Source organism: Pleurodeles waltl, chromosome 1_1 (assembly GCF_031143425.1).
Source record: "Pleurodeles waltl isolate 20211129_DDA chromosome 1_1, aPleWal1.hap1.20221129, whole genome shotgun sequence".
NCBI lineage: Eukaryota > Metazoa > Chordata > Amphibia > Caudata > Salamandridae > Pleurodeles > Pleurodeles waltl.
The window spans coordinates 692,776,164-692,920,342 of NC_090436.1; the positions used below are offsets into that span (position 1 = coordinate 692,776,164).

At 43.1% G+C, this 144,179-nt stretch overlaps 1 protein-coding gene across 6 annotated transcripts; it reads right to left on the reverse strand.

The window, feature by feature from the left end:
- Positions 1-3,671: 3,671 nt before the first annotated feature.
- ZNF608 (zinc finger protein 608) lies at positions 3,672-119,528 on the reverse strand. 6 transcript variants are annotated; one of them, XM_069227172.1, is made up of 10 exons: positions 118,449-119,528; positions 116,953-117,861; positions 72,186-72,441; positions 22,730-22,817; positions 16,462-18,913; positions 13,513-13,930; positions 12,210-12,367; positions 9,588-9,735; positions 7,502-7,580; positions 3,672-4,646 (listed from the first exon to the last, which is right to left on the reverse strand). In XM_069227172.1, the coding sequence occupies exons 2-10, from the start codon at positions 117,634-117,636 to the stop codon at positions 4,640-4,642; spliced, it is 4,290 nt and encodes a 1,429-aa protein (XP_069083273.1). In that variant the 5' UTR covers positions 117,637-117,861; positions 118,449-119,528; the 3' UTR covers positions 3,672-4,639. The 6 variants fall into 6 exon arrangements, with proteins under 6 accessions (XP_069083273.1, XP_069083240.1, XP_069083281.1 ...); XM_069227139.1 differs by having other exon boundaries at positions 12,210-12,385; positions 13,513-13,933; XM_069227146.1 differs by having other exon boundaries at positions 4,510-4,646; positions 12,210-12,385.
- Positions 119,529-144,179: the final 24,651 nt, after the last annotated feature.

The following is a 144,179-nucleotide window of genomic DNA, read 5'->3' on the forward strand; positions in this document are numbered from 1 at the left end:
TAGCAGGTAACATCCTCTGCAGTTCTGCCAATGACCCAGACCAAAACACTGTTCTACTTCAATTACAGGAGGTAGTCCACTTCTGGTGCAACACTGGTCCCTTTGGAGTACGGGCGATAAGTACTATGGCCTGAGCCATCTTATGGTCTATCTTGATCCACTCACTACATTGCTGTGGCCCTGGAAATCTGAGCTCATCCCAGTCACTGCCTGAGACAAGCGTGCAGACTGTGCTCTTTTCGACCCAGCTGATGTGGTTCAAGCCATGTAGGCTTCTGATCCTGGTACTAAACCAGTGGCAATCAAATCACTGCTGAGGAGACATCCAGAACCTTGATTCTCTCCCACCCCTATATACCATGGCCACCTTGCAATTGATTTTAACCACAACTCAGGCAACTGGGTACTCCATGTCTTCTCCACTGGATATCAAACTTGTGCCATTGGCACTAGTGAGTGTCCTCAGGTTTGAGACACTTCCTCTCAAACATAGTGCTATAATGACCTCTATTCCTCAGAGCAGGAACTTTTCTCTCACCCATATGCACTCCAACAGAAATCCGATTATATTTGGATGGCTTTGCTTTATAGCATCTGTGTCCACTCCCCAAATGTCTATTGCTACAGAGGTGCCATTGGGTCCTCCCAGGTCCCTTCACCTATAGTAAAACACACTCACTATAATGGGTGAAGCTGTACAGAGCCTTTCACCTGACAGTCCCTTTTATAGTGCCCCTTTTGTGACACCTATAACAATTACTCAGTTGTGGCTTGGAGGAACCTCCCCATCCTCTCTTATGTTTATGTTATGCCTCAGAACTCATTTCCCTAATTATGTCCCTCCTTGGACTCTTGGGAATTGCTCTAGCCCTTACCCTCTGGTTTGGAACTAGTCTGTTAAGAGGTCCTCTCTCCCTTTTGTTTACAGCATGCTGCTCCATACCTTTGTTAACCCTGTTAGCCAACACTGCAAGTTTCTCTGGCTCAGTTGCAGTCAAGTCAGAAAGGTATTGCTTAATTGGGATAGATGACCTCTCCTAGATTCACTCTAGTGCCATAAACTGGTTAAGGGCATGAAAGTCCTTGACCTGAACCCCTCTCATGTACTCATTCTGATCATGCAACACATCGTAAATCAAAATTTCAAATGGAACGCCATCCACTCTTTTGCTTTATTTGAATCTCTGAAAGTAGCCTGCATCAAATAATAAGATCTTCGGCCATCAACTCCTATTCATCTGATTGGCAACAGGTATTCTCCCAAAGCCTGCTGTTACTCCTATAGGCTAGCAACTCATTAACATTACTCTCTTGGACAGATCTTTCAAAGCCTGCTTTCTGCAAGGTATTTCAAAACTATCCTGGCCTTCCAAATACATAAGCACAGTCAATTTGGGAACATTGGCAGGGATAGTTGCAGAGCTGTAGGTAGAATCACTTTTCTCAGCTGTAGCAAACTGTGCTACTATCCTGGCCTTCGCTTCCCCTAAGGCTATCCTCCCTCAAACTCTCTCCTCTTATTTTTTCTGCATTCCATTTAATTTTGTCTTCCTCTTTTTCTACCTTTCCCTTACCCTCTTTCTTCTTGGCACCATTTCTCCTGTCTCACCTCCTCTTTTTCACTTGTTCCTAGTGTGTTAACTGCAAGTTGTAATTGGGGGGTGGGTTTGATGTCTCAGGGAAAACCAAAGAAAGTACATTTGGGGGAAAACATGTGCTAAGAGGCTAAAATAGCCTGACACTATACTACTCACTACCTAGGTTTTCTATCATTGTACACTTCCCCCTCAACACCACCAGATTCCATCGTAGCATCTTAACTATTGCCCAGTTTCTCTAACTGATCTGTAACAATATTTACAAGCCTCTTCCGATCCTTGTTCCTAGCAGCCATCCACCCTGTCTTTAAAAACGTTTTAACTAAGCTAAGGAGAGGGTGTAAAAGTCTAGCTCCACCAACCTTGTATGCTGTGTAATGCTATGATGAAGCTGAACTGTTTCTGTTCAAGACAGTTGGAACTGGAACATGTAGATCCTACACCACTTGCTCTCAACCGTCAGATCCAGTTCAGGAGGCAAAAGGACAGGCATGGCTACTGGGTCACAACCACGGTGGTCGTGGAGATTTGTTCCAAGGACATTACTTTGGCCATAACCTGGTTGGAGTTCACCTTGGGCATAACCTGTTTATCATGTGCTGCACTCAGTCTTGCTCTCTGATATGAGGATTCTTTTTCTTAACTCTCCTAATGGCAGGTTCTCTACTTTCTTATAATTATGGCTAAGTCATGCAGGAAATATATACTGCCTAATAAAATGCTGTTTCTTCATTCAGTTACTTTTATGTTCATTACCAATATATTTATGATTTTACTAACCATTTTATGAATAAACACTTGTATTCTTCCGACTTCTCCATTAATTGGTGTATTTAATTACATATCAGCAAGCGCAAAACAGATGACTCATCTGAAACTCCGCACTACACATCTAGGCAGATTATCACACATTAGTTTTGATGTAAAATAAAAGAAGCTTGTTAACCTTCAGTGGGGAAAATGAGATCCTCCTCTAATGTGGCCCAAGCAGTTTAGTGTACCTAGGGTATACATGAATGCTAATTGGTGGTTGTGAAACCTGTTGCCATTTTTCCACAGGAACATGACAAAGTGTACCCACAGCCATACTGCTTTGTGGTGAATGAAGGAGCAGGAAAATACCTGCAGCTCTTCTTTGTTAGGATAGGCTATCTTATTATTATTTATACTGTGCAGTCGTACTGTGCAATGGAACTTGTGACCTACAAGTTTGAAGAAGTACTTTGCACCAGCTGCATTAACTTTATTTATGAATGGATATCCACACATTCTACTGAAGACATTCCCATGCTATATCTTTTTTTTTTTTTACATTTTCTTATTCTCTTCTAATGAGTGGTGAAGCTTGTTCTATAGGGAGTGTGATTAATAGCAGAAACAAAGTAAACGTAATCAGAAAGAGCATGATATGTACTTAGAGCATAATGAGGGGAAAATAGAAGAGCAAATATTCTTTTAGAAATGGCTACAAGGAAATGACATACCCAATAACACAGGAAAAGGGCCTTTTGCAGGAACAGTCAACCTCTGATGGTATTCAGAATTTTAGTTTCAAATCATGTTCTAAGACTGTCTGGAACTCACTGACGTGCACGGTCTGCCATGGAGCTCCTCACAGTAAAATCTTTCCCTGTTGGCATTTTTATGGGCAGCTACATGTCCCACCTGCCTGTGTTCCAGTTTAAGAGCTGTTCTCCTCAGGAAAGGGCAGCCAGTAATGCTGAAAAAGTGTATAAAGGCAGACCGGGGCCTGCAAATATAAAGCTGTGTTGAGCTTCCATGGCCTGTATCCACTGAGACTGGACTTTCTTGCATTTTGTCTTTTTTGAGGGTGCCCCCTATTCTTGTAAACTCGTCCATTTATTTTGAAATGCCCTCACCCTAAGAACCCGCTGACAACATCATTCCTTACAGGTGGGTTGCAACATCTTTAGAGTAGAAAGTGGAGAAAGACCAACAGGGGTGCAGCCAGGAAACCAGCCACACTGGCAAGATGACTGTATATTATAAATACACTGTAATAATAGTTCAACATTTTGTGCCAAGTCAAAGAAATGACAACACACACTTATTACAAAAACAACTTTTTAATTCTGATTGCCAAATTATTTAAGGCAGGTATAAAAAAGAAAGCATTCAATATACATTTTACATAAAATAAACTAGATTACAGCATAAAACAAGTAACCAGGCAATGGCATTAAAGTCTCTCTTCTAAAACTGGATAATTGTAAACATTAAAAAAGACTGCAGGACTATTCAAGTAATAGAACAATCACAGATGTCTTCTGGTATGCAGGCTATTGGGTTAATTGCCATTCAAGATTCTTTTAAAGAGACATTTTATTATTCACAGATGCTAATTATTTCCACATTTTTAATTTATACATAATGTACAACACAGTTTTTGTGGTTCTGGCAAACCCATGCCCTTCAATGTATATTCTTCACAATTCACAATAACAAGGAAAACAGTGAATACAGTAACATTTTACAAGGATGCATCTTTATAGGCACCACCAAATAGACATCTAAATTGTACCAAAGTGTCATCATCACAGTTAGCCTCTCTGAGAGATTGTGGGCAATATTGGAAGAGTATGCAAGACTCAGGCACACCGATACATAATGTTACTTATTTACAAAAAATATACAAACAGCCAGTTGTGGCTAACACTTTTCAACCAAGACAAATATATTTTCCATTACTGTGTGGCTTGCAATTTAGCAGCAGACCCTGTGTGTGCACGCGCCTGGTTACGAATACAAAAAAAATAAAGAATATATAAGTATATGTACATGTATATACACATGTACATACACATATATATATGTATACATATGTATATATATGTATGTACAAAGGTCTAATTACAGCAACATTTTTACTCTGTTATAAAATCTGTAATTTACAAAAAATTAAATGACTGGTTTTTGCCTGCCATTAAGGCATCTCAAATGAACACCATGTAACTGATGTCTTTAATAAAGCGCTTTTCCATGTGATCCAGTCACATGACGAATGTACATTTCCATTGTCTTCACTCCCTACAAAAACACAAGAAATAAAATGTTAGCTTATTTGAAATACAGTTTTGAAAAATCATCAGACAACAAGCTTAAACTGAGTGACAGTGGGTTCTTAAGTTAGTTAAACAACAAGGATGCAGGTTCGAAGTACTTCAGGACAAGGGACAAGACATGAAATCTAAATCTCTAAGCTGTCCGATAATATCTGTAGCAGGAGGAGTGAGAAGTGTGATTAACAAATAATTGTCTTAGGACCTTTCTGAGGACTCCCAATTAAGAGGTCAGCCTCATTGGATCAATAAAGGTATTCCTCAGAGTAGGGCTGCAGAGTGGGGCTCACTACTAAACTTTGAAAACGCTGGTCTGGATTTAATATGCTAAAACATGTAAACACAGGCATTCATCAAACCTAGCACCTTAAAAACAGACAGGCTTTGCCACCTTTGGATAAAAGTAACAAAAAAATACTGATTTCTATACAGAATGTATATCCGAGATAAAACACTGAAATTGACAATCGGTGTGATGATTGAGTATATCTATCAGGTGTATAGCAGTCCCTCATGCATTCCAATGGAAACACTAGAATGCTGAATAATACACCAAACAACCAACAATTTGAGGTGCGAGGCAAATATTTCTTTGGTTAGAGCCAAAGCCCTCTGTGTGAATTGGTAACAGTACTGATGTGCTGTCAAATCAAACCCAAAAGCAGTTATCTACCGCAGCTTATAAAATTCCTAGGTTGACTCAATATCGTCCAATTACTATCTCATCACAAACATGTCTCTGCACTTATACCGAACTAAGGATCAGATGTACAAAGCCGTTTGCATGTCGCAAACTGCAAAAATCGCAGTTTGCGGCATGCAAACGGCCGAACGCGATGCTCATTCCCAAATTGCGAGTCGGTACCGACTCGCAATTTGGGAATGCGACTTGCAAATAAGAAGGGGTGCTCCCTTCCTATTTGCGACCGCATCGCAATTCAGAGTTGCATTGTGACTGCGAATGCGGTCGCAAACCAACTCGCTGTTACCACCAGTGTCACACTGGTGGTAACTCATTCGCAAAAGGGAAGGGGTCCCTATGGGACCCCTTCCCCTTTGTGAATGCCGAAAAAAATATTTTTTCAGAGCAGGCAGTGGTCCTATGGACCACTGCCTACTCTGAAAAAAACTAAACCAAATGGTTTCGGTTTAGTTTTCATTTTGCAGCTCGTTTTCCTTTAAGGAAAACGGGCTGCAAAATGGAAAAAACTGTTTTATTTACAAAGCAGTCACAGACATGGAGGTCTGCTGACTACAGCAGGCCACCATCTCTGTGAGTGCAGGGACTCGCTATGGGGTCGCAAACTGCGACCCACCTCATGAATATTGATGAGGTGGGTCTTTGCGACCCTATAGCGAGTCGCAGAAGGTGTCTGAGACACCTTTCTGCATCCAATTTTGCGAGTTGCAAATTGCGAGTCGCAAAATTGGTGTATCCTACATCTGACCCTTAGGTACACAACAAAAAGTGTATGCAGTCATAAATGCTCGGGTCCAGATTCACTGAATCAGGATCAATGGACATTTACGCTTTTAGCTTTGCAGTCACTTTTACTGCGGTCAACACGGATGGCTATGACAATTTATGATAAGAGGCATGGAAAAGGAGTTACAGAGGGAATCCAAAAGCAAAATAAAATAAGCACTTGGGCTTATATAAAGATTTTGCAGGTAGTTTCTTCTCCGGGAAAAGCATATACAATATACAACCCCTCCTGTAAAAGTAAACCATCGTTCTCACTGTGGGGACTTTTTAGTGGAGGAGCAAGGAAAAGGGAATTTTCCACAGGGAATAAAATTCCCCAGTAGAGAAAAATGTAAACAAAAATAAACCAGAAAATGCATATCCCAATTGGGCATGTGCAAGCAGACAGCACACCATGAATCAAATCCCCAGGACTATGCAGGGAGGGACAGGAGTGAGCATGGAAATCAGTTTGTTCTAGGGTATTACAGCTCTAGGTTCTGCCTTAGTTTTGTAGCATTGTATTCGGTAGTGTTCAATTGCTTCAGTAGGTTCAGATCAGAGATGGCCAGAGCCTGCTTAGTCACTTTGTTCAAGCTGTGATAAGTATCAGCAAAGCTTTATAAAGGTGGCATGCGAGTTTAAGGTTTATTTACAAAAAATGCCCTATAAATCACTAACGCTGAAGCAACAATTGGAGTATGGTTACATAAACAACAAATCTGCATAAACTTTATACCTTCGATGCCAGTGCTAATTCAAAATGTATTTTCCTGCTTACCTAATTTTTTTATTCGACAGAGGAGTGAGGGCCAACCCCAGATCTTTTTAACTTGAATTATTTGTATTATTTTATTTAGTGTCAAAACCATATAAAACATGGTATGGAAACGGCCAGTGATAATTCCGCTGCTACACTTTCTGCTATTAAATTAAAAAAACAGAGCACAGGACTTCTCCCATTTCGGCTTTTTATGAGAACAGGAAACACTTAATCCTTCCAGCACTGGTCACAATTATGGTGGTTATTATTTTATGGCTATGTTTCAAATTTACTTAATTTGCAGCTGGAGGCATATTCATTTTAATAATGTCCTGATATTCGGCAGTGCTAAGATTTATATGCTGTTCTCGAAAAACCGAGTAAACAAGTAGTCTGATTAGTAGGTGCAATTATCTATATTATGATTACAGTATTAGTTTCACAGCTGTATGTCACACGCAGAGGAATAACATCACAATAAAAAGATCACAACATTAGTTATCTCAGGCATACAGGCCTCCAATGAAAACAAGATGTTTTTTTCTGTCTTATGCTAAAGTAGGTCTAGCAACACGACCAAACTGCAGATATTTACCGTCTTTGTGCAGGAAATATCCCCGATGTAGAAGCCTGAGCAGCGACCTGCTGGGTTACAAGGGCAGCCGAGGTCAACCCTGTAGGAAAAGGAAATACACGTAAACACGGAGCAAGAGGCTAGGAACTCTCCCACCATGCAAAAGGTACCAAGTGGATTAGGCGAGAAATTGCTGCAGTTAAGTTCATTTTTATTTTAAGATGCTCTCAAATAAAATGTGAAGAAAATACAACCAAATAAGCAACCAAACACTACTGAAATGAACACTATGATTTATGTATGACAGTGAAAGGGAATAATAAAGGGATTGAATCTAACCACAGACTCTAACAATTCTAATGATTTATGAACTTAAAATGATGTTAAAAACACATTCCATTTCAGAGGTGCAGGCTTTCCTATTAAATGTACAAATCACAACTGGGGGCTCATCGAAACACTTGCCATTGGTATTCATTTGTATAACTTAAATGCAAGATATCTACAATGTGCTTATCGTGTGCCTATATTTCTATTAAAATAGCCTTAAACTTCCTTCCTCTTGACACAAAAGATAATGTTGAAAACATTACTAGCAAGTCCGTGTTATAAAGGCCAAATAAGCCATGCAAGATGCAACTCTGACCTCTATACAATCCATTCTATAAATATTAGAGCAGGAATCGTCGACCTACCGACTTGTACAGTCTAGTTATCTTTTCAGAATGAACACTAAATATGCAAATAATCTCAAATAATATTAATTTCATGTGAATCGTTGTCACTATGAATATCCGATGTGGTATTTGAAGTACTGGGGTTTGGCTGACCCACTCCTGTGTGATGCACCTATTTCGGTTTCTTCATCTGTCTCACTACCCATTTTATTCTTTCCCGATTAACCTACGCCTATGATTGTTGTATCACCTGTCTGTGCAGCAATATATACTTTTCAATTAGATACTTCTCAATCCTGTGAATGGTTTCATTCTCTTGCTTATCCCAACTACTGACGTGAATGGCATCCTTCACTGCCAACAACACCGGTGCCTACTTTCTTAATGTCAACAGCAAGTAAGCAATGCAGCTACTTCTCATAATGTTTCAGTGATAATGACAAAGGTAAAATTGAGGTCACCTTAACTATTCGTCAACTACTAAAGCAGGGAAGTTCATAGAGTGGTTATTGGGATTATTAATTTGTAATAAGATACCTCACGCTAATGTTGAATTTTAAGAACAGCCTCAAAATGTATCAGATGTAAGGGAATGATGTCCACGGCACACTAAATTCAGAAACAATCCACTAGTGCTACTTTAAAATGTTCTTAAGTAAAATTTCAAAATAACCTGATGAGAATTTAGGATTGCTTCAGCCTCTCAATAGTGAGTTGCTCAAGATGTCACATAACGTTTTGCAGAAAAATACCACCAACATGATGGAACAAAGCATGTTCGAAGTTTAAGAAAATGTGTGTACTACAGCTGCAGTTTACCCACACCTACACACAGGAGTTGGCTGTTAGCAGAGGTTGGGTACAGTGGTGAATAGCCAGACTCTGCGGCCACACCGTGCATCCATCTGAGCACAATGGGGATTGACCCATTTGCCAGCTATGTGAAGTAGTGACTGGTCAACAGTGGCCAACACCCACTTGACATGGCCAAAGGAGTTGGCCACATATGGCACACATAGCGGGTTGGTGTGCAAGGCTCTGCAGTCAACTTTCTGTTGTGTGATATATGATAAAAAAAACAAAGGCTCACTGAAAAGCCAAAGATTAAGGTGAAGTTACACCTACGTAACATATGTTAAGTGTAACATGTATGTAAACTAATCATATATCTGAGATACACACACACACACACACACACACACACACACACAGATATATATATATATATATATATATATATACAGAGATAGAGAGAGTGCGCAAGCAGGTAACAAACAGAGAGATACAGATATAGAAATAAACACACAACATGCACCTTGAGCTAGCTGTCAAACCTACAGTCAGTGTGTGGAAAAATGATAATACAAACAGCATTAACATTGACATCTTACTCTAAAACCCACATTAATCAAGCTCAGAGTCATACACACCTTGAAAAGGATCATATTGGCCTGGTATAAGAGGGTAGCCCATGCCAACATGCGTATGATGATGAGTATGTAGGTGTCGTTGGCCAAATGGAGAGTGTCGATCTCTTTCCCGCTCAGCTTCTCGTTCAACTGAAGCTTTTTCTGCAGGCTAGTGGTACAAAAATATACATTAATATTTCATACTAACAGCTTTCACATAGTCCATACATAACAGACACACACAAGTTAATTTAAATATCTCAATCAGATTACTTTTTGTAGAAGTCACATACAGTGCATAGAAACTGTCAGATTCAAAAGAAGCCAGTGCTGGAGTAAGGTTTCTTTGGACGCAAACCCAGAATCTAGGTCTTGCTCGCACCACATCTGACAGTAACCTATAATCCTACAATCTCAGCTTTTTCATCAAGCCCTCCCCTAAAAATCCATATGTATGCGATATTCAGACAAACCTAAAATAATAGTGGTATGTATTTTTTTTCTTTTATATTAAGGTGTGAACCATGCCAGTCATACTCACATTAAATGCACAAATGTGGATGCAAGGACCAAATTACATTTACTCTATGCATACGTTAGGTAACTGATCCTAAACAAGCTTACATTATGATGGATGCAAGAGAGACCTCATAATCAGCACTTTATTTAAGTCCTTTTGAACTTGTAAAGTTCATGAAAGGTCAGGACCCATCACACCTTTGAGTGAGAAGGTTAGGACTTTCATAAACAGCACTCAAGATAAATTAGAACTACATGATTAGAAGCCCCAGAAGCCCCTCCCCCCATCCCATCCACCTCTCATGAAATTCATTCTCTTGCTGATCCTTGGACACTTTGCTCTGGAAAGACAAGGCTATTTCTCCCATTACCACTGCCCTGCTTAGAGTTATATGGGAATCACTGTACTAAACTTAATTCGGTCATCAGCTCCCTAATATTCCACCTATTTACTGGCATATTTAATCAATATTTGTAGTTTTAGCTATTTCCTTTTATTTAGAGCCCAATTCGAGGATTTTCACAGCCTTTTTAAAATAAATGCAACATATGCTGGAAGTTTTGAGTTGAAAACCTATCAGGAGGAGCATGCATGCCTTTTCTGTGTTCATTCTTAGAATAGTATCATTGTGTGCTTATGCACAACAAAATATGGAGTACAGTTTTCCGATGGGAGCTTTTTTGCTGACACGGTATTTTAGGTAGGGTTGAAATGCTTGCTATGAACAATGACGCTCTGTGCAGGGAACTCTTCAATGCAGTGAACCACAACACATTGTAAGAGAGAAATAAAACCTTACAGCCAGTAAAATCATAATACACCAAAAAAGTGAAGTCATGTTTGAATGTTTTCAGGACACCCTTTGATTGAGGGCAGCCAGCGGTGCAAACACTCTTCTTCCAAAGAACTTTTCTACTATTTCTACAGATCTAACAATGTAAATGTAAGAATCCTCCCAGAAGCCGGCGTTTCTCCCCGTCTAGGAAACCTGACAAGTATAAATCGGCCGAGGTGTGCAGAATACACAGTTCTTAATGTAGTTTTGCACTGTAACGGGCCGGTTTGTTATTATAAAATATTGATGATGGAGAAATTCACCTAGCAATGGCACAACAGCCATACATCACTGCATGCCTAAGTGTGTGCATAGATATACTGGACTGAAAGTAACAACTCCAGAATTCTCGGATACCCCAACACACGTGGTTCATGCTCAATCAACAGTTTAAAGAATCATAAAACTACAACCTCCTACAGAAGAATATGAAACATAGGACTGAAGTGTGCGATGAAACAAAATCATAAGACTAAAGAAGGCAAACCATCATCTGGAAACATAATAATGAGCAGATCAATGTCCCTAGCAAAAAACGGTTTGACAGAAACTGAGTATCCTAGAATATAGTTTTCAGAAATCCGATTTTGGGTGTAGACTTTCTATTATTAACTTAATGTGGCAATATTTTTGCAAAGATATTCAAGACACGTTTTTCTGTCAGGATTAAAGATCACCTATCCTAGACCTACAGTAGTTTGGTTAGCTCTTGGTTCGGGCACTTCACTGCAGTGATGGGCAATGACCTGTTAGCACAGACTATTTTTAAGGTCAACGCTGCTTTATTTTAATTGAAATAAGTTGCAGGCATTGAAACATAACTGAATGAATTAACACTTTCAGAAGATAAAACAGATTTACTACTGTAGGACTAGATAGCTGAGATTTGGGTGCAAGGAAACAATGGTTTATTCAAGGGAAGAGCTTAACTTCCACTACTGCCCTAGGCAAGGGCAAGAAATTGTTTCATTATTCTTTCCTATCAAGGGTCCTTGAAAAATTGCAACATTGCAACACCTATAAAGAACGCGTTTAGGATTACAGGAATGTACCTCACCAGAAGTTTCTAGTTACCCTATTTCTAAGTTGACTAGACAGATATGCAGACTTAAAATGCCAGGAATTCCAGCTAATGTGAATAGCTTTCTTTAGTTTACCTCTCTTTGTCACAACAAGGCACGCAGAAAGCAGCATTTCAAGGGACGCCCAATGCCCTACCGATGAGCCACATTCATACCAGAATCTCACAGTAAAATTCTTGTATGTAATTAGCAGACTCCTTTCTTACCGCAGGGGACTTGCCGCGATACTGATTGGCATGCTGCTGAAGCAGATCCAGGGCTTTTGATTCGGTGGCTGATTTTGCATTGATACTGGGGCTGGTTCTGGCTTTTTCAGGCTCTTCCCTTCCTGACATCTTCCCATAAACAGGATAGTGATGAAATCCTGAAGACAGATATGCCCCTGCAGAGAGTTAAGAAATGTCACGATGTGTTGGCTTCACAAGAGCTGTCTGCTAAATCAAATTACAATGAAATCACCATATAAATCATAGAAGTGACTTAAAACTATCAAAATTCAGATTTCTTGACAGATAATCTACCCAGATGAATAGCTATTGAGCTTCTTGCAGGCACTTCCCAAATGTATGGGTTTTTCTTAAGTGAATGGAAAAGTAAATATAGCGGTTTAGTAAAGGATAAGGATATTCTTATAGGGAATACACTAGTGGTTGTCTGGTCTGTTAGTAAACCAACAAAATTAATCTTTTGGGACATATGGAAACAATAAATGGAAACTGGTATCTTGCAAACACTAAGGGGGGTTATTTACGAGCCCTGTGGTGCAGGGCAGCGCAGCAAGTGTCTTGCTGAGCCAACCGTAAAAGGACAGAAATACACCTTATCTAAAAGATACAGTGCAATTCTGTCCTCACCCCTGAGCTGGTGCACAAATTGCTACCTAGCGCCAACACAGGAACCCTTGCACCATGGTGCACAGATGCCTGTGTTGTAAGAATGATCAAGAGAGGTGTTTTCCTCTTTCTATGTGTGCTGCACGATGCAGCACACATAGAAAGAGGAAAAAACTGAGTGAAATAAAGATATTTCTCCCCTTTGCTTCACTACGCAACCTCTGAGGTGGTGTAGGAATCTGACGCATTCCCTGACTTGTAAATCTGGGAATGCGTCAGATTCCTTAGCGTTCCATAGGTGATGCATGGGAACATCCATAGCAACACCAATGGAACGCCTCTTCCACACAGTGTTATGCCTGAAAGGGGCCCATGTTTACAATGTCATGAGAAGCCACGCAAGGTGGCATTGCGGGCCTTGTAAATATGGGATGGCACACTGCGTCACCGGAGCGTAAAAAAACATGATGCTCCAGTTGCGCAGTGTGTGTCGATAGGGTCTCGCAAATGAGTCCCCCCAAGTATATAAACAGGTCTTATTTATTCATGACCCTGTAAGTCGGTAATGGCTTAGTAAAGGTCAGCAAGGTTTTACATCTGTGTTCAACACCAAAATCAATGACGCAACATATTACACCTGTGGGCAAATTTCACCCAGCTATTACAAAGAACATACCTTGATAACTGTGCATCAGGACAGGAGACACTGCACGATAAGTCGGATGGTTGGGGTCATACATCTGCGTATATGGATAAGAGTGCAAATACTGAATATATGATTGGTGCTGGCTCATGGGTGAGGACACATTCACTCTGGCACTTCGTGAGTCTTTCCAGTTTACTGGAGTCTTCCGATCTTCATTCTTATTTTTGCTGTCCTCCACCAATCCGGAATCCGGCCGCTTGGGGTCTTTCATGTCCTCTTTAGTGCTTGGTAAAGAGACTGGAGGAATAGGCACAATGCTTTCCTTGTTAGGAGTCTTTCTAAGAATCTCTTCTTTTGATTTTTTCTCACGATCCATCTCCTCAGATTTTTGCAGCTCTGGATACTTTGGCTGATACACATAGTGATGCCATGATCGCGATTCTGGGTCCTGCTAAGAATGCAAAAACATTTTGTTTTTAATGTGAGCCCAAACATAATTTTCGTAAGGCGGAACTTCCTAATTCTTAAGACAAATTTGCTATAAAGTGCACTTAAAAGGTACACTGCTGCTACAATAATTAATCAATTGTTCTCTATCACATCATACCCAGCATAAAACAACGGGTCTCACATGGGTCTGCACTCACTGTGCCACATGTTTCAAGCTGCATCATACTGATCAGCCCTAATTATGCTGAAATGGCCCCTTGTGTTCCTGTTCAGAAGTGATGTTGCCTAACAGTTCAGGCTGGACTACTCATATTGGACCAGGACCAAGACTAATTTGCACATGTCTCCAAATGTTAATGCTTTATTCCTACTACAGGTCACATAAAAGATGGTTGCTACTACCACTATTGGCAGATAATGATGTTTTAACAACACACTTTCTAGACTATCAGCTGAGAAATAATGATTGAGGGTTGGGTAGACACAGTTTATTGCCGTTTTATGAATATGAAATAAAACAGGTAATATTTACCAAAAATGAAAATGCTACAGTGACTAAAACCACGTGGTGCCTTACTACTATGTGCCTACATACCAAGCACTCTGCTCTGCATGAACTACTCTACAACAATAAACATCAGCATCCTACTCTATTGAAACATACTGTAATTTTGTAGACGTCTCAGTTGTTGAATTATTTTCATCTACAGTTTGAGGTGTCTGATTTGAAAAACAGCCAAGCTACAAGGGTATACTGTGCTGCAGTGAAAAGTTCATGCAGAGGTGAGGTGTGAGGATGGGGGGGGCTAAGCATGTTGGAAGATGACTGGTAGTAGCCATGTATAGCTGTGGCAATTTACCACTCCCACAATAGTTATTCTCTAGGGAGATTACACCACATAAAATGCTTTTCAGAGATGCGATTTAAGATTGCAGATGTTGAAACAGGAAGACAGAAGGTGCACTGCATTACTTGATACCATGAATTTATGTTTGAATACAAATTATGTACAACTGTAGCTGAAGATGATTTCAGGTCTTTAATTATTTAGTTACCAAGAAAACAGATTTTATTTGGGTGATAAAATCAGGCTCTGCTCACAAACAACTAATAAAATGAGTGGTCCCAGCAATTTAATATTCTTTCACATAATATATACCACGCTCATACTTCATTCAATGCTTATTTTAAGAGCATTTGAATAGGCGTCTTTCAGCCATTGGATTATTTGGGGTGGGGGGGGCGTGCCAATGCATAGTGCGCCCCCCCAGGACAGGTTAGGGCCAGATTGGAACAGTTCTGGGCAGAAACCCAATGGTGGGCGCCGCGCATTTTTGAATATTTGCGCTCACCCCGTGGGTTGGTGAGCGTGTGTTGGGGGCTCCTGGGGTGGTCAGCAGGGGCAGCCGGGTAGGGTTAAAAGGGACTCCAAGTCCTGAACAACTTCACCTGGCATGACTGGCACCAGAGTCAGTAAGAGAACAGTTGTGCCATTCTCTAAGCACACCCTATGTTTGAAGTGTAGTCCACAATATCATGCACAGACTGGGAGCTCCAATTTCACATTGGAAGCACAGCAGGTTAGCACTAGGAAACGGTGCTAGTGCCAATCATGTGCTTCGTCGTTATTAGCACAGTTTATCTAAGGGCTCAGCAAACAGAAATCAAGAGTACAACCTTACTCTTACTTGTTAGAAAACATCTTCCTGTATTCTTTCTTTTGGTGGGGAATTTGCATCTGCTCTTGGGCATGGACAGAGTTTAATTAAAAGACTATCATAATACTTAAATCACAGAAAGTCAAAGAATCAATTGAATGCACAAATGGCATAACTTAGACCATGGTCTATAACACCCATACATTGCCCGACATACTTTTACAAGCACAGGCTAGAACACATTTAACATTGTAAAAGGCAGTATTACTCCTTTTGTAAGATGGTACAGAGGTGAACAGAAATATAGCACTGACTCTCAAATATCAGCTCAAGTGCAGAAGCACTTTACATTTGTTAAAATTGGGAGCACTGCTCTGATCTAAGGCCTAAAAAAACAAAAGGAACTAAATATAAAATCTACACTTATGCTGGGCATCTACTGCAGAGGCGTTACCTTTAAACACGCATGTCAGTTAAATGTGACACCACAAAGAAATCCGCTGCTAAAATTATAGAAAATAAGGATTGGTTGAAAAAAATTGTTTCCAACCTAGGCTTGTATTCACCATCTCTTCACAAAACAGATCTGTTTCTATTCTTAGTGAAGGTGCTGATGGTTTTCCATTTACATAATAGTTAAAGAAACTTGGCACTGCCTTGCAGCTTACAAATGTAAAATATTAGCTACAAGACCTCATACAAACATGTTTTTTCAAATCTCTCATCCAACAAATAAACACAGTTAAATACATGCGTCTACTTTGAAATAACTGCATCCACTCGATCAGGGACTGGCCGTGTTAGGCAGTCAATATGAATGATACAGTTGAGGTTGAATTGATTAAAAAATAAACACTCCTTCATTTTTACCTGCTTATATCTTATGGTAGGATCTACTCCTGTCTGCTTCATAGAGTCCATAACGGGTTTTAATTCCACAGCCTCTTTAATGAGCTGGTGGTTTTCCATTTGTTTGGCTTTGAAACTGTCCGATTGAAGTGGCTGGTGATGATGTGGCAAAATAGGCGATTTCCCCGTGTCATCAGTTTTGATAGGGACTGCTGACCCCATTTTAGTGTTATTTTTACCAGGCTCTGGAGTGGAAGGGGCTTTTGAGATGGTAGCAGATGGTATGCTTTTCTGCTTGTTCTCCTCCTTCCCTGGCTCGTTTTGCTGGGGGTCGCTTTTCCTTTCACAGTCTCTCCCACTATGTGCCATTTTCTGCTCGGCTAACCTCTGATCCTCGTAGTACTTCTCATACTGCTGCCTGTAGGCTGGGTTTGAAGCCATAAGAGACTTTTGGTCCATATAAAGTCCATATGTATACTGACCATAGTAAAGTGACTGCGCAAGTGCAGGGTGCCTTTGTGTTATAACTGATTGATGCTGAGGCGGTAGATTGCAAGGACTGCTTTCAGTTTTCTTGGGCTCCTGGGGCTCAAGCTTCTCTTTTTTTTCCGTTTCTCCATCAGAATCCTTTTTGACCTTCATTCCTGGGGGAGTGCCATTGTTTCCAGCAGCGGGCATCCCGGGTTGTCCAGAGTGGATGTAACTAGGTGAATAATAGGGATCATAGCCATGGTAATACGGAGAAGGAGATTCTTTAACTTGGGGGGATTGCGCGGGTGTAACCGGGAGCCCTTTCACCACACTGTCCTTAGTGGTAAGGATATCTGTTGGAGAACTAGTTTTAGACCTCATACCCTCTGACCTGCTGTCAGAGCCACCATCATCAGCAGCGTCAGAAATGTCAGAGTAAGCGGGGCTGTTAGTTTTAGTTGCAGAGCTTTCCCCACCATTTGGAGTCAAAACATGTAGTGCTGCTACGGGGGACTGGCCATTTACCACTGGGCCGTTCTCTACCCTGGAGCCGCTCCCTATGGAGGGACTCGGCGCATTGTCAGTGAAAGTGTAAACCTTATCAGCCTCTGCCTTAATACTTGCCATTCGACTCTCTGGGGTCTCACACAGCCCATTGGTTAGCACTTCATTTTTGCTGAGGTGCTCCTTCAGAAAATGCCCGGCTATCTCTTTCCCCGATGCTTTTGAGTCCTCTGGCTTTCCAGGCTTAGCATCAGCCTTAGGGCTACCCGCTTCTTTACTTTCTTTGTCCTTTAACTTTCTTTTCTCTTTTTTCTTTTTGTCCTTGAGTGAGGCAAGAGCTGGGTTTACAGAGCTTGGCTCTCCCATAATCGTAGGCTTTGGTTGAATAGGTTTTAAAGGAGGACTCTTTGGTGTTGCCTGAACAACAGTTGTTGTTAGAGATGGCAATCCTGGTAATGTCCCTGTAGTGGTGGTTGTAAAGGCTGCAGTGGGTATGGCAATCAGTTGAGGAGGGGTGGGAGCTGGGGCGGGAGCAATTGGCCTGGTGGTTTTAAGTTTTGAAACATTTTTATCGATTTTACAGTTGCTAGGTTTTTTCACTTTATCACCCACATTTTTCTTGTCTATTAGACCTTCTGCCTCCAATTTAGGCATTTCAGTAACCAAAGCACCTTCCGCCACTGAACAATTTTCCAATGTCACTGTCATATTCGATATAACAGGGAGACTGTTCAACTCACTGCCCATGACCTTTTTTTTGCCAGAATTCTTACCAGTTTTAGAATTTATGACAGGGCTATGATTATTGTTTATTAGATCCCTCTTGCCCTTAGGTGTCCCTGGGGTGCTTAGTGAGCTTGGAGATGTTGGTGCTTTTGTCTGATCAAAGTTTGTTAAAGTTGTGCTTGGCTCACTGTTTTCAAGTGCTGCATTACTTAGTGCTTCCTCACAGTCTGAAACTTTTTCCTCACTGTCTGGCTCAAACTCTAATTTGCTTTCTGAGTCTAAGTGTGCATGAGCCTGGTGATACCGCAGCCCATTGATGTGCTTGTATTTTTTGTTGCAGTTCGGATGTGGGCAATCAATCAGTATTGGCGAGGTACGTCCATGGTCCAAAAAAGTAGTTTCAGTTTTGCCCTGTGGCGTGGTTGGAGTGCTCCTTGAGTTGGTGCGCATTCGCTTTCCAATTTTTATGTCCTCTGAACTGGAGTTCAAGTCTAGCTCCATTGTGGGCTTATTTTTTCTCTTGTTAGCAGCGGAAGGGCTGGTTTTAACATCCTCAAGTGAACAGGTTGGAGGTGTCCGTCGTCCGCTTGTGTTAAGGCTTCCCCGTCTTCCCTTGCCATTAGCACCACCCCGGTTCTTGTTCTGCAGCCCTCTTGAATCACTAAAGCCATTTTCACTCCCAGGTGGAAGTGGGGCTGCCGCTGACCTGGCTCGTTTTCCTCTACCTCGACCACCTCGCATTTCAAGGTCACTTGTTGGTGATTCGCAAAACCTAGGGGCAATAAAAAAAAATTAAAAACTAAAAATGCTAGTGAAAAAAAATATAACATTTGACAAGAACAAGTACCAATAGTCACAAAAAAGGAAAGACATAACAGAAATGACAACAGCTGTCAACAGAAGTGTGCTATGTTCAAGGAAATAAATTGCAGTGAGCTCTCACTTTACACCTCAAAACAAACGTGTAAATAAAATATGAGCCACTGATAAGCATTCTTCATTAAAAAAAAAAACAGTGAGCACTTCTTCTGGAATATCTAGAAAGAGTGAATTGAACACAATACAAAGTTATTTAAGGTGTAAAAGGGGGAGGCTCAAGAATTGTGGAAAATATGTATTTCAATAATCAATCTTTTACATAAGTCAATGTTTTGTTCTGTTTGTTCTGTGTGCGTTAATGCACTGTAAAGATCATGAAAGAATTTAACCAGACTAATAAAAGCATACATACTTTGAAAAAAGGGTTTTTGTTAAGCATAGCCAAACAGCAAAACCACAGCTGTCATGAGAATTGCCTGCTGCTTGGAGGCAAAAAAAACGAACTCTATCTCCCGTTCCTAAGGACACGAAATATAGGCCTGGCAGGGCAGAATGCATCAGCATTTCGGATTGCCATACACAATACATTTGCATATAATTATCTAAACAGAAATCAGTTACATACTTAATAGTTTTGAGAAACTGATACCACTACCACAGGTATATGCTTCTAATGACTGATAACGTGTATCTTCACTCTTGATCCAATAATAACATAGGTTATTCCGTGAAAGGCCATTGATGGAATAATATAGCTATACAAAGCATAAAAAATAAAACATTTCTTCTACGGGTAAGTTAAGAACCTATATACCACTTTCCTACCTATTGCACACAAATCTTCCTATTCGAGTTGTAATTAATTTGAACTATCGTGAAGCAAGTCACATAACCAAAAATAGGGTAATTGAGTTGTAAATATACATTACAGTGTTTTCTCGCCTCACCTTGCACAGCAGTTTAAAAACATGCAATTCAGAGGAATGAGGTCATAACCAGTGTGTATTATTGTGGGTTCTCACAGGTACTCGGGAATGGTAGAGGTAAATTAAATAGCTACAGCTGGGGTGTGGAACTTCCTCTAGTTTTATAGTTTGTTGATAAATAAAGTTACTTCAATTACAATAGTGGGGTGAAGCAATAACACTTATGAAGTGATCCACGCTTTTTTGAATTTCATTTTCTTAAAGATGCATAGAATTCATGTGCTTTGTGAACTGTGCTCACGCCTTTGATAAAACATACTATGACGCTGTCATGTTAAAAGACTGAGTGCTTTTGATGGGGACACAGGTGATGGATTTGAGTAAATAATTTGTATAACACTGAAATTAAATAGAGGTCTGCTTGAGTGAATGGGTGGTTGCGCTTAGTATTTTAGGAACGACTTAAAAGCTATGTTAAAACAGGTAAGGCAGTTTGCGCTGGTGTAGGTGATGTCAAGCAATGGTGCTGGCTGAGGTGGCGGGGATGCTGGCTGATTGCAATTCAAGGATTTTGTAGAAGATGTGGTTTTTTAGAACCTTTCCACTTATTAGTAGATTTGCAATGTTTCTGAGGTGGCAGCGCTAGGATTTTCAAAAGCAGTGAGAAGTTTGTGTTTTAGGATGTTAAAGACAGAAATTGAGAAATTCGGCTTAAGGGTGGTTAGTCTTCAGTGAGGTTGCACGTTTCTAATTTTAGAGAAATTGTTGTCACTAAGAAGTATCTGAATGAAATCTTGGGACTTCATGGGGAGCAGGTGGTGTCGACAATGTGTACTCAAAATGGGTTCAAAACTCCTCTGTCAGGCAGCAGCAGCATTTTAGATACTTATTGGTCAAGTGCAGCAAGATTTATGAGAAAGGGTCATTAAACTTTCAGACTGGAAATAACCACTATTTAGGAGGTTGTTTTAAGTTGTTGGGGGGAAGGCGTATAATTACTATGTGCACTTACTATTTGCAACCAATAGTTTTTTAGAAGAGATTTTGGCAAAATTGTTACTTAATAAAATACATGTTTTTTATATTTTTCTAAACATTGATTTAGTTACTCTGTTTTAAAGTGTTTCTAGGTGGCAGGCATGGTGCAATTAAGATAATATATTGATTTCCCCAGTACAAAAACAGAGCTGCCGTTAGAAATAAGTAAAAAAGACGAGTCTCATCGCCTAAGTACTGTGAGCCACCATGTAACAATATGAAAATAGGAGTCCAATTTAACCTTTGGAGGAGGGGGCAGCCATCCATTCCCGCAAAGATGCTAAAACACATGTGATTTACATGTGGGTGGGTGAGAGTGAAATTGTCTGCAGCTAATGTTGGTGGTACATCTGTCTCTCTCAAAGGACCACTTTAAGAAAAAAGCTTCCAAGGCAAGAGCAATAAACAGTCCCCGGTGTAGGCAGGACTATGGTGGTCAGGCTTTAGGGTTGTCCTTGGTGTGAGGATGGTCCATTTTGGGGGTTAATATTTCAGTGTGGTACTTAAGCTTGATCTTTTTACTGTAAGGCTCAGCTGGAAAAAAGATCGCACTGTTAGTGCGGAGAGAGAGAGAGAGAGAGAGAGAGAGAGAGCCAGAGCGAGAGAGAGAGAGACACAATCTGGATTGAAAACTGCGACCTACAAATCGCAAACATGTCTGCAGTAGATGCCGTAACTCACTAAAGCTATCCTAATACAATTTGAAAGCAAAGTCTGCACGAATCAAACCAGAATTAAAGAAATAGAAGGAATGCACTGTAGATTACACACAGATGTTTAAAGTAAGTACATTCGCTCAATGCAGTGTCCTATGCATATTTTAATTTGCAACCTTCACAGCCTGATTGTTTCCCGTCCTATGTTTGGCTCTGTTCACGTTTCCGCTTTTCTCACTTCTTTTTAACGTCTTTGTCTACAGGCACTATGTTTATCTTGTTCCCTTAGATTTCGTTTTTATTTTCAGCTGACTTTTTCAGCTTTTTGGTTTTCTCTGCATTCTGTTTCTGGCTGGAAATAAACACTTGTTCGGCATTTTCTATTTCCTTTCATCTCGTTCTCTCCATAATGTGTTCTGCAACTGTCGTTATCTTCCTATTTTCCTTGTTCTTGTTTTACAGCTTCGTTTGTTGAAGTTTCTATGGCCACTCTCTCTTCCCTTTGCATCTTTTATGGCATTTCTTTCTCTAGGCATTAATTACTCTTCTTCTCTGTCCTTTTCTTGCTCCGTCTCATTTTACCATATATTTTATTAATTCCCTCACCTCCTCTTTTCTTTGTAACTATTTGTACTTTGCGAGTAACGTGACATATTCGATGTGGCCCTCGCACGTGGTTGTCCTCTGCTCATCGGGGAGTAGAACACTAGTTTACCCAAACTGTCAGGAATTAATAACGTCAACATTTTTTTTTTTATTAGGTCAAAAAGTCCCCAAACGTTCATGTAATAAAGAAAAAAGGTAAGACGGGTAAGCTTTTCACGTCCTCTCTGCTTTGCACTCATCCTTCTGCTTTGTAGTTCACCACCAAAACCCCGATGACATTACGAGAACTTTGCATATCTTTTTTTTATCCGATCTACATCACACATAAAAAATAACATACATGTTGTGGCCGACTACCTGCTTTGGTCACACTAAAAGCACGAGTGAGGCAAAACTGACCGCTTACAAGAAGGATTCGAAGAAAAAACAGACACCGAGGTTTGTGCCTGACCTCCCTGCCTCAAACTTTTGTATAACACTTGCACAACCAAGACAAACACAGCCCAGTTCCCCCCTCTGACCATAGAAAACAATGTGCTGTACCTGGGAGGGGCCCAGTCGTGCTTTGTGCAGTCCAGCAGAGTCCCAACGTACGTCTTGTTCCGCCATGTTACATTCACCACAAGGACGCCTGCAGAAGAAGAGCAAACAGAGAATCAGTTTTAAAACTCGCTGAACACAGCAGAATAGCTGGATCCTGTAAGCTTTCACACGCTGAGGGTCGTAGCCTTCCTCTTTTCTGGTTTTAGTGACCACAAGTTAAAGCCCACAGGAAATGGTCTCTGTGCGAGTGTCTTTGTGTGTGAAAGTGCGAATTCAAGATAGCGCCGACAGAGGGAAATGGCGGCTGCCCATGCCCGCTGTAAAACGGTAACACTCGCCTCTTAATTTTGCTATTATTTACACGTAATTGCTTTTGTTTGGCAGCAGGCCAGCGCTAACTGAACACTGCCTGGGAGGGGCTACATCAGGAGGTGGCTGAGAACAAAGCCTTTTGTTTTTAATATGGCTGTTGATTTAATAGTTTAATGTGTATGACTGTATGACTAAGTACCTCTCTCGAATGTGCCTTAATACATCAAATATGTGTATACACGATAAAATATAGGTTGAGAGGCAACTACACTGAACTTTGTGTAAATACAAATTAAAACCACAAGTAGTTGGTTGAAAGATCTGTGTTTTGACTGCTGATTTAATGGCTGGTCCTTCTGAGGAAAGGCTACACAACCTAACCTCATATAAATTCGTTATCTCGGATTGCTAGTACTAGAGCACGCATATAATCAATCAGTGTTTATAAAGCGCAGCTACTCACCCGTTAGGAAAGGTGGGGGGGTGAAGTATAGCGTGTACCGAAGGTGGATTAAAAAAACATGTATTTAATTCCTTCGTAAAGCTGGAGAGGGAGGTGGTTTGTCTAATGTGGATGGGTAGGGTGTTCTGGTTTTCCTGATGCGGGGTACTTCTGTGAGAGAGAGCTGGGCTGAGCGTAGGGCCCTGTGGGATACGTGGAAGTCGAGTCACTGGTTAAGGTAGCCTGGTCCGGTGTTGTGGAGGGCTTTGTGTTCGTAGGTGAGGATCTTGAAAGTGATTCTTTTCTCTATGGGGAGCCAATGCAGAGTGCGTAGGTGTTCTGAGATGTGGCAGTGTCGGAGTAGGTTGAGGATCAATCTGGCAGCGGCGTTCTGGATGTTTTGCAATTTGCGCGTGAGTTTTTTGTTGATTCCAGTGTAGAGTGCATTGTCGTAGTCCAGTCTGCTGATGATGAGGGCGTGTCTGACGGTCTTTCTATGTTTTAGGGGGATCCATTTGAAGGTCTTGTGTAGGAGGCGAAGGGTCCTGAAGCTGGTGGAGGTGACTGAGTTGATCTGATGTTCCATGCTAAGGTCGGGGTCCAGGATGATTCAGAGGTTGCGGGCTTGGCTGGCGGGGGTGGGCGAGTTTCTGAGGGTGGGTGGCCACCAGGAGTCACTCCATGCATTGGGTTGAGGGTCCAGGATGAGTACTTCGGTCTTGTTTGTGTTTAGTTTAAGGCAGCTGTCCCTCATCCAGTTGGCGACATCAACGGAAGTCATGCATTGCTTAGCTCTCAACTTGTTTAATTTGACAACATGCTGTCAACAGTGTGCCGGGACTATACTGCAATCCATCAGATTAGTGCAATCCATCAGATTACACCTGTATTTAACCGGCTCTTATTTTTGCTAAAAAGCACATGATGCAACTGGATACAGAAGGAAGTCGTCAAAGCGCCTCTGTAATTTCCACCACAGCAAACACATTGTACGGATGGTCACATTTGCAAATGGTTGTTTAATTGTTGAAAATGGGTACATTGAAGCAGCATGGTCGATGAATTGCCAGTGAACCCTGCATTTTATTTGTAACACGCGCTTCATTTCCTTCCAGTTTATAACAAAAGCAAGCACTTGAAGTGTTGCAGCCTCGGGCACGATGGAAACAAGTGATTAAGTAGGAAATTATTTTAGACAGATCTAACATCTGCCTCAGCTGCGAGACTGCTAGCTCCTACATCTAGGGTTCTCACGATTTGACACATGCATTAAAGAAACACGTAGTGCTTTTAAAAATAGGCCCAACGAGATAGGAAACAAAAGAATGCAGATGAGGAGTGGAACGTCAAGGACAACGAATTATACAGATATGTTTAATCAAGCAAGTGGGTACAACTGAACGTTTCAGTGGGATGCAAAAATCCTTAGCAGTTCCTCTTTTCAGTTACGCCATATTCCATTAGCAACCACAGAAATTAAAATCAGAAAATAGTTTTTTTTTCAGATTGTCTGTCTTCTGTCATACAATTAGGAAGCCAGGGACTTTCCCAGCTGCTTACAGAGAACATTGACAGAACTTGAATATACCATTGCCGGGAGGCTGCTGCATTTTCGCTTTTAATGTAACCAACCGAGCGAACGGCCCTGTTGCAAGGCCTCTAATGTAGCACAAAAAGCTTAATTAAAAAAATAGTGGAAACGAAACACAAAAAACAACAAGGAGTCAATTCTCAGAGCAATAAAATTAGAAACAGGCAAAGCTCGCACAGACACTTAACATTTGTCAGCACCGAAAGGCTTTTGTTATTGTTCCCCTCCCCCTCTCCCTTCGGGGTTTCGCATTTCCAACAAAAGCTGGCTTCCGATTGGCCAGCTGCAGCAGGGAGAGCGTGTACGGGATTGGTTAGGCTGCTCAGAGTAAGTCTCTATGACTCGAAAGAGAAAAATAAATGATGCAAGGGCACGGCAGGCTGAGGCGAGGAGGAGGGCGGCAGGGTGGGCGAACGTGCATGCATATGCAAAGCGGCCTTATCAGGCAGGCACGCACAATCCACACAATGGGAAGCTTGTCCCATTCTCCCTGACTCTGTAAATCAAACACTGGCTTGTTTGCACTAACAAGGCCGGTCAAGCGTGCTGAAAGGTTATTGTCTCCTAAACGGCATTTTGCCTGCGCCTAAAACCCCACGTTATTGTTTGGAACACAATACAAAGCTTTATAAATCTCCAATGAAAGAAACTATTCAGCCACAAAATAGGTTTAAAAACGAGGCTGCCCTTTCCCCAAAACAATGGCTCGAGATGTTGCAAAAACAACTGAGGCTAGTAACAGCGTTTCCGGAAGACAGCTAGCAATCATCTCTTAATCCTTCGAGAGCAGACTCGAAGGTAGTAAAACTCCAGTTATATGTGAATTAAGGATGCATTTGGGCACAGTCAGCAGCAGGGCGTCCTGGAGCATTTGGACCACTGCATTTTTCTCAGTTTCTGCAATATAAAATAATATTAAGTTATGAGAGCTATGAAGGGAAGACAAGCGTGTTCTAGGTTTATGTATGTAGCGCGACGTACACACCTCAATCCTTTCTTGGAACTACTGCGAAGAAGGCATTCTAATGGAAGCAATGCAAGCCAGCTGATCGTAGTTAGAGGTCTTACCTTCCAGTGAGTTACTTTAGTTACAATAACCTCATCTCACTGACTATCTGGATTTTAATACTCGGTGGGTGGAGCGGCCCAGCTGTAATTAACATAGCGCCCTTCCTAGCCATGCTTGGAAAACTATCACAATCTCCCTAAATTCCCCCTGAGGGATACTCTCATGAAAATGTATGTGCCATGTCAGGAGGAAAGTCAGAAGAAAATGTGTCATTTTGATGATGTACAATGAATGGCAAATTACTTCAGTGACATGTTGGGCCTCATCAGGAGACCCAAAAGACCCTGAGCTGACTAGCAGCATTTGCCGCTGGAAATAGGAATCCGTGAACCATACAAGTGCTCACTGTTCGAATCGCACGAGGCTTTCAGTCACAAAGATTTCACAGTTGTGATAACCCGTTCAAAGGCACCCACAACAACGGACAGATGGAGTCCAAAGTCAAAGCTAAACCAACCTACACAAAGGTAGCCTTGTGGCCTGTAAACCCTTCCCTGCCGGCCTGTCCTTGAGGCCAAGCTGCTGGGACGTAGTAAGCAGCAATTAGTTTAATAAGTGCTCGCAGATTGAATATGGGATCAAATGTAAATCCGTAGAGCTTCAGATCGAGCCAGGGATATTTTTTCACCTTATTGCCTATCAATGGTCTTCTGCATTGCAGGTTATAAAGCCAAGACTGCGAAACCTGGTACCAGTTAAAGTAAAAACACCGCACTGAGAAGCACATTCAACCGCAAGCCATCTTTTATATATTGAGAGAATTTATTGTAGAAATAATTCCATACAAATAATAGGTGAAATGCCACTGGTGGTATTATGCTACCTCTCTTCATCGCAGGGCAGACAAACACAAACCGTGTCCCAAATCCCTTTGTAATGTCAAACCTCGAGGATGCAGGTGCAGATGATTAAATAACCCGGGGGGGGGGGGGAGTCTAGACTACTAGACTATGAAGCAAATTCATACACCAAATTAACAGCCTTTCATGCAAACTGAGTAACAACTTCATGTACTGCAATGGGGGCACAGGCCAAAACAACCCAGTCAACAGCTTTAAATATTCCAAATGCGTTCAATTCTAAAGGCTAAAGAAACGTAATACAAGGTAAGTATAGAGCACATAATTAATGCTGTTTTTAGCTGATCAGTTCTCACAATTTGGACATTATCTGGATCCCAAGCTTTAACCTGCCACCTTGTGCAGGGCAGTAAGGAACACAGAGCTATCACCTCACTAAGAGGTATGCACCACAGTGAACTGCCTGCTTGATCAATGAACTAATGTTTTGTCACAAACAGATATTTTAATTCTTCCAGGGTTTGTTATGGTAACAATGTGAGCGTCCATGTTACTCCTCACACAATACCGGGATGACTCATGACTACAGGAATTTCTCATTTTCTAATTGTTGATACTAGAAGCATAAGACAAACAGGAACACCTATAAAAGCTGGCGAGTTTGGAAAAGGTATTTCCCCAAACACATTTGTTTCAAACTCATCATATGTAAGCTGTATTTGATGAGTTAATAAAAAAGCACATGCCATGACAATAAATACCAGTCAATGATGTCAGCATTTACTTTCATGCTCAGCCTTTTTACCATTACCTCATTGCCATAATCCCTAGCCTACCAACATAGAATCCACAAAGCCAGAACGCGTTCGCCAGTACACATGTGGCACTAGAGATGTAATATGAGGGATTAAAACGGGTTCCAAGTGATAGTATTACAAAGTGTATCTAAATACAGCATTTCCAAAAGTGCAATTCATGATCTTGAGAGCATTCAAAGTATGTAAAGCGTGTGAGAGTATTTCTGTACCATGGACCTAGGTAGGAAGCAATCGAGCAATGAACAAAACGCACACCCTAGGATGCAATTCTGTAACATAGGGACAGGACCAGCGCCATTTGGGTGAAAAGAGAGCTGGACGATGTTCTGAATGTGGACTGTCAAACAGCACAAGTGGCAGAGGGTTCTATTGCTAAACAATAATTCCTCAACGCAAACGTGAAGCATATGCTGAGACTTCAAATATAGCTGTGCACAGATAGTAGGCAGGCCTACCTTTGGAATGCTTCAGTCAGTTTACTGCTCAGTAATCACAAAACATAGGTTGTGCATAGACACAGCAATATAGAAAGTCACGATCAGGTCTGAAACCAGCTTCAAATAACTAGTAAATAAAGCTTTGCCTAGCCAGGCTACTTAACCAATCACATGCTCGCAAATGCAAAATATTAGAGTGTAATCTTACAACATGCATTGTTGCTTTTCACTGTGGGAGGTAAAAAGTTACCACAACCCTGTCCCCTTAAATAAAAGCAATTCTGCTATAAGAAGCAGACTACTCGCTTGACGATCTGGTGTGTAAAAATTTAATTTACTCAGTGATCGAAGTGGGAGGGCTCGGAGGGGAAAAAAGTACCTATACTTTTTTTTTAATTTGCAAAAAAAAACACCAAAAAAAACAGTTCCCATCCTTTTTTGTGAAAAAGACAACCGCCCTGGACGGTTAATTCCGACAGTGGAAAAGCTTTTGCTTAAATGTAAGGGAGGGAGTCTCCTCTGCCATGAAACCGAGGACGTCTCTGATAGCTAAACAAGCCTTCTTGCCAAGGTGCCTGCTTTGCTGAAAGAAATGTAAAAGTGCACAACTGATCAACATGTAAATCTAATGGGTGCTAGGAAGCTGGTCCTGCAAATCTAATGGGTGCTAGGAAGCCGGTCCTGCAAGTCTAATGGGTGCTAGGAAGCTGGTCCTGCAAATCTAATGGGTGCTAGGAAGCCGGTCCTGCAAGTCTAATGGGTGCTAGGAAGCCGGTCCTGCAAATCTAATGGGTGCTAGGAAGCCGGTCCTGCAAATCTAATGGGTGCTAGGAAGCCGGTCCTGCAAATCTAATGGGTGCTAGGAAGCCGGTCCTGCAAATCTAATGGGTGCTAGGAAGCCGGTCCTGCAAATCTAATGGGTGCTAGGAAGCCGGTCCTGCAAGTCTAATGGGTGCTAGGAAGCCGGTCCTGCAAGTCTAATGGGTGCTAGGAAGCCGGTCCTGCACATCTAATGGGTGCTTGGAAGCCGGTCCTGCACATCTAATGGGTGCTTGGAAGCCAGTATTGGCTTTAATTGAGGGAGTCACTTTAAGCCTCTTGATGTCTGACACACAGTATTTTCGAGAGGTAATGTAAGGGAGCTAAGCAGTGAAGTGCTTTTAAAAGACAGTTATAAAAAACATTGCACTAAATAAAATCCGGGTATTACTAAAAACTATATTTTGGAAGCATTCTTAATCCTAAATCTTTTTACATATTTGTAGAACCTTATTTTATACGGTGTATAATGCAAGTTTAAAATAATGACGAACATGTTCACAGATCTTTCGCTCACAGACTGGGACCTCGTTGCACTAAACAGGCACAAGTCAGTATTCTCTACTGCACCAACCAGGATTTAATTCTGTGGCTCTCTGGTGCTGCGCATTAACAAATGGAGGTTTATAATGTATGACAGTGCATTTCCCACTGATTAATATAACTTGCATGTCATTTTTATTTAAGCAATGCGTTATTTTAATATGTAGTTACCAAAAAGACCACAAACAAAAGTTGCAAAATATTTAGTTTTTAGTCAGGTCTTTAAACCACACCACCAGACTCACTCAGCCCGCCCTCACTGCGAGCAGCATTACAGTACCCATACATTGTTAATGCACTTCTATCACTGAATGTACTCCATTATCAGCGTGTCACCTACGCATCTTTGGATGTTCTTTAAAATATGTATAGTCAAAATAATACGCCTCCGTTAAAAAAGTATACCAAAAGCAAAGAGATTTGCTTTTTTCAACTGTCAAAAAAGCTTTTTTTTTTTAACAAGAAGTTGGAAATAACAGACAAAAACACCCACAGCATGACTGTTTACCACAATCATCAAAAATGTTCACATTCAAGCTGTTTTACATGTGCGCGCAAAGCCAATTAGCTGGAGAGAAGCTTGTTTTGAAATGGAGCAGGGACCGGAGAGCACCTCGGGCAGGTGCATGCGCCAGACTCCCGGGCCAGCAGGCCTGGGTGTGTAATGAGTGTCAGGTGACCGTAAACGGCAGTGGGGGGACTTTTTTCCGAAGCCCCGCTGCTGGGCCCCGTGTTTGAAGAGTCACTTTAACCACATCCTGGAATCAAACCATCTGGAACACATGGCCGTGATTAGTCACCCCGAACACTGGGCTTTATCTGAGCAAACAAGGCGCTGCAATGGAGCTCAGGAGACGGGGCGAGCTGCACAAAGCGGGGCCTAATGACAGCCGTTCTGCCCCACTGCACTGCCACAAAAGTCATACACCCCAGAGGCGCATTGCTCCGGTGTTGATGTAGTACTTCATGAAAGCGCCTTGGGCGCAGAGATGAAAGGGCGGGGGGAGGCCTGAAATTGCTGGTTTCCACAGACAAGCACTTTAGGTGGCTGCAGTGGGGGCAGCTCTGTTAATCACAGCCACTCCAGCCGTGAGCCTCCTCCGTTCACTTTCAGGCAATCTCTTGAAGTCTGCAAGAAATACTGGCTGTGTTAGTCCGCAGCGCGGTCTGTGCACCGATGTCACTCCTGATTTATAAACTCTCGCCCTTACGGTAGCATCAATTCAGAGCCTAAGCCTCAGATGATGAATTATATTCCTAGCTGGGGACGCACTGCATGCAAAGAGGCTGCTTTGCATGTTTGGCAATTGATATTTCAATGGAATAAATAATGTTTACAAATGACAGTTTTTTATACCATTAATGTGTGGGACAATCGGGGAATCCATCGCCTCCCGATCTTTATTTCTTATTTTAAATGAAGGACCCAGGCTCTCACCCCTCCCCCTACTGCACACAGGACCGAGCCGGTTGGAAACCCGAAGGCAGAGCAGATCTGTCCCCCCACGGGCCTGAGTCGCTTTAATACACAAAAGTGCGCTCCGCGCTTCCATCACTGTCACACGGCCTGCAGCCTTTGTTCTGAAGCCTGATGAGCCTTATCGATTTGGGAAAATCGTTGCACTTCTTGGAAAACTAGACTCCAGCTTATTCACTGCCATCTATTTCTTCCTCGTGAAAAGACACTTGGTCAATACCAAGCGCACCGGTCAGCTAAAAGCAGCTTTTGCTGCATCCCATGCGCTGGCCGGCCCAATAGCACGAGCCCTTCCCCGAGGTAAGGCAGGGGAAAGAGTGGCCGTTCTTAAAAGTGGATTTACTGCACGACGACGCTATCAGTAGCAGAGTAGGTCAGTTGGCAGCGTAAATGCTCATTTTCAAAGATATTTTTTAGTCGAAAAGGTAAAAATATTCCGAATTTTACTTAGATGATGGCTTGCTTTACCGTAACAAAGACGTACCCTAGGGCACAGAGAAAACGAGCAATTTTGGTTCAACAAAATAGGTGAAATGTCGCCTAACCCATTACAAGCCAGAGAGCATCCTTAATTATTATTAATACTTTGAAAACAGTTAACTTGACCCCTAACATAACCAAGACAGCATAAGCAGGAACAAAACACACATTTGAGTCCCCATCACCAAACTCACTTGCTCTCGTTCATGTCCTTGGTGGTATGGTAAGGTAGTGCTTGTTGCGAACACCTTGTACCATCATAGTATGAAAGCAGGTTTCTGGAGGTGGTAAAGTACCAATAGATGTGTATGTGTGCAGCATTACTGCAAAATGATTTTGCTGCACAGTACCGTGCTTGCTGTGTCCTGTCCTGTTTAGGCTGTTTTGTTATGTTGTGCCCCTTTTATCTTTTTATTGTGTTATGTTCTGTATGTTATGACTTTAGATATAAGAAATGCTGCTACATTTTTAGCCAAAACCAGTGCATATTTAAAGTTTCAGTGACAGACAACCATTTACTACCTTCTCAGGTGTTAAATAGGGTCGTACATTTTTTCAACTTTTTAAGCCACCAGTCAGTCCAAAACTGTGGCAGACTGTGGGCTGGATTCCAAAACATTTTTGACTGACAATGTTTCATGTCCTTAGCGGTAAGTTAAGGTAGTGCTTGCTCCAAACACCTTTTATCACCGTATTATGAAAATACATTTCTAGAGGAGGTAATATGTGACAAGAAGGTTTGTGTACATTTGCTGTGTGTCATTCATTTTGTTGTGGTGGGGATGCATTCTGTTGTGTATTTGTGAGACTACATTTTTTTGCCTCTATGTTTATGTGTTATACTATTGCAATATAATGCATTTTATTGTAACTGTTACATTATGTTTTGCTGTGATGCACCTTATTGTTTTAACCGTTATGTATGTTTCTTTGTACATGTCAATACATTATGTTCTGTTGTTTAGGCAGGCCAACACACGCTGGTACATTTCCAAGCAAAAGCAGCATACACCTTGAAAGTTCCTGTGACAAGTACCTATTTACCACTGTTCAAGGTGGTAAAATAGTTTTGCCTCACCTCTAATTCTTGACACCACTCAGCCTAAAACTGTGACAGACTGTGTCTGAACTTGGTGGTCCCAGTGCTCACTTTATGTGATATAACCCTGTGTTTGAAATCATCACTTGTAGGGTTCACTTTATGTGTTGCAATCCTGGGTGAAACCTGCTTAATTGTTCCCAATAGTATGCACAATCTTAAGTGCTAGCACATAAGGACCTAAATGTATTTTTTTCTTAATTTCTTTCTCTTCAATATCAAAACATGGATAACTAAACTGTGGAAGCACCCTACAATGCATGGTTTAAGTTACGAAAGCTGAAGAAAATGGCCACTAAATTTTACATATCTTTAAAGGAATAAATGATCAAATATATTTTCTCAGCATAATAAACGTGATTAATGCTATTTTCCTAAATCTGCTTTGCAGGCGTTTTTTTCGGGACCTGAAATGAAATCACAAGTCACAGGAGGTGCTCCGATTCCTGGTCTCCATCTAAGAAATCAACAATGTTACAGCAATTATACTCCTGGTATTCCAAGTCACAATGAAAAAGCCTCTGTTCACACCACCCACTCATCACCACTGAATGGAAGCAGTTTCAGAAATGTCTCTATACTTATATGTACAAAGCAGGCTCATAAAACGTCAATCATTATAAGTGACAGAGAAAGAGGAAATGAATGGTGAAACAATTTGTCCCAACATCAACAGCTGCTCATTACCATATAGCCTTAAGGGACTAAAAACAAATTTGATTCACCCAAATTATGATTCTTGCTTGAAAGCAGAAACATTTATCTTTGTGCCAAAACTCCTACTTTTCTCATGCTGCCGGGCCCACGAGAACACATTCCGATGGCTTTGCTGCAGTGAACTGTGGCCGCTGTGAGAATGTCTTGTTAAGAGGCTTCAAGATCTACTCAGACCAACCGCATTAAGAAGAAAGACCACGCCTCCATAGTTCAACAGTGGCATTTCATACAGCAGCTCAACAAAACAGTAATAAGCATCGGGTAACGTTTGATGTGACACTAGCCTTCTTGCTGAATGTCGCCTACCCACTCAGTGGATTCACACCCTGCTGCAGTCCAGAAAAGGAACAATTGGAAAAAGAAGCATTGGGAAAACCTATTGGGTTTGGCAAGGTATTGCAGGTATGGTGTGAGGCATGCCTAAAACTAACAATAATAATAACAGTTAAAAAACACACAATATGACGAGACCAGCACCTGCTGAGTTATAGGACTCAAAAAATAAAAAATAAAAAGATGTAGGTTGTGCTTCCCTGAAGCAACATGGAGGGACAGAGGGCAGGAGAGGACACAGGTGGGAGGGGAGGACACGCAAAAGGAGATGAGGGAGCACACGTACAATGGAGGGTGGTCACGGCATGGGCTGGGGGGAGCAAATAGACACTGAAGGGTGGCCAGGAAGGGCTGGGGGCAAACAGAAGGACAATGGAGAACGTTCAAGAGAGGCTGGGGACAAGCACACATACAACAGAGGGTGGTCGAGAGGGGCTGGGGCAAGCAGACAGACAATGGAGGGTGGAAATAAGGGGCTAAGGGGATGTACATGGAAATTGTAAGGAGGATGAGCGGTAGAGACTGGTGAAGTACATGGCGGGGGAGTAGTTAACTAAAGCGACAGATGAAAAACACACACTGCATGCTTTAACAAATAGAAAAATGCAGACAAAGAAAATTAAAAGAGGAAGGAAGCCCATGGAAGCTGATAAATGAGAAGCAAGCAAGCGAGAGCGACACTGAAGCCACCAAAGGTACGGTGGCCTGAAAGCCTCCTGTAAGTTAACAAAAAGGTCTTGTAAGAGACAGTGCATGCGCTGTCATTGGCAAGACCTAAAGGCATTAAACAAAAACTGTATGGCCCCTCCCTTTGTAGTACAAACCCACAGTCATGCAGTACTGGGTTACTCTACTGCCTTTCACATGGCCAAACACGAGAGCAGACAGCAGTGCCTTAAGGGGGCTGAATAAGGTGGATGGGGTGGGGGGGAGTCTCTAAAAAGGGCATGGTGTAATAAAATTAACTCGGCATCCTTTCCAAGAGGCATGGCCTAGGTGTTTAAGAGCAATGCTTAAAACGTGTGAACCAGAATCCTCTTCTTCACACAACATGCTATTGGACCAGAATTTGGATGCCTCACTGTGAGTTTTTTGTTACTGTAGACAGACATGTCACACAACAAGGAGACTACACCTAAAACCAGTCCTTTTGGTTTTGCCAGTGGCTGTTAGCAGCATCAGTTAAATGAGTAAAACCAAAAATATTGTTGTGAGTAATACATGAAAATATGACACTGAATGAAACACTACTAAGGCCTGAGGTGTGGTGGTTATGGTCAAATGTTTATATTATGTCTGAGGAGAAAGACCATCTTGCAGTACCTCTCAAATACATAATTGCTATGTCCTTGTATCAAACCCTCCGGAGACAATAAGTCCACTTAGATACCAAATGTCAACACAATATAGAGCACACTTCCAGTCAATAAGAGAGAAAAAATGGCAGAAAACAACAATTCAGTTACTCTTGTGTTGTCAGTTCAAGACAAATAAAACATCAGTGTTCTTCTGACAATTGACTCAAATAATTTTCACAAGACAAGGATGTGTGGGACGACTGGTTTGTTATTGTCAGGGCCACTGGAATTATGCGGCAGGGGAGGGCCAAATTATGCGGCAGGATTGAGTTAAATATGCAAGAAAAGGCAAATTCTGCAGCACATTTCGTGATACTATTACCTCATTATATTGTCCTTTTGAGACTTGTCAACACTGGCTGGGCATTAGTTGCACTTCATTAGTACCAGTTTAAAACCTAAATATAACAATAGGCTACAGAAAGGTGACCAGTAAACCTTTGTAAAGGTCTTCCCACTGTGTGTCAATGCATGTCGCTGTGTTTCTAGTAACTTTTGAACCGTTTTATTTGGAAACAATTTTTTTGTTAAAATCTGCAGGTTACGCAACAGATGATCGATTATGTGACAAATGCATAATTATGTGAAAATCGCTGCAGTTGCACAATCTCATAATTCCAGTGGCCCTGATTATAGTACCATGGTCTGTTTATTTATCAGTAAGAACCCATTGTTGTCTGACACTCCTTTCCAATATGTGCCAGAAAAAAATATTATAGCCATCATGTGCCATACATGAAGCAGTACACTCTTTTCAAGACTGGTTTTGTAGCATTTGTTCATGTAATCATTATTAAGTATGACTTGAGGGGTTCGACAAGTTCATCTATTTTAAGTGTCCACAGACAGATATAGGCGAGGGGGTCTCTCAGTTCGAATCTGCGCCCCCCCCCCCCACCCTCCTTTAATTTCAGCAGTCTGCGTGACAATGTGAATGTTTAGATTTATCACACAGGTCACGTTTATTAAAACAGACCATAAACGCAAACCATTTTTAAATGTACACAATTTGCGAAAATATAGGTATTAAAATCATATTTTTATAATTACACATTTCTGAAACATTTTAAAAAATCACATATTTTTAATGCCATCTATACAAGCATCGCTCTTCGTTAGTTACACTTGTTGGTTGTATGCTTGTGTACACAGTACTTGGGTACAAAATTCCATTACATCCATTCACGCAGGGAAAGCAACCCGCATCCTGAGCCGCAGTCCCTGACATATGCACTACCACATACCTGTCATGGTCCTGCCCCCCCCTCCTCCACCCCAGCTCCCGCATTATAGGAGGTCGACTCATTGCCTTGTGGCCTGGAGCTACAGCCTAGTGTGCCATACAGCTGTCTGAACCGTGAACCTTCCCCCACCCCTCACCCCCCCCCCCCATCCCCCTTACCCCACAATCCAGTGGCACACTCCTGCCTGGCAGATTTTACAGTGACATTTCTGCAAAGCTAATGAATGCATTTCAACTCTGCAAGAGCCAAGCAGGCCAGCTGCCTGTGGAAGAAGCAACTAAAGTAGAAGGAAGAGCACCTTTAAAAGGAGATCCATAGGATCAGTCAAGATGCAGAAACAAGTCAGAAAGCTAGATAAAGAACAGCAGATTTGGTAAAGAGGATCATGGCAAAACACAAAAAATGCTTGCATCGATAATCCGGAGTCTGCTAAGGAGGCGCAGTTGCTTTCAAAATGTCCCAGACCAAAACCAAAGGATTGTACAAGGCTGAATAATCAGTAAATCAGCCTAGAAATAAAGTTATACAATCCACATTTATTGGTTTAAAAGCTAGAAATCAGTGTGAGATTGGACTATAGCCTTAATGCGCATATTGTGCCGATGAGGATTTGGACATGTTTTGCAGAACATATGCTGAATTCCTATTTCAAAAGATTTGAGCACTGCCAATAGAGGGGATGTGTTCAAGAAGATGAATGCACTGAAAAGTCTCAGAGAGAGCTGTTCATGGAAGAAATAAAGATAAAGACATGAAGTTAAAGCAAAAGGGGGGGCAATGTTACAAAGCTGGAGAATTGTGTCCGAAGTAAAGCCTTGCAATATGGCAAACTATCCTGTCTGCGATGTCAGTTACTACATTGTCACTCAATGAGTGTATTACTGAGTGACAGACAGCAAAGAGTGCTGGTAAGTGAAGTTCATTCTTAGAAAAAGAAGTAATGCATGTGGAGTCAAAATGATCAGTCATTACTTCAGTGTCCTTCAACATATTCCTTGTCCCTCCCTCTGCACAGGAGAGTGAAGCAGTAAGGTTCGGAATGCACGGCACAAGACATGAATATCCACCATAAGCAGATTCTAAATGAAGTATGAAAATTAGGATCTAAAGAAGGAAGAACAGTGATCTGGATTGCTGGCATCGAAGGTTCAATGTAAATTCCGAGGAGAAGCAGAAGACCACATTTTGGGCTAATATGCGTCCTTCATAATGACTAAGTGTAAAACCCAGTATTGGTAGATTTCATCTGGTTTACTGTGACGACCTGTACAGTGCACCCACATCTCCAGGGGGAGGAAGGCACACTGGCAGCAGTCAAGGCTTTAATCATGGGAAAGGCACCAGAGAGTAAAGCAAGAATAATAGTAAACCCCAAGGGAATGACCTTAAAGGCAACTAAAAACATTGGATAGTCAGCTAAAACATTGTAAATATAAAACAGAAGTATCACCAATGATAAAATAACAGACATTTGAAAAACACCTCCTATTTACCAAAGAACAAGAATAGAAATAGAGCAAGTTTTTAACCGGCAGCAATGGGGGGGTGGGGGGGACGGAACAGGGACCAGTCTAAAGAGATAGTATGGGTAGTTATGATCCGAGGTATCCTCTTCCTTTAATCCTCTTAAAATGCCAAGGCTGCCCGAAATAGGTGAACTTCTATTGAATTCTCTATCTATAAAAACCCGAAACACCAGCCCTTCTGGAACTCTTGACTGCTATGTACCCAAAAGAGCTACACCACTTAAGCTACTGTTGCTTTGATATGGGTACTAGCAAGCTTCTCCCACTGAGTGAAATATTAAAATCCTGTCAAATAAACATTCACAGAGTTTTTATTTGCTACTGTATGTTTGCTAATACCACTGGTCTCAATTTTCTTGATGCGGGTATTCTGCATTTTTGACGAAGCACAAACAGGAAGAAACATTATTGAACACACTTAGAAATATAACTTTCAGCAGCTAAAAACGTTGATAATTCTGGATTAAATGATCGCCACAAACATCTGCCTTTTGGGAGGTAAATTCTATCTTGACCAAGCCCAATTATGTTTAGAAGATGTTTGATGATATGAGAACAATAAACTTTGACTATTTTTTTTGTATACCAAAAATGAATCACATCCCATCTTTCAGTTATTGGCTCATATTATGAGTCCATTGCTCAGGAGCACTGCAAATAGAGTGCACTCTTCAACTAGTAGACTAGTAACCTGTGAAATCTTTTCCACCACTTTGGAAGTCAATAATCCCCAAAACGCAGATCATTTACAATTACCCAGACTCCTTAAATGTGTGCAATCTCCACCACCTCCTGTGTATATCTAAAATCTTCTTGCCAAAGACCACTGCAAATAGACCGCTCTGATCATCTACGTGACAAGTAAACTATGGGAGCTTTTCCACCACTTTGGAAGTCAATAATCTCCAAGACGCAAATCATTTACAGTTACCCAGACTCCTTAAATGTGTGGAATCTCAACCACCTCTGGTGGGCATCTGAAACGGACTCAGAGCATTCTTTATTGCCACAGAGCACCGCACATAGACTGCAGTGATCATCTACTTGACTATTAAAGTATGGGAACTTTTCTACAATTTTAGAAGTTAAAAATCCCTAAGGCGCAAATCGTTTACAATTAACCAGACTCCCTAAATGTGTCCAATCTTTACCACCCCCTGTGTGTATCTAAAATGGAATCAAAGCAGTCGTTAAGGAAGGGGGAAGTGCAAAGCTTTTCAGTTTCAATCTGTTTAGAACATTGCAGATGATATTTAAGAAACAATGACAGTCAATTATTAAGAGCTTGTCGTGGCCTACATCAGAGGTTCTTGCCTTTAAAAATGAAGGTATAAAGCACATAGGAGAATAAGCATGCTTTAGAAATCAATGCTTTCCTCGCTGTTCGTCTATTTGAATATAATTAATAGTGTTCTCCTGAAGCAGAGCAATGTTAAAACGGGTCTTTGCCAGCAAGTAGTCATTTCACTATGGCAGACAGGAAGTAGATGCTGGTGGATTGACCAGTCACCACAGGTACCGGTGCTCTGCAGTGCATTTCAGTTTTATATATAGTGGTTTCCCAGGAGACACTGCTGTAGTATCTCACTGAGGTGAGCTTCCTGTGCCCTTACACCACTGAACTCCAAGGAGAGTCTCACTGACAGACAGACTGATCTTGGGGCTTCAGTCAGTGTGCTCTTCTTCCATAACCATCTTGTTCTCAAAAGCCGGCAGCACAGACAAAAATATGTAAGAGGAGAGTGGCAGCTGAATGAAAACAGCACCTGACAGGTAAAAAGATAACAGATATCCCCAAATGTCACGCCGCCGACCAACATGACAGGCTGCAGCTATCCCTCAATGGGAAACGTGAGCTCTGTCAACGTTCCGCAGCCTTAGACCAGCTTTCCAAAAGACGAGCGATAAAGAAGGAGGCAAGCTTCTCAGGAGAAAACTATTGCTGTGTTAGACATGACAATTAGTACTGGCTCCATCTCTGTTTTATGGCATGAACAAGCAGAAAGAAATGAAAGTGCTCTGTAGAACGCACACAAATTCAGAAGAAGAAAGTGAACAAAGAAAATGTACTTCTTTTCACCATTTTCCAAGTCATGATAGAACGTTCTTTACCTAGGAATCCAAACTCCTCATCTGAAAAAGTCATTGTATGCACTTTGGTCTCTTCTGTAATACCACCCCCTTCCCAAATGCTTTGTTCCCCTCCCCTCCATTCCATTCTCCTGACAGGCAGGGACATTATTACTTCGCACTGAGAAGTGCAGCGTGTGAACTAATCACTCAAGGCTGCCTGACAGGTTTCAGCTTCTTCACATTAGGCCTAACAAATTCCATGGCAGCCACTGATACTGATGAACACACCAACCTCCTTTGAGCTCCGTATCTTAAAAATATCCTATTTCCTAGCAACAAATTGCATTTCTAATGTGGTCCTTTACATGCAACATCTAAGAGAATGTTGTTTTTTTATGCTAGCACAAAATTGATAGAAACTGCGGACTTTCATTTTATTCCTGCAAGTGAGTTTAAAAAAATCACCCCCAGACTTTGTTGTCTTTTTTCAGTACTCCCAATTTTCATTTCACTCCCAGTATCAGTCACACAACCAGTAGTGTAATCAAAATGGTACAGCATGTCAAATGGCACATCCCCGTCCGTATCGCCATACTCCCCTGGTTCAACCCGGTCCATTAACCAATGTAACATCCCTGCTTTCAAATGTACTGAAACTTTATGTTGTCAAGTTTCATTTCAATTTATGATATAGTTTTTGTACCCCCATAATGGAGTGATTTAAGTAACCTTATTAGAAGGCAGCTTCCTCTTGTTTAATTCATGGAAACATTGGCATGTCCTTTCCGCTGCCATTCTTCTAGAGAAGCTTTCTTCAAATTCAGCGGCATCCACACTCCCATTCCATGTCACTATATATATTTACACCATACATAGCAGTGGGTGTTTGCCACTCAGCTCGTCAGCATGAAAGCAACAAGGACTCCGCTCACAGACACGACAGAATGACAAGTCACTGCACTACAGACAGTTTTCCAAATATAAGAGAATGGTTCTGCTTTCTTCAAAAATATGAACAAACATTTCAAAGGATACTGCACCATGGACATCAGAGCCCAGGACACTGGCTCCATTATTTACTTGCTTTCCCTAGAAAGATGTGCAAGAAAATGAATATGTTCAGCTGTCATCGCGTTCAGTTAACGGAACTATGCATGACAATGCAAACACCAACTTATTTTACCAGGCACTTACAGTAACAAATGCCAGATCAACTGTAGAAACGATTAACTGGGTATCAAGTGTTGCAATCGCAAAACTCGCAGAGTGCAAAAAGCTGGCCTACTACTTTTGGCAATGGCCTCCGTGGACGCAGGTAGTCCCGTCCAAGGTTGCCACCAATTGCACTACCTTGCACACCACAACCCCCCTTTCTCTTACCAAAATACTGGTTACACACAGAAACTCAGAAGCTCCAACAAGAGGCGAATTGGACTCGCTGTCGGATCAGCGGGAATACCAATATGGGTGCAAACTAACTGGAATTCCAAAATATGCTGGAATTACCGCATTCTGCCGATTTCCAACCTGTACTTTTTTTTTTTTTGCAAAGTAAAACCTGGAGGCACGTGTGCAGAGCACCTGCAATTATTTTGAGTTGTGCTACTCGGACTGGGGCAAAAATGTGTGGTAAGAAAGTCACCTCCCAATGTAAGATGAAGAACTCAGAGTGCTTAGGACACTAAAGCTCACGTGGTAAATACTGCACACTGACATAAAAGTTCTCAGGTATTGTATTACCGCAATGGAATACAGTGGGCCCGAGAACAAGGGCCGCCCTCGCCATTGGTCCCTTGATTGCGCTGATGGAGGCGATGTTTGCATTAAATAAAACAAAGTCTCCCATCACAAAGCTGTCAGCGCAGCAGGATATTATACCGCCGCCATAGCTACCCCGGAATGCACTGCAGAAAACCGGACAATACGGCGAGGAGACACGAAGCGAGTGTTGGCGACTGTTTGGCAGCCGTGGTTTGTCTAACCGCATTTACATTCCCGGAAATTGATTTCAATGAGCTTTTAAATTATGTAACGTAATGTTCAGATATGCAGATTCGTTTAATGCAAATCGAGGCAGAGCCCTGCGAAACAGAACGGATCGCTTCCATTTTACACTCTGCTGATAACTAAATCACACAATACTAGCTTCACTTACACTAAACATATATTTGAAATGCCGAAGTGCCATTTTCTCCAACAGGAGAATGCATGCTACCTTACCAAAACCCCTTTCTTACAGCCATACAGCGGGGGGCTACTGCGGTACAAACGTCTCTGGGCACAAAGCTGCAAGGACGCATTAGGGAAGAAAAATAACAGTGCTTCTTCTGGGCTGACGGATCAGCAGGGCATGCGCAGCAAAATGTCTAACAAATGGGCAGCCATTAGAGCAATAACAAAGAGAAGATCGGAAAATGGATAACAGGCGCTTGTCTGAAACAATTCTTTCGGCGAAGAGGCTACATCATCCAAAAAAAAAATGCTGTGGTGGAAGGAGTAAAGCGCATCCTTAATACAGACGTGTTTCTCAAAGGCACACCTCTGTTCGAAAGCCATGGTACCAGAGGCATCGGTGTCCCGGAGGCCGAACCTTCTCTAGTAACTGTTGTCAGCAAGCAACAAAAATAAGGACCTTATGCTGTCTCACAACCGTGACTAGAAATAGATGCAGCGTGAAGCAGTCAGACTGCAAGATAGTACATCTTGCAACCTACATATGCAATCGTAGAAGAAACTTCGCCACCACACTGCTGACAAAAAGGAACAACTCAAGGAGAAACAATTCTGCATTGACTCCGCCCCCAAAAACACACGGTTGCAGTAGAGCAGCCTGTGTGTGCTGATGCATGTGCATGAACGTGCAGCGGAGGCAATTATCTCAGTGCCAGAAGTACCCCAGACGCAGGGCTCTGCTTTCAGATAGGCGCTACTTTCATGCCTTGCTCAAACATTAAATCGCAGATTCTTACAAACAGGGCTGTTGCTGATGCAGGGAATGGTGTTCAGGTGCCGCTCCCTACCATACTCAGGTGTCCGAAGGTTTTGCTTGTCATGTCCAGCTGCACCAGCTACTCGCAACTGCTCACTCCTAGCAAGTAACAAACAACTCATGCTCTAATTAGGATCGAGAATGAACCAGCTAAGGAATGTTTTACCAGGGAAAGTAACCGATCCTCAGTCTGAACATCAAGGATGAAACCTAAATGACCTTGACAGGGTGTGAAATTGACAGATTAATGTTTGTAAAAATCTCAAAATCAGTAGAGCACTCAAAACCTCAAAGTTATACTATAATTCTATACACATATTCTTAAATATGTTGTTTAGGGCAAATGCAGAAAAATAGCCCTGTCATGACAAAGACCTTGAGGTCTGATCTTTTTCCGCTTATATACAAAATGTATCCGCTTCAATTCAATAATATTGGCTTAAATCAAAAGTTTTCCACCGTTAAAGCTGGCTTGTTTTCAACAATGGAACAGAAAACTCAGCTTCTCCTAAATATGACAGGAGGTGCAAACTTTTAAACTGTTGTCTCACACAAACAAGTCAAAAGCATAAAGGCAGCTGTGATATGTTAAGCAATAGTCACAACAGAACCGCAAAAATATTTTGGGGAGGTCTGCAATGTGGAAATGAAATTATTTTTGTAGTAAACGCAGAATCCACTTTCTATATAATAAAGTTCACGGGGAAATGGTACTCTTAATCAGTGATTGCTGATTCGATCAAGCCTAGTGTAAGTTCGTTTATAGATATCGTGGGAGCTACCAGTAGGGGGCACCAGACTGTCCTCTCAAACGTCATGTGATCCTTCAGTGCGAACAATGCCAACCACTAAAAGGTTGCCAAATACTTTCAACAGTCATTTCTGTGCAGTTGTGAGCCAAGATGATGTTTCTCGAAAGTACCAAAAGCATGGAATTGGGAGTGGGCCCAGGTACCAGCAAAGCAATCTGGAAGGTATCTCCATAATGTTGCTAGGTGTGCAGAGAAACTGTGCCTTAAAACTCTAGTGTGCAGTGTGATGTTTATTGTTGCTGTCCAGCTGAAACATTCACAAATAAATTCATGGTTTGGTAGGGGATGGAGCCAGCACATGTTAAAGGAATCAGCCCCATTCAAGGGAAGCCAGTAATGGATACATTTTGATTATTGTTCCAGTCTTTCCTGTATTGAAACTCCCTTCACCCCCGAGCCTTTGTTCTCTGCTGGAAATGCAGTAACCATAGTTTCTGAATCCAGCTGAGATGTGATATGTAGAGCTTTATCCTACCTTCTATTAGGCTGCTGATTGCAGTGTTTTTGTTGCAATTTATGAGAAATGTCAGTTGAAGGTAGAGAGTATTGTACACACTATATTTTCCCAGCTGGAGACATACGTGAATGGAAAGCAAAAACACAAATACATATGCACTGCAGTTTTGAAAGAAAAAGCAGAAGACAGCGGGCTATGTCAACTGGGAAGCTTGGCAGAGGAATAAAATACTGAAAAAAAAGCATGCAACGGATGACGATCCTTCCCTCCTCGCCGTGCTGCTCTACCACCCAACAGAAGAAGCCTTGGCTTCACCAGCTATGATCATTGACCTGTAGGACAACATTTCGTCCTGGCACTCACATTTTCCCTTGCGGTCTTCGTCACCTTCTCTCCATTTCTCGTCCTCTCATTTGGTCTCCCACTTATTTTCTCACTCCCTTGCTCGCACCCTGATCGGTAAACATGAGAACTTATACACAAGCACAATATTCTTTTGTCTATTCTACTTGCTGTGTCAGTTCTCAAACGGAATGTTTCTGAAAGCCAGCAATTAAACTCAACCTTACCTGGTTCAATCAAGGAAAGTGTAATAGAGCAGAAATAATGTGCAATTACTGCTCATAATGTGATTCAAACCCTAGTAGAATAAATTGCAAACTGTGTAAAGAATGAGATTTTTGAGGCACGTTACCTTGACAGCCAGTGTTCTATTTCTTTTAGAAACCAAACATGTCCAAAGGGCAACACACTTACATCTTGATCAGAAAGCAACTGTAGGTACAAAGGTCAGGCATAAATGCGCTATGATCCACCCTATTTATGTCCAAATATGGGCTGGAAGCCAAACACATCCCACCAGAATATTTATGTAACATTTTGTCTTTTCAGAAGAGTTTTTAGCATTTTCTGGCAATAACCCACTTTTTTCCTTTTACAGTAAAATGTCTGAAAAACGTTAGCTAAAAAACAAAAGATTTTACTGGAAGTTCTGAAGGAGAACCATGAAGTTCCAGTTTATGAGGCTTCGGCACAGGACCAACAAACATTATTTCTCAGCATAAAATTGTGGGACACTTTCTCAGGTTATCCAGTCCAACTCTAGGGCATGCACAGCAAGGGTATTATGTGTCTGTATATCTAAGTGCGGAGGGATGACCGAGAAGCTTTAATATCTGGGCGAAAAACGTTGGCAACTAACTCTAATTGACTGCCCTCGATTAGAAAATAGTCCACATTTATGTGTTGGGCAGTTAGAAGTCAAAGCTGTAATCAGAGGGAGAACTGTTCAGTTATGAAGCTAGAAAATCAGAATGCCTCGGGGTACTATTTCAGAACAAACGGTCAAAGTGACAAATATGTTTGCTCTACTCCATCAGTACTTAGTTAGAAATTTGAAGAAAACCCCCCAATAATATTAACATTTATAATTTGTTCTAACTTAAAGTAATGTCTGGCAAAAAACAAAGTTTTGATACTGAGTGGTTGAAAACTCATTTATATATTAGAAAGGCACCCTGTGTTAGCAACTACCTTAGCACAATCCCACAACAAAGATCACCTTTGATAGGACAACCAGTTCATGTGTGATTACCACACAGTTTTGTGGTACTTGAGAGAAATTATGAACTTGGGCAAATATTTATTTCTGAAGAGAAATTGGAAGTTATTTAGCTGAAATCATTACCTATAAGCAGTATTGGCTGGGACAGCCAGGACACCTGTGGAGATCCAGAGGTTTACAGCGGCAGCAGTGGTCTAGTAAACAACCTAGCTAATGGACAGTGTAAAATGGTCATACCAATTAAAATAGCATAACAATCCAGCTTAAGGACCACACAAAGTATACGTTTCTCTAGAGTCCAGCAGGTGCTCAGCAGCGGGTATTCCTGCTTTGTCAACGTTTGAAACAGCAATTCTAGGTTTTACACGGCCAAGGTTGGTACAGCTTCTAGGTAACTTACATACAATAAAACTAAATTCTAAATGCCATGGAATGTTGCTACAGTTTTACAATACCCTTAGTATGCCTGCGTAGCGAACGTCTCCGACTTCTGGGAATAAGACAACTGGATTCCTAGGTTCTGTACGTCTTATATAAGTTCAGTGCCAGTCCGTTATAATGCATTAAGTTAGGGAAATGCTTACAACACCCCAACAAGGTGTCGTCTGATAACATGATAAATCTTATTAAGGTCTGATAAATACAGAGAAGGAGAGACAACAGACAACCTTTGGGTTGACTAAAAGGGACAATGGTAAGCCATGCACATATTAATTTAAGCTTTGTTGAAAGAAAGATAAGTGCAGCAGTTCCTGGAAGTGTCAAGGGCAGAGGGAAGGCTCAACAGGAAGAGAACACAAAGCACTTTTGTTCATGGACCAGTGTTTCAAAAACATAGTTAACTCCTATGTGCTCATCAGGTTCTAGTCCAAAAAGTAAAACTTAGGGAGTGAAACTTACAACAGCCAAGACTTGCAGGCAACCTGAAGCCAAAACACCAAGATGAATAATCCAATTGAAATATGGACTTTGAAGTACTTGCAGATATGCACAAAATATCATTTAACAAATGCTTTGATTGCAAGTCTTCAGCCTGCAAATAATTACAATTCCAAGCTCAGCTTCTAGATGGAAGCCATATTTGATCTAAACAAGAATTGGTAAAGCCAACAGGTTTTGCTTTTATAATGTGAGTGCTAAGCTATTAGCTTTTCCAAATTCTTGCCTGTAAAGCACTGTTAAAAAAGTAAAAGAAAAATCAAAATGCAGAAAGAACTGTACACACTTTTCTTAATGTGAACACTGAATTAATTATTTTCAATCTCAAGAAAACTATGCAGTTTATTTTTCAAGTGACACATGGAAAACTTTAAACAGCATTTTAAAAGCCTATTGCACCTGATCTACCTTTAAAATGAATGGACTAATTAGCATTACTGACATGAACTCAACAGGTGACTGAGGAAGTGTCCCACACCCTTTAATCAAACCCTCCCAATCCACCTCCCACCACCCTAAATGCTGCCTTTGATTGCCATGGCATGGCCTTTCACACAACATGAGGCAGGAGATAAAAGAAACACAACATTAGAACTACTGCTCTGTAGTGGAACCAGGCAAAAGTATACCTGCTGTGTATTTATGGACCAGCTGGGAGGGGTGAGAAGCAACGTGCGGCGTGCCAGGCCAGAGGGCAGGGATGGGAGGCGGGAAGCAGCACATCATGGAGTGAGCAAGGCTATACTTGCACACCCATGGAGTGCTGATAGAAAAAGGAAAAAGTAGTTCTCTGGTGTTAGGGATGGAACGATACAAATGACCCATAAAAAAGAGCGCAAAGAAGCTGTGCACCAGGGGAGGGCCAAACACAAAATGAAGAAGGAGAGCCATCAAATAAGAAGTTTGTAAATGAGATTGACAAGAAAGCCAACACGCAAACAATGGACTGACCCAAAGACCATTGTAAGTATGTGTATTGTACCCAACATGTCTTTAACAACAGACAGCTAAAAGCGGTCACTAGGCAAGACCTTGTAATCCATCATATATTACAAAGTCAATACCCCTCGAATGTAAATGAAGTGACTCTGCTGAATGAAGGCAGAATCAACTGAATTTTTAGTAATTGTGACATGAGCCCGAATGCCTTATACAAGGGAAAGGTTAGTTTATTATGTTTTGTAATGGGTGGCTCTAACTGCACATTCAAAACAACTTCTTTAATTAGGTTTCAATGTAAACTACACAATACAGTTTTCGAAATGAAAAGGCAGACAGAAATTCCTGTAACTGAAAAACAATCCAGTGAACAAGTACAGATTTACTCAGGCACTCAAAAGAAAAGTTTCAACTAAATCAGAAGACAAGATTATTTGACTGCCATTTACTGTCACTTGACCAAGGACGTAAAAGGCACACCACAAACAGGGTGTTGGTGGAGTCAGGATTGTTCCACATAAAAAATGTGCTCTTCCATTTTACAAGTCAGATGAGAACCGGGGTATTCAAAGCTATATGAGTTACAACCCTCTTACACATAGATATAAGAGGAAGTCAAACTAATTTCCAACATTCTCTAAAGTCTGCCATTTCTGTATTTAAGTTCTAATAGTGCATGAATAATGAAATCTTGTGAAAACTCCTTGAACCTTTGATCGGTCACAAGCCTGCTGAAGTCACACACGGAGACTGACACAATGCAGAGTCTGCACAGCACACTACTTGGACATTTGTTTATAAGTCTGTATTTCACAGGAAACCAAAGGATTAATTTTCCCAAGCCTTACAGGCAGGACTCCAAAAAGGGAATAATAAAAATGTTACATATCCGCACAAATCAAAGTTCACAGAATGGTGGCAGGCAGCCAGCACAGCTATTTCAGTTCTGCTGTTCCATCTGCTTGGCCAATTAGCTTTTGGAAAAATAAAAGAAGGAAATGATTCCATTTGCAGGAACGACTCAGAAGGAGTCATAAAAACAGGCTTCAAGATTCTACTTTTGTAAACGGGAATAGATAGTCAAGATCAACAGGGCCAGGAATATCATCCTTTACAACAAGTTCGAGATTTTCAACCAAGAACAAACAGCCTCGGAGGAGAAACCTTCCCTTCACGCACAACTTTAAAGACTGAGCCAAGAACCTTTCAGATGCCCTCAAATCCACTTTCTCCACTGCTCTGGGCCTGCTGCCCCAAGCCATTCTCAACGCACAGCAGTTTAAGGCACCGATATATTTAAATGAATTTACAACAGCTTGTTAATTTGTGGATTGAAAAAAAAAAACGTATACAGCTTTTGGCCACATTTCATAGGTAAATTACACTGACCTAAATAATGTGCCACAGCTGCCCATAAGTCAGCTCGATCTGTCAGCTTGTACTGCTTAAGAGTCTGTGAGCGTAAAGGCGGCATTAATCATCCATAACTGAGAATGTGACCTTGTAATGATTTGTTTGGTTGGAGGTTAACACGGCTTTTGCCTGCCTATCAAAGAGCTGGCTTCGGCGTTTAACTCGTCAATGATATGCAACAGCTACTTATTATGCCAGGTCACCTTGCTTAATGCGACAGCATGGTAGCTGGACCTAATGAGCTAAGACAAAGCGTCAAGTCTGGGAAATACATTTATGAACAATGGGACTGTGGCACTGAAACAATTAATTCATTAATCTGAATGTGAGGTTATCATTGAGATTATTAATATTAGTAACGAGTGCGAGATATGTGTAAGATTCAACAAAGAGTCAGATGTACATAGCAAAAAATAATATTGGCTTATAATGTAGTAGAAATTGACCATGGGTTTTTACAGCTACTAGGGTTGGGAAAGGACAATGGCTGAGTAACAGATGTCTTTCTAAGGTAGAGCACAATTTATAAAATACATTGAGAAACACATTTTCAGTGTATGACACGTATGTATGACACACACATACGTTTGCATATACAAGCATGCTCATTTATCAAGCAAAACGTAGTCTTACCGGATTAAGTTTGTTGGTAGAAAAAAACACCCATATCCTCACCCTAGATCGGGGAACATTTCAAAGCTAACATTTTACGGAGTGGTATGAGTTCATTACTGCCTTCAACAGCTTTTCATATCGTACAAAGCATAGCCACCATGTATCTCTCAATATATGTATTGACCTATCTAGAATCGAATCAGGGCACGTTTTCAAACAGGCAGCCTCTTACACGAGGTTCATGACTATGATACATAAATCAATTTGACATTCAGAGAGGATCAACATGGACACTGGCACCTTGTGGTGAATGTTACAAGGGCAAACGCATAAAAGCGGCTTATATCACAACATATTTGAGGTTTACATGGGAGGTGTGAACGTCTTGTGGAGACATTTGAGTTCACACATGTCCTGAGAACTCCAGAAGGAGATGGGCCTCCATAGCAGCAAGCTCCTTTCATTGCTGCATTACTGCACCCTGCACCTAATTTAGTTTAAGTTCAATATGTCAAACCTCACATCAAAGATGTCATTCTTGTAAAATGGATGGAAACGATTTGGCTACATTTTCTAATCTAATGGGGACATGTTTCACTATTACTGATGGTGCAAAAAATACAAACAAGATACATATAAAGTTTTTAAAAAAAAGCATTGGCAAAGCAAACAAATCTGGGCTCAATGTGGCAACGAATGTAGTGTTAAATTACATGGAGGCGCTTGGGAGGGAGCTGGCAGTGGAGTCAGAAGGACTAATGCATTTAGCCAATATCATTAGGTCAAAGATGAATACTCCACTTGACTGAGCCAAGATGTGATAGACAAAATCACAAATTTCTTAGGGAGATTTTTTAAAAAAGCCAGTGTTTAAAAAGAACAGACACAAAGCCAATGTCCTGTAAGCCATACGTCCGTTTGAAAGCTGTGCTGTCAAAATCTATATCTAAAAGCAGAGTAAAAGAAACACCTGATAAGTTGTGATGGGTTTTATAAAGATGTCAGAAACAAATCATCTTGAAGAAGGTAGATTGTACTTTATAATGAATATTTCCAGCACCCCCTTCTACACAAGAGATGCTGCATCTCCTTCGGGGTTACCCCTCTTTAATGTGCCCCCATAAGGGTTTTCTACAGTACCGATTTAGTAATATTATTTTTAATGTGAAGTGTTCTTTTATCGAGCCAACCCCCAACCTCCCTGGTGAAGTCTGCACTACAAACATGTCTATAAATGAATAAAGAGGGGTGGCCTTCAAGCATCTTTCTTGATGTTGAGGAAATTGTTACTTAAGACCATGTATTGCTCTGACAGGCAGGTCTATGTCAGAGTCTAGCCTGATAGACATTTTTAAATGAAGTAGTTCGGAGACTGCATTTTGGTGAACACTGGTCTGTGATGGACTTGTACGAATCGATCTTTAATATGCGCAACTCATTAAATCTACCATTTGAGTCACATGTAACATCAGGAGGTTAGTGGCAGTGCTTTGTCAGTGGGTGGGCTAGTGGACCGGAGTTTGGTACAATACAGACTGTGTGGTTGTAGTCCTGGTAAAAGGAGACAGTTCATGGGCTCCTTACAAGTACAGCAGTCCACATAGCACAGGTCTTTATTTTAGAGGCAGGACAATAGTTGCAGTGTGCACTTAGTGATAATGTTATCATTCTGGCCAGAGGCCAGTTTTTATATTTGTGTAAAACAAGATCCAAGGCCTGACTCATCCTGGTGGTTTAAACAAAGCAAAGTGATAATGAGTGGGGAAATGATTTGCGGAAATGACTTTCATTACAGGTCGCCGGTTTTCCCAATAGGCGCTGTGGTTTCAAGGGGAATTTGTGCTTTTAAGGCGGGTTGGAGGTGTAGTTGTGCCTTTCATACAATTTGTTATTTTTCTGCTTCTACCTCACAGCATACAACGCCAAGAGCAGTATTTCTATCAGTTCTGCTCTTCCTCTTTCCTATAACTCATATATATGAATAGATTTTTGGTCATTTCCAAACAGGACATGTAGTTTAAACAATGTGTCATCAAAAGAGATCATCTCTGTAATATCAACGAACTGCCAATGTCCTCTTAACATGTGAATTCACAACAGAGAACAGTCTTCAAATTTAATATCAAGTGGAATGTCAATGTCCATTGGAACTTCCCATTTAATGTCAAACTATCACATCAGGCCGTCACAATATTCCTCATGCTCTCATAATACTCCCCTTTACATGTTGAATCTTGCCTACCTACAGCCATAGAGTACTGCCACTGCACTAACTCCTATCCAGTTTAAGCACTTTATTTCGGTCACAGACCATAAAAGCAACAAGATCAACCTAATATATAAACCTAATCACAGAGACACAATAAATATATAAAACAATAATATAAAAATATAGCGTGTAAACCTGCACATAAAAGCAGAGCAACACATGTTTAAAAGTTTATAAAACCACATAGCAAAATACAATGTGGAATTCTGGTAGGTAGTAGAACAAGTTCATTTCTACAATAACGTGTTATATACATATATATATATTCACTTACTATAGCGAGCGCCCCCATCATGCACAGTTTTTTCTTTAATAATTTGACTGCTGTTTCATTAATATTTTTAATGACGTTATAAAAGCTGTCTTGAGTGCTGTAATATCAGGGGTAATAAACAGTGCATGACAAACTCACGAGTTACAGTTACCTTAGGACACAAGTTATAATGACTTGAAATAGCTAATTACAACTGCTGAATTTCTAGGGTTTTCTGCGAGTAAATTCCGAATCTAACTATAACGTCCCTGTAACCTTTGTTCTAAGTAAATTTCTATGTTTAAAAATAAATTATATGTCCTAACTATAATGACCCTGCAACATTTTTTAGTGAATATGTCTGGGTAATGTCATGTTACCAGTATTTTAAAACAAGTGCACCTAAGAAGTGTTACAGTGAGGAGAGAGGGATTTGGGTCAGCTCACTACAGCTTGTGGCTTTCCTGGGGTTTCAATGCCTGCCATTGACTGAATGTAGTGTCCATCAAGGTCATGCGCTTTTGAGGATGGTTTAATTACCCCAGTTTTGTTCCTATTAGGTGATAGTGATAGGCTCCTTTATTAGACTACTGGAGTACATGATGTGTAAATAGTAATTCAGAGTCTTTGGTGTATTTATTTTACTCATCTAGTGGAATTTCCAGGACTTGTTTTCGTTTATTTCTTTAGGAAGTGCATCCTTTTTGTCTTTATTGCCGGCTAAGAATATTCACTAACCACCCTTGTATGTTACTTTGTGTCACTTTGCACTTATAACAGGCTTTGTGATTTACTGCTTTTTTAATTTTTTTCTTTTTTAAAGATGCATCATACATACTGGCCCATTGTGATAAATGTCTACTGAAAAGAAAAAAAAAACATACACACTGCCATGAGATACCAGGATTTGAACCTTCAAACAAGAGCTTTACCAGCAGGCCAGACATCCCTCTGTTGTGCTGTGCAGAAAAAATAACTATTACATTTGTATCAAACATCTTGCTTGTGTACTGCTTTGAGGTCATTCTATGGAGAGACCATTGCTATTGCTATTGTTATTGGAATGCTCTCTCAATAGAATGACTTCAAAGCGGCACACAATCAAGATACTTGGTGACAGCACAGGAACGCGGCAAGAGCCTGAAGGCCCCTGCAGTCTTAACCAGCTTTCTGTGTCCTGCGGGAGCCGGCGTTGGTCCCGCAAGCAGGGAGCTGCTACAAACAACAACTTTCTTCTTGCAGGAGCAATGCTTTCCTCTCTTTCCCTGCACGCATATTTTACTAGTAGGCCAGGCATCCCTCTGTTCTGCTGTTCACAACAAATAACTATAACATTTGCATCAAACATCTTGCTTGTGTACCCCTTGCAGAAACCAGTGTTATGTTTGATTTCAAGCAAAAGCAAACAGCTGCCTCCCGAGGGTGGGAACCTTGGGAGGCAGCAGGAGCCAGCCATTGGGGGTGGCAGTCCCCAGGGCCAGGCATGGCTCCATGAGGGGTGGAGGGCTACAGCCCCCTCCTTCATTCAATTTGGCCCCTGAGAGGTGGTGGTCCCCGGGGGTCCACAACTGACCCCCTCCTTAATAAATATGGCAGCCTCGGGGAAGTGGCGCCCCAGGACACTCCTTATATTTACTTCCAAGTTTGCCCCGGGGAGGTGGTGGTCCTCAGAGTGCGGGGGGAGCTGCATGGCCTCCTGCTCACTTTATATGTATAGCACCGGGGAGGTGGCGGTCCCCAAGGCTTCAGTAAGTCCCTGGGGGACCCCTGGACCAAGGCTAGGGGGTATGATAAAGGTTCCATGCCCTCTTTTTTTTATGTTTATTTTTAAAACTCGGCTGAAGCAGAGTCTCAAAATGGCTGCCAACACTTTCTGGTTGAAGTGTTTGCAGCCAATCAGATCTCTGCATGAGATTGGCAGTATTTGCAAAGTAACAACGACCTTTCTGCCAATTTGGTGTCATTCTGTTCAGCTACAGGCATGTCTAAAGAGTCTATGGGAATGAACATGGGAAACACATTTTTTTAACCCCCCCCCCAATCTTTCTCAGCCCCCCTTGACAAATCACCCTGAAACTGGTCCCAAAAGTGTGCTCTTTTGTGATGTGGCGTAAATCTGTCAAGTATTTTTGGAGAAATTAGAGTTTAAAAAAATATAGATATCTAGGGACGTGGATCATACGTGGATCTGACTTTCCCGGTGCAGAGATCTGATTGTCTATCAAAGCTTCAACAAGGAAGTGTTGGCAGGCATCTTGGGACTAGGATTCTGTTGAGTCCCAGAAAAAAAGGGGCCGTGGTAGGGACACCCTGACCCCTTAGCTCTGGTACTGGGGTCTGAGAGGGACCCCGCCAGGGCTTAAAAGCATTTTTTTATTAAAACATCAGAAAAATCAGCAGATGGATCGGCAGATTTTTCTGATGTTTAAAAAAAAGAAAACGAGGGGGGCGATTCCCACTCTTTTAATGAAGCTCCTGGGTGAGCCAAGTCCCGGGTATATGCCAATAACTACAAAGGGGGGTGCACGGTGCACCCCTCCTGGGCTTGCCAAGGCCTGGGGGACCATCACCTTCCCAGGGTTAAAGCAATAAGGTATGCAGGGGCCGCCAGGCCCCCCGCCCTCACAGCCCCGGGGACAGTCACCTCTTCGGGATAATGTTTAATTAAAAGTGTGGGGGGGGGGTGCATGCCCCCGGCAGTCCAGGGACCCCATCTTCCAGAGGCTTTAACAAAAGCTCTGCCCCTGGGACTGCCACCTTCCTGGGGCATAAGCTAGATTAGAATGCAGGGGGGCAGGTGTCCCCCCTCAGCCCCGGAGACCACTACCTCCCCAGGGCACTATTGGAAATGAAATGGTGTGGGGGTTACTCATCCCAGCAGCCCCTGGGACCACCAACTCCCTGGGGCACCTCTTCTAATTCCAATGCGGGGGGCCACCTGGCCCCCGCAGCACTAGGGACTGTCACCTGCCGGGGGCTGAATTTACAAAACCCACTCACAGCCTCACTCAGACCCTCACGCACCCACTCACAGATCCACTCTGACTCACACGCCCACTGAAGCTCTCACAGACCCACAGACACTGACGCTCCCACTCACAGACCCACTAAGACATTGATGCACCCACTCTCACACCCAGACAGACACTACCACACCCGTTTTCACACCCTGAGAGACAGGCCATGGCCAATTCCCACCGTGCATGGCCTTTGGCCGTGAGCAGCACGGGGTTCGATGGTTAGGGGGGTTGGCCACAGGGTCTGGCCGCAGGCCGTGCGCTGCAGCGGTTTGATTAACATATAGTAATAAAAATTACTTTATGCTAAAAAAACATAGAAATTCACTGAAAAAAAAACAAAGGTTACAGGGACGCTATAGTTAGGAAATAGAATTTCACAAAACATAGAATTTCACTTCAAAACACACAGGTTACAGGGACTCTATAACTAGAACTCATGCCCTAAGATAGCTATTGTTACTTGAGATAACTAACAGATGAATTTCTATGGTTTTGTACGTTTAAAATGTGAGCCTTACTATAACATCCCAGTAACCTTTGTTTTTTTAAGAGAATATATATATATAATACACGCACACACACACACACATACGTATATATGTATATATGCACAAAACCCCACACTGTTACATATACAGCAAAGGAAAAGTCTGGCACTCCACTCCAGAATAAATCTTGTGGAATCACGGTTTTGGAGTGCCAGCCTTTTCCTTTGCTTCATACATAACAGTGTGGTGTTTTGTGCATTATTAGCGGGTCCTGCTCCCGCTGCCATGCACCACCCCGCTTGGTGGATGCAGTCGGAAGAACTGCAGGACATAGAGGTTATATATCTCTTTATAATCTATGGGAGAGACACTCACAATAAAAAAAATGAAAATATGTGTTCAGCTCTCTGGTATGGGGGAATCACTGTAAGGAAATCTACTAATCCATTGATAAAAAGAAGGAACAGTGTTGGAGCTAAGACACACGCCTGCTGGACCCCCTTGTTAACTTTGATACAGTCAGATGTTACAGTGGAGGTGAATTATAATATCTAGAAGCGGGATCGGGAGCCCTAAAGGGTACACCTGAGTCTTTCTCTGAGGACCATATCAAATGCTGCTTTTAGGGCGAAGAAAGCGATGCAGAGACAGACCTTGACCACTGTCCTTCTGATGAGTTGGAATCTAAAAATCTGATCAACCATACTTATCTTAGAATGGAATCCTGCCTGGAATTGAGAACTGACCATTAACAATCCAGGCTAAGGGATGGTAGAGAAATAGTTTGCAAAATATTTTTTTTACTTGAATCTGAAAGGCTTATAGGGAGGTAATTGGCTGGATCAGATTTAAAAATTTATTTAAAATTTGAATAATCTCTGCACCTTTCCAGACTACAGGGATTTGGGCACCCGTCATGATGGCACTGGCGACACAAGTTAAATAAGGTGCCAGGATAACAGGCTCAGATGTAAATAAATTCACAGGGATTCTGTCTGGTCCAGAGCCTTGCCCACCTTCTGTGAACTATCAAAACAACTATCTATTTAAAAGTGTTGCTGCTTTGCTTCACGCGGTTGAAAGTGTTCTGCAGTGTTTATATGAATGTTCTTCTCATCGTCTTTCCTTCTTTTCACTGCTTTTCTGAATGTACTCCTCTGTTCAACTGCTGTGATTCGCAAATGCGGTTATTTTGAACTTATTTGTCTGACCTTTTAAATATGGTCCTGTAAATCTCTCTTACAGAATTCAGGCTCTACAATACATGTATTTTCTTCATAACTCTTTCATGCCACCAAAAAGATCCTACATCAAGGAAAGTGTGCATAGCAGTTGCATCTACAAAACCTTTAAAATCAAAACAATATATACTTAAAATGTCAACAAATTTAAGTCCAAAAGAATCATTTTCTGTGGGAAAAAAAAAAACGCTGACAAATGAAACTGATCTGCAGTGGCCAGTCACAGTACCTGTATTTTTTTAAATATGCTAGCCTTTTGTCAACAGTCAATTAAAATAAGTTACAGCTTTTGTATCTTTGGACAGAACTATAATTTCTTGGGTCTTAAATGCTTTTGACAAGTTTAGCGTATGCTGCTAACAACCTAATCAGATGTTGCCATCCGATCATCTCTCTCTAAACACAGAGCTTTCAAGTTCTGGATGACCCTGTTCAATTTTTTTACCAACACAGCTCCCAATGTAGAAATGTGTGTTGCTGAACTAATCCTGTTCCTGAAATATTAAAGAAAATATATGTATATAAAATTAGCAGATACATGAAACACCAGCTTGCTATGTTTAATATTAATATCATGTAAAAAACAAATAAACCATGTATTCTGAAAGGGGGGTTGGGTGGACTGCCGACCGGAGGGAGGTGTCCCCACCCCGGGTAGGTTTGGGGAGGTGGTACAGCCCAAATGATTTGGGCTATGCCTTGGGCTACATTGATGGGCTACCTTAACAGGTATATATAGCCACCATTTCAAGGTGAAGGCACCATTTTGGAAGGTGACCTATGGCTGGCGTTTAGGAGCAGGGAACTTTATCCCCTCCCTCTCTCCCTAGGGAATAGCATGTGGTCTGGGTGCCTAACAGGGGAGTGGTGCCAGAGACAGGCCGACTCTTTGGTAAACTGGTGTACGGGGAAAGGTGGTAGTACCTTGTTGCTTTGAGCAGGTGCATGCAGAGGCAGGGTGTTACATGGCGTGAATATGGACAAATTGCACACCTGACATTACACATTGACAACAAAGGGGGGGGCAACAGCAGGCCACGAGAAGACAGGAAGGAAAACACTGCATTAGGAGTTATGCTAGTTGCAAGTTCAGTTGTTAGGATGCAGCACAAGGCTGGCAAGGATAAGAACAGTTTCAACGGGGAAAAACAGCTGGATCAGTTAATGAGTACTAGATCAGAAAGGTAAAGCTGAAAGGGCAGGGGGAGGGTCTGGTGGGGGAGTTTGGTAGGTGATTTGAATGTATAGTGAGGTAGTTAGTTTTGTAAGGCAAAGGCCAAGGTTGAATGGTGAGTGGCCTTTTCCACACACAAACAAGTGTCGGTTGGTATGGACTCCGTTCCCCAAATTGTAACTAAAGCTATCTGACTGGTCTTAGGCCAAACAACCAAGAAAAACTAACATTTTATGTTCACATTCAGGGTGTATTCATTGAAAGTGAACGGTGAATATAAGGCTAGAAGTAAATCGTGAGAAAGGAGGATTTTTGGTTAAGACCATATGCTATCCCTCTCCCTATACAAACCTGTTAATTACATTGCCCAAATATTTGCACTGCCTCCATTACCACTGTTTTTTCACCTTGTTTAACAAATGCTGTATGTAGTACGTAAAAAACGCACAATTAATGTGTAAACCTCACATCAGTGTATTTTGTAGTCACTGTCCTGCTTCCTCAAATCAAATGCGTGCTGAAAGTGAATTTCTGAGCTTGGAAAAGGACACCACTTGATAAAAATCAGTATTTGCCTGCTACTTTCCTCGTGGAGATTGTGTGTTGCTGAGTGACTCAGATCTTCTCTAGCACGAGACCACAAACCAGTTCTGGTAAGATGAAAATGTTCAATTAAAGCCCACTCATGTGAGGTCAGCAACCTCCAGGCTAGGAGGCGGATCAATATCAAATGTGCTGCCCAAATATCTCTAAATGACCTTTCCTGAAAGGAAGCAGGGTCGTAAATATTTCACACGCATTTAAAACAATGGGCACATAAAGCTTTTGTGAAGCACAACAAAGGGCACTGGGAGCAGGAGAAATCGGGGATACATTACAGAACATGCATGGGAAAACATAGCAGCCATTTGAGAAAAGACATTGAGAGCATTCAGCTTGCAAAACAAATGTCTATTGGACTAGTTTATCCACAGGTTTCAAGAGATTTAGCCTCTTTTGTGTGTGCACTGCCAGATATCAAATACTCCACAGTCAAGGAGTGAGAAACTGGAGCCGCTAACAAGGGTAGAGCACAAAAGTGCTTCACCCAGAATTGGATTCCAAAGAAATTCTGGCTTTAAACAGCAAAGCTTTACTCTAGGAGGGAGGCAAAGAGGGCTCCAGTATGGGAATTGCTTAAACAAGTGGCAACATGTTGTGTTTGACTGAAAAATACTTAAAATGGAAACCAGTGAAAATTGATGTCTCCCAATAACACATTTAAAGAAACCGTATTCGCAAACACAGATTCATTAATTTATAAACTAACATAAAACGGTTTATTCCTTCACACATTACAATGACTTTTCACACAGAGACTACTCCAACGAGAGGGCTCTTTCATGTGAGGTTAACTCCCATCACAAATTTAACCTCTTGCATCCCGGTCTTAGATAAAACATTTTCTTAAGGACCCACAAAGCAGAAAAACGTTATGGCATAAACCATTCAGGCAAAGGCCCAAAGTATGATATGCCTTTTATAACCAATATTGAGGGGGGGCAGCATGACCCCCTCAAGGCTCTGTCTTCTTTTACATGGCCCCTACCCTAACTCAACAACATTAACAAATAGAATACTACACTCTACACATCCGTATATGTATATATAAATAATATTTTAAGTGAAAAACCATAAAGGTTAAAATGAAATAGTTATGGTAAACCCTGGTTACAACACAACAACATGTGTTTTTTTTTAGAAAGGAAAAAAAAAGTTTGAAATTCAATGAAAAAACCCACCAGTAAGTGGAGTTATGGTTAGAAACGAAAACGTAAAAAACACTGAAATTCCCAACTTATGGTTAGGACCACATACATAACTTGCAAACGAGATGCAATTCTCTTGAGCTCACCATTTTCGTAAATATCAAAAACAAGGAGTAAGAAGTGCATACGTTTGTGCCACTTCCAAACTGTCATCTGTTTAAGTATCAATCAAGAGAGAACCTGTACCGTGTATTATCTCCGTTGATCAAAGGAGGGGTTCCCCAGTTTCTGTAAAAGAATCCTCACCCACTCATTCTATTAATGGCATGCTTCGTCATAGGGTTCCCACCCAGTATACCTAGTGTATTTAGGTGTGCACAGACGCCCGAGTTACAACGGAGCTGTTTTTTTCAGGGATCCAAATGAGTTTAAAATTATCTATAGGTGTCCCTTCCTAGACAGGCTGATTTTATTGCGGGACCCTTTGGTAAGGTTAAAAACACCACGGTTAGATGTGATAGGAGACATTATGAGGTCCCACAACCGTATCTCAGTCTACAGGTTTCAGCCATATCTTGAATGCCATCTTGGTTGTAGTTTTCTTGCAGCAAATATTGCTACGATGTTCACAAATCCTGGTTTTAATCTTTCTCCCAGTCATGCTGACATATCATGACCCACAAGCGCTAATAATCATGTACACTACTTGTGTAGAATTACAGTTAGTGTATTTTCTGACAGTCCATAATGTTTTAAGCCCCATGTCCATTTTTTTTGTAATTGCCGATAAAATGCCAATGCCTACAACTGCCACATGGGTAATGACCCACTACATTAGGGATCAACCTTTTTGTGTAAGATGCAATTGCCAATTTTGTAAATAACCTTATAGATGAGGTTACATACAATATTACTCTTAACACTATGAATGAAATATTGAATATGAATATGAAATATTGTACGATTATAAGCACTCCATATGGGGTGCAAGTTGCAGTTTGCATATCTGCTGCTCAACTTATGGACTTCGGTCCCAAACATAACTTGTGAGTTTAGGTTTTTCGATTTAATTTCATAACCATAACTCCAATTTAAATGCTTTTTTTCTCCAAATACCTTCTAAGGATTTTTTTAAAGATATGTTAATGCTCTCCCCATTTTCAATTTTCATCACTATAAGGAATTTCCTGTCATGTATTTAGAGCTTCATGGTGGATACAATACACCCTTAGGAACCCACCTTTTCAAAACTCAAGGTTGCTTACAAGTGCATTGAAAAAAATGCTTTCTTCATGTAGATCTCATCTAAACAAAAGTCTTCATTAAAACAAAAAAAAGTTTGCCTTGTCACAACATATTGTGCCATTTATAGCGTGATCTGTTACCAACAGAGTGACCTATTAGCAGTAGCACCCAAAATGTGACCTTGAGCACGTGTTTTTTGGGGGAACAGCCAAGTTTTCAGGAGTCTCTGGCAAGCCAACTGGTTCCCAGATGTTCAGCGGTACTGAATGAGGAGTTATCTGCATTTATTTGTTCAACCTTTAATTTCAGATATGTAGCTAGTGCTATCTGAAAAAACTACTACAAACAATGTACAATTTAAGTACACAGAAATATACGATTCGACTACATGCCAACTGCAGAGCACAGCCACCCACGCTCTTTCGAGTGAATGAGAAGAGGGGACATCTAGCGGCAGAACTTGCCAGTTAGGAAAGATAGCAATGTGTACTTAAGTGCATGTTGTCCTATCTTTAGTGCTTTCAATCTGATCATGTGTCGCACCAGTAAGTTGGTTAAGATGGGGTCAGAAGGTTTGCTTCTTCCGCATGTCAGAGATCTGGATGTACTGGGAGTGGTAGATGACGTAGGTTGACATGCCCAGTTACAATGGATAAAATCAAGTATGGATGCTGCCACGGCAGGAATGATTCTGCCTTAGCACATGAAGGGTTTTGGGCAGAGTTTGCAATCGCCACGTGAAGAAGCTGGTATCAACATGTATAATGACAGTCTATCAGAAATGACAAATTGAGAACCAGTATGGCAAGGTTTAGGCGGTGACACATTGAAGAAGGTCCATAGGTTTGAAGTCCCGATAAAGTTTCTGTCACTGAAAGTTACCAGAAATGTTGTTTTGTGGGCCTTATATTTTTTATTATGAGGCTGCAGGCTTTGCACACCAGACTGCAATATCCTTGGGGGTTTTATTATTACAGATGTTCTACAAATGTTGTTTGTAATACAACAGAAACCCATTATTCCCAAACTATAATTCTCAAAATGTTTCGGCTTGCATAAAACACATTCACTTGTTATCACTCCACCTAATCTCTATACTGACTTTTATAAATAATGAACGGTCAGGATTGGACTGCAACGGACAAGATGTTTTGATTTTAAAAACACGATAATTTCGTCCTAGATTTTTAGTCATTAAAAGTTGTGCTGCTCTGAAAAACTTTGCAAAAAAAATATATTGAATGCGATGGTATAAACACAGCAAATCGTTGACACGGAGAAATCAAAGTAGAAAATTATTTTAATACAAAAGAAAACACGAGTTTAACTACACCAACCATTGAAAGGCACGAGGAACAAATAGGTGAATCCTGGCTCACTTATAAAAAGAAATACCTTTTGCTCAAGTTTGAACAAAGTACATACAAAGCATGAGAGAATGTTCAAGTTATTGTTCACTTTATACAGAAAATGTCACAGGAAAATAGTCGAGTTTGACAGACAAATAAAAACAGTTGCCGGATTAAGAAGAACAAGGAAGAAAGGCAACCAGGCCCTGTTTGACATATGAATAGCTCTGTGTAGCCTCACTTGTGTTTTTACCCTCCGCTCCTTGGAGTCACACCCAGCTCCCTCCAATTAAAAAGCAATTATCTGCCCCTCACCGACTCCTCCAAACAACCATTTCCCTGGATTCCCCCACACACTTTCATGTTCATTTAAACAGGGGTGCGTATCTGCATCTTTAAGGGTGACTGAAGCCCTTCTTTCTAATCCCGGCACTTTAAGAGGCGGCGGTGGGGGCGGTGCGTGAGGGTGGGGGTTGGGGGGCGGGGGGGAGGTGAGTAAATTGGGTTATGGTTGCTTCAGCTGGGGTTTTTCTTCCCACAATCTTCTTCACCGAGACTCACATGTTAACAGGGATGTCAAGCACAAAAGCTGAGAAAGAATTAAATAACATAGGATGTTTTTTTTCAGGCTTAAATATACGGCTGCCATGAAAGCCTCAGCTTCAATGTCTGCTTATCAAGGCAATAACGCAAAAAAAATAAATAATAATAAAGTCCCTCAAAGCCACACAGGAGCGTAAGACAGAACCAAACAGCAAGCCCCAATTTGTTCAAAGGTAATTCATTTTACACTGCATGATATAACCAACTTAATTAAATTACACACACCAATGCATGTTGTATATTATTCTCGTTGCTGTGCGCACTGAACAAAATTATGTTATAGCCTTATTTTAAAACTCAGTTTTAATGGCGATATAATATAAATCGCCTTATAGTCCATTTAAATGTACATTTTAGAAAACAATATTCAGTTTGATGTAAAACGTGCCTATAAATTTGCTGTGCAAATGTGTGATGAAAACGAAAAAAACGTCCTCTAAGCCCTGCCTGCCAGAGGACTGTCATTCCAAGCAGCACCTCCCGCTAAAGGCAACAGAGAGGGGTGTTTTAAGTCCCGCTCCCACACTTACCACGGACATGGAACACTGTCCGTTTCCACCACTACACTCGATAGTCCAGCCAACAATATTCAAAGTTCAGAGGAAGGAAAAGTTCAATTTAGCGTAATTGTCATGCTGCCATGGTGAAATGCAGTCCTGCCAGCATGTTCTACACAGATCAGTAGCAAGGTAACCAATGCTCAGGATAAAAACACAAACATTGTGTTCTCCATCGAAGTTAACTTGTGGCTAGTCACCACGGGCCTGCTTAAAAAACGCCAGGAAAGTCGAGCTAGTCAAAGGTGACAACGTCTATAGTCCCTGTAGGCCACTCCCATGAGATCTTGCTTCCAACATGTGATAGGACCCGGAGGCCTCCATGTGACCCCCACTCCCCCCTCCTAAAAACACAATTTGACAACTAATAAACGTTGGAAGATTTTTATTCAAACATCAAGCATCTCATAACTTTTCAAGCATATAAAACTTTACATCTATACGTCATGAGCATTATTGTGACCATAAATCAAATTCTGACAGGATCCCTTTCTGTCCTGAACCACCATTGGACCACACAGGTGACCCATCTATCACCTGTATCCCTAGGAGGGGCGGTTACCCTGCCTACAACACTGTACCTTGTCCTCATGCTTCGGGTTCCGCCCCCTCCTCCAAACACCAATCAGACTCGGGGTGTAATGGGGCGGCCAAGGGCTGGAGCCCCATGTTCCCCCCAGCGATCTGAGCTCCCTTACCCCTTGATCTGGTGTGTACATCCGTTGGTTGGCTCAGAACTTCAGGATCCCATCCCAGGTGTCCTCCCGGGGGCCCCACCTTGGGGACCCCCCCTGTTGCTTCTAGTCACATCTCAATTTCCGCCACGAGGGCGACCAGGGCCCAAAAGGTCCTTCGCCCTCCCCACCATAAAACAAACCACGCGCAAAAGCCCACATGTCGTAAATGAATTGATCGGTCCCTGCATCAGATAGGTGCACCTGGTCCTGGTGGAACATGTGTGAGCCCTTTAATAGTTTGTGGGGGATGTTCCATAGCCGCCCTGGGCCCGGGAAAGTTTTGCCATCTCGGCGTTCAGCCATCGTACCGAAACGTTGATAGTTCTTGACTTGATCCCCGCACCCCATTTCCGACGTGGCACCATGTGGACCATGCAAGCGCAGCATTTGGGAATTGCTTTGCCAATTTAGTAATCTCTAAAAATACTGTTTCTCTTAGCGTCTTGCGGCCCAACCGCACCAAGTCGTTGCCTCCTATGTGAATAATGACAAGATCCGGGGACTGCAGCCCCGCAGATCCCTTTGCCTCATTGACCAAATGTTGTAGCTGAGTGATGCCCGCACCGCCAATTCCACACCAGCGGAACGCCACACCTTGAACCATCGCCGGATTCGACCCACGGAGCTGTTGCACCCGGTACGCCGCCCGACGAATAAATGAATGCCCTAGTACCCAAACTACACGTTGAGACATTGTACTGAAATGAAAAGAAAAGAGTGTGAGGCAATCATATACAAGCACAGTGCTACCTTTAGACCAATTCCGGCCTAATATACCGTTTGTAACACTCAGAAGACCACCGGCCGATGCCTTTCACTGTGGTGGCCCCCAATCCAGCACCTGCCGCTAATGTGGCTGCCCCTATTCTAAAAGAATGGGAGGAGTAACCAGATTGTTCAACGCCTAAAGACCTCAGAGCCAACTTGAAGATCATCAAGAATTGGTAACGCGATAAGCAATCCCCATTGAGGTGTAAGAACAAGGCGGACGAGCTAGCCCGCGGGCGGACCTGGAGGTAATTATTTTTAAGCAGTACTGGGCATAATGGTGACCCAGGTGCGGCCCTGAGTGAGATACGCGCCCCCTTCTGCAGCTGGTCCGTTTTTGATTTGCGCAAGACTATTGAAAGGAACCCAGCGCCGGACGTAATGTCGCCCCATTGTAGCCCACCCGCATGGTCGCCCTTGGCTGCGCCCACCAATTCGCTGATTCGGAAGGCCCCGTAAAAAGCCACAGCGAAAGCCGCGGAGAATAAAGCAGCCTCTGCGGGGGACGAGCATATGCCTGGAAGTGCGCCCAGTATGTTCCCGAGCAGGGGTGCGGTAATGGGGTGCCTAGAATCCGCTCGAACACGAGCCACCCTGGCCCAACCTGCTAAGGCCCTATTTATAATAAATGTATTCAAGGGTGCCTCGAGTTGTCTGATCTTTGCAAAGAAGCGTATCGCCGACAAATAAGCCTTTGCGCACGATACTGGCCGGCCTTGGGTTTTTAGATGTGAGAGGAAAGCACAAACCGCAAACTCAGTGAATGGTTCAGAGATCTGCTGTGACTGTAAGAACCGCCTGTAATTATAAAAATCATTCTCGTAAGCTTTCTTAGTACGCGGTGCTAGAGATGTTGCTACTAAGTCGGGGAGGGCGGGGCACCAATTCTCCACAGAGATTCTGGGAACTCCGACATCTTCTCCATCGCCTGGGGGTGATACCGCAGAAATTCCTGCATTATTGAGCGAGACAGAGCGTCAGCAGCGTTGTTATGAACCCCTGGCACATGTTTAGCTCTGAAAGTAATGTTGTGTTGCAAGCATGATAAGATCAGGTGCTTCAACAGGCGTAGGACCAGCGGGCATGAAGCCCCTTGGCGGTTAATGACTTCTACTACTGCCATGTTGTCAGACCAAAAGATTACCACCCTGTTTTTCAATATCTCCGCCCAGATATTTACCGCTACCACGATAGGGAATAACTCCAAGAGGGCTATGTTCTTGGTCCATCCTTTGCTAACCCAATCATCAGGCCAATCCGCTCTGCACCACCGGGGGCCCAAGATTGCTCCAAAACCTACGCTACCAGCTGAATCAGTGTACAAACCCAGTGTTGGGCTGGAGATTGCCTTTTTGGGCCAAATGACCGCGCCATTGAAATTTTTCAGAAAAAACTTCCACAACCTCAGGTCTCCCCTAACTTCCGCAGATAGCTGGGTGTGGTGATGTTTTTCAACCAGCCCGGACATTGAACGCGCAATGGATCTGGAAAAGGGGCGGGCCATGGGGATGATTCTCAATGCGAAATTTAGCTGGCCTACCAGCACCTGAAGCTGGTGTAGGGTAACTCTCTCTTGAGACGACATCACATGGATGGATTCCTTGAAAGCTACCAACTTCTCCTGAGGCAAACGACACTCCCCGGCCACTGAATCAATTTCAATTCCCAGGAAAGTGATGCACGTAGTGGGACCGGCTGTCTTCTCGGGGGCCAAAGGAACCCCGAATTCCTCAAACATTGCGATCAACGCCTGGAGTGCCCACCCGCATTTGTCAGACCCAGGGGGACCCAAGATTAGGAAATCATCCAAATAATGAATGACATCGCGGTGACCAGTGCGAAGTGAGAAAGCCCATTGGAGAAAGGTGCTGAATTGTTCAAAATAGCTACATGATACACTACAACCCATGGGCATGCATTTATCATAGAAGTATTCCCCCTGGAACTGAACGCCCAAGAGATGATAATCATCAGGGTGGACTGGAAGAAGACGGAACGCTGACTCAATGTCGGTTTTTGCTAGCAGGGCCCCTTGGCCCAATGCCCTTAACTTTTCCAATGCGTTGTCGACTGATGCATATCGGACAGAGCAAAGCTGGGGATCAATGGCATCGTTAACCGACGACCCCCGTGGGGCAGACAAATTGTGAATCAGCCTGAACTGCCCTGGTTCCCTCTTGGGCACTACTCCCAAAGGGGAGCACACAAAGGCGGATAAAGGTGGTCTTGCATAGGGGCCCGCCAGCCTCCCCAGGGCCCGCTCCTTTGCCAGCTTCCTGGCCACCACGCCAGAGTTCTGTGACGCTGATACTAAGTTTCTACAGTGATTTACTGGTGTGACATTTGAGGCGGGAATCCTGAAACCGTAGGAAAACCCGTGAAAAAGTAACTTTGCGGCATCTAATGCAGGATAAGCCTGTAACCATGGGAGCAATGTGTTTCGTCTAATAGGAGAAGGCAGAGGGTGGTCAATTTGCTGGCTTACTTGAATCCCTGCCCCTCTCTTTAGACTTCTTGATACACTTAGTTTCCGGGTGGGAGGGGTGTCCGCAAAAGGAACAGTTATGCCTGAACTTACAAGACCCTGCGGGACGTGAACACCCGTTTCGGTTGAATGCCCAGCAAGAGCCCTTCCTCTCGCTATGGGCCTGAGTCCGAAAGGGCTGCCTCCCAGCAACCTTGTTGTTAACGCATTCTAGCCAGACTTCAACCTCAGTTTGATCCCACCCGATGGATGGATCCTCCACCCTAGCCCAGCGGAAGTCCCTGTCGTATTCTAACCAAGCATACCCCCCATAAGTGTGCTGGGCCTTCAATATTTTATTTGCATAGTATATCAAAGAGGAGGCCAACTCCGGCTTTTTCTCCAACCAGACTGACATGAATACATTAAAACCCAATAACCAATTAGTGATGCTCTCTTCCACTCGGGGTTTCCTCTCCCCAAAGAATGTAGACTTGGGTTCTTTATCTTTTGGCTCAACCTCCCTCCTTTTTGCCGTTATTAATGAAAAGATATCCACAAATTCCCCTTTCCAGATCTTCTCCTTAACCTCTGCAGCAACGTGTGCTGTCAGCTTACCTGGTCTGGATAGCACCGCATCTGATGTCACTTCCTTTGTAGAGTTATCATGAACCGGAGCCTTGCTGGGCCCAGGCTGGACATTTTGAACTATGGGAGGTGATGCGACGACCGCGCCAGGTGTCAGGGTGACACTCTGGCTAAGCACAGATACCTGTGAGTTCGTTGTATGTGCAGCTGATAGCGCATCCACTTGCCGCTTTAGCTCATTTAGTGTGTTCTGTAAAGAATCCTCCGCCACCCACGGCGTTGTAGGAGGGGGCGAGTTAACAGGTGGTGTACTAATACTGGCTAACAACCTGGATACTTCAAGCAATGTTTGCCTGGATGGGTCCTGTACCGGTGCAAGAAGCTTGGGAGCCTTAGAAGCCGGGGGGGGTACAGGCAGTGCCGTAGGCACTGCTGCGGGCAAGGCTACCCCCGTTAAGGGGGCGGGAGGAGCCCCTGCCTGCGCCGCGGGTGCCAAAGAGGCCAAGGATTTGCGGATATCCGCCAAGACCCCTTCTAACTCTAGTACTGGTGTTGTGCCCTGGGTCACGGGGGATGGTGTAGCAATTGGTGCTGGAGGTTCAGGTAGGTCAATATGCACCGGTGGACTGGCTGCTGCAGTAGGGGCAGCTACCGTGGGTGGCAGCGAGGGAGAGACTGGAGGCTGCGCTCCGCCCCTCCTCGTGCGCTTGACTGGAGGGAAAGCTGCGCTTGGAGCTACGTGGGACCGCTTAGGGCGGCTGCTCTTAACCCCACCAGCAACATGAATGGGTGCCCCCATGACCTCGCCTGCTTCCTCTCTGCCTAATTTTTCCAGGACCAATCTCAACAACTGAGATAGTTCTGGATCATTCCCACTTCTTTTTGGGGCGCACGCCTTCTTAGGAGCCATGATTGAATGTAAGATGCGAGGATCCCCCCCTAATCTGAAAATGTCCAAAAACCTATCTATGTATATATATCCTTTTTTTTTTTTTTAAACCTGCAACAAATGAATACAGACACAGTTAACTATTATAACAAGTAGCGCAAGTAAAACAGGTCAAGAGGAAACTGTATAACCCCTAATAGCTCCCCCGTTTTAAATCAACATTACCACTTTTGACTCACACCAGGGCTTGCGGCGTTTACATTGACATAATACAGTAGTAGCAAAATATTCCCCAGCGAAGCAGCAAAACACAGTAATATCTCAAGAGTGAGATAACCCAAGCACAAAACCAAATTTCTAGGCAGACTGTGATGCTCCTCTAAAAACGGACATTATGAGTGGCAATAAACAAATGCGGCAAAGGTAAAATTGAAATGAACAAGCAATGGTTCCAAACATGTGTGGCATAACACAATTGCTAAAAGTATCCAATTGTTAAGCAAAGTATCCTGAGTCTCTGGTGCTTAAATACCTTCTATGCCCCCACGTGGTCCCCCGACTGCAATGCCGCCCTGATGCCGGGGAAAGCCTCCTACGCGCTGCTGGGTTAATTGAATAAAAAAGACCCTGGCTCTGTTCCAGGGCCAGCAGTGCACCCCTTCCCAAGCTCAAGCGTAGCACTCCAGCCCTCCAGGAGGCCGAAAATCGCGCCTATTACGCGCGGCAAATATAAAAGCAGCTAAAACCCTTGCCTCAAAGCGCCGCACGCTGAATTAAAGCCCTATCAGCTAGCCCCACGCGGCGCAATTACTTACCGAACCCCTACGCCGACGAGACCTCCACAACGAGGCCCTGGACGCGACCTCAGGAAATCCTTGGAGTCGGGGAAGACCGAGGACGACCTCACCGATGGACCAGGAGCACTGCCGACACTAAAAACTGCGATCGCGGGACGCCAAAGAATCCTCCCGAGGACGAAACAGCCAGCAGACAACAATCGCGGGACCCCGCTCCCGTCCGGCCGCCGCGAAATCTAGAAGAAGGACTTGCCTTCTTGGGGGGGCTGTTAAATAGCCCCCCACCAGTTCGCGGCGGCCAGAACCGGTCGGGGCCCAACGTGGACCCAACGTTCGTCTAGGGGGAAGACTTCCGCCCCCGGGCCTCGCGAGGCCCGGGGGCGGAAGTCTGCCCGGCAAACTGCGCACCCTAGGTGCGCAACAGAGGGGGAGTGCCGGGGCCACGTAGCCCCCGACTCCTAACGGGCCGCGCCCCCCCACTTTGGCAGGGGCGCTTTACCATACTTGACTGTCATTCAAAATCTTCCCAATAGATACATTACTCTGTTTAGGAACAACAGAGACGCAAATCTATCTATACATATTTTCCGTTTCAATTTTAAGACTGGGAGGAATAGCCTTAAGTTGGCTGGTTGTAGTGTGGGCACAAGTATCCCCAGAGGGCTCAGAAGAACACATGGACACCAGAACCTGTTTGTACTGTCAGACTGGATTAGGGAACAGATTAATGGGATGCACTAAAAGAAGTTAAAGAGAATCTATGCACATGTGCGATCTTCCTCTTAATAAAAAAATGCAAACAAAGCGAAAATTGAAAAATATGGGGCCAACATGAAATCAAACATAAAGCAAATGGCAGATGTCTTCCCACCAGTTATCAAAAACGAACCTATTTTAAGCAGTAGTAATCAAAAGCATCGCAAATCTTAAAGTTTAAAAAGTCAGCTTCATAATAGCAAGATTTAATAACATTCTTTATGCAACAGCAGTGAAAAGAATGGCAGCCCAATAAAATTATTTTTACAATATGAATTATGACAATAAATTACATTCAGACATTTATTGCCACAGGACCAATATTAATTACTGCCACAGGCAAGCTTAATTGATTTGCTTAACTGATGCCTCATATCATGAATAAAAACTGGAGGCATAGTCACACAGGCATAGCTATGGTGATTTTATCTCACTACACGGATTTAATTTCTTAAGCTCTGGTTATGGTTAGATTCACGTGGCTATAACTAATGCACATGAAAGAGCAGCATAACATATACACATAGATCTGATGAGTGTAATAATCTACATGTTCCCATTGTCAAGAGGCGGGCATCATAACATACACACTGGCTTTGTCTCTTGTGAACCAATGCCCCTTTCCACACTCATTAAGGGTAATGCTGGCTCAGCTGTTCGGCTTATGTTGGTGCAAGAGCATTATGTCAAGTGGCATTGAAATAAAATCCATGAGTGATGACTAGGGTCAGGGAGGGAGGAAGCGAGGGTCAAAAACATCTGTGTCCTAACACGATATGCCACTTCCACTGCTTTACGTTTGATGACCCCTACTAACAATAATCATGTGTTTTATACAATGTCTTCTATGAGCTTTGCAGGTCTGCTCAGTAAAACTCTTGGAAACCCTCCAGGCGAAAAAGAACAAGAAACGTGTTTCCTACAAATGTCTAACTGGGTGAAGGGAAACTTCAGACTTGAAAAGCATTCGAACACTGCTTCTTTCGAGACAGCTCACTTCTAACAAAGAAGGGTATCCATACCATAAGTACACACTTGGTGACACTGTCCATCCAATCACATTTGCTGCACAGGTAGACAGCAGCATGAAAACCTAGCACCATATTATTTGTCTATGACATTCTAGCTACAACCAGCCCCCCTCCTCTACTTTGAAAGCACCCCAGGGTGTACTGGGTGGTCAGCAAGTCTCCCACACCGGATGTTGATCTGAACGACGGACTATTGCTGAGCTACACAAATCGGGCTCGCTTTAGTGGCAGGACAAGGAGGAGACTTGCATTTTAGGTACTTTTATACAAGCAGAACCAATAAATCATAGTGTGATGGAAAATTCTTCACCCACAATTGCAGGACTGTGACCACAAGAAAATGACTGTTCTGACCAAATCCACTAAGTATGAAAACAAAATGGGAACTTGCACATGGCTGCAAGCAAACCCAATGTAATTTAACAGCAGCACATCTGAAGTTAGTTAGAACACACTGCAGTAAAGCAGTTAAAAATACAACAACATCCCACCAGATGTAGCATCCAAGAGCTGGCGATAAATCACACCCGACCAAACAGGGGAGCGTGGCATAACAAACCAATAAAAAAACAAAATACCATAATAAAGTGAGTATGTGGAATAGTCATCATACCTTCTTCGGTTTCGTGCCACACAATTCCTTCCAGGTTGACGCTGGTCCCAGGCTCACATGGTCCAAGGCATTCAGGCTCTGTCACTATTCCGACATCACAAGTGTTGATACCCACTGAACGAGTCCGTACCAAGAGCTGCTCCACTGGCGCTGCGATGTTAGCAGAAGATGGCGAAAAATAGGAAGGCAGGATTTGAGGTGGGATGCTGCTGGAAATCGGAGGTGGAGGGGCAGGCACTGTAAACAGAGGATCAACCTGGAAGAAGAAACATATTTATTGCAGGAGCGCCACAACTGAGTGCCAACGGAAATCATGCCAGCGCCTAGAAGGAAACCACTCTGACAGTGCTACCCTCAAAGAAATAAGTCTTGAAACTTTAGCACAACATTAAACCTCAAAATAGGCAGCAGAAGGGACCTCGTTAATATAAAGGTAATGGTTCCATGCTGTAATATTGGGGAAATGGTGTGTCGTAGCCCATGAAGGCCAGTAAAGCCCGTTACATTAATGTGGGAAGCTTTGGCTATGGCTGGAGACCAGAGCTGGCAGGTGTTTTGTCAGTGTGAAGAAAACGAAAACTAAAATAAATAAAAAAAACTAGAAGTGAAGTAAAGCAGGCCCGATGCTGGCATCAGTCGCAGCAAGAGAATAGTGAAGTGAGCAAACGGAACTGAACTAAGACCACCTCCAACATTAGCAACCTCGTGGATTTCAGCAGCTGGGACATTTGTGACCGTACTGACCACCCCGGGCCTGCCTTTTCGAAAAGGCAGTAGAGCTGTGACGCAGAAAGAGCTTTCATCGACTAGCACGAGGGAGGGTGGCATTGCGCAGGCGTCCCGCTGGTCCACAAGTTCCCTCGAAACAAAGTACTCGCCTGTTTTTGCAGCATTTTAATGCGCCTTGACTGACACGATTCGCTGCTGCTTCGGCGACGGATCGCTCAGCAGTTTTAAGCCCCTCTCGCGCATTCCCACACTCCCAAGCGCGGCGAGGTCTCGGCGCTTTACTGTGAGCACAATGTTCTCTTCAGGAACAGACCGAACAACAGAGGAAGGCGATCCCAATTAGACAGCTGAAGCAGTCAGCTGTGTCGCATTCCCGTTTGTGCGAGCGAAGGGGCGCTCGCTCGCTCATGTTCCCCTTTAGACGAAATCACAAACCGATGTTCATTTGGCACAGCACAGATACCAAGCTCTGCGCAGCCCTTGATCTATCCGACTGTTTAAAGAACTTCATTTCCTGCTTTCAAACTGGTAATAAAGTGTCGTTAGGCCCCTGCTCGTTTTCTCTAGCCTGTTTCCTCTCCCGATGCTGGGAAGATAAATGCCTTTCTTTTTACTGATACGGTGGGGGAGGGGAAACAACGCTGATTCTTCTAAGCCAGAGGGCACATGCTTCCCAGCTAAGGCCACAGCTCAGCCTTCTTCAGAGTGGGTTATACACGGCTGGAGTGGAAGTAATCAGGCATGCAAATGAAGCAGCTTACACCATCTGAATTCTTGCAGCAGCGTGAATTAAACGTGTACATAAATAACTCATCCCAACAGCCCAATTGGATGGAGACATTACTGGCAAATCAAGGCAATACAGACATTGTAAGACAAGACCCTCGACCCTTCTCCCATCACCATAGTTACACGGACAGGGCTGGCAGTATGAATATAATGTGGGCATGCTGGGAATAAGCCTCATGAAACTCCGCACTGTCTCAGTGTTAAACATGATTCTGTAGAGGTCTAGGCCTCAAACACTACAGCACAATAGACCACTCATAAGTCAACTCTGTCGTTTGGAGCAAATCTTAGTGTAATTCACAAAGAAACCTCTAAGTGCTTGTGGAATGAAAGGCAGGCGTATATTTTCAGCAGTAATCACAGGTTTAGACATGCTGGATTTCTAGTGGGTGGAGAACTCTGCATGCCCTGTCGAAACTATTATTCGCTTTATAAACAATGCAATACAACACATGCTTATATGGGATGAAAATGTGAATTTGTCCGTTCAACCTTTTTTGTTTGTTTATTTTCCAAAGCAGAAAGCTGGTGTTCCATTTGTAGAGTTCCCTTCCCATAACTCCATATCGTTTCCCAAGAGCCACCCCAGAACCGTTTTCCTACCCTCGACTAGGGTTAGCATGCATTCATTTCCAGGGTGGGAATCTACAGGGATATGTGACTACTTATAATTTTCACAAACCTAGAGGTTTGTGGTTTATCACCTACTTGTGCAGGTATATGCACCAAAAAACACCCATAAACTTGCTCCTAGCCTAACTTGAGCTTGCAGAAAGTCCACCATCCGGCCACATTTGTGAATGTACTTCAGAAAGGTAAAAGTTTGCAAATCTTTATTCTGTGATTGAGGACTGGGAATGTCCCCATAAAGCTAAATCAAGTGTGCACAGACTTTGAGAACCCGGCTCACAATGTTTAACACTCGGAGTCCACCCAACAGTGATATACAAAATGACACAAATAGAAAATCCCACATTCATGTGCAGTATAGAAGCAGTACTTTTTTATGGCATTCTGCACACAACTGTACCTGGTCGACCTATACCAATAGACCGCTCACCATCAGGCGCAGGTGGAAGATGTGGGTTTGCAGACTTTCACTGACCAGCATCCACTTTTTTTTTTTTAAATCTCAGGATGCTGTCCTCCTCATACGGCAGTATCAATGCACATGGAATATGATGACAGAGGGTTCATGCTTTGTTTATTTTCACAGGGAATTTATCTTTTGCACTACATTTAAGAAAACAGACTGTCATGAACATAATTTCTATTCTGGTCAGTGGAGCAGTATTTTAGTACTCCGTTGTGCATCTTCTCAGCATGGATCATAACGCAGTCAACAGCAACAAAGCTGTCCCCGCCGGAGATCACTGTCAAATATATTATTTTGATGACGTCTCAGAGGGGTGCACATGAGAATCATTAATGCCCCACTATAGAGAGCAGTATGGCAGGCATCTCCAGTGCAAATCAAAAACGTATGACAGCTGGTGGTGGAAGTGATTCAAAGTGAGAAAAGATAATGTCCAAGGCAGACGGCTCTGCAGCCTCTCACTTAAATGTTTTGCTTGATTATTCGCAGATGCAAGTGTTTATGAGTGGTAGCCACTAATGATGTTCTTTTCAACAGGGATGGGCCATTTGAACACATAGCAACTGGTTATTTGCTACGAGTACTACAAGTTTCACATTGTATTCAGGCATATCCAAGATTATCTGAAATCAGTGTAGCTGTGTTGGTCCCAGTTTCATTTCACAAAGGTTCTGTAGCAGGCAGCCTCAATAATACTGTAGAGAAGGGGACAATGATTCTTCCACTTTACTAGGTAGTAGAACAAATTAATATCCGATAAAATCGGTTCTCAAAATTTTGATTTCTGTTTACCCTCACTGAATCACTATTGGAAGATGACCCAGCCTAAACAAATGTATATGATATAAACCTCAAAACAAAACCCAAAATGCAGAACTAATTCTATATAAAAATACTGAAATTCTGAATTTTTTAAATTCACAATAACAAAAAAAATATGCAAACATTGACATTTTAATGGAAAGGATGGAGTGTTTCAGAAGTCTGCTTTTATTTCTAAGCAACAAAGCAATATTCCAGAATGTAACATACTGCTTTATCTTGCTTGGTCCCAATGCATGTTCTCTTTTTCTTGATGCATATCAGTGCTTCAATTGAGGCTACCAATTGACCATACTAGATTCCGTTTGCTGTACTTGCACTTCTCCATCCACGAATCAAGAAAAGGATACCAACTTAATTTGTAGACTCCATTTTTAAATTCCTTCACATTTGTAAAGTGTTTTAAAAAGTTATATTTTCAGTTTTCCTACTTTATTTATATACAGTTTAATAAGCTGGTAATATTATGCAATTTCCTTAACAATCAAATCCCATGAGTAGGCCTCACAGACCCCCCAGGGGACTGTGAAGCTCAGGTTAAAGACTACTAGTCTACAGTAACACCCATCTAACCCCCACCGCCCCTCCTACTCCCCACTTGATACACTATTCCCCTCTAGAAGCACAAAATAGGCAGAATCTGTATTTGTGCACATTTCCCACTGGGAAATCCCAAAGTCTGCTGCAAGAAGACGCTTAGCATAATACCATTATTGACTAGAAAGTAAAGAAAAACTAAGTGGCAGAACAGTTGATTTCAGCACATTTAGTGAGTGTCATAACATGAATCTCGATCACAAAGTATTTTAGCCTTCCAGGACTGGAAGCTGTATTACGCATTGGGTGGTCTGTGGGGATCAAGCAAATAACATTTTTCGGCTTCAGACATATTTACACATGCACATATTTTGTGTACACTAACAGGGCGTGGTGACTCTGGGAGCAAATCACCTACAGCACAACCACCAAAGAGCCTCTGACAATCAAGATGGTTACTGCGGCCACCCGTAAAATATATTGCTTTTTCATATGCTTACGGCATGCAGTAGAACATTTAAGTTTGTTACAATGTAGAACAATACCAGTGCCAAAAGAATCCAGCAGCATCTTTTAGGGGCAGCCAAGGGTAATACATAATACTACTATTTTGTTGCTGCTGCTAACCCATGTAGTTTACTGCCAATCCTGTGTTAACTAAGCTGATTTCTTATCTCCAGGTATGCATTTGGCTTATGCTGCTGTTTGTACAGTTACCTGTGCCGCTGCTCAATAACTGTTTAGTGACGCTGCAGACTCAAGTTTTTTTAAAATCCATTGACTTAAATGTGGGACACTTCATGAAATGTTACCAGGGTGGAAAAATCATACACATTTGGTGAAATGACAGAGCAGGAGAATTTAAGTTCCATGGCACAGAAAGTGAAGCATCTTTATTTGGAAGAAGAGACCCTATAGTTGGAAAGAAAGGCTACACGGAGCACCCAAGTGGCATATATCACTATCATGCGTCTCGCTACGAGTTGAAAGTATATATGTTACGCGATCCTTCTCAAGAGGCGCCATCAATCACTACCAGGTACATGACAAGAATCACCACCAGCACACAGTCAATCCAAAGTGCAGCTGCTGAGATAACACCCAGGGGCTGCTTTCATCACATGACACTTTCACCGATCACTCGGCCTGGACTTCCAGTAAAAACTCAACTTATGATTAACCTGTCTCCTCCGCCCAGATGCCTACAACAGCCACCTTCTTTGGCATCAAGAGGACATGTTTGCACCCAAAAGCACCCACCTGGCAACAATGCAACTATCTGTTAATCGCACGATATGTAACGATATGTACATCAGAGAGAAGTAAGCTGGCATGAAAACGCTTTGTTGAAAGCCAGACACTGCACAGTTAAATAAATGGGAGAGCTTCAAATGAGCATTTTTTTATAGTCTGGCCTTTCCCAACAAAAAAAACAACAACAAAAAATCACAACTCGTTTAAACTGACATATTCACACTACTAACTCCCACGGAGCAGCACCAGACCCCAGTCTGCGGTGTAAAAGTTTGGAAGGTGCTAACCCCCTGACTACCAAAGGCACTGGGCTTCCTTGCTAATGACATTGCTTGGCTATAAAAGTGCCAAGGAACTCTAGCAATACATGTTTTCATATCACTCTCTCTCTTCTATGCCCTGCAGCTCCGAGGGGCTCTTTCACCCCAAACGAATGCACAAGCTGAAGGGTGGGGATTAAGATATGAACATTTTCGATGATGTTATTTATATAAGGCAAAGACAATGATGTTTAGAGTAAAACAAACGGCAAAACATTATGGCCCTCATTCTGACCCTGGCGGTCTTTGACCGCCAGGGCGGAGGACCGCGGGAGCACCGCCGACAGGCCGGCGGTGCTCCAATGGGGATTCCGACCGCGGCGGTAAAGCCGCGGTCGGACCGGCACCACTGGCGGGGTCTCGCCAGTGTACCGCGGCCCCATTGAATCCTCCGCGGCGGCGCAGCTTGCTGCACCGCCGCGGGGATTCCGACCCCCACTACCGCCATCCAGATCCCGGCGGTCGGACCGCCGAGATCCGGATGGCGGTAGGGGGGGTCGCGGGGCCCCTGGGGGCCCCTGCAGTGCCCATGCCACTGGCATGGGCATTGCAGGGGCCCCCGTAAGAGGGCCCCTACATGTATTTCACTGTCTGCTGCGCAGACAGTGAAATACGCGACGGGTGCAACTGCACCCGTCGCACAGCTTCCACTCCGCCGGCTCGATTCCGAGCCGGCTTCATCGTGGAAGCCTCTTTCCCGCTGGGCTGGCTGGCGGTCTGAAGGCGACCGCCCGCCAGCCCAGCGGGAAAGTCAGAATTACCGCCGCGGTCTTTCGACCGCGGAACGGTAACCTGACGGCGGGACTTTGGCGGGCGGCCTCCGCCGCCCGCCAAGGTCAGAATGAGGGCCTATGTGTAAGACGAAGTCGAAAGGTACTAGTCGAAACACATTTGCCAAAATATACCGAAAAAACATTAATCTGCGCCACTGTCATACAACTCTAAAATGCCTCGAGCAATTCACAGAAACGGTGGAGACTTGTATGAGCCCTTTGAGGAAATTAAATTGCATTTTATCAAGTCTGGTTTAAAGAAAGGCTGGTTTAGCTGTGGGATAACATCACCGTCTAATCATTAGTAGTCAGAAAACAGCCATGTAAACACATCAATTATGGGCCAGTGCCAAAAGCCCTTGAGATCCCTGGGATTAACAGCCAATCCTCTGTTTTACAAGCTCACATCAAAGGGAATATTAATAAGAGGAGGGGCGAGGCGAGGGCCTGTCAGCATAATTCAGTCAGTAAAACAAGGCCTCGTTTTCTTCCCTTGTGCTGAAACCGGTCCATGGAAGAAGCTGGCATCAGCTTCAGAATATGGCGCTGCCAATTACACTGCATTTTATTCAACAGCTGAAACTGGGTAAGGGACCAAGGATCTGCAATAACTAAAGTAGAATGGCCTCATTGTTGAATCAACAGGCACAAGCTCGAGTACAGAAGCTGTCAAGCCATTAAATAATGGCACGATTTTGCATATCCCCTACAAAATTCCAGCTGCTGCGCCCAAAAACGTAAAGTGAAATTGCCAATCCTCGCGTTTAGCTTTTTTTACTTTAATAAACGGTTTACTTTTTGATTTCAGATCACACCCCAGTGTCCTAGAATCGCTCATTTATGTGTCATAAAAAATGAAGGAGTTTTTTCAGGAATAAATATGCAAGTTTGCGAAAAGGTTCTTTAGAAAAAGCTTATAGGGCAGCCTCTTTCTTCACAGACCTCTGAATGTTGACTTGGTACAGCATACACAAAATACCACACCCACATCCAAATGTTCTCTTAAAGGGTGTTTTCCACAAGGCTAGCCATGCACAATCAGCAGCCATATGGGCAATTAGAGGATAAGCCTCTGGACGGCGTCTAAGAATTCAGTCATACATCTAATGCCACTACCATCCACCATTCCTTTCGATAGGCTCCTTAGTTAGTGAGAGGCGAGTGCACAGTAGATGGCGAGTCTCCTTAACAGACCTGTTCCTATTGGAACATATGTGGGCCAACAGGTGAACTTGTATCTTAAATCGGGTGTGTACTGCAGATACCAGAGAGGGAAAAACACACACAACTACTAATAAGTGCTGTGTTACCTAGCCAACAGACTCAACCATGCTATTGACCTTAGCACACTGCACTGAGCCAGGAAACATTGACTCTTTTCCTTTCAAGCCTCCATTACTTTCCTGTTACCTTGTTTTCCCCCAGAAAATAAATAAAGAGAAGAATGTATGAGGAAGGGAATTGGAGGCTGAATAAGAGAGTGGGCAGGGAAATATGTTTTTTTGGGGGGGAGGCACCGAGTGATAGTGGCCTATTGCTTCAATTGACAAGTAATGGCAGGACAGGGAAAATGCATACATGCTGAGGAACAAAAGATAACAAGCAGTGGCAAAGCCAATAGGTTTCACCTAAGGGACCAATCGGTTTTGCCAGTGATATTTAGCCATGCTGTACAGCAGCACAGCTAATCTAGTTTTTTTTTTTTAAAGCACTATGATGCTGCATCATTTTTTAGGCACATGACAACATGCATGCATGTGCCTACAAAATGAGGAAAGCAGTTTTTTTAAATTTAGGAATCTGAGATGGACTGGTAAGTAAAAAAATAGCACCCAAAGGGAAAAAAAAGAACAGCAGAGCGGGTTGAGAGCGTGCAGGGGGAGGAGAGTGAAGCAACTACGATGACTGATAGGGGAGAAGGGCATGGGTAAGAGGGGACTATATGGAGGTTGGGGGAGATCAGCATAGGCGAAAGGACAACGTGGACCACTGGATGGGAGACAGAAGACCATGACAGAAATGGCTGGGCAGAAAACACAGCAACAGATAACAACACAGAGTGCTGCATGGAGGAGAGAAGCAGACGGGCAATAGAACAATATTCCGTGCTAGGGGTGAGTGGACAAGAACACCAAGAAAGCAGGTGGAAAATATGCACTCTCTTGGAATTCTTTACGAAAAATATAAAAAAAAGTTCCCAAAAAGCAAGCACTCTTGTAGGAACAGAAGGAGCCAATTTGAGTGGAGATAAACAGACTGTGCTCTGCAGGGGGACAAAGACATGCTGCACGGGCTAAAACAAATAAAGCCAAAGAACAGAAAACAAACAAATATGATTGGCAAAATACAAAACTAGTTGCACACCATGAGAGGAATTAATTCCTAGGTAAGTCTATTAAGCTTTCAGCGTGTCCCCAATGTCTTTGCAACCAGACAGCTGTCTGATAGGCTTCAAACTAACAAAGAAAAAAGGCACTATGATGCATTTTGTCTGTGGGCACACCATGCATACGTAAACTTACAAAATGACGCTGGCACTTTCTTTTCTTTTTATTTACTAGTCTGAGTAGGATGGTAAATAAAAAAACTAAGTGCAAAAATGTTTTCTTTTTTCCAAAAGCGGGTGAAAGAAGCAACATGGACGGTGGAGATGAAGGGAAGGAACATGAATGTCGCAAGGGAGACAGGAAGCAACACAAGTAAAGCAAAGCAGCTGGGGAGAGCAAGCAACACAGACAGTGGGGTGGCTAAAGCAACACACAGGGTGTGGGTGGGGAAGCAACATGAACTAGAGGAGACAGCAGAGGGAGAGAGAGGAACAAGTAGTGCAGGGAGAAGAGAAGCACACAGGCTAGAGAAAATAACGTGGAGAAGGTGGCAGAATCACACTGGTGAAATTCAGGGGGAGAAGGACACAAGTGCTAGCACAAAACAGATGGAGGAACCACACGGAGGACAGAGCAACATGGAAGGAGTTGGGAATAGAAGTACACGAGGGAGACAGCTGGAAAACGCATGAAATCTCATTGAGTGCTTAACCAAAAAGGAAAAAGCAGTACCTGCAAGTACACAAATAATGAGGCCATGTTGCAGGGGAGGAGTAAACACAAGAAGAAAAAGCAAAGCCAACACAAGCTCACGCATAAAAAGCATGCAAATGAGAGTGGCAATGAAGCTAGCCAATGGTGAGCAATGGCCTGGCTATATGCCTACTGTAGGCTGACAAAAGGTCTTTTCACAAATAGAGCAGCTTGTAGTGTCTAGTAGGCAAGACCTTAAAAGAGGAAACCCAAAACACTAAATTCGATGAGTTCTCATGTACAGTAATAAGCTTAAAAAAATCAAAATTGCAAAAAAAGCCATACATACAAATCATGGAGGAGTTTATTTACACTTTTATTTGTATTAAGTGTACCAAAATCCAAGAAGTATGGTTTACAGAAGTGAGACAAACTATAGACATTGAGCAGTAAAAATAAGCAATCATTTGCAATACAATGGGTCTCGCATTTGCTTGAGTTAGAGCTATTAGCGTTGTAAATTCCTAGCTGGACTTTTCGTGCCACTTAAATTGAAAATGAAAAGTAAAACAGTTGACATAAGAGAGCCAATTCCACAGCCACCATGAGTGCGAAAGAGAGACCCAAAAGGAAAAAACTTGCTTGCAGTCTAACGTATTAGCAATCATGGAATTATCCATGTAACAAGGTAGGAGTCCAAGGCTGTAACAAAACAGCCCCAAGGAGGGACAAACGTAAAGCATTTACCAATGATAACAAAGGATTTCTGAAAGGCAAGCCCATGAACGAGTGATTGTGATGGGCATGCAGTGGGCGTTGTTAAAAACCCACAGATAGATTACAACACATCAAAGAGCTTGCGTGCTTGACCTAAAAAAGATTAATCTATGAGAGTTTTCTAAACAATTTCATAACTACGTTGTGGCGGGAAGTACATACAAAGTGCATGTAGATGTCCACCACTTTAAATAGGATTGCTGTTGCACACAGCAAGATAAAAAAGTATTGTTTAGTGCATTTGCCAACATTTCCTCATATATCACTGGTGTTTTTTACACCCATGACAGAAGGTGTAGATGAACAACGGCACAGTTTGTTTCCTGGAGCTCCACTCACTATGAGTAACAGTGAATTAAGAAGCAGAACATGCTGACCATTGATATGCAAATAGCCAATTGAAGGGTCAGGCCTCTTCCCTTTCAATTTAATCAATGCAGACCCCTGCCTGGCTCCAGATTGTGTCCACATTGTGAGAAAATCAGATCTCATCATCAGTGGGTGTGAAACATACACCCCTTGCAATGGTTCAAATCGGATTTATATTTTAATATCGTTACAATTAAAGAAGCGACTCTATATTTTCTACTGTACAACTTCAGACTCTCTACCTACATAAAAATGTAGCTAGAGATCTCTAGAAACTGGCATAAAATATAAATCAAAAGAAGTGCTTCAAGCACTTGCTGCCAACTCAATATTACATATGCCTGTAACATGCAGGTTGGTAATCCCCATTTTACATAAAATTATCTGGAGAAGTAAAAAAATATATATATCGGACTATTATATTCCAAATCTGGCCAAAGAAGGTAGCTCCAGGCACTTAAGAACTGAAAAAAATGTGAGACTTCAACCAGGCATCAACAGAACATTGCCACACTTTTGACTGCGACTCTGCTGATTTACAAGGCAGAGAAACACGTGCTAGAATTCACTATGGTTTGATTACCAGTGCCTCTACTGATTTGATCATCAGTGGAACCGGTGGCTCTGCTGGCCAGATCGCCGGTGTCTCAGTATGTTTGATCACCGGTGGCTCGGTTGGTTTGATCATCAGTAACTCTGCTGGACTGATCATCCGTGGCTCTGCTGGTTTTGCCACCAATTTCTCTGCCACCAAACGTACAGGCCAACTTTACCACATGAACACCAATGAACTCTGATTGATTAGTGTGACAAGGAAGCAATATAAACATGGCACTTGTTAAAGAAACTAGAGCATATGTATTTGCTTACCAAGTCCACAGTAAAGCAGCTCTTTCAATATTCTCTCTCTTTATGTTAGGTCACATCTCAATGCTGAATGCAAACGGAAGTCATTGATGTAAAATAGTTTAAACCAGATAGGCTGTAAGGTAGGAGACAAGGCAAGGGAGCCTAAGAAACACAGGAACAATTCACTAATGAAAAAGTAGCACCCCAAACAAAAGCAGAAAGGCTAAATGGCCAAAAAGAAAACTGGAAAAGAAAACAGAAGTGGCAAAATATAAAATCGAATTTGTGGTTTTAAGAGCAGAGAAATAATGTTAGGTATGCCTGGAGTTATTATCTGCTCTCAATTTTTCAGCTTCTAACAGCAACCAGGGCTCCACTGCTCCTTGGCCAGACAACCAAAGATAACCTGCATTATGTTAAACCATAAAGTATTTTGTTTTTGATCAGTTTCATTGCATACTGACCACGAAAGATATCAAATGTATGTCTTTTGGGCATAAAAGCAATATAACGTGTGATTTAATAAATCTTAGCATGCTCATAATAGAGAAAGATAGCAACAAGAAGACAGTCCTCCAGCACATAGGTAAGACCCTCAAAGATATTCAGAAAACCTTTAAAGCATCTAGCCACAGTAACTAAGTAGAATGAAATAATGACAAGTTTGGTTTACAAACCCAATCATTGATTTGGCACAGCTAAACACTTATTTAGCATCCTACACTTAACCATGTCATATACACAAAAACATAAATCATGCACAGACACTTCCCACATTAAACTGTCAAATGAGCACCTTTTCTTCGGTTTGGGGAATTGCTCAATCACCAATATGCTTCCTAAACCAATGGGTTAGCTAAACTCATCCTTTACACTATTTCAGGATTTCTTTATTCACAACGGATGGCCACAGCCCCAAAGAAATGGGGTATCGATATGAACACTTGTCTCGCACACACCGTGTGACGTCATTCTAAATCCCTGACAGGATCAGGCAAGTGATTCTTCAGCCATCACAGTATATGCTGCAAATATATTTTTCCTTTACCTTGCGGTTACTTCACAGCATTGAACTATGTATAAATTTAGAGTGCAACAATTTCGAGTTACACAAATCGCAAATCATTAGTAGCGTCAAGTTGCCATTTACACTGATGGGACTCTAACATTCTGACCAAAACAGCAAGTGGCATAAACCTTCGATGGTTTTCACCTATCTTTATGTGCCCCACAGACGCAGACCCTCAAGAATACCTCTCTTGTTCTCCTACCTTCTACCAACCAATAATTTCCAAACATCATCACTCCCTTTCCAACCTCATACTCAGTTGTTACTTAACTGGCTTTTGTCCTCTTTACTGCCCATAGCAGCCAGCACTGGCCTTTCTGTTGCTCTCAGTCTTTGCCCTCTCCTGTCTGTCCATCGGATGTGGTACTTTCCTTTCTTTCCCCTTCTTCTCAGATAACTTTGTCACACAGTTTGTTTAAAGGCATACATGTCTGTTGCTTCCTTCTCCACGGCCTTTGCGACCATTCGAGAAACTGAACTCTCTGAAACTTATCTTTGCTCTACATAGTGAGCCTGCTTTATACCACTAATCATTTTGGGCTGTTGTTGTATTAACCTCATCCTTCTCCACTGGTGGATTCCAAATTAGGCAGCCATTTGCAAATGCCTTGATTTGAAATCTTTGGAAAGTGATAATGCTTTTAACTTGCTCAGGACACTGAGTACAATCAAGTCACGATACAGAACTATCGTCTGGGTTTGTCAAGGATCTATAGGTTAATGTAGTGACCAAATATTGCACGCATTCTGATCCCAATACTACCAAGCAGAGTAGGGACAGACCTAACCTTCAGCAACATTTTAAAGATTCCCCTAAGTGGCAACAGAAAGATTATGTGTTTACATTGTCATTCCCATGCTGCATGCCTACGCAGAGCAGCTTGTGTAGGGAGGAAGGGGCTGAGGTGCGGACGACGCCTGGGTTAACCACAGAAACAAACAGATACAACTCAGCAGAACATCGGCTAGTTCTGCTGCTGGACTTCTGGGCCGGGGGCGTGCACCAAGGCATAGCGCGCCCCCAGGGCAGATGCGGGCCGCATCGGACCGGTTCTAGGCAGCGGCCCAAAGGTGGGCGCTGCGCAAATTTTGAAAATTGTGCTCACACCCGTGGGGAGAGTCGATTGGTTTATGGGGACGTGGTGGGGGCTTCTGGGGTGATCGGCAGGGGCAGCCAGACAGGGGTTAAATGGGACTCCAAGTCCTGAGAGGGCCATCTTGTTCACTTGACCCTGGCTGTCCGATCGTGGGAGGACTGGAGCAATTGATCACAGATTTGGAACCAGCGTGAACTATTTGGCTATTTGGTTGAAGGTCTTGGTACGGTCCCCACCTGCACTGAAAGACTGCTTCAAAGTTCTTGTGTCCTTATGTTTCCCAGAGAACTACTCGCTGCTTCGTGAAAGGCTGACAGTATTGAAGGGGCAACATGAACGGGAGAAGCAGCCGGTGTCAGCAGAAAGACCCCACATGGAGAGGGAGCTGCACGTGCTCCAAAGACAGCTTCTCCACACCAGGCAACCTCCAAAGCAGACGATTTACCCCAAGTGCGTGAACAACAGAGCAGACTGTGCGGACGAGTTCACTGTCCTCAGATATGCATGAAAATTAGCAGCCGCGTGAAAAGCACGCAGTTAAAAACACTTTAAAGGCACTGGTGCTGAATACTGTACTTCAATAAAACCTTCATTGATATTCAGTGTTTGGCAAATGAGAGCGCCATCAAAAACTAGTAAGAGAAGCGTGAAGAATAAATGCTATCCGAGAGCGAGGCTTGTACTTATGCAGCGCTAATGACCGTCTTAAAAGAGCGATTCTGCACGGTTACATCCTTTTCAGATTCACAGCTGCAGTCTCACCAGAGCAGCCACAATTCATAATCTGTGACATCTCTGCCTCCGCTTCTGCTAAGAGAGAGCTGCACAGACCGAGAAGCCATTCCACTGCCAACTAAAGGTCACTGCAAATGCAATACCACTCAAGAATAATTAGCCGCCATACATAATATTCGGATATGTATCTCATTATCATATCATTGCCGTCACACCCATTTGTCCATGCAATGGTATTAGTGCACATGTGCCTTTTACCTCGACCGTTATAGCATCTTGCCGCTTTTTTAATCCAAAAAGTGCGGGATAAACATCAGAAAACAGGCCTACCTCACAACTTATGAGGCCCAACCCCTCTGTGGATTTGTGAACTGAATCAAAGTAAATTGTATAAACACAATATTCAACATTTTTTCAGAATCAGTTTTCCACAGAATTTCTCTCGCTTTTGTTTCCACTTTAAACCGTTCTTCCATGTGGTGTCTCACTGTGTAAAGCATTCACCCTCCCCCGCCCTTTAGTGCATCCCAGGGCAGCTCTTTTACAAGTTAAAGAAACCATGTGGATACAAATCTTCTTTCAATACATTAGTCACAGGCCTTGTAGGCAAGCTGAAAAAGCAAATAATCCCCCCTTCTGGGATTCCCGACCACATCCTCCACAGAAAAACACTATTTCTCTCCCTGGTATACTTTCCAATTATGCATACCAAGGTCCATACAGGTTGAACGTTTCAGTATAAAGCAAAGGATTACCCTTTCACCCTAGCCCATATTTGCTTACTCATTAAATAATTCTCAATATACTTTGAAGATGACTTTACTAGAAAAGCTGAAGTGACACTTCTCAGTATCACATACAATTAGTCATACAATTTCAAGCATATTACCTGAGCTAATACTTCCATTATTATACAGCCCAACAATCAATAAAATAAATCAATTGAAGGTTCCAGCTAAAACAATGCAAACCTATTGCAAACAAGTGACTAAAATATTAAAAAGACCACTATATTACGATAGCTTTGTGATGGATTTGGGATGTTGGGAGGGGTGTGGAAGAGAAGAGAAATGGCAGAGGGTTCACTATGTAATACAATCTTTCAAATTTTGTAAAAGTAGTGATCCTGTTCTATTTCAATCCCTGGTTTGGGGTTACGCCAACAGTGTGAAATTTGCTACAACAGTGGTCTTTTTCAACCTCAGTCAATCTGTAAATGTTTTATCTTTTTCTCTCCTCCCACAATGATTAATTCTGTGAAAGCATACTTTGAATCACCTATCGTGAAAGCGGACCACACCAGCTTAAACTATGTTCAGTTTTTGGATCACTGTTAGTAGTCTATGCCCATTGAAAGGAAGTACAGAAGGAATCCCGCACACACTACAAGCCTTTGGATATCTCATTGCTTTGTTGTGATGCTTTTTATTTAGCACCTTTAAATACGCCAAATGTTCTTTTGTCGGTCATTTTGGGGAACTGGATCCTGCTACCCGAAGTTAGTAAGTATTAAGGACAACAAAATAAGTTGCAAACCATTCTTCGTAGAAGAATGCAAAGTTCTTGCTTTGAATAGGGATATTTTCGCAGATTTTCCCATCCCTCTGCTCATATGAAGGGCAGTAATTTGCCACCATAGTGTAACACGCTGAGCCTCACTGGATTACTTTTGACCAGGGTAGCCGAAAGGGTATTATTACAGTGAGGTACATGTGAGCAGAGGTGGGGTCAGAGCTGAGTTTCACTAGTAATAGTGTTTAGTATCAACTGCTTACGTGTATATCCAGAAATGTATGTAAACTGTACCTTACATGGTTTTTGCTACGATGGGACTATACGTGTATCTGAAATTAAGTGTGTTGTATATCAACCACACTATGCTGTGCCGGATGATGTTTTGCAATGATGTTGTTTTATCATATGTGATACTGAATTAGCTTACATTTGTCTACATTTGATCAAGCAAACATGCTACAAATGTATTTTTAATTTTAAAATACTACATTTTTTCTGACCATGTCAAGTCTATTTTATGTGTATAATAATCTGTTATGTTAAAGTTGCTTCTATTGCACGTGACTCACTCCGTAGCTCAGTAGCTATAAGATGGCAGAAAGCGGCAATACCAATATGCACACAAGACCAAATATTAGCTTACATATGAAATCAGAGGTAGGCTTTTTAACTAACGTATTTAGCAGTACTTCGAAATACATTTTTTAATTAAACACAGAGATCTACACTTTTAGAGCTGATGACTGCCCAAAGTTTTTGAGAATGCAAAGAAGTCAGCTTACTCAATTTTCAGGCCAAATATATCACCCTACTCCATGTTATGGCTGCCAAGAATTAAGTAGTACAGTTTTGTATTGATTCAAGTGTAAATATATTTTCTGTACTTTCAACGTGACATTACATCAGTGTGAGAAACTAAGATTTGTTCCTCACTAAAGGACACATGAACGCAGTTCTGAAGCACTAACTCACAAGACTCCCTAATTGGTGCTTGTAAGATTTAACCAATAGCAGGGCAATGGGTCCCCAAAATAAACAATCATAATCCGATTATCTCTTTTAGGAATGACTCTGTTTTAATGCAACCTCCAATCTGTCCCTGTTATTATGAAGCAATTATCAGAAATCGTCCACTTTGTCAAATGTCTGACTTATGGCCAATACAGCACTATCTTTTATTGCAAACTTGCAAAGAAATGATCTGTTTAGGGATAGTGTTGTTTTTACCAAGCAGACCACTTGACATGCTTTTATCTCCAGCGTCACAATCATTGCGATTTACATTTCAGAAAGTTAAGGAGGAGTTACTGGGCTATGCCATCGTTAATACTATTTTAAATATTGTATAGCTATTCCTACCGTTTGGTGTTGATATAAAACTGTGGAAGGCAGCCAGTCTACAGATTACACAGAGCTACAAAAACCCACATAAAAACGTCATTACAGGATTATACCAGAGGTTTAAATTTTGAATTAACATCATCATGAAACATCAGGCAGAGGAGTAATATAGTACAAGGACGAAATAAGCAGCATAAAATATGCCACAGCAAAACAAGTAAATGCTGTAATAGGCCACTTTAAAAATAAAATATATAAAGTCCATAAAACGACTTTAATGTGTATTGATAAGAATGAACTTCTTGTGACCAGAGTACAAAGAGAGTGGCAAACTTACGAATGGTAATAAATGATGATTAGAACTATTGGCTTTTAACATAGGAAGAGAGAAAGAGTTAAAGAGTTCCATATCCCCAGCATGCGAAAATCCTTACTTAAAGGGGGAACAAAAACATGATACAAAAAAATCAAGGGAATGTAATCAGCAAGAAGAGAATCACATTCTTAAAGGTAAAAAAACTCATACAGAACAAAGAGTTCACAACTAGAAAAGAAAAGAGCGTTTAACGAGGGATATGGCCTCCTAGATGGGTAGTAGAAGCGCCCGACTACAAGACTTCAAACGTCACCTTGATCAAGTAATGAGAGCACATTTCACAGCAAGAGCACCTGCACCACAGCAGGGGCTGTTCCTTATGGTCCAAGGGTTAGCTTTCAAACACAGTCTTATGATTTCAAGACAGTGATGACATAAAAGCATCAAAAAGGATCAAAGAGAGTTTCCTTTATGCAGCTAAGGGAGGGGCAAAAGTCATAAGATTATGTAATATCCGAACAGAAAGACTCTTTACAAAAACTGTGTTGTCACTGTACCTCAATTTGCGACCACAAATATAGGGTTACTGTCATGGTAGCCCGGAGAATATGCGGTACTTAAGAAACTGAGTGCGCAACAAATCAATATATTATACATCAACCAATGCAAAAAAGGCATCATGTCTTGGACTGGTCCTATATAAGACATTTTCCCTATTGATGGGTTTCTCGCTTTTTATACCACTAATGTATTCAAATGATTTGTGTATGTGAAGTAATAGTACAATAAATTTGTAAATTACAATTAGGGCTCTAGGTTTTCTGGTATTTATTTTTGAGCCTTTATGTCTGTATTACTCCATATTGGTTTTGTTTTTCACAAACAAATTAATTCGTACCTAGTACATTTCCACATTCATTTAACATTTAAATGTGTACTCCGACTCTGATGCATGTCAGGTTTAGCTTTATAAGCTGACAAATATATCAGGACATGAAAATATAAGCATTGTACTACAAACAATTTCACGGTCAAACTTAGTTAGAATGTTTCATCACATTTTTTCACTCCCCGTATTGGCCTGGAATAACATGCAGTTGTTAAGAAGAACTTTTTTTTTTAATTTTTCTATTTTTATAATAACAACAGTGAAGAAAAACACTGTTTCCTATCTGTACTTATTAGTAGAAACCAGTAACAATGGAAAAGTCGGAGATTTATTTAATTATCCTGGCTCATCAGTAGCAGTATTCCCGATGAGATAAAGCATTGGCATAGGACAACTACAACAACCAAGGAAAGGGCAATTGGTCTCAATTTTGCAATCCACTGGCTTTGACAATGTCTTTTGGAGAGGCAGTACATCGTCTGTGAAAAAGCTAAATGCTTTTTTCCCTGATGCTGTTCAGCATCATCAATTTTTTTTTTTAAAGGCGGTCAGATGTGACTGCTGCTCGCAGTCACGTGATAATTTTGGTACCTGCATGCATGATGACCTGTGGAGATGTATCACAATGCATGTGCACCAGCGAAATTACGTTTCCTCTAGTTATTTATTTACTGATGCAAAACAGCGGACACCGCTAGAATGAGTAAATTAAAAAAAAAAAGCACAAAATAAAACAAAATAATTGTGTGCAGGTGAGGGGCAATGGAGTAGTGGATGGTGGGATGGGAACTGCAGTGCACAAGGGAAATTACAACACAGGAGACCATGAGAGAACTGCACGATGTTGAGAAGAATGCAGGAGGGAGAAGCGCATGCGAGTGAGACCAACAGGATGGAAGAAACAACATGAACAATGGGGGAGCAGAGTGAGCAGTACATGAAAGAGAGCAGCACAAACTTAGAACACAGAACTAGGACGGCGGGTATTTGGTAGGAGCACAAAAAGGAGAGAACAGGAAAACACATGCACTCTCATGAAGCCCTTAACCAATAATAATAATAATGATATTAATAACCATAATAATAATACAAGGATGATGATGATAATAATAATAAGCTTCCTACAAGTAAGTAGAGGAAGAGTGTAAGTCACTCAATCAAATAGATATTTTTGTGAGCCAACTCCAGCGAGGCGTTGCTGTGCTTTATTTTATTTAACTATTTTTTATATTTTACCTTTAGCATATCTTTCTTGATTTTGATGACAGCTAACAGGTAGTTGAAGCCCGTCAAAATGATTACAAAAATTAGAAAATTGCAATAAAAGTGAATGCAATAAATCGACTAAAGTTTCCTTTTTAACACTGGTCGTTCTTTGAATATTTATTCTACACTGGCCGGCCACTTTTTCCTGCACATTTTCCGTTTATATCAGGAACTGTGTGATGCCCCTGAGCCTGTTTAAAGCAGTTTCTTAGCATTTTACATAGAAAATGCACCCAAACATGTGCTCTTCCCCTGCTGGTTCCTGGTGCTCTCTCACTGGTTTACTTTAACTCCACCCGCATACCACGTTGCTCTCTCTCCCTGTTAGTTTGCTTTGCTCCCCACACATTTGTGTTACTTCCACCTTCCATTCTTTGTAGCATCTCCCACCGCTGTACACTGTGATTACACCCCGCCCAACCTCTCCATTGATTTTGACCCACGCTCCACTTTGCTTTTTCTCACCGGTGTTTCTACTTTGCACTTGACTCCCAGAGAAGCTGAGGATGTCTGGATTTGCTTCGCCATGGAGCAAATTGACCTATATAACTTTTAGATCAAATTCGCCCAGGAACAATTGCAGCAACTCCACTGCTAAAGCTGTGCAGTGGCACCAAAAGCCCTGAGGCCTACAATCCTGAATGGGGGTCACAGAGGAGGAGAGCAGGTCCTTGGCTTGCTTTCACTGAAGTCTATGCCTCCCTCCTCTGGTACTTAACACCAGCTTGTACCTACCCTCCCAGAGAGGCTACAGAGTGGGTGCTGCAAAGGAGCAAAGCAGCCAAGCCTTCTTTCTGCTGCACAACTTTTAGATTTGACTCCATAGATTTTCAACATCACAATTTGTAGGTCTCACTTCCGAGCCTGCTTTTTTAGGCAAAAGCCTATTAGAGTAAAGTGCCTGAACACATTGTAAGGCAGTAACACTTTCCTACCAGGGACAGCTTGAAGTTACTCTTCGGTTTCTCCATGTAGTAGCTGGTGTTCTCCATGCACAACAAAAGCAATAGCAAAAAAAAGCTTGCTAACATCACCGCCTTCTTAGGGGTAGTAAGCTCTATATAACATGGCTATTAAATGTCAGGTTTAAAAGCCTCTGTCTCCATTGTAAGAATATAAATCAAAAGAATACATTTTTTCCATTTCCCACTGTTTTTGCATTCTAGTTTGTTTACAGAGAAACTAGGGAAAAGATATGCCTAAAGATACTGATAAATTGAATGCTTTTTCCATCACCCATTGCTCAGCAAGTCTATACCCCCTATTCAAGAAATGCCTCTATAGCAATGACAGATGGGTTCACAGAGGCAATCCAAATGCTATAAATAATGAGGGACCAGAAAATAAAGACTTTTTTACTGGATGCCCCTTATTTTATCTGTTGAACGTTTACGTAAAAATGCAAACGTATCCTACCAAAGCAGGCAAGAGAAAGGATTCTACTTGGTGCCATGGAGAAAGAGCATTTCTCTTCACTTGTTTAATTTGGCAGTCACACAAAAGAAGCCATCTCACCCCGCCAAGAAGCAGCGCCCTTCCGCCTGCTTTGACAGGTTCCAGTCACATTGCTAGGTCATATCAACCCTCCTGCTCCTCGGCCCCCTTTGTTCATTTAAGAGACCAGCAATGGGCTCCTCTTCACAAAACTATTGATGCTTCTAATGCCTTCTCTGGTAGGGCAGAGAGAGAGCCCGCAGCAGAATACCGGGACTCCCAAAAATAAAGGCGGTCATTCATCCCCTTGTATGCGGTGCCTCATTCTTAACCTCCTTGGCCACAGCAATAGACTACAAAATAGGTCTTAATCTGTAAACAAATGATTTGCTGTACAATTAAACCATTCACCTCCTTCTCCCTTTCTCTAGGTGCTTGGCTGCAATCCAATCTCCAGGCACTTAGGTTGCTCTATTATTTAATGCTCATGACGGTTAAAAGGCGATAAGCTCATTTAGAGTTTATGAAACTATAAGCCATCAACAAAAGCTGCTAATGCTTCCAAGACGCACTGTAGCTTTTTGCCTGAAGAAGCCGAGATATGAAAACAGAAGCAAAAAGGAAATTGTTTGTGCTGTGGGTGGAGGGCCTGCAAGTGGCTTACAATAAATGGTACCCCTACTCATTCTTCTTCTTCTGAAATCAGGTACAACCGCATGGACTGCACTCACAAACCAACCATAGCATAAAATGGTTGTATTACATGCTGAACAAGCTACAGGAACACAGGGCTTGTGTAAAGCATCATGGTTTCATTTAAGGCGGACAGCAACAAGTGTACTTTCATATCACCAGAGCGAGGGGGGCACAGGTTTGTAGGAAGGCAGTTTCCCCTTCGCATGGGGTTTGCTTTGGTGAACGGAACAATGGTTCACCAGCACCACTGTATAAAACACAGTTGCCTACATTTGTAGACATCAGTGTATGCAAATAATTTACTCAAGGGCACATGACTCTTCATCTGTGCTAGGAACACCTTTTAGCGTCAGTTATACTGTATCAACATTAATATTGGGCTTACAACTCCTGGTGAAGTGCTGAAGCACATTTTGGATGAGTAGCACGCCACTTGTGGATACTCAGTGAGTAGTCAGTTATTTGACACATTCAGAGATATCAATGTTATTCCAATATAGAGGCATGTGACTAATAGGTTTCTCCTGTGGTTTGTGTAATGAGTGTAATTCACATCTGTAGGTTGGTTATGTGTACAGACTGGATAAACCTGCTTTTAAGAAACATTGTCATGGATTCCATTTCTGGAGAAACAGCATGTTGTCTGCGAGTACCCAATGTTAGCTATAGGTCACATAAAAAAGACAGAGATTACTTGGGTTATTCCAGTTTTGGGACATGCACTTTAAAGCGAATCTCATGCATACCAGGGGGATTCATACATGGAGATTGGTTATGTATTCAGACAGGTTAATGAATAGCTAAGAATAATAGCACGGTTGCTATTTGTCAAATCTGTTTTTATTGAGGCTGCTATGACAATCTAGTCAAATTATTACTAAATGATGTGTTTACCCTGCTGCATGATGCAGTGCACAACTTGATTACCATCTGTATTTGTATCTGATATATAATAGGCGTAATGGTGTATATTATGCAATAAGACAGTCATTCTTATTTAGTAATAGATGATTATTTGTGATCTAAAATATAACACCATCTAGCTCATCGGGTATAGCACTGGCTCATTATGGCAAGCTACTTGCGGGAAAATAGAGATGCGTATATGTGAGAGACTTTGAGCGATGCAGACAGAAGTATTCTGTATGAGGCTAAATGGTTTTAGTTGAACCATGTGGTAGGTGGTTGTTGAAGAGAGGAGTGATGGTGGATGAGGGCAGGAAGAGCTTATGTGGTGATACATGGTTGGTGTTTTAGTCTGCTGTCTCTTTGGTAGTTGTAATAGGACAGATTCAGTTGTAATTTTAAGCAACTGGAGACATATTGGAGTGTTTGGATGCTCAAGAGTGGTGTATTCCTCTGTGTTTAAAGGGATCTGTAACCCACATTAGTGACCTTTGTAAATTCTGCTTAGGTTTGAAATATGTGTGTGTGCTGAGCAAGGAGTCAGATACCATCTTAGCTGTCCAATCAGGTATACCCAGGAGCAGAACTGGTGTAGTTTGGTGAAAGTTAGGTTTAGCAGGTCCTTATTGGTTCCCCCTAGAGGCTATCTTGGTGCAGTTCAGTGAACAGTTCTTTATTGTAGTTGTGGCCCTCAAACAACTTTGGTGCACAAGGTGACACAGTTGTGATTTTTGTAGGATTACTTAGGAGTGGGGTAGAAGTATATCTTGGAAATAATTAGATACCTCAATTGGTGGGCAAGGTAAGTTCCACCTGAGGTTGGTTGTACCTAGTCAGGAAGCAAGGGTATATCAGGGATAGCAGTAGTCACAGAGTAGCTTGATAGCTATACCCTAAATTGAGTCAGGAAGCTAAATACGGTGAACATTCTTATGGGCTGTAAAGAAACTAGAGATGCAGTGTGAGAGCAAAGGATACGTGTTTGAGTTAGGATGAGTTTATACGAGGTGTTTAATAGAGCAGTTTAGAGCGAGGATGGTGAAAAAGTGTGTTTAGCATGTGTAATCAAGCAGGGTTTGTGAAAGTATGGAAACTCAAGTAGTTATGAGAGTTCCTATCTGACCAATAGTAAGTGCTTATTTTCGACCAAGTATCTTGTAATGCCTTTAAGTCGCTGCCCTTTGGCCGGACGCCCTAGAGAACTGATTTAAGTGTTGTGGAAAGCAGAGGTATCAGAGTGTAAGCCCTTGTCATGTGATCATGCCCTTGTAATGATCCCAATGCTTGGGAGGAGTCAAAGCTCTACTTTTACAGTGCGCCTCCACTTTGTACCTTCATTACCACCAGAGGAGTTATATGCATCAAACAGAAATGTGGTTAAAAATGACATTCAATGATTAGACATCCCTTCACAATGTCAGTGCAACAAACAGAGGGAGGAGTTAAAGGCTGCTAGTGCCGGTAGCAGCAGACTTGCAGGTTGGACAGACTAGGACAGACCTTGTGGTCCCAGATAACAGTTAATCGACTACTGTGCATAAAAGGTGTGAAACAGTGCAAGCTCACTTAACATAAAACCGTCCTTTAAAAACTCACACCTCCAGCTATGGCCAGAAAAACGCTGTCCCTTTCCTGTATAGAGATGATAAAGCAATGGCCGCAGCAGACTGCCTGTGTAACACAGTCTACAGCCGTGTATTCTAAGTGTTTATTTGATTGAATTCTTCATTACAGATCTTTTGGGGGAAAAGGAGAGTCAAACAAATGGACCAGTACATGCAGTAGGAGCCAGTAGCGAAAAGAAGAGTCACAAAAACTTTGTGGGAACGCTCTCAGCACTTCAATTTATTCCCACCTTTTTAACATTGAGTGTGAGAAAGCGGAACGCGCTCTTCACAACTGGTACATATTCACTGGAGTCATGGATGCCATCTTAACTACAGATCAAGCAGAGCATGGAATAACCTTCAAAGGTTCATTTGTTAGTGTCCTTCAGTCTGCCATGTCAACAAAAGCACAAAGCATTGGACCATCAGTGCATTAATTGGTGTGTTGACATTGACAGGTGCCGCTGCCCTGAGGATAAATACGCATGCGCATTTCACTCTGAGTCAGGGGAACCAGCATTGGGAACGCCCTGGATTAGTCCAGAGATGCCAGCCTTTCCAGGAGCCTTCTTCTCCGTGTTATATGTCAGGCTTTGATTCACTCACAGTGAGTGCTTTAGTATCTAGTCATTTCACCAACAAACAATTCATATCCCGTTAGAATATTAGTCTTTAACACAAAATACAGAATAATACAAATTGAACAGGTGTGCTATTTATAAAAAAAATGGAAGCATAAAAATAAAATTTTCAGTCTTATAGTTTCGGATTATTGGAAGCCAATCTTGTTTTGAGCCATCGATCACACATGCTAAGAGTTTGTTCCCACAAGGTTTGAAAAGCGAATAATGGAGCCAGAAAGCGATGAATATGTTAGGCTTGCAGAAAAGAAAGGCAAAACCTTGGTGTTCAATATATCCGAGGGATCTAATGTTTTAACAGTTGTAAAAAAACATAGAAATGCCCCACATATTGATATGCTTGAACTTGGACCAACACTGGCACTTTTTGTGAGCACTATTTCACATTCTCAGCTCTCATTTTTAAATAACCGGTGGTTAGAAATCCTGACCTTCAAAAAATTACTTACACTGACGTTCGGCGAACCCTTTTAAAGTCTATTATTACGGCTGCCGTCAATCTGCCAAGCTGCCAAGTGCTAAGCTCCACTAAAGATTTGCACCTATAAGTGCGGCTACTGTCTGCATCCTTAAGAGCCAAACATGCAGCGCTACAGCAGACTTGTAAGTTAGCGCCCCGATTGGAAATGAACTGTGAGCAGTCGAGACACACGGTGTGAACAAAAAATAACCGGCAGAGTAAGATTCACTTGCCAACCCACAAACCTCTCTAACGGCAAACCCCCCAAAACAGCAAGAACCCCGTAGCCATTCCGTTTGCCATGTTTTAATGCTGATTTCATGTTATAGTGAAGCAAAACTTTGAATTAATCAGCCAGTGTCTTTTCAATTTGTCACGCATCATCACTTCTGAGCTCATTCTTTGTCGGCCTAATAAATGTTGTATTCCAGACGATGCTAGGATTCCCTCAAATTTGAAAAAGTATTGGCACAATTCATAATATGAAGTGTGCATATTATGCTATTAGGGTTACCAGTGCGTGTTTGCATACGGGTGTGAAATCACAGATAAAAGCATCTAAAAAAAACTATGCAACAGAAAAACGGTCTGCTTTCTTTTTGTAGCATAGTTTTTTTCAGATGCTTATTTCAGTGCTCTAGTTTTAAAGGGCTGCTTCTGTGCTCCGGAATTCTAATGGAAGCTAAGGCCCACCTATGCAGCCAATAATAAAAAATACTGCCACCAAAATATTCCTGAGGCTGAACCAGGGGGCGATTATTTCTGAAGGTTAGAAAGCAATGACATCAGTGGCCTAAGGAGGCGCACCCCAAATCCGTTAAGGTGTAGAATATAATATGTTCACCATAAATTGTGCAAACAATTTACACAGAAAACCTAAAAAAAGGACCAATGATAAAAGCAGCATATGAACTGAGCAGCCACAGGGGAATTCAGTGTTACCTCCTTCTGTGATTCCTGGTCCTCTGTCCTCAACTTATTTATTCTCTCCCCACAGAACAGAGGTCTTTTTTTACAGATATTTGAGGAGAAAATCCTGGGAGACAGTACCCTGAGACCCTAATAAGGTACAGTCAGGGTGCTACATAAGTGCTTTGAGACAAGGCATTAAGTCACTGAAGTAGTCACCACACTTGATATGCGCATCTAACTATCGCTTGGAAAGCCTGAAGTGAAAAAACCCTACAATGAATGCGCTTAATGCCACCTAGGCTGTGGCTCAGCCATTTATCATGGGAGACAGGTGATGTTTTCAACATTGGGCGGTATTAGTGGACACGGGGATTCAAAGTGACGCACCCTACTCGCGGCATCTGGAGCTCAGAGGTCTCTGCAGCAAACATCCGGGAATACGCCGAGAAGCACATTAAAAAGCCAACACTTCCGAACTCCAAATCCAAAGGCTAGAATTAAATATTCAAGAGCAATAATTTGTTTTTAAATGTACTCGTGCAAGGAAAACAGCGGACCTAATGTGGGAAACGTTAGTCCCGTTTTGCAAGTAATTGGAAACAGATTAGGAGGCGGCCTCTGGGGAGCCCCGTCAGGCGGGGAGCTGGCGCGAGCGAGGAGCGGGGTGAAAGGCTCACGGGGGCCTGACAGATTTACACCGCTCGCGGCAATAAACGGGCCCTCCGTGAAAAGGAATGCGTTTCGCCGACGGTGCCCGCAGTTTTCTTACTCTCATATTGATAATTAAAAACACACACAACACAAGCGCGAGTTTCGGTCGGGAAATGAGAAATGAACAGCGCAAAAAATCCTGGAATGCTTCGGGTTCCAAATTAAGGTGTTAAGAAGCTTGAAGTTAAAGCTTATATTGTGCACGCATCTGTAAATATACGCAAAATAACCGTAGATGAACGGATATGTGCAAGTATATCGAGTTGAAAAAATCTGGGCATCAAACGCAAAGACGGAGTAATAATTCAGGGCTGCTGTAATGGAAACAGCTGGTCAGCATCCACCCCGGTGCCAGCATCCGCAGCAGCATGGGGAGGGCTGCTGAGAGACTTCAGACAAGAATGCGGACACCAAGCCGGCCGAGGGTGCCGATGCCCGAGCACAAGAAGCGAGGCTAATACCCGGCGGTCCTCACACTACACAACGCCATCGTTCATAAGGAGGTGGGGGGGGGGGGGGTTCTGCTGGAGTCACACAAATAAAAGGTTATGAGAAATCCAAAGAGTCTATTGTTGGGAATTGATATGGGACTTTGTTTTTTTTAATACCTGTTCTAATCTGGTCCTGGCAAGAGACGATTGAAACGTATTGACCTTTGCTGCTCAATAATGTTTTTATAAGAATACGTTATCACCTAACATTGGTCAGGCTACCTCATGCCCTTTCAGCAAAATTCAGCTATCCCTTCAATTTATTCACAATTCTATTCATATCCCTTTACTCGCCCTTACAATTACACGTGTCTGTGGCCCTGATTATCCAACTGAGTCTATAGAGTCCATAAAAAGATGGTAGCAAAGACCAGAACAAACTCAGTGAATGGAAGCGCCTCCACTCACGTGCCCTTGTTGTCCTTAAGACGACGCAGAAAATCCAAGGTGAGATACGTGTGTGATCAGGGCCACAGGCCTGCTCTGCTGTGGCAAGAGTGAGCGTGGAAGAAAATGAGCTTGCGAAGAAAATGGTGTTTTTTTTAGCCATTCTAATTTGTTGATTGAATGTCTACTCATTAAATTTGGTCCCGAGTAAAGGCTTGATCTCAGAATCGGGCTTATATGTGGGGCTTTAGTAAATATGACATCAGTCGGAAGCCATTCTGGAGAGTGTTTTAGTTTGTCCATCGGCAGACTGCACGGGTACCAGAAATCATTTTAGGGTTCAATTCTCAACATTCTGAAAATGTTGCAAAACTATTCAACATTGGTTTCCAAACACTATTTCGACAAGCACAGATGAACATAAATCAGATTGTAAAGCTTACGTGGAAAGGCAAAAGAAACAAAATCTGCATTTCTGGGAGCAGAAACGTCCTTTCGAAATGATGTCAGAGCTCGACAATCTTTGAGAATACCGAGGCTTATGTCTAGAAATATAATTGAAATGATATATGGAAAGGACAACCCCACAAATTAGGGCTATTTACGAATGTGAAATGTGTCTTGTTGGCCTGTCCCGTGTGAGGCCAGCTGGAGAACGAATGGATTTGTGCCCCACACCAAGGAACTGTTTCCAGCCCGCTAGAAACCCTTACAACTGGCAGCAGAAGAGACAAAGAAGTAGACGATGAAAAATGCCACCCACGACAGAATGCCTTCTCAATGACGGGTTTAGTCTACTGTAGGAAGTGAAACTACAGCCGCGCATTCAAGACTGTCACTTGTACCAACACCTTAACTGCTCATTGCAGAAAAGGAAACCCACAAGGTGTCAACCAATCTCCCTATTACTGAAATAAACAGATCTCAATCTAAAGGTATTCGGATAATCTTGGCCTTTTTCTGTCATCTGACTGAGGCAGGAGAATGCATGCCAAAGTAAGAAATAAAAAAGACCGAAACGACAAAATGAGCTCCCTTCATTATAGGAAAGCAATGCAACTAGTATTATTGATTAATTATTCATCCCTTGTTATTACATAAACATGCAGGGGGGCCCGAAAGTAAACAAGGACAGGTGCTTCCACATGGAACACCATGCAGACTTTTAAATCAATCACAAAACTCAGCCTAGGAGGGCGAAAAGTCTACAAAGCGAGCATTTTATGTATGTATTATTAAGTTTTGCTTAGTGAAAAATCAACAGTTCAATGCAGTTACCTTTGTTTTGCATCTCAAAGAGGCATATGGTAGGATTTTCCCACTAATTATGAAATGGCATCAATGATGCACAAATAATGTAATTTAATGTTCTTTTGCTGCTGTGAAGCAATGATTTTAACAAAAAGAGCCCTTTTAGAGGGTACCTTGGGCTTAATTCTCATCATAAAAGAATAGTTATGAGAGCCTGAATGCATGTCTCATGTTGAAATAGAAAACTGTGCACAATTAATTTCTACTGCCGCAGGCCAGATGTGCCTTAAGCTTTCCTGGGAACTAAAGCTTAAAACTCTCAGCCCTCCATTCATCCGGAGGAAGAAAGAATGTGGTTTCTAGGAGATCACAAAAGTGTGACGATCCAAGCCGCTTTTTCTGCTGCTAATTGACGCATGTAAAAGATTCAGTTTCTTAACGCGAACTCCACATATACACCTTTTATTTCATGGTCGTCGTATGGCTGAATCCAGAATTAGGAAGACGGGTAGGAGATCAGAGCAGCCAAGGACCGATATGTTATTACAAATTCTCGTGGGAGGGCAGGGAAATTGCTAGCAGGTGTTCTCAAGTTACCCTTTAGTGAAGGGAAGCCAGCAGGGAAAAAAGAAAAGGGAGAACACATCAAAGCCCTCATAGTTCCTTGAACTAAAGCCACCCTCTTGTGGGCCACAGCCACTAGCTGACTGGTTACTAGACTGTGTTATTTATGGGTTGCGTGCTTTCTAAAATAGTTTGCAATCATTTAAAATATTCATACTCTTAATTTGTGAAAATGAAACTTCTTCTAAGATGTTGTTACTGAGGTATTCCTTTCATTCCCCATGGATAGGTGACGTTTGCGTCTTTTAGGCAGAGGATGAGCCATCCCTTCTGCTGACGCTACCCAGAGAGGCTTAGGTAAAGTGAACATACAAAAGAGAGAATTGAATATAGGCACTACGGTCTGGAGACTTGGCAGATGAATCACACAAGTGTAGACCAGTCGAAAAAACTGAAGGCACAACATGAAGTGTGCATATTTTACAACTTCCTTTGCACTAGGTCTAAGGATGTGGCCTCCTTCTGCATGACAATCTTCACCCCTTACTATTTTGAGACACACAATTACCTAACTTTCAGGTGACTTTGCGCATTATTATCTTTGTAATGTGTAAAAAATGAAATTTGCCCTTGGTCAGTGTTTGGGACTTCAGCAGAGTTGTATGTGAAGGTCCTTCCATGTATCATTTTCATTTAGGACAAGGAGATAATCAAATCCTGGCAATCTACCCATGTCCAGTATGTAATTGGGGAGCCCTACCAACTTAAAGACACCAGCAATAATGAGGAGGGCGGGCAATAAACATCTGTCAGATTGCCTAACACCAACAGGAAATAACACAATAAAGCAACACAAAACAACTTCCTACACACATGCACAAACAAACGTGTTTAACTATTGTGTACAGAATGTCAGTTTTTTTTTTTAACTCACATTAACATTCTTATTACATCCATTATCATGTATTGCCAAGGTATTAGAGCTGGCCAGTCTTGTAAGCCAGTTACACACTTTAGAAAACAAACACCACAATTCCCCCTCTGCCTCCAATACTCCGAAAGAAACTTAAACTTTGGTTTGTAGGGAGACAGAAAAGCTCAAATCTTCACTTGAGTCCTAAGTGTGATTCTGAAAAGAGGTGTTGCAAATCAAAGCATGAAATAATTTGAAAGAAAATATTAGGATACTGCAAGTAATGGTTGATTGTGTGCATTAAGTGACTGTGCATCCAGCTGCTGAACAGTATTAGAAACATCACCAGATTCAATGAATGGAAAAAGCGTACTTGCATGGGCAAGACTACAAAACCGCAACTAAGCCATGGTTTCCTGTATATCAAAATGTTGTTCGAGGCTTGCCTGACTTACATCTCCAGTATATCATATCTAAAACATGCAGCAGTGTACGTGTGCGAGTGTGGGTGTCTCTCTGACAGTCGGAAACTATGTATTGTCCAACAAGCTTTGGGCACAGTGCCCTCCCAGATAAAATATTGTCAACAAATAAAACGCAATAGTCCCAATACAGAATTTACATTGTTAAGGAAATTACATTCCTTTGATGTGTAAAAGAAAATGCTTCATGCGCAAATTGCTTTCTGTTGACTTTACGTTTCAACGGTTTAGGAATGTATTTATTCATTTATAAAGCGCATACAACCCCCGTGTATCTAAGCAGTAGGTATGAGAACAAACTCCTCGGTTCAATCACTATTAATTTATATATTTGCATTTATAAAGCGCATACATTCATAATTCAATTGCAAATGCAATTTAGAAAGTTATGGGTCGGAACTGAAACTGTATCACGAAACAATGATCTTTGTCTTTCAACAAGTCCCACCCTTATCATGACACGATGGTGTGACCAAAGTGCCTATAAAGGTCTTCCAGTAAAAATCACCCTATAACTGTATAAAATATGTATGGGAAGTGACCACCAAAAAAGGAGTGAAATGTGTAGGTTGGAACTTTGACTGGTGGAAAGCACGTCTAACAGCACACCACATTATGTAGCATTTCGCAATACACTCCCCATAATGCATATGCACGTCAGAATGGTTGCGGCAAATGACACAATATGCACTTGTGATAGTGCTAGATGATAGGCTCCTTTTTAAAGGTTTTTTTTTTCTTTAGAAACTGAAGTACTGTGTAGTCATTTAAAAATCCTACTTGCGTTTTAAGCTTACTTGAAGTGGGACCAGCCTAACAAAAGAATCGAAGTCTGGCAGTTCAGAGACTCTCAACTGCCTTACAGAGCAGGCCAAGAAACAATGTCCTGTTTATAGTATAAATACTTATTACCCAGGTTGAAACTATGCACACAGCACAGGGGCGAGAATATGTACTGGCAAGCGTGAACACATTTTATCAAATACATTTGGAGTATATTTAAGTCTGGCACAAGAAAAAGCACACTAGCAATATTGTTTAAAGTGTGCTCTAGCTGTGCATGCCAGCGTATTGTCACTTCTGCGCCTCAGTTTGGTTTGTCGCATAAGGTGTTTGAGTGCTTTGACATGAGGACAGAAGGCCATACAAGACCAGTGCAGTGCCTGACTGCACACACTCACTTCACTACATGCACAGGGTCACTGCGAATGCTATGCCCAGGCCAACTTCATGAGGCAAAACCCTTGGGTGGTGATCAGGAGGTGCAACAAAGACTTGCCTGGGTATTTTATATAACAGGAATTATGATACTGCAATGGGAAGAGCTAATTTTTCCGAGTCTCTACCTCAGGCCACACTGGAAAGGTCTTAGCGCCATTTATTATATTCTCGGAAGCGGTCGTGTGTGCGGAGGGCACAAAACACTGCACAGCCAGGAATGTGGGCACATTTAGGAACCAACTATCCAAAATTCAACATTGAGAAAGCCCTCTTCTACAGTGCTTGGCATGCAGAACCATTAAACTGTAAAATCTAGTCAGGTTTATCCATAATAAATATGTATTTGGTCAAATGAAATATAATAAATCTTAGTGGGAATTATTAGCATGTTTGTTGGTTATTCTAGAAACCGCAAATCACAAAACAAATGGAGAGAAAGCCCACTAACCAATTTGTTCTTGGTGTTCTATTTCCCTTCAGCAAATACTTTTTTTGCACAAGACCCTTTTTTACAAAGAATCGTTAGCATGCGATTTGACTTCGGAAGCAGAGTTTACCCATAAATGCTTCTCCCCCTCTTGCTTCTTGCAATAGTCTGATAACCGGACTGGGTTTTGCCATTACACACCAGCTTCGGGGGTAGGGAGCCCAGATCGCTGGGGTGGCCATGGGGCGTTACACCCCCTTGGCAGACTGGTGTTTGGGGAGGGGGCGGAACCCAGAGCATGAGGACAAGGAATGGTGAAGTCGGGGGAGACGGCCCCCCTAGGGATACAGGTGAGGTATGGTTCACCTGTGTGGTCCAAAGGAGGTTCAGAACAGGAAGGGATCCTGTCACATTGATTCATGGTTGATGAATAATCCTTATTGAAGTGTTTTTTTATAAATATATTTTGAATGTTGTTTTTTGCAGGTGAATTATTACTGTTTGTGTTTTTATGAGATAATTGGTAAAATATATAAATAAAATTCCTTCCAACAAATAAGTTTTGTCGGTCTGTGTATGGTAGGTGTTAGGGTGAGGGCCTTCTGGCGGCCTCCGGGTTCTATGAGAGAGAAGTCACCAGAAGCCGCCCAGCAAAGATCGCGTGTGCTTGCCTAAAACCAACAACTACCCTGCCCACCTATACCTCACTTACCAAAAAAAAATGTCAATACATGTTTTTAAAATGACGGTAATAGCAACATTTTTATCTAGAATAGCAGGCCCTACCACTAATGCAAGCCAGTCGCTAGTGAACCCATTTGGTTGTTAAATGACGTTCGCAGTCAGTCGCAATCTACCACTGAAAAATTTGCTATTACTGGATGCAAGCAGGCAAAAGTGTGACATCTACTTGGACAGAGGCAATGAAATCAGAGCTTAAGAGATATAAATACACCGATGGAGGACGGTCAATGCACAGGCTTGCATGTGTCTCATTCCTGGAAATCCTTTTTAGCATACCCAATTGCGCCATGAAACATACATCAACGGATATACATTTTGGCGATAGAAGGGCCTGATGTACCAAAGTCTGTGTCTATGGGAAAATGAGCTGGGGGGGGGGGGGGGGGGGGTGACGTTTCAGCGCAGTGATGCACTCGAGTTCTTGGTTACCATAACAGTATGTGATGAGATTTTACAATCACAGCTCGCATTCTGCTTAATGGATTAAGGGCTAAGTGACCCGACATTCGCAGATGATCAACAGCTCTGGAGATTGTGTGCACCGTGAATGAACCTATTTCAAGGACACGGGGAGGAGCGGGCCCGCTTAGGGCAGCTGCTTTTAGAACTAGTAGTTACTGCTGTTTCATCAAAAGACGACGGGCACTTGTCAGGGTGTGAAGCACGCAATGGTAAACAAAGAAAGCTCGCTCTACGTGCTTTCATTTAACATGTCTGCAACGCCTCGAACTGGAGAAAGGCTTATCTGGAACCCTGCTAACCTAAGCAACGTGGCGGCGAGCAATGCAGGCCTCGTTCTTTAGTGTGTCCCCATTACAAACCCGCTGACGGCCCGTTTCATATTTTTAATAAGGACGGCGCGCCCCGACGCGCGGAGGTGAGGAGAATCCAGCCCTCTTCGGGGAGCCTGTCCAGGGTTTGTTTGTGGAGATAGTTTGACGGTAACCGAGCCTGTGGATACAGAGGACATTGTGCGTTAATGACACAACCAGAGGGGCCGGCTGCCCTCTTTTGTCGGTGATGTAGCGAGCCCCCTCCCTGCAGCTGCGCCATTAACATGTCTGTTTCCTGTCAGCCATTTGCTGATAATGTCAGTTATCTCGGGGCGGCACAAGACCAGCCATTAGCCTTAATAAAAGGCCACAGACAAAAGCCTTTATCCGGGGCTCAGAGGCTGCAGCCACAAGCCTTATTGACTTGGGGCGTCGGGGGAGGACGGTGAGGGTCTGGGGACACACTGAGGTACAGGCACCGGAACAGAAACGCGCTAAGCGCCATCACGCAGCTGGACCGGCCCGTGGGTTGGGTTTAAATGCTATAGGAACAGAAGTGGTATTTACGACGCCTTTTCCTTGAACTCTTACACTGCGCTGTATGTTTCTCTTCACTCACAAGCATGAGTGCAAACAAAGCTGAAGGGCCGCCACAGATAGTGTTATCTCAAGTGTGCACGAGAAGGCAACCGCTGTTTACAAGAACCCAAACTGCGACCCCGACTTGGAGTCAAAGGCAAAATCTTGAAAAGGGCGGGTACACCAGAGCGATTAAACTGGTTCCAGCTGAGCAGGGAAACGCCCGCCACCAATTGTGCCCACTGTTCCCACGCTTGCCAGGCTCGAGCAAAGGAGGGGCACATTTATGTGCTGGACACAACAGTAGCCCCCTGAGGTCGTTCCAGGTGATTTTGTACTTCCACCTAACACAAACATGAGTAAAAGACTGTCTTTCAAGCACAAAACATTCTTGTTTTGGCAGGGTAACTGCAGTCCTACAAGACAGATGCCCATCACTTCTCAGTCAGAATAAAAATTATTAAGAACTCAACCCGTTCTATTTTTTCTCTTATGACAGACGATGCTGCTTTCTACACTGTGTGAAGCAATAAAATCATAATAGCAAATTATGTTAACTTCATGCAAGATGCACACTTAATACCAAGATTCCTCATTCAGGGAGGAACCATGAAAATGATAAATGCATGTGGTGTAAGGCTTCTTAAGGTGATTTTTTTCTCAAAACTCAACTTAGCCTTGCGCCACTCTTGATAAATTGGAATGAAGAGGTTTTGATAACCTAAGTGAGATGGTTATGCCCAGACGTGGGTTCCATGCTCACTGTGCCACTGGAACCAAGCTATACCTGGCTGGTGAGCCCTGGTAGGAGAAGATAAAATGGTCCTGGGTTGCTTGTGTTCTGGATCAGGGAGGACCTGGTCTGGCAGTCTGAGCTTCTCCCACTACAGAAGGGTCAAGTTTGATTTGCATTTGTCTGGGTCCAAACTGACATGGCATGGTGGGTGAAAAACGATGGAGTGGGGTGCGACTTGAGTGATTGGCAGTGGTTGAGATTAAGTCAAGCATTCCATTCATCACTTTGTTAACATCTGGGAGCCCAATAAAAAAACTCCTTGTAGGTCTCAAAACCATACAAGCATTACTGTAGGAGCCTGAGCAAGGAAGGCTAAAATCTGCAAGGCTACATAGGACACGTCTTCTTTCTAACTTCACAAGAACTAAGCAATATCCCAATTAAGAAAATACAACAAAATTGGCCTCACACCACACCAACACAATCACCTCTTAGGTTCAGAAAAACAAATGTCTAGTTTTTGTTATATTACATACCCAACCCAGAGGGCAACAGGGCACTTTACAAGCCTGATAACACGACAAGTGTACAATAAAACATGACGTTAGATAAAAGAAAATCAGCACCTGAAGACAATTAAACTAGAATAAGTGCTTATAACGACATGGACAGTAATGCATCCAACTTTCATAAAGGAGAACAGTACACAGGGCAGACGACTTCAGTCGAAGAGCAGAAGTGGATGCACAGGAGAATTCTTGGCCTAAAAAGTGTTTAATTTCTTCACATTCCAGATGTTTAGGTGGATCAAGCCTTTTCTTTTGGGTTAGTCTTGAGTTTCCTGCGAGTAATAGTTTGTTGGTTAGATAATATGGTTGTTTGCATGTAGGGACTTTTAGTAAATTCTAAATATGTGACCAGTATGAAGAGGTAGTCAACGGGAAAAGTGAAGTGACAGGCTGAAATTGTCCGTTTTCCAGGACTAGTCAAGCTTCCTCCTAATGCAGAAGACCAGTTCAAATTATCACGAGGAACAAATGTATCATAACATAGGAAGAGTCAAACTTATCAGGAGACCCAGGGGTTAAGCTACAACAGAAACTGTCTGTCCTGGTCTACAGGCATAATGTCACACTCAGCTAGAGTAGAATCCTATTTGCTAGACTTGTTATTTTGCAATTCCGACAAAGGCTTTATACTACAGCCAAGCTACACATTATTAAAAAATGATGCAGGCTTCCACATCTTAACTAAATATCCCTGCATTTATACATAAATCGATCTGGATCTAGAAAGATGGTAAAAGCAAAGCAAATTCGCACCAGACAGCTAACTGGTACAAATAGAAAAAAGAAGCAGTTTAACAAGCAGAGCTTGTTTAACCTCGTGGCACCTGTAGACACCACCTCTTCTATAAAAGGACTATTGGTTAAGCAATTAACATTATTCAAAAATGTGCAAGGGAACCATTTGTCAGGAACATCTAATTATCTTTTCACTACTCACAATCGAACAAAAATAGCCTAACTGAACTCATCGTTTGATATTCTATACTAGCCGCCCACTGGAATTCATTAGTAGAAGTGGAAACACGCTCATTGAGGTCAAAGGGGGTCACCTAAAAAAGCTTGGCCTGGGCAAAGTGCAACAACCTTTGACCCAGCTTGAATAGCAGTGTAACACAAGTGCCCTTTCGAAGAGGACATTAAGGACATTAACAATGCTAATCTGTTCTTGTTCAACAGAACAATAGTTATTAACGCGTTAAGATCTGAATGTCTGAAGCAGAGCGAAACAGAGTTCCTTATGAAAGAATGAGTACTCTGCTGTAAGGGACAGATAGCCAATGAGGAACTTGCCATGAAATGACTGTGTCTGGATTTTGTCTGCAAACATACTTCAGGGCAAGTATCTACAAGCCTGAATTCAATCATGTTTTTCTTATATGCAACTTGCATTTGCTGCATGATGTTCCATGTATTCCTGACACATTTAATGATATGTTGAATTTAACAATCTTTAACTGCAAATCATTCTCAGGGGAAAAGAGAGTTCAGAGGCAAAGTATAATGTTTTACAATATTTTTCGTGTGAATGTAAACACGAACAATGTTGTATTTTATTCAATTTGTTTTAGTGGGTACCACTAAGATTTCATACCCAGAGCTGTATCTAATCGAAAAATCACGAACTTGATTAAGCCCAAGAAAACATTTAAGACTCTCTGAACTTACTCAGATTGTATACTTCATTAGAAGGTTGCCTTTGGACCAGCACAAATGGTATAGAAAACAGAATCAGCACCTGATTTATAGCCAAATTATGGCAACAGCTATTCCAAGAAACACACATTTATTCTGTAATCGATGAATGAAGTTAGTGTGCTCACTACAACAACATTTGGACAGTAACCCTATTAACAGCAAGACTAGCATACCTGTGATGAAACAATTGTTAAAAGCTACTTTGGCTTCGGTAGACTTGAACGGAGGCAATTTGCAAATACTTTCCAACTCTAAAAATGGCAGCAAACATACTCCTTCCAAGAGCATGGGTTAATGCTTTTGGAGAAGGAATGGAATGGACGATTTTGTAGGGGGAAATTATTTTTCTCTGGGGGGCAAATATATTTTCCTATACTGTGGGTAAAAATGCTTTCAGGTGCTATGCTACTAGGGTTATTTAGGCTTGTTGTTCTCTCCTTGTATACATAGCTACCTGTGCATAATACTACTTCTGGGATTCCATAACAGCTGCAGAGTACCCTTGCAACTCATTGTGAATTGTGAAAACATATGGAATTTGCACCAAATGGAAGAGTAGCCAGATAGGAGCAAAATCCCTAAAAAATAAACGTTTGTTAATTGGACTCCAGGTGGGGAAACTGGATTGGGCAAGGTTATCAGTCAAGATGAAAAATTGGCATGCCAGCTGCTGAAAGGGGATTCGGCCTTGCAGTCAGAAGGGGGAGGTGCAAGTCCATGATACCTTGTACTGAGCTTTATTTACATCAGCTCTGAGAATAGGGACGGCCTTGGTCCCCAACAGGACCCTGTGACCTTGTTGCATAGTTTTTGAATTGCATGCGTTATTTTGTCTCTGGGAATGCCGTAAAACGAGCCTTACAAAATCCATGGAAAGGAAATATTTTTGAAAATCTGAAAGGGATAGAAACAGGAGTCTGTCGTCAATGGTCTTAGTTGGGTTCAGACACAGAATGCTCTGCACACTCAAAATTTCAATTACAAATCACTGTCCAGTGCCACAGTTGTAAACAGCATCCTGGCACTAATGCATAAGGAAAAGGGGAAACAGACACTTACAGAAAGGAAAACAGCTCAGTTTGTTCTTAAATTGTCAAAAATCAGTTTCCAGTCGCAAATAGGAAGCCAGCTCATTCCATCTCAAAGGGGTCATGTAAGAGAAAGCATCCTCTATGCTGAGACAGAAGTCCAGCACTAGCAGATCATAGGGATCTTTTGGGAACACTCAGCTGAATGGAGATTAACAAATATCTGAAGCCAGTTCCATGTAGACATTTGTGTTCCAAACAGATGGTTTTAAAGATGGCTCCTTTTCTGGCTGGAAGCCAGTTTAGTGCACGGAGAAAAGAAGCTATATGAACATGATGGGTTTAAGTTTAAGATAATTTTGGCCGACAATTTCGGAGTTGTTTACAACTGAGGCAACGATCTACAAGGAATGCCTAGATGCTATTACCATAGGCAAATCTACAAACTGTTGGAGCTTGAGTGATGGATTTAAGTGATTCCAAGAGTAGCACTTTAAAAAAATGTTTGCACCATTTTGTGAGTGTGTATCAGGTGGACATAAATTGGTTGACATGCTGTGTCATAGAAAGATCTTTGTCCAAGACAAATCCAGATTTTTGACGGATGTTACTACTGAGTTAGTTTGTTCTGCTAAAGGTTGACAGCCATCATTTATTAGACCAGGGATTTGGTTGTTTACCTAAAAGGAGTACCCAAGTCGCATCTGAATTTAGTTTGACAGTTCACGTGCATCCAATGCATTCATTATTCAGAGAAATGTCAATGTAAGTCATCGGAATATAAAAGGATGTTGAGAACAACTGAGCAAACTAACTGCCATAAGCAGTGTGCAAATGTTGACTAAAGTGGAGCTCAGGAAAGAGCCTGAAAGACACCTTGAGTGAGTGGTGTGCTCCAGAGTTGTGAAACGCAGAGCATACCAATTGTGTTCTTCCAGTTAGAACAGAAACAAACCACTTAAAGGCCAATTAGAATATGCCAATTCGAACAGTCTTTCTATCAGAAAGGAATGAGATACTGTGTTGAATGCCATAGCAAGGTCTAAAAGGAAAAAGGCTCCATGACCTTTCTGACACAAACAGTGGCAGCGACCAGCATAACTTTGCTACTGCAATTAGCCGGGGAACCAACGGCCATATGTACGAACACTTTTTCCCATAGACACAGAATGGGGAAAAACCTTTGTTACATCTGGCCCCAGGGGTGTAAAATCCAGGAGAGAGATGGATTCCACAAGCTGTCATTAAATGTTTTTCCCCACTAAGTTACAGTGTGGAAATTGGTCAGTATTTGAAGAGGAGTGGAGAAAAGGATCTGCTGAGAGTGTTTTATTTTGTTGTTGTTTTTTTTTTTCAACAGCAGGATAACTTGGACATGTTTGCAGCAATCGGGGCCCACTGGGAATCTTAGAGGTGTTAGTTACAGAGAGTTGTGAGATGAGGAACATATAGGTCAGGTAACTGGCCTACTTGTTCCTCAAGTTGGTGTAATGGTCTGCAGGGGGGTCTAGATTTGACAGACAGCAAGGAATCCTCAACTCCACACACAACATTTCTGGTAAATCCTGGATTAAATATATTCCGCAGATATCCTTCTTTGCTTCCAGAGCTCCATAGAACTCACTTGTTATCCACCTCTTGTTGACAACACTAAGCAATGATCAGAGAAGCTCAGCTACATTTAGGTCAAGAGAATACTGTGTTTTGGAACTGCAAATCCATAGTGTAAACAGTTCCACAGTAAAGTAAAAATGTTTGCAACGCATATTTGCACATTAGTTTTGTAAATATGGCTGCAAAAGAAGATGGGAAAGACCAAGGTGTCATCAACAAGAATTGTAAGAAAAAGCATATATTTATTATTAAACCACCCAAAACACTTTTTTTCAAACCTTTCCCCCAAAAAATCAAAATCTATACATCTCATATATAACTTAACGCCATCATTCACATCTTACAGCCAAAGGGAAGTGGCAATTCATGAGCTACAATTTTGCCAGCTGGATATTAAAGTGCATGAGTATTTCAAAAACTTTTCAACTCGCTGTGGTAATGGTGTATAGAGGGCCACTTATGATGTTCGAACTTTCTTTCACATGAGATCATTACCTGAAATCCCAACAAATGTATTTAAAAAAACATTTTCAAAACATATTGAAAGAAGTCAAACATAACAAAAGAATCAATCTATTGCAACAATGAAGGCTAAAAGCCAAACACCAACGTGATCTAAGTGTGGGGAACCAAGGACATGTATACTTCTTCCAGAAGACGTGAAGAGTGGTGACTGTTTATCCTCCAATAGCGCTTGTTTATTTAAAATCATTGCTAAACCTCACAAAATGATCCCCACACATCAATCTATTCAGATGGGCACTTACACAAGGCGTAACCCAAATACTACTAATAATTACTCAATGCATGCAAGGAAAGTACTCACTGCTAATGCCAATACCAGTAGATTAAGCAAGACTCTGGGGCAATTCCAAAGACAAACTGTTATTGAATTGAATAAGAGACTATGCAAGTGTTAGGATCACAAGCCGATGCTGGTACATTAATTATATTGCATGCTGAACAAGATGAAGTGTTCCGCAAAGAGCGATCAGTGAAGAGAGTTCATAAACACAGAGTCTAAAATGCACACTGCACACGCAGCTTCATTAGGTTTGTTGCTGGTCATGAAGTTAACTATCAATGGGTTATTTGTCAACACAAAAACACCACTGGTCTTATATGGTGCAGTAGGCCTTCAAAATGAACATGTGCCTGTGACTTATTGAAACTGATTTACCGCCACTACATTGTTTCCTATCATAAGTGGCTTGAAAAAGAGACATCATTCATGGGACATGACAACAAAAATCAAGAGAATATAGTAAAATAAAGTAAATGAAATTATCAACTAAGAGACAGAACCGATCTGCCTGCACAAACAGAATAAAATCTAATTAATAAACAGCACATTGACAGAAACAAGTGAATATATAATGAATGCATGACCTTAAGCAATGCGTTGGTGCTCTTGCAGAGCACATGCACTCACCACATAATTCCATCTTCCCATGTCGCTACAACCCCACAACACATAACTAAGTATCAGAGTTGGTGATATGAAATCTATAAAGCAGTCACCCTGGCGTGTGGCAGGAACCTGCCATGTGGTATTCTTAGGAGAAAGTACCTGTAGGACCGGCTGAGTTTATATGCTATAGAAATTTAGGACTCATTTTGTCAGCCAGATACTGGGACTCTACCCCACATAACTGACTCTTGAGCTCCAACACCAACCAACAGCCTTCAGTACATTCACACAGAGATGATTAAGCCCAATTTGGTGAATGGTCTGATGGCCCGACTCTTGCTAACAAGTCAAGGATAAAAATAACTGCCACAATGTTCAATACCAATTGTTTTAAAAAGGCAAACACTAGGAATATACTTATTAATGTGGTATCTTATGCGGCTGTATAAATATTTTAGGGCAAAAAGAGAGCGAAGACGACATAAACTGCATAATGAAATTATAATCAAACGCAAAGATGCACCTGCATGAGCAATATGCTAATGGATGGTTAAATAATGTGTTTTTTTCAAAAAAGCTCAGCATATTAAGATTAATAATTCTTACAGTATATGGTCTCTATCTAATAAGGAGCCACGTGTTCTGAATATATAATTAGGGCCTGCTATTTGATCGCAGATGATGGTGTCCCACTGCACCTTCAATGTATGCCTGGCAACATTCACAAAGAATAGACAAAAATTAATAGCAGTGAAAACATTTTAATTCGTAAAAAAATGTCAATTGAATGTTTGCCAGTCTCTGAATTACCCTTGTCATACCCCTGCCAACACACCGCGTGATGTATTTACCACATTCACAACGTATCCAACAGTTACACATCCTAAAAAACTGTACTATAAGGCAAGGCACATTGAGCCTGACCCAGTTGCTAATAACTTAGAGCTTTGGCGCCTTGTAAATACTGACTTAAAAAGTATGTCTTCGTCATTTAAAGCACCAGGAGGTCGTCGGGGATGCCGTGCAACATTTTAGAAAAACCCACAGTGAAACAAAGCAAATAAATGCCAAGCTCCTTCAAGCAACATTGGCAACCTTTATGTCGCAAATGGCGGCCCATCCCCCATTTCTCATCATGTTTTGCTCATTGACTTGTCAGCACCTCAGTGCCTTTCATGATGACCCGCCATGTACATTCTGCTCAAAACATTACTGGACCATGGCAGATTGGAGAGTGTTGGGGAACGTGAGGTGTTATAAAAAAATAAAAAATAAAATAATGCCGAATGTAGGTGACGGGAGATGCTTGGATCAAACGCCCTGCTGCTATGACGTTACCACAAACAGAGGGGATGCCAGCATCTCTGAAAGGCTACTTCAAAGGTTTTAGAAAAGTCACCCCCATCACTGCAGGGCTGTGCCTGGATTCCTGAAATTCAAATAACCGTGGTCCGGCGCTACTGCAACAATTCATTATATGCTGGGAGTGCAATACGATTCATAGACTTAATTAAGAACACGCATGAAAAACTACTACAGTGTGTTGACATTGGCAAATCCTGGGAGAAAACTGTGTGTGCAAAAGCTTCAATCTTGGTTTCCCTGTTCTGCGGGGTAAAGCACGCCCCCCACCCCCGAGGAGGCCGGCGGTGTAATCTCTGTTGCCATGCCAGCAGCCCGGCAGACAATGACATGCGCTGACCGCCAGCTAAACAGAACTGTTGAATGTGAACATTTGGCTGGGAGATTAAAAGGCTAAGGGGGACGAAAGGGCAGTGCCTCCCACATTCCGGGCAGCCAATGAATCCCGCCAAATGACTCTGACTCCTTAACCACAGCCTTTGTGCAGAGTGGATTAGGGCAATTTATCCAGATAGTTAAAGGCGATTAAAGAACTGCAATTTGAAGCCTGCTGGCAACACGAGGAAAAGCCTACTGTACAGGACGGAAAGGTGCAAGAGATCCGTGTGAAGTCCGACATTTTACTCCATCAGACTGTAAAGTGAACTCGAAAATTAAACTGGGAGCAAAGCAGATGTGCTCGTGTGATGCGTTTTTAAACGGAGTTTTTGAATGCCCTTTGAAATGGATACACTTGTTTCAAAGCAATAGGCATAATGAATTCAATTGTATCAGATTCCAGAAATACTGCTACATAAGCAAAAATGAAGGAGGGCGACAAGCAAGCCCTCCAAACCTTCAGAAACGCTAACGTGATATCGCAGACATAAAAAAACAATGAAACCAATAAAATCCTCTCAATTCAATGCAGACCGATACTTAAATAAAATGGAACGTGCAAGTAAGTTGAAGGCATCTGTGTGGACTTTAGGTGAACAATTTAGTCGTGGGGGCTGGAATCCAGCCCGCTTTGTCCCAAATGCATGACCTGACATTTGCGGGTGGGACGTCTACTGCCCAGTGGAGCGCCCCCGATCCATGCGGTAACATAGCCAAGTACAGACAGCGCTGCTTCATGCGCACGACAGAGAGGCTGTGCGCCCCAGCCGGGGCAGCCTCTGAGCTGCTCGCCTCGCCTGTACTTTTATTTACACGCAGAGAGCGCCCCCTCCTCCTTCCTCCCTCCCGGCAGGGGCGGGCCGCGCTGGGATAAACACGGCTCGGTGTCCGGAGGGGCCAAGCAGAGGGGGAGGTGGCACCGAGCCAGAGGCTGCGGAGCGGACAAGCTCTAATTTGGAGGCGGGGAGGAATGTAAACAGAGCAGCCTCTCCCCTGGGTGCTGCTTACTGAACTAATTCAGGAACTGAAGCGTGTGAAGGGAAGCGCGGGGAGGGACCGGCGGACGCGCCGGGAAATCCCAACATGTGCGAACAGGCCGGCGAGTGGCAGGGACTGACTCTGCCCCGACCCTGCGGGCACTACAGAGGCACCGGCCCGTTCAGAAAGCCCTCGCCCCGGCAGTGACTCCCCTTAATCGCAGCCGCTCCTCACCTTCTCTGTTTTCTGCTTCTTGCTGCGCCGCTGGCTCTCCTCGTCGCCTTCCTCCTCCTTCTTGGCGGCGCCGTTGGTCGCCGGCTCCCCGGGGCTCCTGCCCAGCTCCACGGCGCAGTGGAAGGGGCTCCCGCCCGGCTTCACCCCGGCCCCGAATCCGTACAGCAGGTGCCCGTTTCCCGGGCTGGACGCCGGCCCCACGTCCTGCGGCTTGTCCTTGCGAGAGGCCCGGCTTGGCTCCTTGTCCCTGCGGCAGCCCCTGCCCCGGCCGGCCCGCTCCTCCTTGGCCGGCTTCGCCGTGCCATTCACGGCCGGGCCCTCCGGCTGCTGCCTCTTGCCGCTGATCTCCGGGATCCCGTAGAGGGAGACGGAAGGCAGGTGGTTCTTGGCCTCCTTGGCCATCTTAGTCCTCCTCACTTTGGTGGACTTGCCCGCCTCCTTGTGGCCGCCGCCCGGGGGCGCGAACTTGAGGCCGTCGGGCAGGGCGGGGTGCGCCACCGGCCCGCAGTCCTTGGGGCCCACGCCGGGGTGGCTCATCTCAAACTTCTGTCGGTCCTTCTCCAGGTCGGCGTCCAAGTCGATGATCAGATTGCCCACGCCGATCTCCCAGTCATCGCCGCTGTCGTAGCTCTCTACCGCGCCCGGGTCCACCGCTTTCCCTAGAGTGGAGGCGCTCACTGACATCCTGAAGACAGCCGAAGAGCTCCCTGGGCAGAGAACGCGGACATTCGTCAATCGGGGTTGGTTTTCTCACATATCCTTAAAAACTGGGAAATAAAACCTCCCGTTTCCAAGCGATCCCTTGCCTCTGATCCCAGCTGGGGTGACAGGGCTCCAGGCTGCCCGTCTTCAGCAGACACCCTTTCTTCCCCCACTCGGGTGACGATCCCGGGGCGAGATCCAGTGTACCTGAGCGTAAAAGAAAGTGAATAATCACTAAAATGTACAAATTACACTGAGCGCGCTTACACTTGACATGTTAATCATGACCTTGTTCTGGCATCTGCCTCTCCAGTCCCAGTTAACAAGTCTATAGTCAAATACAGCAAGTGGCGCCCCTCCCCCACACATTCAAATGCTTATGTAAATACAAATCTTCGGCAATATTCAAAAACGTAGGTGGTTAAACAAATCAAGCATTGTAAAATCATGGCAGATTGGTGTTAAAACACGTCCCCATCTTTTGCGGTGACGAAAAACATCAATTTCTTAGCCTAAAAAGGACCCTTAGGATGAAACTAACACAGAAGACTGCATTATTGTTGTGCCATTCCCAAGCTACACCCTGGTACCTTTAGATCCATTTGGCATTCATCTAGATCGCACGGGGCTGTAAATACAGTGATCTGACACAAAACAGAAATGATTAAGACATACGCTTTCAATCGGAAAGCACCGAGTTGGCCTCAGGCACTCCTGGGTTGAGGTCAGTGTGGGTGCCCCTCCTCCCAGAGGCTCTTGGATGCCCAGCTTTCGGTGCCCAGCATGATGCTCACCTTCCTTCTTTCAATCCCTCCTTGACATTTTGTGGTGGGTGTCCAGTCACACCTGCACGCCAAGAAGCCCGTGTTCGCCCCTCGTAGCCGCGGCTATGCGCTTCATTTTAGATCGACACACCAGCAGCGATGAAGGAGAAAGCAAGCACATCCCGGTCAGATAGCGATTGCACACTAGCGCTTTCCAGTGCTCTGTAGCGCAGCCCGCATTCCATGCATTTCCCTCTTTGTGCCTCCTTCCCAATGTCACAGCCAGCCACGGGGGCTCCGCGCTCGCAACCAAAGCCCCAGCTCTGTCGAGGATCCCAAAAGAAGTCCAAAAACACTCGCACCAATGGAAGAAAAAATACCACAGGCAGAAAAAGGGAAATAAAAGGTTTCTTTTTCGTTTCCTCCACGTTTCCCTTTTACCGCGGAGCTCCAATCACTTTTCTCCACCAGCCGCACTGCTCAGAGCCATCCTAGCCGAGAGACTAAACGTTCCCAGGAAAGAAAACCTACGGGCGTCCGGTTGTAACAAGACAGAATGTGCTAACATCGAGATAAATTAGTGAAAGGGAGAGGGAGACAGATGAGGCGAGGGTGAAAAAAACTGAAAATCCGGACCGGATTCCTCCTGCTGTCGAAACGGGGAAGTGACTTTTTTTGTGGTTCTGCCTCCAGCCCTACACCCCTTTCTTCCCAAAACACACCCCCTTCGTGACAGATCTCATGCCTGCTCCCAGAAAGCAGCAATCGCGAAAACACATTTCCTATTGCGGGCGTTTGCGAAATGAAGTCATCTTCAAAAGTTATTCATGCTGTTACTGGCTGCCCCCACAAACCCTCTTGTCTCGTTTTGTATTTCTCAAAATGAGCATGCAGCTCCGATGAAAAATATGCAAGCACCCAGGCAGAGCCACCCTGGTCCTAATGCGGTCTTTACGTCGCACAGTCGAGCAGCAGAGCCGTGCCCGACATGTATGCTTTGAACAAATCTTCCTGTTCGCTTTATTTAACCTCCCTTGACGGTCTCCCCCAGTTTATTTACGTGCTCCAGCTCTCCGGGGCCGCCGCGAAGGACTAGTAGAAAGCTGCAATGTGCTCGAAAGGCTGGGGCAGAGGAAAGAGAAGCGAGGGGGATGGGTAGGTTAAGCACCAGCCAACCGTCTAAAAGCAGCTATTTTGTTACACTGCGAGCCTTTCACATCACGTGAGGATCAAAGGCTCAATTGGTTGTCGTGAGAACAAAACAGGGAAAGAAATGGGTGACAAGCGTATCAAGGAAATACCGATCTGCTTAAAAAAAAGCACAAGTCCGTGTTTGTTTCCTTTCCAGCTTAGCTTTTGCTGGGCTGCCTGGTCGTGAATGTGAAACATTTCTCAGAGAGCCACCGCGGCGGCGAGTGCCGAGGAAACGCCAGGGCAGAGCGGAGGCAAATTCATGCACAGTTAACGCTCCCCGTCCAAAATGAATTTGTGGCATCAGGCGTTTGCGAATTAAAATGCCACAGCCCCAACCCCCGCACATATGCTGTCAAACTAAAATACACCTTTCTCCGCAAGTGCAAACACATGGTTTGCCAGTCACCGCATTAAGAGCGATATGTACCAACACATTTTCCATAGACATAGAATGGGTAAAACCCTTTGCTACGTCTCGCCCTAAGTGTTGGGGGCGACCTGGCAGCATCGTGGTCAGTACCAGCCACAGAGCCACAGCCTCGCTCCAGCGCCCCCAAAGATTTCAAGAACACGAAAATACATTTGTGTTGGATATCAACCCGTCTTTATGGCACGAGGGCAGTGTACACCGGGTCCAAAGGGCTTGGGCTGAGCCAGTTGCACACCATATCAGTGGGGCTGACAGAATCTGTTAGAAGGCAGGCTTGATGCAGTCAGATGGCAGGTTAGCAGGGTTGGGCCACAATCATTTCATACGCCAGATCAGTGGTTCTGTAGCATAGCCAGTCTCGTTCCAGGTTAGTGCCTCCAGGACAGGGCCAATCACACGCTGGGTATACTGGGATAGGGCAGAAGCAGTAACATGTCTGGCTGAGGGGCACGGGCAAAGTCTTTTGCATGGCAATCCAGTCGGACTTGGGTAGAGCTAGTCAACTCCCAGGTTAGCAGGCTCACAAATCCTCTCCGGTTGCAGGCTGTTGGGGGTGGGGCAGAGGGTGTCCATGCCAAGTCCATCAGCTGCGGTAGAACCAGTTTTATATCCAGACAGTAAAGCTGAGGTAGATACTGCCAATAGACGATGAAACTGGCCAAAATACATTGTTTTCTTTCACCCAAACTCACATCGTCTCCTGCACCTGCTCTTCTTGCCTAGAATTGTGAGGAATGACTGTTTGAACAGATACACCATAATTTGAGGAGTCCCCTCCCCCACCCATGGCAAACACATTATAATCACCATCTTGTCCTCTATGCTGTGTTGCACTGTGTTTTGTGGAAGTCTGTCTTCTGTCTCTTGAATTCGTTTGTGATAGAAAAATACATATCACCATTTTGACATAAAGCTTTCCAGACAGAGCAATCCCCCTGGCACAAGATACTTTAGTGAGAAAGAAATGAGAACTGCTAGGCCGAAGCCGACTTGGGCTGCTTTACTTTCTGCTGCTACCTAATAGCCTTCTCTTTGTTGCAGAGCCAATGGGATGGTTGTGTTCAAGAAGCTGTGCACTGCTATTGGCTGAATACTGCCTGCATCACACATAGTGGGATTATTTGGTATGCAACAGCTTAGCACTGCATCCACCCGCCAGCATACCCAACTCTCTTATATATCCCCCCACCCCGCATAGGGCTGGGCAGGAATCCGGATATGTGAAGGAGAAAACGTCCAAGCATAGTGGCATCTAGGGTAGAGTATGGGTAATTGCATTGTTTGGGATATTTGGCCTCCACCCTCTTTAGGTGATTATTCTTGGTGAAAGTTTCATGGCGATCCCAAAAACTTTAGTCACGAAAACAACCACAGGAAAAAATCCTATGAGGCGCTTCAAGTCTATACCTGGGTGCCCGTACGACAGAGCCAATACCCAGGAGTCCCCAATGTACCCCATTATTCTGATGCGTAATTGTAAGCATATGTAGTGAGGGGTTTGCCTGATAGCTCTCACCCCCTTGTGGGAATTAATTTATCTGTACTACGGTGCCCAGATGTGGGACAAACTCCGAAAGGCTTGACACCAGATATATCTTTGGTGCTCATTGGCTAATAAAGCAGGCAGACACTTTTGGCTGGCTGCCCTTACCTTGCCTAAAAAACGTGCAATACAGTGTTCTCCAGCCAAAAAATAGCCTGGTCATACTGCTTTTGGTTATGGACTGTAATCTGTTACATTCATGGCTTCTTTTTTCCAATGTATGTCTGGCTAGGAGATATCTGAGAAGACAGAGGTGGGATGCGGGTTGTGCTTTTTTTCAAAGCACTCTTCCCAATGGTGAGTCAAGCCTCATACTGCCCAGGCTGTAAATACCAACACAGTGACTGCATTGTGTTACACTATGAACAGCTAATTTCTTTTTTGTTTTGGCCTCCAGAAATAATTGGACATGAAACATCTCAGTAGTACTAGAGTTTGTGTAATAAATTGTATCATATGCATTGAGCTTTCTCTTGCAAATTGTGTTTGTCCCACAGAATTCTAATCAGTTGATTAATTCTGACAGATGTGCATTAGAGGCTGCGTGTAACAATATAATCTTTATTTTATTTTTTATCTCCTTCATTTGTTTTGTATAGCGAGATGACTCTAAGTGCATCAAAGAGCTTTACAGATCTATGTCAGATAGGGCAAAATGGTTATTTAAATGTAAAAAACAACATTTAAGTATGTAGCATATATTTATATACATTTTTAAACAATAGAGCTGCATTTCTTTTCTCCAGTTTGTATTTACAGACAGCACGAACAATACGCAAAAAAAATATAGGTTTTGGCAATGAAGACATTTTGGTTCTGAGGATCTTTGCAGAAATGTATTTTCCACGGTGCCTTTAATTTATGGTGGGTTCATACCCTGGTGTAGGTTCATAAGTGCTTTAGGTAGGCACATTAGTTACACCATAACATTGATACAGATTCTATTTACATCCTCAAAGACTGAGGAGACCTCAGCTAGGAACTGATCTCTGCTCTCAAGTGAAGGGTCTGTACTATGTTTATCATCTGTCTTGGCTCACCAGGATGAGTCTTGATTTTAGGTATGAACATTTTTCCCAGTTTGAGATGAAGAACTCTTTTAGGTGTCCCAGCTTTTGGGGCGCAAAACATATTTTCCTTTTTTTAGCTTTCGGCTGATGATACACGCAATCGAGTCCTTGAAAGCAGGGCAGCAGTTGTAAATTTAATATTTCTAGCACAAGAGTCATTGAGGAGTAGAGTTTCTGGGGGTGACTAGGGACATCATTTCTGTGTCTCTGCTTCCCCACGTCTGCACACGCCAATGGTTATTTTACTGATTTACCTGTCTTTAAGCTCTCTTGCTACCCTTGCTTGTTGTTAAGGTCATTTCCTATGCTTGCATGATTTTATGCTCTCTTGATTCTATGATCATGGGATTCGCTTGGTGCACTAACTCCACATTTTGGCTTTATAGCTAAGCTTGCTTGCAATTTGTTAGCTTGCTCATATGGTATTGCAAACTTCAAAATGCCACACACCACACTACTGCTGCAAACATTAACTGATAATACACAACTGTGGCCGTTTTTGCTGAGCTACTTTGATGTTGCCTTGTACAAGGACGTTCTCATCTATTGCTTTGCAGTGAAACAGTGATTATTTTTGCTAAGGATAAAAATACATTGCATTGTTGTGGCTTATTATGAATAGTATTATGTGTCAACATTTTGGCTGTATTTGTCTGGAACATTTTACTGGTCTCTTTAAAAAAAAAACATGGGCAGTAAACATTTCTGGTGTGTAAAAATAGTGTAATGTGAGGTCATGTTTTTGAACTTTAAAGCCAGGGGCACAGTTGGGAGTAGCTTGTTGTGACTTGACTTGTGTAAAATAAGTTAGGAAACATGAGGATGTTATCAACTGTGGTTCATTTTCAGATCCCGGTAAACGTTAAAAGCGCAAACACAGCTCTTCCCCCACTGTGGTGCATAAAAGTCTTGTTTTTATGGAAGAGGAAGTTAATATTATGCTTATTTGTATCCTAATTTATTAAACAGCACCAAGAGCTACCTTCTCATGAACCCAAGAGGAGGAAAGCAAACACTGTGAATACAATTTATTACTCAAAATTAACAGCCAATAGAGAAGTATCTGCAGCAAAAAGCCCTCTCTTTGGCTGATGGTGTTGCTGAGCCATAAAATGAGAACACAAATGAAACCCACGGCTGTTTAAACATCCCTTGGGGATAACAAAGTAGCCAGCTCTATACGAGGCCAGCAGTCAAAAGCTAAGATGGCGCTGCAGAAACAAATGATTTATCAATGGGAGGCCGCCCCATCCTCAAATCACTCTGCTGGGAAACAATTTACCCGTGACTTTTATTAAAATCAGCACTTTCCTTTTCGTTGGACAGATACACGTGCGTTATACTGTCAGACTTGAGTCTTAAGTTTGTTAACTTCTGGAAATGTGGAGCACGTGGCTCCCACATAGTCTGCACTATCATCCCCTCGCACCCAGAAGTGGGAAACCCTAAGGGGAGCGCACTAATGGCTTTCCCTTTCCTTCACGCCACCACCTTGTGCTGTAGCGAAAGTACTTCCAATGCAGCCAGAGGTAATTCTTTTTTTCCAGTGCACAACTAAAAGTCAATGGAGATCATTGCTCTTATCTGCCTCCTTTCCGGGGGTCTGAAAAGCCCCCTGGAGGTCAGCAATCTTTGTGAAATGAAAACACTGAATATGAATAAGGAGCCTGGGGCCAGATGTATGAACATTTTTTGCGCTCGCAAACGGTGCGAATCGCAAAATTCGTCCGTTTGCGAGTGCAAAAAAGTGGTCTGCGATGCATGAAAGGCATTCGCAGACCACAAATAAGAAATCGCAAAAATCGCAAAATACCATGAAAAGAAACCAGGTGGTAACCTGGTGCAGAATTTAAAAATGCATTTAAAATGCATTTTTAAATTGAACATGTAAAGCACACATGCCCTTTTGGCATGTGTGCACCTTACATGTCCCCCAAAACATTTTTGGGGTGCAGCAGAGGGGGCCTTAGGCCCCCAGCACCCTGGACTTTTGCATTTCCAAAATTGCGATTTCTGGTTCAGAAATCGCAATTTTGGAAATGCAAAAAATTTGCAGATATGGGCCAACAGGCCCATAGCTGCGAATGGGGCCGGTATCACAATTTGCGATTCGGTAATAGCATTTGCGATTTTTAAGAAATCGCTATTACCGAATCGCAAATGTGATACATGGCACTTTGCGAGTCGGAAATAGCGATTTCTTAAAAATCGCTATTTCCGACTCGCAAAGGGCCGTGATGATACATCTGGCCCCTAGTATCTTGGCAAAATACGCCACTATCTCTATCCTCTACTCATCATGTATTCATAAATAGACCCCACATCCTGTTGGGCCTTAAAATAAAGACATTAAGCAGGTATCAGATAGACCCTATTGTCTGAAAATAAATAAAACCAAACTTTCTGGTCCTCTGTTGGACCCAGTGGCCTGTGCAACTGTTCGAAATACTATATGGGCTCACTAGGGCTAACTCATACAAAGCACAGCAGTGAGAATGGCTTCCTAGAGAGAGCTCTATAATGCATGCTCATCAGCAACAAGGAAATAGTTGGGCATTGAAGACCTACTTTTTTTGTCAGGAGGAGCTGCTGTGCCTACCATGCTTGAGCAAGTATTCAAGATTGCTGACAACCGCAAATCACAGTTTATCTCGGTCCCATGAAGTGGAGCAGGACCATGTGCCTCTGAAGAGGATGCACCCCACGCTGAAGCACATCGTTATAACATTTAGGATTTAGCCATGCCTTGCCCCCATAATAGTTGATACAGAGTCAAATTGAACATTATTTGCCCTGAGGAACTAATTTCAAATATTGTGAAGCACTTGTTGCCGAATAAAGATTGATGACAATGACGAGGTTGCTGTGCTGGGCAAGGCAATATTTTTGGAGAAACTATACCTCCCATTCTGCTCCAGGGCCCCAGGAGGCGGTTTCTGGAATCACCCTCATCTGCTCCCTGTAAGCGCTACATAGCGTGCTCTTTCACACCCATGCACAGGACACAAGGCTTCTGTGCTGGGGAAAGGCAGTATTTTTGGAGAGACTATATCTACCATCCTGCTCCTTGGTCCCAGGAGGCGGTCCCTGGAATCACACTCACCTTCTACCTGTAAGCGCTACATAGCACACTCTTCCACACGACTGCACAGGATATGAGGCTGCTGTGTTGGGGAAAGGGAGCATTTTTGTAGAGACTATCCCCCTCATTATGAATTGCGGTCACGGGTGCCAGAAGACCACCAGTGCTGGTGGTCTTCCTCCCACCATATTACGGGTACTGCTGGATTTCTGCCACATTTTTTTCGGAAATCCAGCAGTAGTCGTGCTGGAAGGCAGAGGCGCTGGGATGGTTCTACCACTGGCCTTGCCCTGCCAGAAGGACTCTGCCATATTATGAGCAGTAATACGGCGTGGCGGTGTCCTGATGGCGGGTCGCTGCCGGAGGTGGAAGTGCCCCTTCCCGTGCCCTGCCAGATGACCTCCTCCCCGGACCAGGTAAGTTGATCGTCCGTCAGGGGAGGGGGTTGGGAGGGTGGGTGTGCATGTGTGAGTGTGTGTTGTCTGCGTGTGTGCATGAATGTGTGTATGCGTGGCTGTATGCTTGTCTGAATGAAGAAGTGAGTGCGTGTATGCATGTGTGAATGCTAGTATGAGTGTAGTGGTGAATGCATGTTTGCGTGTGAGTATGAATGTTTGGAACGGTGTGAGTATGTGTTTTTGGATGGGTGTGAGTATGTGTATTTGGATGGTTGTGAGTATGTGTGTTTGGATGGTTGTGAGTATGTGTGTTTGGATGGGTGTGAGTATGCGTGTTTAGATGGGTGACCCTGTCACCAGGCAGGTCGCTCCCCCCATCTGCCACGCAGCCCCCTGTGGGTTGAACCTCCGTTGCCGCTTTTGCCGCCTGACTACTCGCTCCCTTTTTTCTGTACCCCTGCGCTTGGCTTCTGTGCCACTTCGTTTTTTCATTCTGTGCCCCTGTGTTTTGCTTTCTGTACCCCTGTGCTCTGTTGTCCCTCTCCCGCCGTCTTTTCCCACTGTTTTTTCCCCGGGTTTTCCCCTGGGTTTTTCCCCGTGTTTTTCCCTTGCTGCTGAGCCCCTGCTGCCCCGCCCCCTTCACTCCCATTGGCCGCCCCGCTCCCACCTCTCAGCTGTTCCTCCCTCCCTCTGCCCTCATATGGAAGCCGCAAAGCGGGCAGGCAGCAGACGCGCGCAGTGGGCGCGCCTCAGGCAAGCCCGTCTGCGCCCGTCCGCGCCTATACCACACCCAGCACCAGAACCCCTGGAACCTGCACCCCCCGCAATGCCAGACTGCACTACGACGCAAGCACGCTCCACGCACTCAACACCAGACGAGACCACCCCTGCCACCGCACCCTATCAGCACGCCTCCATGACGCCGGTATCCAAGAGAAGGCCCTGGCCTGGACCACATCCTTCCTCTCCGGCAGAACCCAGAGTGTCCGCCTCCCACCCTTCCGCTCCAAAACCCCCGAGATCATCTGCGGCGTCCCACAGGGATCCTCCCTCAGCCCGACACTGTTCAATATCTACATGGCCCCCCCTCGCCCACTTCGCACAACAACACAACCTCAACATCATCTCCTACGCCGATGACACCCAGCTGATCATATCCCTCACCGAAGATCCCCACACCGCCAAAGCTAACCTTCACCGAGGAATGAAGGCCGTAGCCGACTGGATGGAGGACAGCAGACTGAAGCTGAACTCAGACAAGACGGAGGTCCTCATTCTCAGACCCACCCCATCAGCCTGGGACGACTCTTGGTGGCTCACGTCACTAGGCACAGCCCCGGAACCCACGGAGCACGCAGGCAACCTGGGGGTCATCCTCGACTCCACTCTCTCCATGACCAGGCAAGTCAACGCCATCTCCGCGTCCTGCTTCAACACCCTCCGTATGCTCCGCAGGATCTTCAAATGGATCCCCCTCGACACGAGAAAAAACGTTACCCAGGCCCTCATCACCAACAGACTCGACTACGGGAACGCCCTCTACTCAGGAACTACAAACAAGCTCCTGAGACGACTCCAACGCATCCAGAACGCCTCGGCCCGACTCATCCTCGATGTCCCCCGCCGCAGCCACATCACACTCCACCTGAGAGGCCTGCACTGGCTCCCCGTCAACAAAAGGATCACCTTCAAGCTCCTGATCCACGCACACAAAGCACTGCACAACACCAGACCCAACTACCTCAACAACCGACTCAGCTTCCACACCCCCACCCGAAGCCTCCGCCCAGCCAACCTCGCCCTCGCCACAATCCCCCGCATCCGAAAAACCACCGCCGGTGGGAGATCCTTCTCCTACCTCGCCGCCAAGACCTGGAACACTCTCCCCACCATCCTACGACAGACCCAGGACCTGCTGGCCTTCAGAAGACTCCTCAAGACCTGGCTCTTCGACCAGTAGCACCCCCCCTCCCCAGCGCCTTGAGACCCTCGCAGGTATGTAGCGTGCTTTACAAATGCAGTGATTGATTGATTGGTGTGTGCATGCATGCTTGAATGTGTGTATGAGTGCTGAGGTGAATACGAGTATGGATGTGTGGGAGTGAATGCGTGTAGGTGAATGAGTGTATGTGTGGTGCGTGCGGGTGTCTGTGTGCATGTGCATGTATGCAGGGAGGGGGTCCCTTTACCTGGAGGGGGTTGGGGGATGCTGTACCTGGAGGGCAGGTGTTCTACCTGGAGGGGAGAGGGAAATGGGGGCGCTGTGCCTGGAGGGGGCTGGGGGATTTAGTGCTTGCTAGGGGGGTGAATCATCTACCAGTGACAGGGAAGAAATTCCCTGTCACCGGTAGCCTTTCCGCCATGGTTTTCGTGGCGGTGCTACCGCAGCGGAAACCCTGGTGGAAAGGCAGTTCCTAATATCGCCGGTGGTCTGCTGTGGCCAGCCGGGTCGGAGATGGTCATCTCCAGCCCATCGGGTCTGACAGCCATGGCGGTATGAGTGGAGATGTGGCGGTCTTTACCGCCAGCCAGTTGGCTGTAAAACTGCCACCTTTGCCCTGGTGGTCAGAAGGCTGCCAGCATCATAATGACCACATATATCTACCATCGTGCTCCAGGACCCCAGGATCGGGTCCCTAGAATCACTCTCACCTACTTCCTCTAAGCGTTGCATAGCGCACTCTTCTACGCTGCTGTGCAGGATAAACCCAGGCCATGAGTGAGCTTGTCTGCGTCTGTCAGAGGCCGTAAGAGGCCGGACCCCCCTCTTACATCAGGCCCTAAGAAAATTGGTCTTCTTCATCACAAATATGAGAAAAAGCAAAGCTAGTCTTAGTAAGGAGGTCCCCTCGGCCAAGGAAGGTACAGTTCCTAGGACAATGTGGGGTTAGTCCTTCATCTTAACATACCTGCACTCTACAGTGGGTGTGCTGACCGAGGAGACTGTGAATGTAGAGAAAGAACTGGCATCCCATGTTCATGCGCGAGGGAGCATTTGCCCAGCGGTCTGCAATGATGCTGTCACTTCCATCCCTGGGTCTAATGACAGTCTCATCTGTAGTTCAGGATGTACCCTCAGAGACTTGCAAGGGCAATTCCAGTCTTATCACTGCAATTATTCACCAGCTGCCATCCTCTCCTGAACCTACCTCATACTCCTCAAAAAGGAAGAGGAAGTCGGGTCTTAGACAGTGTAACTCACTCCAGAGCAAGGTTTGTGGCCAGCCACTGAATGAACCAGCCCAGGCTAAATAATCCTGTCGGTTACATAGTGCATTGGGTGTGTTTTACCACAGAATTGACAGCCATATAACAAAACTCCTGGAGCCTGTCCTCTTACGTTTGGAACAGATTGAGCAGTTGATTAATAACAAAGCAGAAGCTGCCATGCCCAAACCTTCAATCAATCCGGGTCAACCTTCTGAGGAGTTATCTTTGAGGTCGGGCAGCCACCGAAGGTCCTTGCTCTCTCTCAAACACCTGTAAGATCTTGGGATGCTATAGTGCTTGGACAGGCAACATGATTTTGCAAAGGAGCCTGGCTTCCCTCCACAAAGCCAGAGGTCTCCAACAGCCACTCCAGTTGACACCCACCTCTACTATAATGCAGGATATATTAAGTATTCCTTATGATTGGCATAAGCTGTAAGTGGTGACTGTCAGTTTCCCCCCAAAGGCGACTCCTTACATTGTGGTACTGGGGAATGTCCCCCCACTTAACTGTGGTTCAGATGAAAATTTTGTGCAATTAAAAAACAAAGTGATGCATTGGCGGGGGGCACACACTTCCTTAGGGACACTTCCTGCACTTGGCTTAATATGGTCAGGTCAGTCAGCTGGATTGGAAGTGGGCCAAAGCCTTTCTTGGGGGACTTTGTGATTATAAACTTTTCTAGGGTCGACATGGCAGCACACATTTTTGAGTCTGTGAATCCATTTGCAAAAATATCTACCTGTGCCTTACCAGGTGGTATTTTTACAGGCTGAATTTTGCTCCATCCAACCTAGGCCCGAAGTCCACATTGCGCCACGGAAGTAGAAATATGGAGAAAGCGTATCCCTTCATATTGGTAACTCTAAATAGATTTGCACCACTTGGGTCTATGGACTCCTGTGTTTGTCAGACACAGTCCAACCCAAGCCCAAATTTTCCAGCTAGGCGGAACATTTGTTCTGGGAAGAAAATGCTTTGTGATCCATAAATAAGTTTAATCATATCAGCTGGAATGTTGTTGGACTTGTGTTTAAGGTTAGCAAGTCTGTCTGGGTGGTGTAGGTGAAGCAGTATGTAGTGATATGTCTCCAGGAGACATGGGCTTTAGACAGTTGCCACTTGGAGGAATTTAAATCACATTTTATTCCAGCCAGAGAATCCTGTAAAGGTGGGGTGATTGGTGGCTTGAACGGCTTTATCTCTGTATCAGCCAAGGGCACTGTGGAGATTCTTGATACAAGGTCCCCTAATCTGCAAGCCTTGTTTCTTTTTTTTCGCAGGTGCCCCTGCCACCCTGTTGTTAAATTTCTATATTGCTTAGATTTTCCTGCAGGGCACAAACAATATACATCTCTTGGATTCTTTCCTCGGTTCCCTGAGGGCACTAGATGGGAGGGCATGGGTGTTATGTTAGCAGGTGATTTTAATTGTCACTTATGTAAGGACCCTCGCATTTTGCCCTATAAACCTCACCACTGTTTTTCACCAGAGGGCTTGCACTTTCATAATAGTCCACAGGGGAAGTTGTTGAAGTTGTTCCTCTGCAAGTATGAGCTGGTTTTTACCCTGGATAAAAGTGTGTATTCTACTTGGGATGAGCTGGTCCTGACCTTTACAGGTAAAGGGTGCACTTCTTTTATTGATTTTATTTTTGTCTCATCCCTAATATTAACTCATAATTTGGAGGATACCATAGATTGTAGCCCTCATAGTGACCATAATGCTCAGTGTATCTTGCTTAGCTGGCATAAGGTGATTAAGCAGAGGAGTGTAGGGCCTAGTGGATCCCTTAAACCCATTAGTCAGGGTAGGGTGATACAAGGGTCACAGGTCTCCCCTGATAACCTCCACCATACCCTTCTTGCTAAATGCCCGCATGAGCTTGTCATTTGTCCTAGCAGGTTAGCGTGTCCTAGAAAGACTTTAGCTGCCTTCCCACAAATTGCTTGCAAAGTCACTGTATCCCTTACTCGTTCTGGGGGTTCTAGTGTTAACAAAGGTGTAAATTGGTTTGATAAGGGTTGCTCATTTGCACTCAGAGAACTCAAACGCGCTTTTAAGGCATCCCTGAGCGACACTACTTTGGTATCTCTTTGCCCCTCTAACTATAAAGGTGAGGTATCCTGATGTAAGAATGAGATTAGAGAAGTTGCTCCACCCAGGATGTCTGAGGATTAGTGCCAAGTTCTTGGGTATTATTAATCTCCCTTTTTTTGCGCAAGCCGACACCCTGCCATAGTGCATCGTATTGAGGCAGCCAGGTGATCTCTCACTTTAGTGAGGTCTATAATGGGGGTCCAGAAACAGTGAGCAGCAAGACAAGTATGCCATACTCACTCAGTATGAAGTTAAGAAGAGTATTATGGGTCTGTCCAGAAGCAAAGCCACTGGCTCGATGTAATCCTGCCCGATCTATATCGGAGTGATACCGTGGCCCCGGTCTTGACTAATGCTTTGAGTACAGCTTGGAAGCAGGGCTCCGCCCTTCCTCATGGTCCGCTGCTGTCATTGTTTAAGGCCTTTAAAAAAGGGGAAAGTTCTTCATAAACCAATCTCCCTTCTTCATTTTATCGGCAAGGTTTTAGGGGGAGTTCTACTTGATAGACTAATGCTTCGTATACTTAGTATCTTAGGAGCTTAGTATACTATCTGACCTCCAATATGGGTTTAGACCAGGAAGATCAACAGTCGATCAACAGTCGATCAATGCTTATATCTGTACTTAATTGTGAGTAACTATATAGCGGCCCCTAAGGGCTCTATCTAGTTACCCGTTCTGGATTTAACCTCAGCCTTCAACCGGGTTAACTGCGATAAATTGTGAAAATTATCCTGAACATGGGGGTTAACCATAACATTCTACTGTATTTTTCCTGAGGGATGTTTATGGAAACACAGAGGCTGTAATCAGAAACTCTTCTGGCTCCTGTTAGAAAGTTTTAAAACTTTGCAGGGTGTCCGGCAAGGGTGCATCCTGGCCCCCTTTTTATTTAGCTTATATAAATAAACTTGAGCAGGTTTTAGTGGATGAGAGAATAGCCTGCCCACAGGCTAAGGGCTAACCCTTGCCCAATTTTCCGTATGCAGATGACGCCATTTTAATGGCCAAAATGGCCATGGGTCTGCAAGCACTTATTAGTGCATTTGTGGGGTTTATGGATGAGATGGACCTTAGCACTAACACCAGCAAGTCACACATTATGGTAGTGGGCTCTAGAAATACAAAAACCTTAACCTTTAAGACAGGGTCATGTGCTCTTACTCAAGTAAACATTTTTCAGTGTTTAGAAGGTTTATTTGAAGTTAACTTTCAATAGACAATCCTGCTTTCTGATAAGGTGTCTGTTGCCAATAGGTCCAATGCTGTGATCTGGAAATTTGATTCCAGACTGGTGAAAAAGCCAGTCAATGCCCAGCTACAAGTCTATTGAACTAAAACAGTATCTAAAGTGATGTATGGGAGTGGGATTTGGGTGTCTCAGGCATGACCCCCTCCAGGTAGAAGAAAACAAGTTTTAATGATGGTTGTTCTATGTCCCTCAAAGTACCCCCTTACATATAGTGCATGAAGAACTGAGGTTTAGCTACCTTAGTGGCACCATTGCCCTCTGCCCCCTCTTATGCTGGGCTTACCTGTGGGCCAAAGGAGCTCAACTAAATAGGGAGATATTACAAGTCTGTCTATCCCTCAATTCTGTTTTCTGAATCCCTTGAATTAAGTATATTACTAAAGAGCTTCATGCCCTAGGGAGGGGAGGGGGTCTTTTTACTTGCCTAGACAAAATTGCAAAGGCTGATCGTGATTGGTTGAAAGATAATTGTTTAAGAAGCAAAATGTTGGCTAGAGATACAGAAGCTCTTCAGAACGCCCTGGGGCAGAAGTACTTATCGTTGAAAACCTGTCTATTTATTGAGCCCTACCTTACGATGGTAACTTCCTGCTATGTTTGTTTCCTGCTAACCAGATTTAGGTTGAATCTGATACCTCAGCTTTTAGCATTTCCTCTGGGGTAGCATGAATCTTCATCTCTAGCAGACTGCGGCTGTGACCAAAGGTCACTGCAGGACACTGGGCACTTTATTATCTTTTACAAATATTATGAGGTTCCGAGAAAGGAATCTTCTTTCTTAAAGAATGCAGCTTTAAAAGGTTCTCCCAGCCCTTTTATTTCTGCAAATGTTGTCAGAAGCTATTGTCTTTCATTTTCCAAGTTTTTAAAAAGCTGTTATCCATGTGAGGGATTTGATGAGGGACTGACCTAGTTTTATCTTACTATATAAAGTGCTCGTCATTTTAATGTATTTTTATCAATTTTAACCATTGTATGATCTATTTATTTTCTACTTTGCTGTGATGCTGTTTTTATAGTTGTTATACTACTGACGAGTAAAGCTTACTTGAATTGAGGATCTGCCCTTAATTGTGCATTTGTGAAGACAAATAACTACATTAGATGAGCACAAATAAGAAGTCTGAAATATCTCCAGAACTCAAGGATCCACCATCCTGGGAGCTCACCTAAAAAGATTTCTGTCATACAAGAAAAAACCCAGAAAACAAACTTGAGAAAAGCCGAACCATTACAGATAGACCAAGCATGTTACTGAAAACGTGCAAGTAGATTGTATGACCACAATGCCATTCATAGCTCAAGGATAGAAATGGATACCTGTGAATAAAAACATGTGGAAATCCTCTGCATGAGGAACATTTGCTAAACAGCATAAGTACCCCCTTCATGCAGTTGGGGATATAACCTCATTGACTAAGTGAGCAGTTGATGTAGTCACAATCTACAATAATAGGACAACTTTATTATTACAGATCATATTATTTATTATACTTCCTACAGGATCTTGGTACATACATCAATATATTACATTAAGTGATCCTTAAGTGAACATTTTCATTATTGTTTCTATTTCCTTGACAATAGATTTTTAAAAATCTCTCAGAGATCACTCCACTACAGTATCTAGTTTTATTAATCAATTTGTTATAATGATGATACTCTCAAAATCATGCAAGGGAAAAGAAACTTTATTTAAAACTTTAGTGGTAATTATTGCACATATTGGAGAGAGAACAACAAATAAGGTTTATTGACAATAGAAAATATTTAATAGTAAACATCTTTTAGACTGGTCATCCTTAGTGTGGTCTTCCTCCAAACGTTTCGACTTCTTACCTCCTATTTTTTCTGATTCTTTTTGTTGGCATTAGGACTCTGAGGACTTTACTACTGCTGACCAGTGCTAAAGTGCATGTGCTTCTCCCCTAAACATGGTAACATGGGTCTATACACAATCAACATATTTAATTTGCTTGCAAGTCCCCTGTAAAGTGGTATACCCTTTATACAGGGCCTGTAAATAAATTAAACGTGTTAGAAATGAGGTCTCTAATTGGCAGTCGGTTTTCAACCTGTCCAAGGAGGGACCCTCACTCTAGTCAGGATAAGCGAGATACCTGCTCAGATAACACCTGCCCACCCCCTTGGTAGTTTGGCATGAGCAGTCAGGCTTATCTCAGAAGCAATGTGTAAAGCATGTGCACATAAAACACAGTAATAAGTGAAAACACTACAAAAGGACACAACACCCATTTTAGAAAAATAGCCAATATTTATCTGTGTAAAAAAAGGCCAAAACAATAAAAATCCAACATACAGTGATAAAGATATGAATTTTGCAAGATTTACTCAAAAATACAGTTCCTTGAAGTTGATAGCTCCACCTGGGTTTATCATGGCGTCATGATCAACAAAATCAACGGTTCAGGCCGGCCCTGGCGTCGCAGGCCAGCTACGATGTCGGGGAGACCCGCAAACAGTACCTTTGGAATTGCAGGGCGTCATGATCCGGGTGGTGAGCTCCGGAGAGCCATGTTGCAGGCATCCTGGTGTCGGTTCCGAAGTCGGTGCGGGGGTCGTCGGGCCCTTGAAGTCACATGTGTTGCAGATTGAACTCTGAGCTGATGAAGTCAGGAGCGCTGGCGTGGATGGCATCAGGGCTGCGGTGCAAAATGGGACATTGCAACATGTGGTGCCCACAGGTCACGGTGCAGGCAGTGGCTCGGTGACAGCACTCAGTGGCGTCGGTGAGACCAGGGCTGTGGTGGGAAGCAGGGCGGGGCGGTGCAACGTGCTGTGTCACCAGGTCATGGTGCAGGCATCAGCGTCGTCATTGCTGAAGCGCTGTCGTAGGTAGGCCCAAGTGGGCAGGACGGGATGGTGCTTCATGAACCTCACAAGCGGTGTCCACAGGCCACTATGCAGGCAGAGATGCCTGGTGATGACCCTGGAGTCAAAGGTGCCGGCGTTGGTGGACTGGGGCTGCGGAACGGGGTGGTGATTCGTGTATCTCACGAACGGTGTCCACAGGCCACGGGGGAGGCAGGGATGCCTGGTGACAACAATGGAGTCGATGGTGCTGGTGTCGGTGGACCAGGGCTGCTGTGTGGGATGAGACGGTGCTTCGTGTCCCTCATGAGCGGTGTCCACAGGCCACGGTGCATTCAGCAGTGCCGGTGTCAGCAGGAGCCGTGTCGTCGGGGATGCTCAGGCTGCAGTGTGAGCAGGCGCTGCCAGAGTGCGGGGACCACAGGTAGCAGTTTGAGCTGCGGCTTGGTGAAGTCATCCGATGATGCCGTCAGTGAGACCAGGATCGTGGTGCAAAGCGAGGCAGTGCGGCTCCGTGCGGTGTCAGCAGGTCACAGTGCAGGCCAGGGGCATCGTTGACAGCATCACAGTGGTTTTTCACCTTGAACAGCACAAAACACACAGTTCCTAGTGCTGGTGGAAGAGGAAACTGAAGTCTTTGATATCCCTGAGACTTCCATCAGGAGACAAGCTCTACTCCAAGCCCTTGGAGAACTTTTTCAAGCAGCACACACAGCAACATTCACCCTTTGCACTCTTTTCAGGCAGAAGCAGCACCTGCAGGCCAGTCCAGCAAAGCAACACAGCAAAGGGACAGTACTCCTCCTCCAGCTCTTTAGCTCTTCTCCTGGGCAGAGGTTCCTCTTGATTCCAGAAAGATTCTAAAAGTCTGGGGTTTTGGGTCTAGTACTTATACCCCTTTCTGCTTTTGAAGTTGGCAAACATCAAAGCAAAGTCTCACATGTTTGCAAGATCCTTCCTTATCCAGGCCAGGCCCCAGACACACACCAGGGGTTTGGAGACTGCATTGTGTGAGGGCAGGCACAGCCCTTACAAGTGTGATTGACCACTCCTCTCCTCCCCCTCAGCACAGATGGCTCATCAGGATATGCGGGCTGCACCCCAGCTCTATTTGTGTCACTGTCTAGAGGAGAGGTGTAAACTGCCCAACTGTCAAACTGACCCAGACGGGATTCCACAAACAGGCAGAGCCACAGAATGGTTTAAGCAAGAAAAGAAATGCCTACTTTCTCAAAGAGGCAGTTTCAAACTCACAATCCAATAACCAACTTCACTAAAAGACGTATTTTTAAATTGTGAGTTCAGAGACCCTAAACCCCATATTTCTATCTTCCCTCAAAGGTAATCTGCACTTTAAAGTTATTTAAAGGCAGACACCATGTTAACCTATGAGGGAGATAGGCCTTGCAACAGTGAAAAACAAATTTGGCAGTACATCACTGTTAGGACAAGTAAAACACACCTGAACATGTCCTACCTTTTCAATACACTGCACCCTGCACATGGGGCTACCTAGGGCTTACCTTAGGAGTGCCTTACATCTAGTAAAAGGGAAGGTTTAGGGCTGGCAAGCGGGTACACTTGCCAAGTTGAATTGGCAGTTTGAAACTGCACACACAGACACTGCATGGTCTGAGCCATGTTCGCAGGGCTACTAATGTGGGTGGCACAACCAATGCTGCAGGCCTACTAGTAACATTTGATTTACAGGCCCTGGACACCTCTAGTGCACTTTATTAGGGACTTACCAGTAAAACAAATATGCCACTCGTAGATAAATCAATCACCAATACAATTTACATAGGGGGCACTTGCAATTTAGCACTGATCGGCAGAGGTAAAGTGCGCAGAGACAATAAACCAGCAAAAACAGTGTCCAGTATACATAAAACAGAAGGTCAGAAGGCAAAAAGAGAGGGGAGACATGCCAAAAAGCTGCCAGGTCTAACAAAATGCTTAGTCGTCCTGCGGCACTCATTGTGCCACCCACTGAAGTAGCCCTTTAAACATCTCTCAGGCCTACCACTGCAGAGCTGGTGTGTGTAGTGTGACTGCCACTTCGAATTGGAATGTAAAACCACTTTCCAAGCCTGTAACCCCCCTTCTAATACATATGTCACCCCATATGTAGCACCTAGGGCAGTTTGCTATGTAACTAAAAGGTAGGACATGTATTTTTGAATTTTACATTTCCTGGTAGTGAAAAACTCCCACTAATGGTCACTACTGTGAGGCCTACTCCTGTCATAGGTTAACACTGGGAATGCTTTAATATGCTTTAAAAATCAAATTCATGATTAGAAAGGTGTAGCTGTGTCATGTTTCATATCAGTGGAATGGTAATTACAAGTTATCTTTACTGGCCAAGTCAGATTTAGCATTACTATTTTAGAAATGCCACTTTAAGAAAGTGGGCATTTCTCTGATCTTACAGCTCTGGGTGGCTACAGCCTGTCTCCAATGGATGACAGCTACACCTTGTGCATTCCCTCTAGACGGCCACAAACACAGGAAAGTTAGGTGTATCTAAGTGTTTATCCGCATTCTGATGGCTCTTCCTGGGCAGGAAGAGTGGGAGGGGATGACACTTACACTTGAATAGGCAGTGTCTATCCCCACACAAAGGGCTGATCACCCCTACTGATAATCTGCGGCCAGGACTGAGTAAGAAAGGATACTTGTGCACTTAAAAGACCCTTCTTAGAAGTCACCCCCACTTCAAAGGCACATTTGAATATAAGTACTGGGTCTCTGACCCCACCAAATCAGACACTTCGGGACCTACAACTGGACTCTGTCAGAAGAATTGCTGTCCTGCATCAAGGACTGTCACTCTGCTGGACTGCTGACCTGGAAGGACTGCTTTTCTGTGGTGCTCTCCTGCTGCCTTTTGCCCCCTGACCTTGCTGAGGGATAGCTGGTATCTTCCTTGCACTCCATGTCATCTCCAAGGACTTGTTCGCTTGCCTTCTGTTGCCAGAGACTCAAGGATATAAAAGTCTCTACCTCTGCTCTTGTGTCTGGTTCACTGAAAAAAGACCCAGATACTTGCACCAGTAAAATTAATGCATCTCCTGCATGCTGGAAGCAGCAGCCAACACATCAGCCTTATTACAGGAGCAGAACTGGTGCATCGTACTGGGAACCTATGCTTCACCATCGCTCGTCGCCACATCCGAACTACCGCTTTGCTGCCATTGTTGGAGGAGGATCAGCACAACCCTTGATTGTGTGGAGAAACCTGGCGCATCACTTCTGAACCAACACATCCACACAGCATCAGATGCACCGTATCACGACCACTCCTGAAAGAATATCAATGCATCCCTTCACTGCATGGAGAAACCTGGCACACCGGCTTTGGAACCGACACAGCACTGGGGCTTTGCATTCAGGACTGACGCATCGCCAGCATTGCAAAAGGAAAATCAACGCATCTTGTGTTTGCGACCAGGGACAAGGTACTCTGGTCCCTGGGCCTGCGTAGCTGCTGTCCCCAGCCAGCGCTCTAGCGCTGTTGGATTGAACTATTGGCTTTGCCCAGTCCTGCCTGCATGACCTAAAGTAACCTCTAAAGTGCTATGTACTTCTAAGCGCTAAAGCTTTTATTCTTTTGGTCTTGATTTATTTATTATTGTCTATTTTCTAAACATGCGTGGGGTCTTTTGTGGTGTTTCTTTTGTGTTACTGTGTGTGCGTTACAAAAATACTTTACACATTTCCTCTATAGATAAGCCTGACTGCTCTGTACCAAGGTATCAGAGGGTGAGCACAGATAATCTCTAAGTATGTATCTAGCAGACCCTAAGTAAAGTGGTGGTTCCTGCTTGTACAGAGTGCATACTCTAACAACCAGAAACACCATTTCTAACAACATCATTTAACATCAGATTAATTTTCAAATATAATACACCATGTATAAGCTATGGATGACAGTATCCATGAACCAATCCTCATATTTCACTCACAATTCCTCTATGGCTTGTCCATGATTCAGTTCTGAATGCAAGGTTGTATGGAGCTATCATCTGGACAAAGTATTTGACTCTTTCCTACAAATGTAGAGAAATATATGAAGACTTGGTTCATTCCAATTCATTTCATCATAAATTTATAAAGTTGATAAGTACCACTTATACCACTTAAAAAATAAAAACAGCCAAAGGCATATAAGATTGAAAGTTGATCTCCATCCAAATTGAGTAATGGATAAATTATCAGATAAATTACTGAAAAACTAACATTCAAAGATCTCAATTCTTATTGCAGGAAAATTACCCACCATGCATAAAGAGCTAACGCACTCCAGGAGTTTTTTTCATGCATGATAGTCTCATTGAATAAAGTCTGTTAGCTTGACTTTTCTATCCAGCAAAGATAACACATTACCACAGTGAGCTTCAGGGTATCAGAAAGGTATCCTAATGACATAATTGAAGTAGGGAGTAACTTGAGCAAAGTAGGGTTGTTAATTTACCTAAGGTGCAGTTGCTCCCTACGTCTCTCATATATATTGGATTAGACTTTGAATATGGGTACTGCCAAACATTTTCCTAGGGGCCATAAAGTATGGTCTGAGGTGGTACCCAGTGCTGCATTAATGCCAGTAGGATAGGGGTAAATGTAGGTATAAGGTGAGCGTATGGGGAGTAAAGCTTGTTCACGGAGTGAACTCTGAGTCATTGATTTATTTGTTTCCTTCCATACTACCCTCTCAATTAAGCCTCTATTCTCTAGGAGAGTCACAGTTGTGACAATACTGTGTTTTGCTGTTCATGAGTTGATACCGCTCTACCACACCCTCCAGTAATCCTTCTTCACTTGCTATCTCTACCTTTAGTGAGTCAAGTGTACAATGCAACTACCTTGATTATTGAATTGGAATGAAACAGCATCTTAGGTCTCACAGTCTCCTTATGCCTTTAATCCTTTGTATGTAAACATTAAGAGTGCTTAGAAAAGAGCTCAGCTAAGTTAGCAAGTGTTAAAGAAAATCCTTGACAAAGTCCCCCAAGAAGGTATGCAATTCACTGAGGTTGGAAGACACCAACACCCAATCTCAGTGCTACACCTGCTAGACGTGGCATAGTGGGAAAGTTTTCATCATGGCACTAGGAGGCTGGAAGTTTAATCTGGGCTTTACCACTTTGCCACAATATGCTGGTTGAGAACTCTGTATTAAGGAAGCGTTCTCCTAGGGGAGAACAGTGGCATGTATGCTATTGTTGTTAGTGCTTCTACTACTTCTGCTCTCCATCCTACGCATTCAGAAAAGAGTTTGTTTCCTTGAAGCAGAGTATTTTATACTGACTGTTCAGAGCATAGTGTTTGCTTACTGTTACTATATATTCTACTGGTTACAAAACCCTGTTGATACTTAGGCCCTCCTTACGAGTCTGGAAGTCTTGTGAACCCCAGACTTGCGGTGGAAGTCAGACCGCCACGTTATAACCGTGGCTGAGCCACCACGGTTTGACCGCCGACACCGCCAGGTTGCCGCCAGTCGACAGCATGGCGGTCTCTGCAGTAGTAATCTGCCAGGGTGGGGATGCATGCAGCACCACACTGGGGATTACAACTCCCCAATCTGCCAGTCTTTTCATGGTGGTTGGACCGCCATGGGAAGGCTGGCAGAGTGGGGGAGCTAGAGGCCCCATGGTGGTTCTGCACTGCCCATGCAGCTGGCATGGGCAGTGCAGGGCCCCCCATGGACAGCCCTGTTGCGCTTTCCACTGCCAGAATTATGGACAGTGGAAAGCCCGCGGACCCTGCAGTGAACTCATTATAGCGCCAGGGGTGTTCTGGCCGGACTGCCGGTCATGTGGAGGTACGAGTTTGGCAGGCAGCATTATATGGATAATATTGACCTCCGTGTCTTGGCACACACTAATTAGTGAAATCTACTTTTGCATATATAAAAAGATAAAATGTATTTGAACCATGAATGGGGATAAAGTGTTGAATTACAACAATTTAATGGTGAGACCTGCATCTTTCCTTGTCTTTTTTTATGTTATTAGAGAACAGAAAAACTACAGTTCCCATGATTTCTAATGTACAAAAAGTAATCAAAAACAACTTTGAGGCCAAAATGAACAGTGAACACAGTGGACACTAGCCCCCTTTCAAGCCAGCAGGTCCATTTTTCTTGCTGCCGAAGAAAAGACAAATCCTTTCTTGTAATTTGTGTCTGCAGTTATAGTTCCATATTTGTATTTGATTATTTGTTTTTATATAATATTGTAGTGCTATCTATACCTTCTTGTTTGCCTCCAGTGGAGATGTTTTTGTGATTAGGTTTTGCCTGCACGCACCCTTGTGCGCTACCTGCGAGATCTATTGTTAATAAAAAAAAGTAAAAGGGGCCTAGGACCAGCCCCATACTTACATGAGCTTATCATTGGCTCAGTCCATGTCGCTCTGATTTACATGCTTCTGATTGGTCAGCATGTCATATGCACATCGCCCTGCTTCACCTTCTGTTGTCTTCTTAATCTTCTTTGCCGTTCATGCCGTTAGGTTACCTCTGGACCAAGTATTCCTTCCGGTCACTTCGCATTGGACACTGCCCAGTGCCTTTCCTCTGGCTACGATATTGAAGGTACTTCTTTTTTATTTCTGCATGCCATCATCTTTCTTTGCTGATGTCTTCTTTCTTCGCTGCTGTCATCTGTGTCTTCTTTCTTTGCTGCCCTCTTCTTTCTTCTGTGCTCCATGCTGTCTTCTGTCTTCTTTCTTCACTGCTGTCTTCCTTTTTCTTTACTGCATGCCATCTTCTGTCTTTTTTCTTCACTGCCGTCTGCTTTCTTCTTTACCGCATGCCACCTTTTTCTTCTTTCTTCACTGCTGTCTTCTTTCTTCTTCGCCGCATGCAGTCTTCTGGCTTCTTTCTCCACTACCATCTTCTTTCATCTTCACTGCATGCCGTCTTCTGTCCTCTTTCTTCACTACCATCTTTTTTCTTCTTCTTCACCGCATTCCGTCTTCTGTCTTATTCCTTTACTGCTGTCTTCTTTCTTCTTTACAACATGCCGTCTTCTGTCTTCTTTCTTCACTGACATCTTCATTCTTCCTGTCTTCTTTCTTCACAGCTGTCTTCTTTCTTCTTTGCCGTGTGTCGTCATGTCAATAGGGTTTGCCTTTGTTTTTTTTTCTATCTAACTGGATTACAAATATTCGAAAATGTTATAATAATGTTTGTGTTAAATTTGATAAAGTGTTAATATGTGTTTATGTTGTTTACTAAATCAACAAACATCACAACATAAACAAGTATTAACGGTTTATCAAATTTAAAAACAAACATATTCTAACATGTTTTTAATATTTTAAAATCCAGTTAGATAGAAAGAAGAAACAAAGGCGAAACCTGTTGGCTTTGCCAAAGCTTGATTTCTTTGGTGCCTGTCCACCCACGTTTGGTGAGTCTGGGGCAGTAGTCGGGCATTGCTTGTGTGGTCTCCAGTAACCAGCAACTATTCAGTACACTTACATACTGGTTGGCGCTTCTGTTCAACAAAGCAATGTTGCTAGATGAACGTATGCAGTTACTGTTATATTCTTTGAATTACTTTATTTTTCTTGTCAAGTGTTGTTTGAACAGTGTTGTTTGCATTATGTAGTGCTGTTTTCATTTTCTACGTTTGTGTCTATCAAGTGCTTTCTGTGGATATGGCTCATTTGGTCTCCAGTAAAAAATGCACTATGCAGTAGCTGGACACACTGTCTAGTGCCAGTCTTTTGGTTCAAGGTAGTGCTCAGTTCTTATCCTTATTTGCATGGAAATTCGCAACCAAAGCATTTCTATGGGGGCAATAGTTTTTCTCACCGGAGTGTATCCTGAGCATGAACGTTCAGCCCTTTGATATTTATGTGTTAATATTGTTTTTTAATTCCTGCAGGAAGGACTCATCCTGTTGGAGCACCTACTTCTGTAATACCAAAGTACACATAAGATCAGAAAGTATGGTCAGATGTCTATTGTGTCCTTGAGGCACATAGTGTAAAACGGCCCCAGGTGAACTTTGAAATTCAGAACTGAAGTGATATTTGTTGAAATAGGATGCCAGGATTCACCAGGAAGACCCAATCTTGTTGTGGCCAAAAGCTGTTGAGACTGCAATAGGACTAGATTGTGAGAGTTTCTTGATGGATTTAAATGGGGGATAGAAAGCGGAGAAATAGAATAGGAACCTTTGTTGATGCAAGAAAAATACACGAGACTTCCACAAAAGGATTGTATGAGAATTATAGAGCAGGTTGGAATGCCAGTCTACTACAAGAGTGTGTGAACTGGGAAGATGTTACTTAGTGTCAGGTTCTGGAGATCTAGGCCCCTTTTAAACCCCTGCCTTCTCTGAATGCGTAGATGGATTTGCTACCAGCTATAGGGATCTAGGAAAATAAAGTGATGGAAACACTGTGCTGGAGCTCACTTTCTGGCATAGATTGTCTCAGTCAAGGGACAATACATCTCTTTCTCGATGTTGCAGAGACAGGTAGGTCTGAACCATCCAGAAGACAGAGAACAATAGGGAAGTATGTTTGACCAGCCAGTTCAACAATACAACATACATATAGATTTACAGAGCTTACTGGTTTCGGCAGACAGTGTTGCTTTGGTCATCTATAAGCTGTCATGGAATCCA

Coding starts and splice junctions, on each gene's coding strand:
- ZNF608 (XM_069227139.1), bottom strand. CDS start 117,636: ATGTCAGTGAGCGCCTCCACTCTAGGGAAAGCGGTGGACCCGGGCGCG. Junction 18,914..22,729: donor CACGACTGGGCCCCTCCCAG/GTACAGCACATT, acceptor TATTGCCCCTAG/GTTTTGCGAATCACCAACAA. Junction 9,736..12,209: donor ATCGCGGCAAGTCCCCTGCG/GTAAGAAAGGAG, acceptor TTGTACCACTAG/CCTGCAGAAAAAGCTTCAGT.